The sequence below is a fragment of the Nothobranchius furzeri genome, chromosome 18, assembly GCF_043380555.1.
Source record: "Nothobranchius furzeri strain GRZ-AD chromosome 18, NfurGRZ-RIMD1, whole genome shotgun sequence".
Classification (NCBI taxonomy): Eukaryota; Metazoa; Chordata; class Actinopteri; order Cyprinodontiformes; family Nothobranchiidae; genus Nothobranchius; species Nothobranchius furzeri.
The window spans coordinates 9,545,941-9,690,119 of record NC_091758.1 but is presented as its reverse complement, the minus strand read 5'-3'; the positions used below and the strand labels follow the sequence as shown (position 1 = coordinate 9,690,119).

Below are 144,179 nucleotides of genomic sequence, written 5' to 3'. Positions count from 1 at the left end.
TCCCGCTGGACATTTGGGCATTCTCCTGAGTCCAAAGGATTAGATAAGAGCTCCTTCTATAGTTAAAACACTACAGGACGCGCGCGCGCGTGCGTGTGAGGCACTGCACCACCCTCGGGAGAGCCGGCATGAATGGGCTTCAGCCATGAAGCTGCTCACTCTGACTTTATGATTGATTTATGACAGCCTACACACACACACACACACACACTCACACACACACATACACACACACACACACACTCACACACACACATACACACACACACACACACACACACACACACACACAGACAAACCAAACACACACACACACACACACACACACACAAACTAAACACACACACACACACACAGACAAACCAAACACACACACACACACACACTCACACACACACATACACACACACACACACACTCACACACACACATACACACACACACACACACACACACACACACACACACACACACACAGACAAACCAAACACACACACACACACACACACACACACACAAACTAAACACACACACACACACACAGACAAACCAAACACACACACACACACACACACACACACACACACACACACACACACACACACACACACACACACACACATCCTCTAACTGCGGGGATAAAATCATAAGAATCATATTTATTAACAGTTTTTTTCATGATTTTGTCTTTTTTACACGTTTGTTTTTGTTTAATTTGATGTTAGTTTGGTTGTTTTTTTCTCTGATGCATAATTCCTACCTTACCTGTTGTGGACAGCACGCCGAACAGCCTCTGCTGAGAGAAATGTCCTTCACTGATAAACTTTTTATGATTATTTCAGATTCTAACGGGTGACTCTGACTTTTTCATGCAGGCTGAACATGAAAATAGTCTCCTACACCCATCTCCTGCTTTAGCTTCTGATGGAAAACAGATGTAAATCCACGAGGATTAGAAAATCCTGACATCTACGTCACAATGTCACTTAACTTTCATGGACTCACCCATCTTGACTCACAACGGGGAAGGCTGTTGTTGGCTTAGCATCCAGGAAACAGCAGAGCTTATCTTGGCTAGCAGAGGTAAAAACCGTTAACAACTTCACCACACAGCAGAACTCCTCCAGGCGTGTGTTGTTTGTAGAGATAAAACATCAACGTTGCAGAGCAAACAGAGTCAGTGGTAGGGTCGTGTTGCTGTTAGCCAATCAGAGGCAAGATGTCCCAAAATCAGGAAATCAGACTCCACATCTGAACCTTTCTCCTCCAGCTGACTTCTACGTCCTCAAACAGGCACACCAGAGCGTTTTTGTCCCCGAGAGCGACTTACACTCCTACTGGAGACCTCTGCAGATGTAACAACGTGCTAACAGAACGTTTAAATCCAGCTCAGAGCAGAGTGAAGTGCTGCCATCATAAAACAGCTGCAGTCTTCCATCGTTTTAAATGTTTACTCGTGTTGCTTTTGGGTGTCCTGTGGATTTATAAGGAAATTATTTCATTGTTTACAAACAAAAATGCACCATTAGCGGCCAGATTTAGCCCTCCTGGTGCATCTAGGGGCGAAGTCCTGCAGGAATATCAGTATTTCTGCAGAAATAGTCACGAAACTCAGAATCAAGAATTTTATAAAGGCTTCAATCTTTAGTTTTTATGAGCCACCGTGAACTTCAGGAGACTGGAACTGATTATGAAACCTTCAGATGGTGCTGAGTGGCGGGTCTGAATGTCACAAGCAGATTGTTCGAACGTCTCTCGGTTTCCTGTTCAGGAGGCGGGGGGTGATGAGGAGGAGGCTCTGATTGTCTGAACTCCCATCGCAGAGCTCAGCGGCAGCTTTTAACCAATCAGTGGCAGGTAACTGCTGACATGAACATTCAGAGCCGTGCGTTTGGTATGAAGCAAAAACAACCTGCAGATGACATCAGGCATCTTTGTTATGGATGAACCATAGACTGTACATACGGGATGAACACTGAACTGAAAGCTGCACATCTGGGCTTTTCCAGCTGAACAACAGTCATTTTCCATAGAAGTACGTAATCAATGTTAGGATCAACACAGATTTTTCTACTAAATATAAAGATAAATAAAAAAAAAACGCCAAAGTGATGCAAACCCGAAAGACGTGGCATTAAAAAGTTGCACAGCAACAGAACAGCTCATAAAAAAATGTACATCATGATGAAATCTGAAAAAAAAAAAATAAAAAATAAAAAAATGAATAAAAATGGCAGAAATTCCAGCACCAGTAAGAAACGGGAGGCTTTGGGCCGAAAAGAGCAATAAAATGATCCCGGACCCGAGGATGCACAAGAACCAAAAACAAGACTAAAGAGGCCCAGAATGGCTCTGGGGCAGAACCACGGACCTGGGTCAGAAACATCTCGTTTTGTTGGACTTCGTGTTTCCAAATGAATAAAAATGATTGTATAAATGTCACCTTAAGCAAATGTTGTGTTCTTGGAATAAAACGTCAAGGAAATCAGAGCTTGAAGTGTTATTGATTGGATATTTTAGCATATAAAGGCTTCAGCCCAGCTCATGAAGTGACTCCACCCCCCCCACCCCCCCACCCCCCCACACACGTCTGATGTCTGCTTGTTGTCCCCAGCTGCTTGCTTCCTGTGAGTGAGACAAAACCAACCAGCGACGTCGAAAGTTGCCTACTTTAAGAGGAAATATGCGGAGGAGGAGGATCTGCGTGGAGGCCTACGTGGATATTTACAAAAAGTAAAATCGTTGTTTGTTTTGTCATCAACATTCACAAGATGATCAAACGCTTCATTCTTTACTTTCCCATTTGCACACCTGTTTATTTTCCATGAACTCAGCCTTCACTAGTGCACTAGTGTTCAGCCCTGGTCCATCATTCTGAGATAAAACTGTGATTTTTGCACCGGCAGCACCTGATGCTGCGGGAGGACCGGAGCTGCATCCTGAAGCTGTCTCTGGAGAAGCTGAGGTTCCTGGAGGACCCCGAGGCTTACCTGAGGCGCTCCGTCCTCATCAACAACCTGCTGAGAAAGATCCACCATGAGGAGGAGGAGCTGGAGGCAGAGGAGGAGGAGCCGGTGGGTGTGCAGCAGAGGCTCATGCATCCAGACAGGAAGAAGGTGAAGTTGCTGGTGACAGACTGCTGCTCCCCACCCATCTGCCTAAAGGAGCTGCAGCACTGCCGGTTGGTGCCATGCTGCCCGTGGACCTGCCCGGGCCTCGGCTCCAGTCGCCAGGTTCTGCTCTGTAACCTGGACGACCACGGCTGACCTCTCTGCCCCGCCGCCTGCGCGAGATCACAGTGATGCAGTTTGAAGAGCCTCAACCAGAGGAAGTTGGTGGCTGCTTCTCTCTGACAGAATCAAGGAGGGTGTTGTACACCCAGACAGTTCTGCTCTGCGATCAGCAGGAAATCTGCTTTTGACACGCAGCTCTGAAGCTTCTAACTGTCTTGTCTTACTGACTTTGATTAATGCAGTTTCTCATGTGACCCATGAGCGGTCGGGCAGCTCTGGATGCCCCCGGGCCTGCAGGAGGAACTTCACTGGCTAGCTTTTGTTGTTTCTTTGTGCTACTGTGTGAAATATTATTGGATGGTGTTAGTTCTGCTAAAAAAGAGGCTGAAAAAAACATTTGCTTATGTCGAGGGGGTTGTTTCTACCATTGAACCGTGATAATGTATTTATTTCTGCAACTTTGGCGCCCTCTGCTGCTCAAAAACATAAGTGACCCCCATTTTTAATCCCAATCCCAAATCTGATGTAAATCACTACTGTTGCATGAACTCTAATTTAAAATACTGTGAAATATTTCTATAACGGATACAATATTTTTGTTATGACAGTGGTTGAGTTTTCCAGAAGAAGGCATTATCTTTATGTTTGCACACAGATTGGTGGCGCTTACATTTCAGTTTTCATTTAAAAATCATACTTTTAGTTGTTGATGTAAAAACAATCAGTTTTTTAGAGTTCAACTTTTTTTGTGGTTCAATATTTTATGCATAAACTTTGCTGAGTCAAATGCCTTTATTTTACAAAGAAGAACGCCTAAAACTACATCTAGTTTGTTATTTCTCCTCTGAATTTTGCTGAAATGACCAACATGGTTGGATGTTTCATGCATTCACCTTCTCTTTCTGTTGAGCATTTAAACCACTTTCACCATCTGAAAAACTGTTAAAATAATCACAATTAAGAGAGAAAAATGTACAAACAAAATGTCAAAAATATCTATTTTGACAAAAAAATTAATTTTAAGATAAATTATTTTAAAATGGGTTTAAAATGGGGTTGTTGAACATCTTTCGGGTGGTTTCTTGTCAAATAAAGTATTTTGAGTGACATGAGTTGTGTCTGTCCCAAAGAACTTGTGCTGAAAAGCGGCAAAAATGTAAGAAAAAGTAAAGAATATGTTTAAAAAGACTAAAACAAATAGGTTAGACTTAAAAAAATAAAATAACATTTTAAGAAAGGTAATTTCTTCTGTCCCTCGTCAATCCAGTAAGTTACGTTTTATAATGTGTTATTTTGTAGGTTTGGTGCTTACACATTTAAAATAAATCAAAGAAACTTAAACACGCTGTTTTCAATCACATTAGTGATTTATTTTTAAAAAACGGGAAGAAGAATCCCTTAATCCGAACTCCGTGGCCGCTAGGGGGAAGTGTTTCGTTTCAAAGCTGTTTTCCAACTGCTTTTACCTTAGTAGTAGTAATAGAAGAAGAACGAAAAGCTCACGTGTCCGAGCACACCTGAAGGCATCGCGGCGGCCGCGGTTTCAGCTGTCAGTAACTATAGGAGCTCCTCTGATGCACAGACGCATCGGGTGGAGTTTTCTGGGTCTCCGGACAACTTCCGCTCTACTTTAATTTCTTTAACACGCGATTTGTAACGGTTCGTGTCTGAGCACAGCTCAGGAAAGATGCGTGTTTGCGTTAGCAAGGGGCTAGCGTGCACTTCTGACTAACAGCCGAATCCGAGCGCTTCCTGGCGGCTACGACAGTGACTGAAAGCCGGTCCAGCATGGAGAAGATGAAGCAGCAACTCCGCTATCTACAAGACCCCAACCTCGTCGCCCGCTTTCAGCACTTGTGCGGGGTACGGGGGACTTTTCCCGGAGCCGTTTGTGCGGACAGTTGTAAGCCAGCGGACCAGACTCACTCACACAACAACGGGGTTTTCCATCCCCACATAACCGAAAGTTTAACGGGAGCAGGAGAAAGTATTCAGCCGAGGAGGAGGATTGGGGATGCGTCTACAAATCTAAAACACGAGATAGGAAATGCATCCCAGAACGGAGCCGCTGCGTCCGTGGCGGCATCAGCAGGAGATGCTGCCCCAGCTCGGGTCGGTCACGGTGCTGTCCGCCCGGGTTCGGGGTTAGAGGGGCTCCCGGGTTCCTCTCAGGGCAGCACGGTGAAGCCCCTCCGCAGAAACTCCCTGACAGGAGACGCGGGGCAAGAGTTCGTGATAGAGAACCGGCTCTTGTACTACTTGTTCACCTTCGGAACCGAGTTGGGCAACGAGTTCTTCTACATCACGTTCTTCCCGTTCATCATATGGAACGTTGAGGCGTTCGTGGGCAGGCGGCTGATCATGGTGTGGGTCTGGGTCATGTACCTGGGACAGTGCACCAAGGACGTGATCGGCTGGTCTCGGCCTGCTTCTCCACCCGTGGTGAAGGTGGAGGTGTTCTACAACTCCGAGTACAGCATGCCGTCCACCCACGCCATGTCGGGGACAGCCATCCCCTTCGCCCTCTTCTTCATGACCTACGGCCGCTGGGAGGTACTTAACACGCACGTCACTTCCTGCTCACTAACAGGAAGTGGTCTGGCATTTTTCACAACATCTGCAGCTCTGAAACAAACAAACAAAAAAAAAAACATAAACCATAGTTCAGCCAAGCTCATAGAACAGCCTACAGTCCATCTCTGGTTTTTGTAGTTTGTTTACGTGTAGTTCTGTAGTTTGCCAGCCCTAGCACTTCCTGTACAGCAGTCTGGTAGAAATCTAATAATATTTCTGCTGCAATAGTGTTTAAGTGTTTATACCATTAACTGCTTTGGAATATTTGAGGAAAGCTGCTTTATAACAATGCTGGTCTTGGCCTGGACTAGCCGTTAGCTCATCAATCGGAATGAATACCGCCTCAAACCAAGGCAGTTCAAAGAGCTGCCCACAACTACAACAACACATGTTTGAAGTCTTTCCACTTCATCGTGTCAGAACTATCACAACGACGAGCCTGCTGCTGCACACTCAACTGATTTAAACACTGTCTTACATTTCTGAAGAGATCCTGAGTCGGTGAGGTCGGTTTCTACTAGTCACCAGGTAACAATGCATCCAACAAAATGTTCTTTATGGTAAAAATGTCAAATATATGATGACTTATTTAGTAGGGATGTCCTGATGCAACTTTTTCACTTCCGATACGATACCGATATTGCAGCTTTCAGTATTGACCGATACCGATATCAATCCGATACGATATAAGCTCAAATCATACATACTTTTACCTATTTTGTGGTGTGAAATGAATGAAAGGCTTGATCAAGTGATATTAATAAATCGGAAAACAAGCGCCAATAACAGTAAGTATGAAAAAATGTCTTTTTTTGCCAATGGTTGCTAACATGTGAACCTTATTGAACTGCTTATATTGGAGATTTCTGATGCGGTCCGATTTAATCCGATGCAGTGGTTTTGGACTGATATCGAATTACTTAATATTATCGAAATGGGACATCCCTATTATTTAGTTCACACAACTTAATTTTTTTAAACACTGTAAGGTTGTTTATTTGTTAGCAATGCAAAATGCACTGAAACTGTCTCAGAGGACTGAGTTAAAGTATACTAGCTACTAGTGTTGTCAAAAAAATCGACACCTAGATATAAATCGATGCTAAAAGTGGTATCTAAATTAGATATTCCATCCCTGTGATATTGATATTATGGACTATTATTCACAGCCTTCTTCAAGTACACCGACACGCACGACAGCCAGATGCCGTAAAGCAGCCTCCGCCTCCCAGACAAACAGAAGAAGAAGACGCCGCATGGCTACATTGCAATTTCCCACATGAGTTGTCTCCGATCCAAGTTTTGTCTGCCAAATAAACAAACAAAAACATAAACAGCGAATTTGGGAGGCGCTTCACAGCCCAACTTAATTAGCATACCAAGTCCGACACGTAGTTGTATATTCACGCTTATGTGCTTAAAGGAAACTCCCGTTTATTGCAACCCGGACTTAATTTCTAGCATGCAGTACATTTGTTTACTCACGCTGACAACTTTGGTGCTACTTGGATTCCCCGGGGTATTTAGATCCATCGGCGAATCGCCATCAGTGTATATCCATATAACGGGTGCGGACGGGCACCCATGGTGCAGCCTCGAAATAAGACACTATCTGCACCAAAACCTCTCAGTGTCGAAAGGTTTTGTTAGGAATCATTAACGTGATTCCCCTGTTCATTTGGAGCGAGTCTGGGATTTCTAGACGTAAACAGACTGGCCGCGGCTAATCTAACCGGCGCTTTTAATGACGTCACTGCCGTGCGCCAATCTGTTTTTATTAAGATTACCGGTAGATGTACCTTTGTCCTACTGTGGAGAAATTCGTTTTCTCCTTTTATTGACCAACAGAGTTGTTCAAAAGTACAGAACAAAACATATGGCATTACATCTTATGACAACAATGCACCTTAAACAGAGTTTAAGCAGCAAAACATCACTCTGCAAATAGTGTATATATAGTGAGACAATTCATGATTTAAAGTGTTAACTTTCGCCAGTTTTTGTATGCACGTTTTAAAAAATGCTGATACTTGAAAGGTTTAAGCACTTGAGGAATGTTATTTTTTGAATAAACTTGTTCAATAAATTGGTGTTTTTAAATAGTACCGTAATCGAGTATCGAGTTTTTTCCCCCAGTATCGAATCGAGTTTGAAATTTTAGTATCGTGACAACCCTACTAGCTACTGCTGAGGTGTAGGATGTTTGTCATTTAGCTGTTTGGAAATAAAACCTAAAGCCAGCTGAGCTACAGGTAAACGTCACCGTCCTGTGTGCTCGTGCTCTGATTCCTGCACGCGTCCTGGCTGATGACATCACAAACGGACAGCTCCGGTTTGCAGATGCGTTCGCCACCAGATCACCTTGTTCCTGGCTGCAGTGTGAACCTACACACGGAGATGTTTCTCTCACTTCTGCTTTTGTGACAATCGCAAGTAAAAACAACAAAAGTAGAGTCTGTCCAGAGCAGCAGGCAACACCGTTACCGACGTTTCAGACTCGCTCGTGCTTTTAGAAGCTTCGTTTTTCTGTTTGTTTACTTTAATGAGAATAATGGATCCATGACGGCATAAAGCAGTAGCAGACAGGGAGAAACAGAAATGGATGACTATGTTCTGCACAGTTTTATGTTGTTTTTTTTTAAATGGCTAACTCATTTTACCAAAACACAGCCATCTGATCTGACTCCCCATGAATTTTTCATTCTTCGTGTAACCTGACTCACCAGGAGCTGTAGTCTGATTGTGTGATGTCATCGCTGTGGTGGACACTTTCTTCCTGACAGAGTTGGACATGATCAGGATGGTGGGGGTGTTGTGTAATCTGCATTTTATCCCAAAAACATAAATATTTTTTAATTTAATGATGCAGCGACATCATTTTCTATTCTTTATATTTTACTGATACTAAAGTGAAGACGGAGCCGTCTGGGATCGTTTGTGACCTGAAAGCTGTGATTAGCTGAAATGTTAATCTGCTGTATGAAGTACAAAGTCCACACAGCCCATAAAGCATCAAGAAACAAGCCACAGTAAAACAAAAGGTTATCGTAAGTTATTATATGAATAATAAAGTCAAATTACAGCAGCAAATTCTACATAATCACAAAACCATCTCAGTCAGGTTGGAAGACGGTTACGCTTGTGTAGCAAATGTTCTGTACTAATAAAGCTGTCTGGTCTTCTTCATTCAGCCGGTGGAGGGGTTGATAGTTCTCCTTTCAAAAAGGTTAAAGAGGGATGTGGTTACTGTTTACAATCAGGGAGTTTGTGAGGTTGCCAAATCTGCACCAAGCTAACGCTGCAACGCCAGTATTTGTAATTCAACACCGAGAAAAGCTTCAGAGTTGTTTAAAGAACCAAAGCCAACAAACAGGAGCGACTCAGAAGTTATTTCTTGTACCCCGAAGAAGCCACGGCATCTTTGTGTTGGACTCTAATATCAGAGGAAGCAGGCTAGAGGCTAACGTTGAGCTAACAACGGTAACGCAAATAGTCAGCTCTAAAAATATCTCAAGCTATGTTTTCAACAACTCAAAGTTACAGTGAAATGTGTGTGTGAAGAATAACGAGTCAATCGTGGCGTTTTTCTTCCTTTAATGAGTCGTTCAGAGCTGTAACAGCGAGCTAGCAGCAAGCCGGCAAACAACCACGCTTCCTGTAAGGCCAGAGATGAACTACCGTAATAAGTGTAGTAAGTGCTCCCTACCATCAAATGCTAGCACCAGATGTGACCGCAACGATAACCCTAATCACAGGATGTCGTTCCTGCAAATGGCACCTTTACCTGATGATTACTAGTTTTCCTTTAGAAGAGTGTCACAATCCCAGAATGATCGGTAGGTCGAGGCAAAGCAGCATCCAAATAAAATCCCACAGTCAGGATCGGAATGTAAAATGCAGTTTGGTAAAACAATAATATGGATGGTTCACTCTGAATTTATCAGGTCTTTATATTATTAGTGGCTGCAAACACCATTTTAGTGATTAAGGAGTAATGAACTGGTGCTAAAATAAAAATGGGTGCTGTTTTGACTAAAAGCTCATCCAGTTTTACCCAGAAATCTCGAAGGGTGATTCTCGGTAGCTAGCACTTGATGTTTGAGTTAGCTCCACAGTGCTAACAGTACTACTAATGTAAAGCCGTTTTCTGTTCATTCCCGCTAGTATTTCTACTCCCAACACGTCAAAAGTAATCCTGATTCAGAAACGAGCTGACACCATTGGAGATCATCATGCGCTTTTTCATCCTCCAATAAATCCCAGTTTGTTTCCATCTGGCCTGTAGGTCCTGAGTTCCTCCTCAACACTAGAGGGAGAAATGCAGACTCACCAAAATATGACTTTTCTGTGAAAAGCAAAAATTTCAACAACAGTTTTGACGTAAAAATGTCACCAGCAAAAATTCAACAACAAAACTCTTGTTGAATTTTTGCATTTTGAATGAAAGAAACTCCAAGTACTGATTTTCAGAGTAAAAATTCAGTGTTTAACAAAAGTCGTGTTTTGTGTTTGTTAAACCCCGAGTGAAGGGGGGACCGGTACCGCGGATGCTCTGGGAGGCTTCCTGCTGGCGGTCTGACGTGTCTGAGCAAAGCAGGAATGTTTGGGTGTAGATGGGCTGCGATCCGACCATCCTGCTCTCATCCCACCGCCCTCTTTTAGCTCCCAGTAACGTCAGCCAGATGTTGCTTCTGCTGGCAATGAAGTCAGACTCCGTGATGGAATGAAGTTTGTGCCTGGGACTTTATCCTCGGAACAAAAACAATCTTGCAAGCAGGCTTTGTGCTGAACTTCCTCCACTTAGCAGGAACTTTAGGTGGGAACGCTGCAACTCTTCCTGCTTGTTCCTTTGCTTTTGTTTTCTCACTTCCAAGTCTAGATTCTGTGCAAAGCAACAGTGTTGTCTTAGTTTGTCTGTTTTTATTTGTACAATAAAGGGAGGGGCATGTGGAGGTCCACTATGTTTACCATTAAAACGAGTCTCCAGTAATGCGAGCTGACTCACAAATGACCACTTCTCCTAAAGTTCAAGCATCCGGCGACCAGCAGCTCCCCTCAGAGCTTTAGTTTCCCTGCTAGAGAGTTTGTTTGAAACTTTAATCACATCTCAGAACTTAAGTTAATCTCTGGAATTGTTGCAGAGTTCCTTCATTGGCTGCCAGTCAACTTCAGGGTTCATTTCAAGGTCCTGGTTCTGGTCTATAGGGCCTTACATGGACAAGCACCATCTTACATTGGTGATCTTCTCAGTCCCTACACCCCCAGCAGGTCCCTGAGGTCCAGTGATCAAAGCCTACTGGTTGTGCAGCACCAGGCTAAAGGTCAAAGGTGACAGATCATTTGCTGCTGTGGCCCCCAGACTCTGGACCTCTCTCCCCCTGAGCCTGAGATCAGTGGACTCAGTGGTCTCCTTTAAAAAGCAGCTGAAGACTCACTTGTTCAAGCTGGCTTTTGTATGACCTTCTTCACCTCTCTCTCTTTATTCTGCTCTCCCCACCTATCCCACCTTCCTCAGGATCCACTGATTTCCCTCTTTCCTATTCACTCTCTCTCTTTCTTAACATTTTTAATCACAATTGTCTATTTTTTGCTAATTTAAAATATATTTTTAACCATTTTCTAAATTCTTTTTTTATTTTTACATTTTTTGTTTTTGTGAAGCGCCTCATGATTTTTATCTTCAAATGCGCTATAGAAATGATCTTTTTAGGCCCGAGCAGCAAAAGCGCTGTGAAGGCCCCTTGTATCTGCTCTGTTTATTTTTCTTCCGCCAAGTAAATTGGTTTTTTGGAGGCCTCAGCATACCTGACAACTCAGGAATTTTTGCACACATGTCAGGCGTGGTGTAAAATTTTGCATTTTAAACGTCCCAAAAACATCGCAATGAAACTAGCTCCACAGCGCCCCCTAGAATGTGAAAAATACCCCCCTCCATAAACCTTAGTTTATCGTACAGTTATGAAATTTTGTACACTTATAGTACTCAACAGTCCGCACAGAAAAGCCTCTTGCAACCATGGTCAACATCAAACAGGAAGTCGGCCATTTTGGTTTGAAGTGGTGATTTTGACCCCGTTTTGGCCGTTTCTGATTGATTTACTCGATCATTTTTCGCACGATCGTCTCGAAATTGTGGGAAATTGCTCAGAAGGGATGGGCGATCAAACAGAAAAAATGAAACTGACTTTTCGTATATGCTGAGGAGGGGTGACCAGGCCTCGAAGTTAAACTACTCGCCAAAAAATATAAGTGGCTATGACTTCATACTCGAATAGAGTAGAGTTACAAAAATCTCTGTGGTCATTCGACATCTAGCCACAAACTAAATTAAATTCACACCAAACTGCACACAAATGATTGTTGTCAACCTACAAACTTCTTCATGGAATATTTCCTGAATTTGGGACAGCGCCCCCTAGATATAATAAAACCTTTGAAACTTCTACAAAAAAGCTCCAAACTATATCAAACATGGTGGGAGTCATCACACAACTGCAATCAACACGTGTGTGTGCTCACTCATTCAAATCACTGTAACTCCACCCACTTACAGCCTTTTGGCTCTAGATAGCACACACACAACATTTGATTGATGCCAAATTAACAGAAAACCATTTTTGTCAACCAAAGCTGACCTCAATGGGATTTTTCTGTGGTTGGTCACAGTGCCCCCTAGATAACTTTAACCTTCAATGACTTGTAAAAACGTGGTCGGAATAGCATTCAACTTGGTCTGTGTCATCACAGCACCAGTGTTGTAAAGATGGAGTATCCCCTAGTGGTGAGACATGTAATTAAATGGTGGGCTCCGAGAAGATGCTGAGTCAGGGGGAGGTGCAGACGAGGAGACCGTTTGCGGTTTCTGGTGTCGGGGTGGTCGATGTTTATGTTCAGCGGACGTTCCCGGGTGCACCAGACTGCCGGCCAGGTTGGAGCGGTGTGGATCTACGAGGGCCGAACGATGCTGCTTGCAGCTTTATACTACTTCTTCTTCTTCTTCTTCTTTGGCAACCCGGGTTACAGTTACAGTTACAGTTGAAGGGGACAAATTCTGCAACAATTACGGTTTTCATCCTTTTGTGCTGCCATGTGGTTCTCTGCATGCTCTGTAAACTCTCCACATTTTCTGTCGGTGTTTGGGATTTGGAATTATGTACCTAAAAGAGCCGTTTCGAAGCATTCCCGTTTGTGATGTCACAAACAGGGAATTCACACCAAACCACCTTGTGTGTAAGAGAGCTGCTGCTGGAGGAGTGGCAGCTCTGCTACAAGCCCCTTCCCTGTATGTTGGAGCTTCTCAGCTTATAGCAGCATAAGTGGGGGATGGGTGGGCGTGGCCCTGAAATGGCTCATTGTGGAAGGTACTGAAACTATCCAAAATAAAACAGCTGAAATTGCCTCATGTGAGATGGATTTAGTGTCAAGAACTTCATAAACAAGTTTGGTTTGATATCAACTTTAGAGCCATTATAACTTCATTAATGGATGTTATTTGTCCTGCAACCATCAAGACCTTTTTTATTTCATCCTTCATAATCTGAACCACGTCACCTTCACTCTGGTGCCTCTCCGTCCGTCACCGTGTTTCGTCAGCTCAGAAAATCCAAAGGAACTGTTTTAGTCTGAGCCATAAACTCTAAAAGCTGCTGCTCACAAGGCCAAAGAAAAAGTCTGATTTAAACATGATCTGATTCATATGTAAAATCTCTAAAATTCACCATTCGTCCAACCATTCATAAATGGGTCTTTAGCCACAAATCCCTGTAAAATAATCCAACTGTCCCATGAATGGGAGCAGCAGTCGTCATCTGTCATGATCTATTCATGTCTGATCCCACAACACTTCCTCACAACCAATGTTAATCCTCCTGAAATAATCCCTGATGGATCCCCTTCATCTGACCAGTAACTCAAACCGTGTTGGTTACGGCTCTCTCTGGCCGTACAGACGCATTTCTGTCCTGTTTGTATATTTGTCATCCAGAGCAGGATAATCTCACATTCTTGATTATGGATTACACTTTTGGACCATTTTATGTGTTATTTGGTTGAAAACTGAAATACCAAACATTATTTCTAAGAGTGACCTGATCCAGGAATGCAGCGCAACAACAACACGTTACAGCGAAAGCACAATGACAAAGAAGGAAAACAACAGCGTTACAAAAGGTTTGAACTTCACAGATTAGGATGATTCAGCGACTAAAGCAGCTACATTTGCTCAGAGACATGTCCCATGAAGACATGAGCGATGTGCTTGCTGCACGTGCTGCTTCCGCATGGTTACAGGTGAACCAATGTGGATCAAAAGCTCGTTTATGCCAGTAATTAATCTTAAAGCTGAAACTAATCTGTGAGACGGACTCGGTCCATGCAAATCCAGATGGTTCAGCTTTTGTTAGTTCTAACTGATGGTTATGGCTTACAGCTGATGAAAACCCCACATTCAACATCTCAGACTACTAGAAGATTGGTTCAGTGGTCTAGACTCTTAGTGTCACTCTCTGGTCAGCTAATGACCCCAGAACACCTGCAGAGGTGTCCCGAGCCTTTAGATGGTCTCTCAGTCTAAGATGGATTACTGAAATAAACGGACTTTCGGACCTTATTAGCATTTTTTTCAGTTTCACCCGCATGTCGGATTTACCTGTGATGCTTTTCTGGTCTGGCTGCTGAGAGCAGTTGTAGAGCACGGAGGACTCGGGGCTCTGTTTGCCACCAACCCAGATTACGTGTCTGAAGGTCAATAATCTGTCAGAACCGTAAAGCTGGTGTGTGAGCTCTGTGTTTGGACTGGATTGAAGTATTTGTTCAGTAGATCTGTCTAAACATTTTTACTTCTTTTATCTGCCATCATCATTCCTCGTGCCACCTTGTTAGCAGCTGATTGGTGGATAAATGCTGCGTCTTCCTGCTGTTCTGGTTTCAGATCAGGTGGATCTGTAACGCAATGCTCCACTGAAATATTTACGATGCTGTCTGAGTCCTGTACGTGTTGGCAGCTTCTCACCTAGATCTCCGTACAGTTGGACCAGGAGCTGTTTTAATGTGATCAGAGAGTGAAGGGTCCATGTTTGACTGACCTCCAGCAGCAGAACGGAGAGCTGGAGTAGCTCCATAACTCCTCTGGAGGTTTTCCTCTTTAAAACCATCAAACTAAGTACGTCTGATTTCTCCCAAAAACAGTTTTTCATGAAAAAATTCTAACGTCTCACATTCATCTAAAGCCCCAAATAGTGATTATAGCTGAAGTTGTTTGTTTTTGACGCTGCTGGTGTTGAAATGCCTCATAACTGTTTCTGGTGGTTTGTCTTGACTGTGAGCCGTCTCCTGTCTCCTCCTCAGTACCCGTCCACGTTGGGCTTCAGCTTGGCTCTCTGCTGGTGTCTGCTGGTCTGCAGCAGCAGAATCTACATGGGAATGCACTCAGTCCTGGTAAGTGTGACCTCTACCTGAGTCCATATGTTGGTGCTTCACTCTGCCCAAGTCTCCTCCCCTTCCATGGGTCCCCTGAACGGAGCTGTAAAAGGTGTTTTCTAATCCGCTTTGCCTCTCTCCCTGAATCACACGTATGTTGTACTTCAATTTAAATGATGATAGTTAAGTGTTTTGATTATGTCAGTCCTGTAATTTGAGGTTCATTTGCTTGTAAAAAGTAATTAAATTGACTACAAGTTGGACATTGCACATAGGGAGCCTAAGCCACGCCCACCTACTTCCTCACCACGGATTCCCCGAAGAACAAAAAATTGAACACAAGTCAACGGGGCTAAAAACGCTATTTTCTACCTCCGCTTGTTTTGTTCCATGGATTTCACACATGATGTCTGTAAATTTTAAAGACACATTTTGATACCAAGAATGCGCTTATTTTCAAACGGGGGGAAACGCTATTTTAGGTTTTATGTGAAAATAAGTCCCAAACTACAAATGCGCCTCATGAAAGTGACGTCATCGAACCAGACATGGAGAAAACTGAGGGAAAAAGGCTGTAAGTTCAGCAAACTTCCCACAGGAGGAAAGATCCACCATAAATCTGGCCATGTGGTAAGTAGCAGCTACGCTAGGGGGGAGGAGCTTATGTGGTGATGTCACATATGCGACGTGCCGATTTCTGGTGTGTAGTCACGCTAATTACGAACTTTTACAAGCTGATAAATCTCATAGTACAGGATAGCGAAACACCCATCATTAGTTTTCATTTAAACTGCAGTACAACACGCGTGATCCAGGGCGTGAGGCAAAGCGGGTTAGAAAATGGCTCTTTAGCCTCCTTCAGGGATCCATAGCCCCATTCCCACCTGTACCGGGTCGGCCCGGGCCGGGTAGCGTAGGTTGTTTACATATCTGGGTGGCCTGGAATTTTCCCGGGCCAACCAAGGCTCATTCTCGGCCCTCTTCCCGAGGGGTACTGCTTCAGGCCGACCAGGGCCAACACGCCCACTGCTGACAGCAAATTCACACCTTCCATTAGAGCAAGCCTCTGATTGGTGGGTAGAATCAGCCCATTCACACCTTCCATTAGAGCAAGCCTCTGATTGGTGGGTAGAATCAGCCCACATGGGCTTAAGACAAGGATGTGTGGAATCAACCGGGCCAGGCTGGGGCCGACTGGGGCTACCCGGCCCGGGCCGACCCGGTACAGATGGGAATGGCCCACATGAGGGACTTGGGCTCCCTCTGTGACGTCACAGCGAAACCGCCTCTCCCCAGCGTAGCTGCTACGTATCTCCACGTTTTCTCCACGTCTAATGCTCCTTTTTTCATCCTGGAAGAAGGGTGTGAAGCTCGCTGGACTCGCAGCCCTTCTCCATGTCTCGCTTAATGACGTCATATGGGTTGGACGGGCATTGCTGCATATTTTCACACAAAACCTAAAAGAACTTTTGCCGCCTGTTGTAGATGAGAGCCTCTAAACAGGTTTAAAATGGTGTGGAATCAATGGTTCATAACAAACGGGATCAGAAAGACCTTATTGGCTCATAGACTTCCATTCATTTTTCCTACAGTAGAGGACCCGTGGTCTGGATGGAGATGGGCGTGGCTTAAGCTCCTCATAGGCCACTCAGAAGTGCTGCTACTCACATGTAATGGCCCATATACTAATAATAGTAGTAATAATACTAAGTTACTCCACTTGGTCAAAAAAAGTCCTCCTGAGTCTAAACTAAGCAAACAGGTAGGAGCCTCCTATTGGCTGGTTACTGCAGGGGGTGGTCCTTCAGCGGGTAACAAGTTATTTAACCTCAACCCGTGCATTGGTTAGCTTCTCACAGGGCCGGGTGATCTGGCCTCAAATCAATATCACGATGTACTGAGCAGTTCACCGCTATAACAACAGAGGATAATTACCCGGATGGGGCGGAGTCACATGACTCCGAGAGCAACCTGCACACAACTTTTGTTTTTCTTTACTGAGTAAACCAACATGGGCGAGAAGACGCTGGTATCGGTACGTTTTTAGTTCGTTGCCCTCCTCTAGCTTCTCGAATCTGATCAACCACGTGGAAAGTCTTGTCCCATGGTCGAGGAAGACTCGTTTTGCTCCTAACTGATCAACGTTTGAACCGTGGTCATAAAAAAAACATGAGACGCCATTTATGTCGCTCTACATACCCTTCAGTGAGACTCCCGTACAGATCAGGATGCCAGGTCCACGACCTTCCTCTGGTACTGGAGCCGATGAAACGGCGTCGACAGCACGACAAACCAGTCTTTGGATAGTCTCCAGGTAAAGAGCGACAGGTGTTTCACAGCGTCAGAAGGGACCCCCCTTTGGGTCAGCGGGTTCAGCTTTTATTCTGAAGGAACCGTTGTTTTGTTGATAACAGCGACAGGATCTCCCAGCTTGGCAGTTCTAGCTTAAAAAGGGAAGTATAGATGGCCGGTCCATACTTCACTTAGCATGCGGTGAACTTCAGGGGATCTTGAGATCTCGTTGAATTAAATAGCTCCTTCATCACGTTACAGAAGGGTAACTCTTGCAGCGCACTTTAAACAGTGGTTTTATGTTTATTATGTTTATTTATGTTTATTTATTTGGCAGACACTTTTATCCAAAGCGACTTACAATTCATAACCTATAGGGCACGTTGTGATCTGTGGGGGAACCCGGAGGAGACCCACGCATGCATGGGGAGAACACGCAACTCCACGCAGAAAGGCCGCAGCCGAGTTTCGAACCTGCGACCTTTGTGCTGCGAGGCAACAGTGCTAACCACTGCGCCACCATGCAGCCCGTTCCGGATCATGATGGGTGAAGCTCCTCATGCAGTAACACTGCATGTGTCTGATTTAGCTGGTTAAACGTGTTTATTGTGAAGGGGAAAGTCGAGGGCGGTTCCCTCCTTCCAGCTATGGTAGGTAGGAGAGTGAGTGCTGCTCACTACGCTCCGAACAACCAGAGCAAACGTCACGAACGTCTGCGGAGCAGCAGGACCTCTCGTCCAAGCCGCCGTCGGGGTAAAAGGACGGCACGGAGACCCGTTTTCCAGCGTTTTATAGTTGTTGGGTTTCTTGGGTGTGCTTCATGTTCAGAGCCGTGTCTGTGATCAACGTGCTTGGACCTGTGCTCCAGCGTCAGGCTGGCAGCTTCATCAGTTCTTAGTGGAAGTCTTTAAAAGAATCGGTGTGCCTGTAAAAACCTGCTCGTGCGTTTCGTCAGCAGCGCTGATGAACTAATATAAGTGAGTGGGTGTGCGCCGCCCAAGCCCCGTAGCTCTAAAGCATTATGAGATGCCAGCAGATGCTTTGATGTCCTCAAACAGAAGATCAGCCAGGATCTGGTGTGACGCTCGTGAGCTTCCACTGTGGTAGCAGGAGTGGGATCAGAGCCCTGGGGGAGGTCCGGGTCACGTTCAGGTCCCAGACAGGAAGTTGAACGAGGCGGTGGAGGTGTCTACCAGACGTTACCGGACCGAGAACGAGCGGCGGTTCCACCGCGAGGAAAAGCAGAGTGTGAATTATTTACACACGTCTGATCTGTCGCAGCGTTTACGGCGTCAGGGCAGACCAGACCACAGAGAACTGCTTTGTAAGCCTCTTGAAAGGTTGATGTTTACATGGACTTTAGTAAAGACCATCATGTCCACCTCGCCCAGCACAGCCCCACTCTCAGAGTCGAGCTTAAGCTAACATGATCTGAACTCTGGATCAAATTGGCAGAGGTTTTAGTTCCACGTAAGCTGAGCTAGTCCTCCTCGGTGACGGCTGGAGGCCTGTTCTGTTTCAGCTACATGGTGAGTCCCTCCTGGGCTGCTCTGGTGAAGGTTCTGCTGCAGACGAGGCTAAAACTCCCAACATGCATGGTTTCTGAGTGGGTTAGTGTGTGTGTGTGTGTGGGTGTGTGTCCTTGTGTCATGTTTCTAACCGGCCTGAGCAGGACTGCGTGGGTAGTGAGTAATCACTGATCTTTGGATGAAACTGTTTCTAAATGGCCACTATGTTGTCCCGTGGAGGTCAGAGAGCTGCAGCTTTTATGACGGTTACATCTGAAGGACAGCTGATAAATGTTTGCAGATCTAATAGTGCGTACTTTAAGGGCCACCACAGCCTGATGAGAGGTCACTGTTCTCTTCCTGAGCACAGCTCCGCCCCGTTTCCTCCGCTGCCGTTTAGACTTCCTGTCTTTGTGCAGCGCACAAACCCAGCTCAGAGCCACGGGGAAGGGTTAGCACTAGCCGTGGAGGTCTGGAAGGCTGCAGAAGCAGGAAAGCAGCGGCTTGTTTACTGCTGGCTCAGTAAAGGAACAGCCGTAATCAGAACTTGGTGTTCGAGTCCAGAGTTCACGGCCACGTGCAGCTCTCTGGTTTCCTGTTTCCCGTCAGCACTCCTCAGTGTCCGGGCCCCTTCACAACAATAAGCATGCCTGTATCTGGTGGAGAGGGTGTGTGGGGTCACCGTGGGGGTGCACGTGTTTGGTGATGGAAGTCTCAGCAGGTCTGGCTGGCGTCACCGTTTAAGTTCTCATCCTTTGTGCTTGTGTCTGTTTCCTCCAGGATGTCATTGCTGGCTTCCTCTACAGCCTCCTGATCCTCCTCTTCTTCCTGCCGGCCCTGGACCTGATCGATGGCTTCAACCTGACGTGTCGCTACGCTCCTCTCATCATCATCTCCCTCCACCTGGGCTTGGGCCTCTTCTCCTTCACCCTGGACACCTGGAGTACTTCTCGGGGAGACACTGCTCAGATCCTGGGTACCGGTGCGGGTGTGGCGCTGGCGTCCCACGTCAACCACTACCTGGGCCTGCTGCCAGACCCGACGCCGGACCAGCTGCCTTTCACTATGCCGGTCATCAGCGCCAGCTTAGTGGGCGTGGCCTTGCTGCGGCTGGTTCTGGGAGTGCTGGTCCTGGTGGCTACGCGAGCTCTCATGAAGCTGCTCACTATCCCGCTGGTATGCTGGGTGTTCGGCGTTCCCAGCGGGGACACGAGGAAGGCCCGGCAGCACATGGAGGTGGAACTGCCCTACCGGTACCTCGTCTACGGGACAGTGGGCTTCAACGTGCTCTTCCTGGTCCCGCTGCTCTTCTCTTACGTACGTCTGGGATGACCAGCTTCAGGGCGTGATAAGGTCACCTCAGTGTTGTTGTGATGCAGACTTTAGCGCTGACGTGTCCTACTGGCTCAGGTTGTTACCAGAGCAGCCTTAAGGGGTGGGGGGCGGGGGGCTCAGGGCTAGCTAAACCATCAAACCTGTGGTGAGTGAAGCCTCTCTTATTTTTACTGATAAAACCCAGACGGCAGCAGTGGGAGATGAACCTGTAAATATCCCATCTTTATTGTTGCCCTCTGGTTCAACGATGCTTTCGTGGTTTCTGTCTGCAGCTCAAACGTCTAGCTTGTTCTGATCCGCTCAGGCACGAGAAGAGAAGCTAGAACCAGACCCGAGTAGCCGATGGATTGTTGGCTCCCTGAACAACAAAACTCACAGTAGCCGACCTTTGACCCCGACACTGTGGCGTCTGCTAGTCAGAGACCTATGAACTGTGTGTGTCTCACTGAGGGAGTGGGCTGTGGTTGCACTTGTGGAGCTCTCTCCTCTGAAGTTAACGACTGAAAGGCAGCAGCCGTGGAGCCGTTCCACGTTTTTATGATAGCTCAGTGATTAGATTCCCTTCTTCTGCTCTTGTGAGATTGTTGTGACTTCATCTACTGAAGCTCCGCTGTGCTCTAAAGGGAGGAGACGAGGCAGAGTGACTCGAGGTGAGAAGGAAGTATAAAGTTATACTTCAGCCTTAGAGATGACGGTTTGATCGTGTCAGGTCTGCCAGGTTTTCCCTCCCAAACCTTTGATCCAAGGGTTTCGCCCTCCTCCCGTGTTGCTCTTCTTCTCTTCGGCTCCACTAGACAGGCAGCAAGTTGGTTAATAAAAACCAAATCAGTGATTCGTGAGTTTGTCAGGTCTTCCTAGCTTCCTTCTAAAGCTGAAGCACTCCCAGGTCACCTCTAGTCACGGTTGTGCAGTTATCCACGTTATATTCTGGTTTCAGCTTGTAACCGTCGCTAAAGTGTGACACGGGTATGAGTCATGTTATTTTTCACATTCCGCCTCGCAAGCATGCTTTTATTTGTTTGTTTTCTCTTTTATTTTGTGGTGTGGTAGCGACCACATCCCCAAGAAAAAAGCTGTCTGAATGAGAGCAGCTTTTCTCTGTTTTATCAAGGGGGCGGAGCCAGGCTCACCCCTAATAGCCTCGACTCTGCCACCCACTGGCAGGAAAGGGCAACTGCAGTCTGCTGGAGATTTTAGACTCATCTAAACCCTTCTTTGTGGCAGAAGTTAAACTTTAAACAGCCATTTTGATGCAGACAGCCAAAAATTTCAGTTTTGAATGAGGAAAATATTTGTTCATTAGTTTCAAAAGGGACCATAAAACCAACTAAAGTTCAAGCAGTCTTCAGTCATCCATTAAAGATCTAGCTTTGTGTTTGTTTGGAGCCTCTGAGTAAAGTAAAATGTTAACGGTGTTAGCTTAGATTTATTTTTATTTTTGTACTTTTGTGTTTCACTCTGGGTCCAAACCAGCAGAGCCAAGGGCACACAGCTGATGGTCTGAGTGGTGTTTGGAGGAAGGAGGTCAAATGTTGTGATCAACTTAAAGCACCTGATGGTTTGTTTTTGTAACAGCTGACTGGAAGTTCATGAGCTCACACGGTTTCTCTGTGACCCACACCTTTTGTCCTAAGGGCTGTTGAGGAGCATTTATAGTCAGATTTGTACACTAAATCTGTGAGAATATTGATATTTTTCTGTAGTTTTGGCTCATGAAGCACCATCAGATGATCTGTTAGCGGTAGAGAATGAAAACCTTGAAAGAAGTTTCTTTCTAACACCAGAGTTGAGTTTGTTTATATGAATAGAATCCTTTTTTATGTTCAGACGCATCTATTAGAAACGTTGCAGATGTCCCAGGTGGGCTGGTGAACCAAAGGCTTCTGAACACACACACACACACACACACACACACACACACACACACACACACACACATGCCTTGTTTCTTGCTGATGCTGCATTCAGGTGCTGCAGGACACATTTAATCTCTAAACTGGGAAGAAACGTGTATTTTTCTGTTATTGCTTTTATTATTTACGGTACTGATCTGATCTAAATGCACTGTTCCCAGAATGCACTGGTCCCCTCCTCTCCAAGCTGGGCTTCCTGTAGGAAGTTGGTCCTAAATGTTCATTTCAGGTCGTGTTTCCACGAGGACAGTTTTGTTTGTGTTTTTGTTTTTGGATGAAGGAAAACCACTATTTCTTAGCTGATGGTTTTGGTTCAGCAGAGTGAAAGTAATCCGTTTAAATTTTATTTAAAGGATTTGTTTTCTCCAACAGGAAGAGGAACCAAGAATTGAAACTGTGATCTGCTTTTTGATTTAGAAATTGAAATGTGCCTGATCAGTTAAAGGCGCGGTTGTGTGGGACAGTAATAACCCGACTCGGGCTGATTTCACTTCCTGTGGCGTGGTGTCCTGTGTGCCCGACAGAAGAAGCTCATCAGATAAATGCAGACGTTTCCGAACTGGCTGGTAAAGAGCAGAGTTTGTGATTGTTGTTAAAAGTCCGGTGTTTCCTGACGGGACGTTTTTGAGGGGAAGTGAGAGAACATGAGATGACACCAAACCTCCATGCTGTCTCAGAGTGGAACAATCTCATTTAATCTGCTTGGTAAAAAAAAAATGAAATCATAAATAACTATAATAAACAGTAAAGACGTTTGCACCCATCCCAAAAACCCGACAAAACTCAGGTTATATCAGAGATCTTCTCCCTTACAAAATCCTATGTTGTTGCTGGAATTTGACATACTTATTCAGTATGAATGGGTTTTCAGAGGGGATGGAAGTTTTTAGTTTTATAAGTTTTTTATTGTTTTTATTAGTTAGAAAACCTAATAAAACTTAAAAGTAAGCTCTGTTTTTGAATCTGATGACAAACGGGAGGTACGCCCGACTGTCTCTTACAGCAGAAACCTGAATGGTCCCACTCTGCTGCTCCAGGATGGACGTGTTGGTGGTTCTGTTTGGTGGAGGTGCCTTCAGGTTCCTTCTATCGCGAAGACAAACTCAACTGTTCTTCTGCTTTCCACGTCCTTAAATTGCCTCTGCCCCTCAGGAACAGCTCTAGTGAAATGTCTCTGTGGTTCCTGCTCTTTGCACTTTAGCTGCCCCCCCCGAAGTTTCCTGATTTCACACAAAAGTTAATCCAACACTCGTGACATGTGACTTATCACAAATGTCGAATTTTAACAGTTATTGTCTGGATTTTCTCTTCCAAAGCTGATTCCTGCTCTGATTTAATAAAGTTCTGCACATGGGCGTGAACCTCCGAGTGAGGTTAATCTTATGCAGTTTGACAGTAGTTTTCTAAACATTTGCAGGGTTGATGTTAGATTGCAACAAAATGAGATGTTTGTAATGAACTAAAATAAAACTGAGGAAATAAAACTATGTCTCTCCTCATTAATGGTTTGTTTAAGGGACAGAGGCTGGTGATCTACAGACGTGGACACAATGGATCTCTGCAGCGTGTCGGGGAAGAGTAATCTGCTGTTGGGGGCACTGGGTCGACAGCAACAGGTCAAAGTAACAGCAGGGCCCGAGCTTCCAGTGGAACGTCGTCCGCACCTTGAATGAAAGACAGATGTAAACAGATAATCCTCGTTACCATACCACTTTATTTATACAGCACATTTAAAATGCAGCGTGAGAGCTGACCAGTTGTGACAGAAATGCTAAATTATCCCCAGTGGTATCTTCTCACGTCCACACAGTGAGGGTTCCGCAGTGGGATCAGCTTCTCTCTGGTTTAACCAGTCTGAAAGCTGCTTTTGCTGCCACCTGCTGGACGCCGGAGAACTATCACTCGGTATGTTAGAGATGTGAAAACTTTACATATTTCAAGAAAACGATCCTAAATGTTATTTCAGTTTTTCACCCATAACAACACATCATTACATTTACTGATTCACAACGGTCTGACCTGTCCCAGGTGGAGAGGACACCATTAGGAATAGTTTTACAGACATGCGATGGTCTCTAAAGAACAGGAGAAAAATCAGGACAACGCTCATCACTCGTGATGGTCAGCAGTAACCAACACATTCTGATCCTATTGATGTAAGGGTGTTTAGCAGCTCAGTGGCCTAGTGGTAGAGTGTCCACCCTGGAAGATCAGAGTTCAAATCCCGGTTGGGTCATACCAAAGACTTTATAAAAATGGGACCTAATACCTCCCTGCTTGACACTTGGCTTTAAGGGTTGGATTGGGGTTTAAACCACCAAATAGTTCCCGAGCGCAGCCACTGCTGCAGCTCACCGCTCCCCACGGGGATGGGTCAAACACACCAGAGGGTGTGACAACTATGGGCCTTTAATCTTAACTTTATTCTTTAAACTGTCACATTGTGTGTATCTGCTCTGTCTTCTCAAGCCCCAGTGCTGCTACTGACCCAGGATGATGGTGGTTACCAGCGTACGAATTACACAGATGCGACCTTGTTCTTACCCTGATCCCCAAAAATGGCTTGAAACGGCCCTGGGTGTGGGCCTAAGCTTCGATCTGAACTGTATCAAATACATAAATAGTACATGCTTATAGATAGTTGCTTTATAAAGTTAAAAACATGTAGTGGGATAAATCCATCCACATTTTCTTTTTCAAATAATTGTTTTGTTTTCTTCATTTTTATTTGACCATTTTTCTGTCCCGTCTATCTCTTTTCTTCCTGCATCTTCTCTCTCTCCTGCAGAAAAACGGCTGCCTGGTTTCCTGTAGTTTCACCTCCTGAGTTACTTTTCAAATAAGCAAATCAAAGGGATCTACCTAACGCAATAATAGCGGAATGCTCGCTGCGTGCTGGTGAGACACTGGAGCTCAAAACAGGCGATGCGCTCCACAGCGCATCAGGCACAAAGGATAAAAAACACGAGAGGATATGAGCTGATAAACTATCGTGTGTTAACTGAATTTGTTTGTGGTGCATGGCGACACTTTGAGAACGCTAATGTGGCCGTGCACAGGAGCGAGCTTCCTGGCGCGCAACAACAATCAGCGCTCTGCATCCTCCCCACTCAGAAGAACCCCGGAGTGTCCACATTGAGGCCCTGTCCACACCCGATGGTCCACATGAAGCCGAGGATCTGCCAAAACGTAGATATTTTTCTACGTTTTGGCCTGTCATCCACACGAAAACGGAGATTTTTCACACGAAAACGGATCTTTTTAAAAACTCCGGCCAAAGTGAAGATCTGCGTTTTCTCCGTTTTGGGTGTCTGCGTGTGGACAGACAAAACCGGAGTTTTAAGGTCCGCAACGTCACTTTCCGCGACAAAAAAATGCTGACATCACGTGTGCGACCTGTGTTTACACTAGCCGGCAGCATGGATGCCCTCAGAGCTGCGCTCGCTTTATCAATTGTCCAAGCGCTTTCTGCTTGTTTGTTTTTGCAAGTGGAATTACTGCTCCTTGCGGAAGACCGCAGACGAAGGACGAAGTTAAGAACGGGGGAAGTACTGCCGCCTACAGGTCTGGCATGTCCTTAACAATGTATTTATCCGGGTACGTGTGGACAGAGTTTTTTTTTTTAAACGAGGTGGTGTGGATGCAAATTTTTGGAGGGGCGGATATTCGTTAAAAAAAAAAACCCGGCTACGTGTGGACTAGGCCTAATACTGTAATATAAGTAGAACCAGGATCTTTTTTCGGGCTCCCCTGGGTGTGTGATTTGAGGCCTTCCAGGGGAGCCTATCACCCTTTCGGGTGAGCCGGGCTCCCCTTAACGCCCCCATAGTTCAAACCCTGCTGGTTACTTCCTGTTAAAGGGGAGTTTTCCTTTCCACTGTCGCTACATGCTTGTTTGATATGGGAGTTTCTGTAGTCAAAGATGCCATCTGTTGGGTTTCCTTACGTAGAAATAAACTGTGAACTAACTGGAATGATGTACTGAACTCCAGTGGAACGTTTACTTTGTGAAATGCCTTGAAACTACTCGTGATTTGGCGCTTTGTAAATAAACTGAATTGAAAGTAAACCACGGAGAAATGGCGCAGGAGGAACTACTGCGTGAAGCGAAGGTTCTGCCCGGTCTGTAATTAGAGTAACACTCCGCATGGCCGTACGCCGTGCTGGCTCTGACGTTTTGGGTTTGTTCTAAAGGAAATGTTTGTTAACAACGTTTCTAGACGCGTTTTTCTCCGCTGTAGGAACGTTAGCAGGTAGGTCTGCTGGATTCGCGTCTCAGGACGAGGAAGCGACTGAGCAGAACCGGAAGGCCAGGCTCCGTTTCAGAAACGCACGTGTTTAGTTTACGTAGGTTAGCGTAAAGCACCCTGCCCTCGTGCGCGTATCTCTCCGTAGATGGGAGTCTTGTTGTGTGTTGGGGTTTTCGGCTTGTGATTTATCATCTGAATAATCTCTCAAGTCTCAGTTTGGACGTCAGCTGCAACAAAGTCACGTGGTACTGAGTCTTTTACCAGCAGGTTAGAAATTGGACCTATTCAGGTTGAATCTGCTGTTTCTTGCTCACAGACTGGTTTGCCACTTTGGTTCTTCTTCATGCTAGGTGGTTGCGCTTCATCGGGACTTTCCATGGAAGGTTTGCAAGAGAAGCTCAAAGGTTTGTCTGTTGCCCAGCGAACTCATCCTGGGGAGTCCATCTACTTGCTGCATGCTGCCCAGAACCCAGCTGACCTGCTGGCTGTGTCCTGCTCCAACTTCACCATCCACCTGCACAACAAGGACTCTCTGAAGCTCTTGGGAGAGTACCAGGTTCACAAAGGGCCTCTCTGTGGCCTCACATTTGCTCACACCTCGCCCAACCTTCTCTACTCTGGATCTGCTGATGGGACGGTCCGATTGTGGGACGCGCGTCGGCCTGGGACCGATGCAGTCCAGGTGTTCAGAAGCGACCCGTCACACTCTTACTGCAGCTTTGACCTGAACTGTAGTGACATGCTTCTGTGTGCCGGCACCGAGCAGGTGAACGGTGAAGACAGCTTTTTGGTCTTCTGGGATTCTAGAAAAACGGGGGATGGGCTTCTTGGAGTATACTCTGAGTCACACAGTGATGACGTCACACAGGTGTGCTTCCACCCACGGGACAAAGATCGCCTGGCCTCCGGCTCCACAGATGGTCTTGTTAATGTTTTTGACCTGAGCCGAGGAGCGGAGGACGAGGCTCTGCTGGTCACCTGCAACAGCAACTCCTCCGCTGGCACCGTGTGCTGGGCAGGAGCAGACTTTTCCCAGCTGCTGTGTCTCAGTCATGACGAGGGACTTCACCTGTGGGACGTTGGTCGGTTGGAAACAGACGAGCCTCTCACCATCTTCAGCTGCTCCAATGCTCGCAGCCTGACCACACTGGCTGATGGAGGAGGACTGGATTACCTGGTGGGTAGCCAGTGGCTAGAGGAGGCTCAGGCTCTGTTGGTGGTGGGTGGGAGGAGCAACGGGGATCTCCACCTGCTGGACTGCAGCAGCGGGGGTCTTCGCCTGATGAGGAGCCTTGAAGGTGGCCACACCACCACCGTGCGCTGCTTCCTGTGGGATGCAGGACGAGAGGCCCTCATCACCGGTGGAGAGGATGGTCAGCTGTTGCTGTGGAAACCAGGAGGGAAGCAGCTCATTATGAGAAAACAGCATCTGACCAAGAGCAATTCTGCTTTGAAAATGAAATCCAGACCTCATAAAAAACATGTATACCAGAGAGAGAAGAGGACGTAGATGAAATGCCGTCAGCAGACACTGACGGTCATTTTTTAATTCTTATCTTACAGAAAACAAAACTGGAACATCTTTTCTTACCAGTCTGATTGTTGCTCTTTAGAGAAACATTTCGTTTTGCTGATGCTCTAATGAAATCTGTGCATTTTTATCAGAACAGCTCGGATTACAGCTCTTAAATTACGTTGGTTTTTGAGATCATCTGAATCTATTAAGTGGTTTTCAGTGTTTGTCTTTTTGCTTTAAATCTAAAACAACAACAGAAGAATCACCAAGCAGGACACAGTTAGATGTTTTAGTTGGAATCGGACTGAATTTATAATTAGACGCCTTTGCAAAGTTTTACCTCAGGGGGACGTTTGATCGAACTGCGAACATGTTTCAGCCGTTTCACTGTTTGTTCAAAAAGGGTCTGTTACTGTTGCAGTGCATCCTTGTTTTAATCAATCAATTCAACTTTTCTCAAATTTCTCACAGTTTCTAACCGAGAAAACAATTTAGGACGATTCTATCCTCAGATTTTAGCGTCATTAACCTGTGAGCGCAAACCCTCGCAGCTGCTCACTCAGAAGCAGACCTGTGAGCGCTGCTCATAAAATGCATCAGAATCCAGCAAACGCGATGGAGGGACCATGATGCTGGTCGTGTTGCTGATGTTTATTCATCAGATTCAGAAACTAGAAAATAATCCACCCATCATATCCAGAGAGTCTGATGTTTATCATATTCAGGCAAATAAAATGTCTGAGATCTACAAAGAAATAAATCGTGTTGTTTTCATTAAATTTTATATTTAATGTATTGTTTCAGGTCAAAATGAAATAAAAAAATGCGTATTTAATGTGTCTTTTTGTGTTTTTGACCATCTTAAACAGCTGGGACACATCTAGCTACCCATACAGTGTGCTGTAAGAGTGGGCAGAGGGAAAAGCAACAGCATCCTCTGTGTCCAACAACTTACTTTCGTGTCCTCCACAGACAGCCTGACAAGCCAGCCTACATGTGAATATATAGTACCTTAGACAGCTCAGTTGTGGGACAGAAGCTACGGTTGTCTCTGCACCCATTTGGACATTGATTGGTCCAATCAGAGCAACAAACAACTTTACGTACTCACCGCTATGGATGTCAGTCAGTGGTGCAGTCTGCCATACTCTGTTGAAGAAGACTCAAAATGCATCCTTTTCCTATATGAAGGACTACAGCCTACTGGACAATGGAAGCATCAGTGGTGTGGAACGGCACTGCTTTATAGTCTGTGAGGGTCATTCAAACCAATTTTCAGACGAGGCCCAGAAGCAGCACGCCACGCTGCTAAAGATAGAATCGGGTTCTTTTTTTTTTGCCACGAGCCGCTTCTGGGACATGTCAGTTTCAAATCAAAAATCAAATCAAATCACTTTTATTGTCACGTCACATGTGCAGGTACACTGGTACAGTACATGCGAGTGAAATTCTTGTGTGCGAGCTTCACAGCAACAGAGTTGTAAAAATACAGTAATGTAAAAACATGTAAAATATAAAAATGGCTAATCTAAATATACAAATGAATAAAGTAAACAATAAGATAAGAGATATAAAATATACAGAGGCTGGTATGTACAAAACAGTGGCATTAATGTACAGTATGGAGTGTGTAATGTTGGAGTTTCAGTAGTGAGGGTGAGGTGTCTGCGCCGTGTTCAGCAGTCTGATGGCCTGATGGAAAAAGCTGTCTCTCAGTCTGCTGGTTCTGGACCGGATGCTGCAGAACCTCCTTCCTGATGGAAGTAGTCTGAACAGTTTATGGCTGGGGTGACTTGAGTCCTTGATGATCCTCCCCGCTTTCCTCAGGCACCGCTTCCTGTAGATGTCCTGGAGGGAGGGAAGCTCACCTCCAATAATCCTTTCTGCACACCGCACTACTCTCTGGAGAGCTTTGCGGTTGTAAGCGGTGCTGTTGCCATACCAGGTGGTGATGCATCCAGTGAGGATGCTCTCAATGACACAGCGATAGAAGGTCCTGAGGATGCGGTGGCTCATGCCAAATCTTTTCAGTCTCCTGAGAAAGAAGAGGTGCTGCTGTGCCTTCTTCACTGTATTGTTCGTGTGCACCGACCACGTAAGATCCTTAGCCAGATGAACTCCAAGGAAACGGAAGCTGCTCACCCTCTCCACAGCGTCGCCGTTGATGGTGATGGGGGTGTGTATTCCTCCGCTCCTCCGGAAGTCCACTATCATCTCCTTTGTCTTTGTGACGTTGAGGGTGAGACTGTTGTCCTGACACCAGTGGGTCAGGGCGCTGATCTCCTCCCTGTAGGCCATCTCATCGTCGTTGGTGATGAGACCTACCACTGTGGTGTCGTCCGCATACTTCACAATGATGTTGGAGTTTCTAGTGGCCGTGCAGTCGTGGGTGTAGAGTGAGTACAGGAGAGGGCTCAGCGCACACCCCTGTGGAGCACCAGTGTTCAGTGTGACGGGGGATGAGGTGGTGCTGCCCAGTCTGACCACCTGGCGTCTGTCAGACAGAAAGTTAAGGATCCAGCTGCAGAGGAAGCTGCTCAGTCCTACAGGTGCTGGCCAGTAAATTAGAATATCATCAAAAGGTTGAAAATATTTCAGTAATTCCATTCAAAACGTGAAACTTGTACATTATATTCATGCAATGCACACAGACCAATGTATTTCCGATGTTTATTACGTTTAATTTTGATATTTATAGGTGACAACCAATGAAAACATCAAATCTGGTATCTCAGAAAATTAGAATATTCTAAAGGCCAATGAAAAAATGTTTGTTTCTCTAATGTTGGCCAACTGAAAAGAATGAACATGAAAAGAATGTGCATGTATAGCACTCAATACTTAGTCGGGGCTCCTTTTGCCTCAATAACTGCAGTAATGCGGCGTGGCATGGACTCGATCAGTCTGTGGCACTGCTCAGGTGTTATGAGAGCCCAGGTTGCTCTGATAGTCGTCTTCAGCTCCTCTGCATTGTTGGGTCTAGCGTATTGCATCCTCCGCTTCACAATACCCCATAGATTTTCTATGGGGTTAAGGTCAGGCGAGTTTGCTGGCCAATCAAGGACAGGGATACCATGGTCCTTGAACCAGGTGCTGGTGGTTTTGGCACTGTGTGCAGGTGCCAAGTCCTGTTGAAAGGTGAAGTCTGCATCCCCATAAAGTTGGTCAGCAGCAGGAAGCATGAAGTGCTCTAAAACTTCCTGGTAGACGGCTGCATTGACCCTGGACCTCAGGAAACAGAGTGGGCCAACACCGGCAGATGACATGGCACCCCACACCATCACTGACGGTGGAAACTTTACACTGGACCTCATGCAACGTGGATTCTGTGCTTCTCCGCTCTTCCTCCAGACTCTGGGTCCTTGATTTCCAAAGGAAATGCAGAACTTGCTTTCATCAGAAAACATAACTTTGGACCACTCAGCATCAGTCCAGTCCTTTTTGTCCTTGGCCCAGGCGAGACGCTTCTTGCGCTGTTTCTTGTTCAAGAGTGGCTTGACACACGGAATGCGACACCTGAATCCCATGTCTTTCATGAGTCTCCTCGTGGTGGTTCTTGAAGCGCTGACTCCAGCTGCAGTCCACTCTTTGTGGATCTCCCCCACATTTTTGAATGGGTTTGTCGTCACAATTCTCTGCAGGGTGCGGTTATCCCTAGAGCTTGTACACTTTTTTCTACCACATTTTTTCCGTCCCTTCGCCTGTCTGTTAATGTGCTTGGACACAGAGCTCTGCGAACAGCCAGCTTCTTTAGCAATCACCTTTTGTGTCTTGCCCTCCTTGTGCAAGGTGTCAATGATTGTCTTTTGGACAGCTGTTAAGTCAGAAGTCTTCCCCATGATTGTGGTGCCTTCAAAACAAGACTGAGGGACCTTTTAAAGGCCTTTGCAGGTGTTTTGAGTAAATCAGCTGATTAGAGTGGCAGCAGGTGTCTTCTATATTCAGCCTTTTCAGAATATTCTAATTTTTTGAGATACCAAATTTGGAGTTTTCATTAGTTGTCACTTATGAATATCAAATTTAAATGTAATGAACATTGGAAATACATTGGTCTGTGTGCATTGCATGAATATAATGTACAAGTTTCACGTTTTGAATGGAATTACTGAAATATTTTCAACCTTTTGATGATATTCTAATTTACTGGCCAGCACCTGTAGATGCTGCAGTTTCCTGTCCAGCTTCGAGGGAACAATGGTGTTGAATGCTGAGCTGTAATCTACAAACAGCATTCTCACATACGTGTCCCTCTTCTCCAGGTGTGACAGGGCAGCATGAAGTGTCAGGGCTATGGCATCATCAGTGGACCTGGAGTTTTCACAGTTAACATAGGGCTAGACAGGAAATCACACACAATTTCACTGTAAAACCCCTGGTGAGGTCATCCATTTTGGTGGCCTGAGGATCAGGTCTCTGCTTTTTGCAGATGATGTGGTCCTGTTGGCTTCATCAGAACGTGATCTTCAGCTTTCGCTGGAGCGGTTCGCAGTCGAGTGTGAAGCAACTGGGATGAGAATCAGCTCCTTTAAATCCGAGACCATGGTCTTGATTCGGAAAAGGGTAGAATGCCTTCTCCAGGTCAGGGATGAGGTCCTGCCCCAAGTGGAGGAGTTTAAGTTTCTCAGGGTCTTGTTCACGAGTGAGGGAAAACGGGAGCGTGAGATCGATAGGCGGATTGGTGCTGCATCTGTAGTGATGCAGGCATTGTACCGGTCTGTCGTGGTGAAGAGAGAGCTGAGCCAGAAGGCGAAGCTCTCGATTTACCGGTCGATCTACCTTCCTACCCTCACCTATGGTCATGAGCTTTGGGTAGTGACAGAAAGAAAGAGATCACGGATACGAGCGGCTGAAATGAGTTTTCTCCGAAGTGGCTGGGCTCTCTCTTAGAGATGAGGTGAGAAGCTCGGTCATTTGGGAGGGGCTCGGAGTAGACCCGCTGCTCCTCCACACGGAGAGGAGCCAGTTGAGGTGGCTCGGGCATCTGGTCAGGATGCCTCCTGGACGCCTCCCTAGTGAGGTTTTCCAGGCACTTCCAACCGGGAGGAGACCTAAAGGTAGACCCAGGACACGGTGGAGGGACTATGTCTCTCACCTGGCCAGGGAACACCTTGGGATTCCCCCGGAGGAGCTGGCCCAAGTGGCTGGGGAGAGGGAAGTCTGGGCCTCTAACCTTAGGCTACTGCCCCCGCGACCCGACTCCAGATAAGTGGATGAAAATGGATGGATGGATGGACCCCTGGTGATTTTCAAAATAAGTCTTATTGCAGCGAATTTCATATCTATGTAGATTACATCAATACATGTGGCCTAGCAGCTTATTTACTCCCTGCATCACTCCAGAAGTGCAGCGGTGTGTTTTTTATGGCTTTAATCTTGGCAGTGGAGCGGAACAACATCAAGCATGATTTACTTCTATTGGGTTTAATTCAATTCAAGTTTATTTATAAATCGCCAAATCATGATGAGTCGTCTCAAGGACCTTCACACAGTAAACATTTCAATACAGGTCAGTTCATTAAGCCAATCAGTAAAAAGTTTCCTATATAAGGAACCCAGCAAATTGTATCGAGCCACCGACTAGTGTCAGTGTCTTTACAGCAATCCTCATACTAAGCAAGCATGCAGTGACAGTGGAGAGGAAAACTCCCTTTTAACAGGAAGAAACTGCTGAGCAGCAGTAGCTCAGGTGGTAGAGCGGATTGCCTCATGATCGAAGGGTCATGGGCTTGATTCCAACTCCCGCCAGGGGTACTGTGCTGTTGTGTCCTTGGGCAGGACACCACCCAACTTGCCTGTGTTGGTGGTGGTCAGAGGGACCAGCGGCGCCAAATGGCAGCCTCGCCTCTGTCAGACCACCCCAGGACGGCTGTGGCTACAAAGTAACTTACCATCTAGCAGTGTGTGAAAGTGAGAGTGCATGAAAGCATCTTTGAGTGTCCTGAACAAGCGCTATATAAGTTCGATGATGATGATTGTTATTATTTAACCTCCAGAGGATCCTGGCTCAGTATAAGCAGCCATCCGCCATAACTCACTGGGGATGGAGAAGACAGAGAAGACCCCCCCCCCCCCACACACACACACACTCACACAAACACACACACACACACACACAACAAATAATGTGTCTATGGTTACATTGTGATTTCTTAGTAAATATTCTATTTGGTGAGAGATAAACTTTATTGTATTTATCCTAGTGAATCTATAATTAAACAGGTAAACTAGTAGTAGCACATTCAATGTCAAAGAAAGTAAAATGTTGTTATCAGGAGAGGGAGAATGTTTAAGTGGTTAGCAGCAGTGTGCTAGACGATGGCTCCCTCCATGAGGCCGCCACAGCTCAGCAGAACATCGTTGTAGCTTCTTCTGGGGAGAAAAACACTTAGAGAGAAAATAAAGTTAACAGCTGAAATTGCAGGAAGTAATACAGTTAAAGAGCAGATAGTAGAAGAAAGTAGTCGAGTGTGGAAAGTGTGTCCTTCAGCAGTCTAAGCCTATAGCAGCATAACTACAGAGATAACTCTGGATAACCTAGCCTTTTAGATGGAGGCATGTTGGAGGCAGGGCAAGGGAGAGCCGTCTTTACCGACTGTACGCTCCACCTCCCTCTACTCCCCCACTTTTCCAGATTTAGGCTAACATCAGATTTTAACCATAGGCCCTATCAAATAAAAATGTTTTAAGCCTATTCTTAAAAGTAGACAAAGTGTCTGCCTCACGGAATAAAGCTGGGAGCTGGTTCCACAAGAGAGGAGCCTGATAAGTAAAAGATCTGCCTCCCATCCTAATTTTAGATATTCTGGGAACCACCAGTAAACCTGCAGTCTGAGAGTGAAGTGCTCGGTTAGGAACATATGGAACAATCAGGTCACTGATGTATGATGGAGCTTGATTGTTAAGAGCTTTATATGTGAGAAGGAGGATCTTAAAATCTATTCTGAATTCAACAGGTAGCCAATGTAGGGAAGCTAAGACAGGAGAGATATGATCTCTCTTTTTAATTCTCATCAGAACTCTAGCTGCAGCATTTTGGACAAGCTGAAGACTTTTAACTACATTCTGTGGACTTCCTGAGAGTAATGAATTACAGTAATCCAGTCTTGATGTAATAATTGCATGAACTAGTTTTTCAGCATCACTCCTGGAAAGTATGCTTCTAATCTTAGCAATATTCCGAAGGCGGAAAAAGGAAATCCTACAAACATTTTTAACGTGGGATTTGAATGACATGTCCTGGTCAAAGATAACACCAAGGTTCCTTACTTTGTTCTCAGAGACTAATTTAATGCCGTTGAGGTCAGGTGACTGACTAAGCAATTTTTCCTTTTCTGAATTTCAGGTCCAAAGATGAGAACTTCAGTCTTGTCTTGATTTAAAAGCAAAAAGTTTTGAGTCATCCATTTTTTATGTCTTCAAGACAAGCCTGTAATCTAACCAACCGATTAGGTTCATCAGGGTTAATTGATAAATATAACTGAATATCATCAGCATAGCAGTGGAAGTTTATCCCATGCTGTCTAATGATTTTACCAATTGGAAGCATATATATAGTAAAAAGAATAGGTCCAAGCACTGAACCCTGTGGTGCTCCACAAGTTACCCTGGAGTATGAAGAAGATTTGTCATGTACGTTTACAAAATGAAATCTGTCAGACAGGTAGGATTTAAACCAGCCTGGCGCTGTTCCTTTGATCCCTGCAACATGTTCAAGTCTTTCTAAAAGAACATTGTGATCAACTGTGTCAAAGGCAGCACTGAGATCTAACAAGACTAGAACAGACACAAGATTCTTATCTGAGGCCATGAGAATATCATTTGTAACCAGGGCCGGCTCTAGGTAATTTGGTGCCCAAGGCGAGAGTGCCCCTTTGTGCCCCCCCCCCCCCCCCCGTGCCTGCACGCCTCTCACCCAAATCCGTCCACCCACCCACCACACATTGGAAAAAGCAACTCCACAGTTATTCCTTAGTTACTAATTTTTTATTTTAAATATTCACACAGCAACTCTTTAAAGTCAACAGCCTGAAGAATAAATGTAAGCTTGAAAGATAAGTAACCTGAGAATATTACAATAACCAACAACTCAAAATGTCATGGGGGGATGCAAAATCAACAGCAGCATTAAACTGTGCAATCAAAAGCAAAACTCAAATATCAAAGTGTCATCATAAAGAAAGTTCTACTTTCCATTTTGTTCAACTGCTGTGGCCAGTCAGCAGGATCCATGGGGCCAGCAGGTGTCTCTTCAGGCTGTTGGATTGGAGCACTGAGTCTGCTGGTGTTGGGTTGTTCTTCTGTGAGAAAATAAACACACACACACACACACACACACACACACACACACACACACACACACACACACACACACACACACACACACACACACACACACACACACACACACACACACACACACACACACACACAAAGCAACTTAACCCTCTGATGCATGAATTAAGAACAGTGCCACTTTCCCATTCAATATTCCTCAGTCATGTCAGGTTTCATTTCAAGATCCTGGTTCTGGTCTATAGGGCCTTACATGGACAAGCACCATCGTACATTGGTGATCTTCTTAGTCCCTACACCCCAGCAGGTCCCTGAGGTCCAGTGACCAAAGCCTACTGGTTGTGCAGCACCAGGCTAATTACTTTGTCAAAAAAGTAACTCAGGTACTAACTGAGTTACAAGATTAAAAAAGTAACTAATTACCAAGAAAAATAACTACTTAGTTACTTTTTTCATTAAAGCATGCAAGAATTACTACAATAGTGAAATATAAATGACTGATGACTGGAACATAATAAAATGCCCAAATGTTTTTTATAAACCTGAATAATTTAAATAAATAAGCACTTAACAGGAGGAACTACAAATATGAACATTACACTTATCTAGACTATTAAAAGGTCACTGTGTGATATTTAACAAGACCTCAGGAAGGTACAAGATCAGGATGTCTGAGCAGTGAACAGGTGAGCGGACCTTCGGGACGTCCCGCTGTCATGCTAATGGGCCATTCCCATTTGTACCGGGTCGGCCCGGGCCGGGTAGCGTAGGTTGTTTACATATCTGGGTGGCCTGGTATTTTTCCGGGCCAACCAAGGCTCATTCTCAACCCTCTTCTCGAGGGGGTCTGCTTCAGGCCGACCAGGGCCAACACACCCACTGCTGACAGCAAATTCACACCTTCTATTAGAGCAAGCCTCTGATTGGTGGGTAGAATCAGCCCACATGGGCTTAAGGCAAGGATGTGTGGAATCAACCGGACCAGGCTGGGGCCGACTGGGGCTACCCGGCCCGGGCCAACCCAGTACAGATGGGAATGGCCCATAAGAAGGGCACGGCTGCAGACCCGCAGATTCGCTGCTGAAACTGCGGGTCTGCAGCCGTAGATATTCATCACGTCTTCCTCGTTCTTCACGGGCCGTGATGCACTTGGATGAAAACATCTGCCTCTTTATCCTGATCAGCTGATGACAGCTTCAACGCGGTTATTTTAAACGACGTTATTCCTATCACTGCTCTGTTTTTATGGTTGTGTCTACAGCATGCAGTGACAGTGAGAACACTGAGGGTCTCCGCCCACCCGGCCAATCATCATCGTGTTTGTAAGTGCGTTACTGACACCTCTCTCTCCCTGGCTGCAGCTGAAGTGTGGTGGTCAGAAAGCCTCACACTGTTCTCAACGTTCGACAAGCACATATTAACACACAACCTTCCATCCCCAGTAACGGTAACGGCGTTGCAACAGTGGGAAAAGTAATTAATTAGATTATTCCGTTACCTAAAAAAGAACGCAGTTAGTAACGGCGTTATATTTAAACGGCGTTACTCCCAACACTGCTCAACAGTGTGATATGAGGGTGTAGAAGGTGAAGCCGGTGCAGGTCCTCCTTCATGTTCACCAGATTCACACTGCTGACCACCCCCATGTCATTGCCACCACAGTGGATGAGAAGGACATCAGGAGCTGCTCTTCCATGCATGGAGTTGAAAAAGAAGGGGAGAAGGTCTTTCCTACTCAGTCTGCCCCAACCGAACCAGGAGACACGGACGTCAGGGAGGCCAAGGTTGTGTCAGAGGGTCTCTGCAGCTCTCTGGGCACCACGCCTCACTCAGCTGTCACAGATGATCCAAATGGCTATGGAGAAAAAAATAACAGGTTTGGCCTAGCTGTTTAAAGTACAAAACCATACATGAAGTGGTCAAGGCAGGTATTTGGAACTTACACTTGCTGCGTTGTGTAGCTGATGTTGGAGACACACAGGCTGCCATGGTGACCTTTTAACACATCTAAGATAAAAATGTAATAAAAGAATGAAACTTAAAAACTCCCAGACCTCATGTCATATTTACTAATCAGCTATGGCTGATTTATTGTTTGGATCACAGTGAGTTACACTAATTCTAATATATTTTTATTTCTATTACACATACATACTTTTTAACAGTTATTTTCACTTGACTATTATCAGGCTCTCTTGTTCTTGTTCTCATGATAATAATTATGTTTCTTCCAGTAAGTTATCTTGTGCTTACTTCATCTGTATAATGTCTCTTTACTTTTGGTGAATTGTACTGAGTCCAGAATAAAGGCTAGTTGGCTGTACAAGATACAAACAAGTATTACGTTTTGGAAATATATGAAATGTATTTAGCCTGCTAATTTATCTCAAATACTAATAACTACCGTATTTTCCGGACTATAAATCGCACTTTTTTTCATAGTCTGGCCGGTCCTGCTACTCCGGAGCGACTTATATAACAAAATATGTAGGCTACACTGCGCTGCTGTGGGCCGGCTCCAGCCCAGGAATGAGCTCTCCTCGCCCGCCGGGAGGGTTTGAATCACCGCCATCCTCTGCTGGAGACCGTGGCGCGCTGCTGCGCCCGCGTTGTTTATTCTGTTATGGTTACCGGTGCTTGTCTTGCAATGTGAAACGCTTGGTCTCAGATTTCGTACAAAAAATAATAAAATTTCCCCCCAAAATACGACTTATATGTTTTTATTATTCATTATACATTTAATGGCTGTCATGGCTCAAGGTAAGTGCCTAACCCAAGACATGCAGAATCATCACACAAGTCCAAAGTAGTAAAGTAAAAATGTCTTTATCATAAACGGTAACTGAAAACTGCAACAGGGAAGTCCTGTGCTGAGGAGCCAAGACGGCTCGAGTCTCTGAGGTGTTCAGGTTGAATGATGAGGGGAAGGGAAGCCAGGAAGGACGCTGAGCAGATGGTGGGAGGTTTCGTAGGAGTGAGGCAGCAGAGGGGAGTCCGAGCAGGAACGGCGGAGGAGGACGATACGTGTTGAATAATTCCGAATAATTCCAGAAGTGAAGACAGCGAAGGTGAGAGATGACGAGGTGATTCTGAGCGAGACAAACAGGTGTAAGGGATAATCCAAATCCGAAAACACAATCCAAGGTCGATAATCCAAAAGTCGAAGTCGAGTCAAAACACGAGTTAACAAGTTTCAAAGTTTCAGAATCGAGTGGCTGGTGCTACCTGAATTGGTACAATCATCCGGCGAAATGAAGTGTCTCCGTCCTCCTTTTAAACCCGCGTTCCTGATTAGGGAATGGTCTGCAGCTGTAGTTCCCTCTGCTCCCCACCTGCGGAGAATGAACTCAGATTCTGGTGAGAGGAGATGGTGGAACTCACCTCTGCTCAGGGACATGACAGTGCCCCCCCCCCCTCAATGGACGCCCCCCCTGGCGTCCCAGCACGGGATCTGGAGGCCTCGAAGTCAGAGATGAGGAGGGATCCTCGATGTAGGACAGAGGAATCTAGGAACGTTCCTCTGGGCCGTATCCCTCCCAGTCCACGTGATATTGGAGACCCCGACCACGGGGGCGGGAGTCGAGGATGCGCCGAACCTTGTACACCAGTCCCCCTCTGTAGAGCTGAGCAGGAGGAGGCGGAGCCGGAGCCGGGCACAGAGGGCTGGAAACGACGGGCTTCACCAGGGAAATGTGGAACACAGGATGGATCCGAAGTGATGAAGGAAGCTCCAAACGTACGGTCGTCGGGCTAGGGACCGCCAACACCCTGAAGGGACCAAGGAATCTTGGAGAGAACTTCCTGCAGGTAGCTTTTAGCAGGACATCCCTGGAAGACAGCCAGACCCTTTGACCAGGAGAGTAAGTGGGAGCTGGGCGGCGGTGTCAGTCAGCCAGTCGCTGGTTCCTCTCCGCGGTCCATTGAAGGGCTGATCTCGTGGCGACCCAGATGCGACTGGCCTGACGAAGGAACTGAGGAGTGGTGAGGGTGGTATCTGCCTGAAGGGAGAACAGAGAGGGCTGATACCCGAGGGAGGACTCGAAAGGAGACTGACCTGTGGCGGAGGAGACATGGCTGTTATGGGCATACTCGACCCAAGCTAAATGCTCGCTCCAGGTAGACGGGCTGGTGGCACAGACGCAACGAAGCATGGTGCCCAGTTCCTGGTTCATCCGCTCGCATTGTCCGTTGGTTTGCGGATGAAACCCCGAGGTCAGGGCCACCTGGGCTCCCAAGGCGGTGGCGAACTCCTTCCAGACGCGGGACACAAACTGGGGACCACGGTCAGAGAGGATCTCTGTTGGGATTCCGTGCAGACAAAAAACATGTTTAACTAAAAGCTGGGCCGTAACGGCAGAGGTAGGGAGGGCCTTTAACGGCACCAGATGACAGGCTTTGGAGAACCTGTCTACCACCGTTAAAATAACAGTAAAACCATGCGAAGGTGGCAGCCCACAAACAAAGTCCAAGGTGATATGGGACCAAGGACGGGACGGTACTGGTAGACAACAGAGCAGACCTGCAGGAGGCTGGTTAGAGCCCTTTTGCTGGGCACAGACGTGGCAGGCCGACACATACTCCTTCACGTCTCTGTAGAGGGAGGACCACCAGAAAGATTGCCTGATCAGAGCCACTGTACGTCCCACTCCGGGGTGGATGGAAAATCTCCAGGTGTGAGCCCAGTCGATAACTTTTCCCCGTAATCCTTGGGGAACAAACAGTTTGTTAGAGGGTCCGTTACCTGGGCCGGGATCTGTCTTTAGGGCCTCCAGGACCTGGTCTCTTATGGGCCAGGTTACTCCTGCGACAATGCAGGAGGTAGGCAGAATGGTGCAAGGAGTCGTCTCGTCCTCAGAGGCGTACTGTCGAGACAGAGCGTCAGGCTTCACGTTCTTAGACCCCGGTCTATAGGATAGAACTAAATTAAAACGGTAGAAGAACAAAGACCACCTGTACTGTCGAGGGTTCAGTCTTTTTGCCTCTTTGAGATAGATCAGGTTTTTATGATCAGTCCAAATGATGAAAGGTAGGTCAGCCCCCTCCAGCCAATGTCTCCACTCTTCTAAAGCCAGTTTTACAGCCAGTAACTCCCTGTCCCCTACGTCATACCTGCTCTCAGTGGGTGTTAAGCGCCGAGAGTAGAAGGCACATGGATGGAGTTTGTGGTCCTCCGACGATACCTGGGAGAGCACTGCCCCAACACCGGTGTCCGAGGCGTCCACCTCCACGGTGAACTGCCGCTTGGGGTCTGGTCTGGAGAGGACGGGAGCCTCCGTGAACTTCTTCTTAAGTGTCCGAAATGCGGCTTCGGCTTCTGGAGACCAAGAAAAGGGCTTGACAACAGAGGTTAGGGCTGTCAAAGTTGCTGCGGTCTGGCTATAATTGCGGATAAACCATCTGTAAAAGTTTGCAAAGCCCAGGAACCGCTGCAGTTGTTTCCTGGTGGTAGGGGTAGGCCACTCCGTCACTGCTTGTACCTTATCAGGATCCGCCCTCAACCGTCCACCCTCTAAAACAAACCCAAGAAACTTAACAACAGACAAATGAAATTCACATTTCTCGGCTTTCACAAAAAGTCTGTTCTCCAACAGCCGGTGGAGTACCATCCGAACGTGTCTTTTGTGTTGGGCCATGGACCTAGAGAAAATCAAAATATCGTCAAGATATACAGTCACAAAGTCATTTATGTAGTCCCCCAACACAGAGTTCACAAGTCTCTGAAACACCGCTGGAGCATTAGTGAGACCAAAGGGCATCACTAAATATTCAAAGTGCCCCAGAGGTGTCTTAAAAGCAGTCTTCCATTCGTCACCTTGGCGAACCCTGACCAAATGGTACGCATTGCGGAGATCCAACCGCGTAAAAACTGTGGCATCCTGCACAGGTTCAAAGGTAGACGAAAGCAGAGGAAGCGGGTACTTGTCCTTTACCGTTATTTGGTTTAAACCCCTGTAGTCTATACAAGGGCGGAGCGACCCATCTTTTTTGGCCACAAAGGAAAAACCAGCTCCCAGAGGCGAGGTGGACGGCCTGATTATGCCATTGGCCAAGGCCTCGGTGATGTACTGTCTCATACTGTCCTTTTCCGGCTTGGACAGACTGTAGAGGCGGCTGGTTGGGAGCGGAGCTCCTGGCAACAGGTCGATACCAATGTCAAACTGACGGTGAGGTGGTAACGTGGCTGCTTTATCTCTGCTAAACACCTGCTGTAAATCATGGTACTCACTTGGTACCTGGGTGAGATCTGGCGTCTCCCTAATAGTCTTTTCAGAGTCCTTAGATCCAGCTGCAGCAGAGGTTAAGCAGGTTAGAAGACACTCCGGACTCCAGGTCTCGACACGGTTAGACCTCCAGTCTAAACACGAGTTGTGTTTCCTAAGCCAGGAATGGCCTAGAACTACTTGGTTCTGAGGAGAGGGAAACACAAATAGTGAGGTCGTCTCTGTGTGCTTACCTGAGACCTGGAGCTGGAGTGGTTCGGTCCAGAGAGTGATGGTGGACAGAGACCTCCCGTCTAGGGAGGACACAGTTAACGGTTCCAGCAGTGGAACCGTATACAGACCCCAATCCCGCACCAATTGCGGGTCCACCAATGACTGTTCACATCCAGAGTCCACAAGAGCAGTCGTCTGGTAGCGACGACTGTTAACAGTTAATGCACAGACTATAAGAAAATGGGAGGTTTCTTTACCTGACTGACTGCCCACCAGAACTCCCGGAACTACTAGTGGGCACGCCCTTTTGATGCCGCAGGGCAGGATTGCACCATGTGTCCTGGTTTACCACAGTAAAGGCACAACCCCTTACTATAGCAATGATGGCGTTCCTCCGGAGTGAGATGGGTACGTCCCACCTGCATAGGCTCCTCGGAGGAGTCCAGAGGAGGAGACCTATAGGATGGGTGATGTGCTGGTGGTGGTGACAGATCCCTGGAAGATGTATGTCTTCAGAAGCTCCCGATGTCTCTTATCGATGGAGATGCATAATGTGATCAACCCGTCCAGAGTTGGTGGTTCGGGGCAAAGAGCCAGCTGGTTCTTAACCCTGTCGTTTAAAGCCTCGATGAAAACTGCTTTGAGAGCTTCATCCCCCCATGATGTCATCGCAGCCAAAGTCCTGAACTCCAGAGACATGTCAACCACTGATCTTTTACCCTGCGAGAGGCGCAACAGTCTCTTCCTGATGTCAGTGGTGGTCTCGGAACTGCAAAAGGTGAGTTTAAACTCCTCCAGAAAGTCAGGGTAGGAACCAGACAGAAAATCTGGATTTCTGCTGTTAGCCTCTGCCCACCTAAGTGCCTTGCCTCTAAGAAGTCCAACAATAAAAGAAATCTTCATAGAGTCATTAGGAAAAGACTTCGGGGAGTCTTCAAATGCTAGGCGGCACTGCAGTAAAAATCCAAAAAAATCCTCGAACTCACCGGAGAAAGTCAGGCATTGCCGAGGAGGGGCCGAACAGCAGTGGGTGATATCCAGAAGACAGAGCGCTTCATGTCCGGGTGAAACCACTCCTCCCGAGGCTTGGGCGTGTGGTGCTGTTCCATACCCGGAGCGACGGTTGGCGCTGGAGCGAGGACGGAAGAGGAGAGTTGTTCCTGGAGCTGCTGCAGTACGGTCTCCAAACGTTGGTAACGTTGGTTAGAGACGGTGAGCTGCTCCATGAGGACGGGGAGTGTCTGCTCCTGTTGGGACATCCGGGTAGCCAGATCCGCGAGTGCTGATTCCGCTGGGTTAGATGCGTGGCCGAATGATTCTGTCATGGCTCAAGGTAAGTGCCTAACCTTGCCTAACCAAGACATGCAGAATCATCACACACGTCCAAAGTAGTAAAGTAAAAATGTCTTTATTATAAACGGTAACTGAAAACTGCAACAGGGAAGTCCTGTGCTGAGGAGCCAAGACGGCTTGAGTCTCTGAGGTGTTCAGGTTGAATGATGAGGGGAAGGGAAGCCGGGAAGCATGCTGAGCAGAGGGTGGGAGGTTTCGTAGGAGTGAGGCAGCAGAGGGGAGTCCGAGCAGGAACGGCGGAGGAGGACGAGACGTGTTGAATAATTCCGAATAATTCCAGAAGTGAAGACAGCGAAGGTGAGAGATGACGAGGTGATTCTGAACGAGACAAACAGGTGTAAGGGATAATCCAAATCCAAATCCGAAAACACAATCCAAGGTCGATAATTCAAAAGTCGAAGGCGAGTCAAAACACGAGTTAACAAGTTTCAAAGTTTCAGAATCGAGTGGCTGGTGCTACCTGAACTGGTACAATCATCCGGCGAAATGAAGTGTCTCCGTCCTCCTTTTAAACCCGCGTTCCTGGTTAGGGAATCGTCTGCAGGTGTAGTTCCCTCTGCTCCCCACCTGCGGAGAATGAACTCAGATTCTGGTGAGAGGAGATGGTGGAACTCACCTCTGCTCAGGGACATGACAATGGCTGGTGCGACTCAGGAGCGACTTATAGTCCGGAAAATACGGTACTGAAAACTTGCTCAAAGCAAAATATATTTTCATTACGAAAATAAATTATACACTTACCGATTTAATACTTTTTTAATCAAGGTACTTTTCACGAAAAAGCGCCGCAAACCTCCACCTCAACTTCGTGTGAGGTTCAGGTCGATGGGTGTTCCACAGTTAGCTCCGGTTGGGTTGAAGCTAGGTAGCTACATCCATTAGCTTAGTTCTCACCTCCGCGTTAGCGTTGGGTTAGCTTCAGGTTAGCTTTTAGCTAGTTCGACCGGGTGTCGTCAGTTGATCCCAGCCTTACAGCCCCACCCTCAGCTCCTCCTCTCTTCCCTTTTTTGGAATTGTCTGGGCTTGACGGAACCTGTGACACGGTCAAAATGGCGGTGGTGGCCACCTCCCATTTGGCCTTAAAAAAGTGATATTGGAGTCTATGGAAAGGAGATGTCCAGTATATTTATGTCGATGGTTCTAGATGCTGAGATTGTAGCTTAGTAAATGTGCTGCTGCTGCTGCTTGATGCCTGGATAGAAGACGCTGCAGCGTAAATATAAGATGTCATGCTGTGTTTAGGCAGTTCTCACTCCCCGCCGGGCCTGGCGGCAGCTGGGGAGTCCCCGCCACGGCGGTGCCACCCGCCCGATGTGTCGGACAAAGTTGAAATTTTGCTTCACCCACACCTAACATTCTTCTGATATGAAAATATTAAATTCATATTGTATGCATACTTAAAACTTGAATCGAAGTTCATAAAAAGGCTGCAATGATACTCGGAAAAAAAAAACGGTAAAAAAAACTTACATTCTTCATCATCACAGTGAGGCTCAACAGGTGTAGAAGACAAGTCCCGCCCCCATGGTGTCAACAGGTGCCTGTCGTGGCTGCAGATATTGTCTCATTGCATCTGGACACGACGATTCAAATGTAAAATTAATTGGTTAAAGTTACGAGATACTGTATTGTGTATGTAAACAGCTAGCGAGGGTCCGTCCATGGACCGTGCGTGGCAGGAGAGGCAGTTAGCTATAATGGTAATGCAAAAAGTTATTTTGCCAAATTTATAAAGTCTACATACCTCTGCTTTGGGCCCGTTTTTTTTCTTCTTCCTTCCTTCGCTTCCAGAATGCTGATCCCGATGGCTTAGGTGTTCTTTTCATCGTAAAAGATATCAAAAGTTTACACGGAACAACAACAGGATGTCCTTCTACAGTGCTAACCACGCATGTGATCTACGGCACCCTTAACGGTTAAATGCATCGGAGCGGTGGCTCAAGCTGGAGCTCGTCATGCAGACAGATTATTAGAATTTAAATATTGATGTTTTAATTTCATGTCATTTCAGAGGGGAATTTTGAGTATGTAGAGAGTGCATTTCATATTACAAACATAAATTTAATAAACTTTTTTTTCTTTTCTTTTTTTTTTTGCGCCGTATACATCAGATGGCGCCCCAGGCGGCCGCCTGTGTCGCCTGCTGGCAAAGCCGGCCCTGTTTGTAACTTTCACTAATGCAGATTCAGTGCTGTGATACTCTCTAAAACCAGACTGAAATTCCTCAAAAAGAGCTTTAGTGTTTAAATGCTCACATACTTGATTGGTCACTATTTTCTCAAGGACTTTGGATAAGAATGGAAGGTTAGATATTGGTCTATAATTCACTGGGTAATCTGGATCCAGAGAAGGCTTCTTAAGTAAAGGTTTGATTACAGCTACCTTAAAATCCTGTGGTATGCATCCATTTCCTAAGGATAGATTGATTATCTCTAGAATGGGGACAGTAACCAAAAGAAATGCATCTTTAAATAATTTGGTTGGGATTGGATCCAAAATGCAAGATGAAGGTTTGGATTAAGCTAATATTTTTGATAACTCTGAAAGCTCAACTTGATCAGAACGGTTCAAACACAGATGAGGTTCTACAGTTACCTCTGATGCTGCCTCACTTACTGAAGAAGAAGAAATTGCATTAGGTAGGATGCTAAAGATTTTGTTTCTAATAGAATTAATTTTACTTGTTAAAAATCCCATAAAGTCGTTGCTGCTGAGGGCTAAGGGAATAGATGTCTCAGAGCTATGATTCTGTGTAAGTTTAGCAACTGTACATACATTTAGGATTATTCTTATTTTCCTCAATTAACGCTGAGAAATAAGCAGTTCTAGTTTGTCGAAGCTTATTTTTATAAAGCACAAGACTATTTTTCCAGGATAAGTAGGACTCCTCCTGGTGCGTAGAGCACCATGTTCTCTCCAATTTTCTACACTTTTGTTTTTAAAGTTCGTAAATCAGAATTAAACCAGGGAGCCAACTTCCTGTGCTTTTTACCTTCTTTTTTAAAGGGGCAACATCATCTAATGCCACACATTAAGAATAAGTAACACCATGAACTAAGGCATCAATTTGTGAAGGGCTAGAAATAAAAATATTGCCCTCTGCTACGTTCCTCTGAGATGCTGAGGACAGTAAAGATGGAACAGTTGATTTAAAAGATGCAACAGCGTTGTCAGATAAAGACCGACTATAGTTAAATTTACTTTCATGTCTCGAGAACTCAGCTATAAAAAACTCAAAGGTTATCAAAAAGTGGTCCGAGAGGACTGGATTATGTGGAGAGATCATTATTTCCTCACACTCTATGCCATAAGTTAGCACAAGGTCTAATGTGTAAAGGCAGGAGTGGAGCTATGTATTTTTTGGATAAAACCAATTGAGTCTAAGATATTACTAAAGGCCACACTGAGGCTATCATTTTCAATGTCCACATGAATGTTAAAATCTCCCACTACAATGACCTTATCAGTATTTAGCACCAAATCAGATAAAAAATCAGAGGTCTAATCCAAAAACTCAGAGTAAGGGCCTGGTGGATGATACAAAACTACAAACAAGAGTGGTTTTACAGTTTTGCAATCTGGATTAGGAAAACTAAGAATAAGATGTTCAAAAAAACTGTAGCTATTAATTGGTAAGGGATTGATTAATAGGTCTGAATGAAAAATGGTTGCTACTCTTCCTCCTCGCCCTGTACTTCGAGCAATATGATGATTTAAATAATTTGAAGGAGTTGACTCGTTTAAGCTAACATAGTCCTCTTGCTGCAGCCAGGATTCTGTGAGAGAGAGCAAAGAGATCTGATTATAACAAATCAAGTCATTAACTAACAAAGTCTTAGTAAAAATGGATCTAATGTTCAATAACCCACATTTAATTTTTCTAGTTTCCTGCCCAGTTGAATTTGTTCTAATATTTATGAGATTTCCATGATTTGCTTTATTAAGCCTGATATTTAATCTGTGTGATTTTGGTCGTGGGCAGGACACTGTCTCTATGGGGTAGTGGGTGGGTAACAGTACAGAAGCTGCAGAGGGGTGGGTTAAACTACGACTCTGCTTCCTGGTCTGGTCCCTGGGTTGTCATGGAGGACTAATAAAACTGGCCATGTTCCTAGAAAGAAGAGCTGCTCCATCCAAAAAGGGATGGATGCCGTCTCTTTGCATCAGACCAGGTTTTCCCCAAAATTTTTTTCAATTGTCAACGTAGCCCACATTGTTTTCAGGACACCACCTAGACAACCAGTGGTTGAAGGACAGCATGCGGCTAAACATGTCGTCACTGGTCCAATCAGGCAGGGGGCCAGAGAAAATTACGGAGTCCGACATTGTTTTGGCCAACTTGCACACCGAAGCAACATTAATTTTAGTGACCTCCGATTGGCGTTACCGGGTGTCGTTACCGCCAGCGTGAATAACAATCTTACTGTTTTTACGCTTATCCTTAGCCAGCAGTTTCAGGTAAGATTTAATGTTGCCCGCTCTGGCCCCAGGTAAACATTTAACTACGGTTGCTTGCATCTCTTAAAGAGCTCCGGACATCACGTGACTCTCAGAGAGTAGACGCCATGTTGGCAGGCAACAAATGTAAACAAATTGAATTGGATCGGCTTGGATTTTACTTCGTCTGAGTTTACTTCACACTTTAAAACCAAAGAAATCGTTTTATATAGTCAGAAATTAAATAGACTAAACATCTCCGACCCTTACTGTGCTCCTGGGATACTTTTTAAAAACGCCAGAAGCTGTCGGAGCGGACTTCTTACCAGACCTGGCCGGGGAACCCCTTGGGATTCCCCCGGAGGAGCTGGCCCAAGTGGCTGGGGAGAGGGAAGTCTGGGCCTCTTGATGCTACTGCCCCCGTAACCCGACTCCGGATAAGTGGATGAAAATGGATGGATGGACAAATAATATAGATTTACATGTAAGTAGTTAACTAGAGTGCTGTGCTGTTTGATTGTATAAACTGAATGCCAAGAGAAATCACTAGTTAGATTTTTTTCCGTGAATAAAATAAATATGCCAGGCAGGAGCTTCTCAGGATCTGTCGGAGATCTGTCTCGGTGAGACAGATAATAGCAATCCAAAGTGCTTTTTATGTGTGATCTGACAATTGATCAACCATTGCTTAAAAATGAAATACAGCTTAGCCGGTTAATTGCTGTGATCATAAAACACGTAAACGGCAGCACGCAGAAATCACGAGGCAACGTTTTACGTGATGTTTACTTGTTGCTATGAGTAATAAGACAGAAAAAGCCACGCCAAAATAAGTTTAGGAAGCCCACTAAGAATCGTAATATAAATACCATACACAATTGAGGAAACGTTGGTTTAAGTACCTGATATGAAGTGGTCTCTGCATAAGTGAAAACCTTTACGCTCGGGATCCCACAGCTTCATTTTAGCGAGGTCACTAGCGCGTTTTATTACAATGATCCAACGTTTGCGGTGCTCCGGATCCTGGGGAATCCTGTAGATGGCTCATTCCTTATGTCGTCCGCGTCTGTTCTGCATCCTGGGGCACAACAGGAATCCACCATATTTCTCATTTGATTGAGTTTTCTGACAATAACAAATAGTCCAGCTGCGGGCTTCTGCCTGCCAATATGGCGCCGTTTCGATTTGAACTGTTGCATGCTGGGAGAAGTGACGTCAACTCCTGGAGCTCTTTGCCACGTTTCTGACTATGGAGCTGCCAATGATCAGAGTCGGCTTGTCAGTGGGTGCTTCACTGAGCGGGTAAAATCTGTTAGAAACGTGGACGGGTTGGAGGTGTTCCATGGGCTGGGTTCTATGCTTCCTGCGTACTGTCACCCAGCCGGCCTGAGGTCCCGGCTGCTCGGGTTCTGCTGGAGGATCGCTACAGGGTGGTTCTGAGCTAGTTAGCCCCGCACTAGCTAAGTAGAGGAGTAACTAAACATCTGACACAGACAGCAAGAGATAGGAGACGGAGAAACAGAGACAGAAGTAGTCATAGCCGTGCTGAGGCTGAGCTAACTGGACGAGTAACCCCTTCAACACCAAATAAACTGCGTGCAAACTCAAATGTTGATGTAACCCAGAAGCTAGAACCTTAATGAGGTATTAACTAATTGGCTTACTAATATGATCCATCCTCAATTTAGATAAAATATAAAATATAAATTAAGGAAATTAACAATACTAATTAATAGATATCTAATTAACTAATAGATAATTTCATAATGAATTATTGGAAGGGTGAATAACTAAAATAACGAGTTTAATATTAAACATCGGTTAAAACAAGAATCTTGAACATCACTAACAGAAACAGAAGAGGAAAGCTGTATACTATTGGTCCAGGTGGGAATCTGAAATTTCATTGGCTGAGAGAAATAAGTCCCGCCTCCGCGAAATAAAACCGTGCGACGCAGCTGAGCGAGAGGAGAGACAAACGGCTGTGCAGCACGCAGATACAGAAAGCAAAGACTGAGCGGTTAGAGAGAGAGAGAGAAAAAAAAACAACGGTCGAGGCCGTGAAGAACCCTGATTTGGGTGCCGCATAGATAGAGGGAGAGGCGGACTTGACTCCTTCTAATAAGAGCTAGGAACTTGGAACCAACGCGGTGAGTAAAGAAAAAAGAAGAGAAAAAGCTAACGATGCAACTAAAAAAAAAAGGAAACTTAAATAGCTTATCAAATTAATTCCATTCTTATAGATTTGTGTGGAGACGACAGAGTGAACCAATCCTCTGTAGGAGGGAACCGTTGGAGCGCGTTGGTGAGTGAATGAGATTAAATTCAGTAAATTATTAAATTCAAAAAGCTAATTACAGCAACCGAGGTGACAGCAGTGGGCTGCTAGACGTTAGATCCCAGGAGTTAACATCTCAAACTACCAGTTAACGGTGGTAGGGCATATAGGAGTTAACGGCTCAAACCGCCAGTTAACGGCGGTAGGGCATATGGGATTCCCAGGAGTTAACGGCTCAAACCGCCAGTTAATGGTGGTACGGCCTAGATGTACAAGGTCCTCAGGGGCGTTATAGCTAACGCCATAGAATTAGCAATGCGTCCCTTAACCAAACATTTAATAATAAAAAAAATAGATAAATAAAAATAAATAAAAGCTAACTGATTAGGGAGGAATTATTTTACAAAGGTGGACCAAAGGACCAGAATTTATATTTTGTTGAATTTTGTTATAGAACATATTTATTTATTTATTTATTTATTTATTTATTTATTTATTTATTTATTTATTGTGTTACAGATATACAAGGTGTCACAATGCTGTATAGAAACACAACTAAATGTATCCTTGTTGTCATGAATGTATTTCTTGTTGAATAGTGTAGAGTAATAGAATCTAACTGAGCCTATTGAGCTGAACAATTGTTGTCATATGTAATTATATTTCCAGAGCTACTGAGAATTATTTTAATAGACAATCAAATTGATGTTATGTTAGTTGAACTGTGAACCCAAACATGATTGGCTATGCCAATAGAGTGAAGCATTTGTTTAAGTCTGTAAGACTTTATGCTGTGATGTGACGAGAAGGGTCGATGCCAACTCGCTAACAGTCCTGTTGTTTACAGGCTGGGTTTTTTTTTTCCTTGGGTTTGATCCCGACTCCTATGATCACTCACTTGGAACGAGAACTGGATTTCTTCCTGACGAGGGAGATGGCGAGCCTTAACCACTGAACGAACCAGGACATCTCAAGTAACTGAAGAGCAGACTGCTCTCTTCTGTGAACAATCTCAACGGTGTGGTAGGAAAAAATCGCACCACCGGACTCTGACTTTCACCCCAAGCGTGGGGATTTGACTTGACGCCGGCTGACTTGTGACTCATATGATCAAATCTCATACCGAGCATTTTACTATTGTCGATTGTTTTCATCTGTTTTTATGTGTTATCTTTATGTGTTATATCTCCCATTATTATTAAAATTTAGTATATAAACCGTTTCATGCTATACCCGTGACTCCAGTCATTCTTAAACAACCTCCAATTCTCCCCGAACCTAATTATTGGCCCATTTGTTTATTTTTTCTTTTAATTATCTTATTGTATCCTGTAATCCGGTTACATAAAACTTGGCGAGCCAGCCAGGAGAATTGTAGAGTTGTTACCTTAGCTAACCATTGACTGACATCATAAGAGTGCCTGGAGGTCACAGTGGTTTGCCATTTTGGCATTATTGGTACTTTTGAGTGTTTTAAAATGGAAGTTGTGAAAACCGAAAAGGTCAAAGTTTCAAATGCTGTTTTAATCAGTGGGTTAACTGATACAGACCTTGATAACGAAGTCTTTGGGTTTATGGAAGGATTCGGACCAGTTAACAGGCGCATTAAGTTACCAAACTGTGATCAGATTATTGTGGAGTTTCAACATGAAGCCACTGTTAAGGAATTAAAGAAACAATGTTTACCCTATGACAAACCTTGTACTAGGAACCCAGATGTTTTCTTCCATATTCAAGACCTAGCCAGCGCGTACAGTCTAGAAACTAGCACATCTGCCACTGATGCCTATCTGTCAGAGCTCAGGGACATAGCTGCGTGTAGCAATCAATCATTTAAAGACCTTCTAATGGAGGAACTGGCAAAAATTGGGGAATCTTTAGGAAGGGATACCCATGCATCTGAACCAGTCACTGAACCAGAGCCAATGCTCCATAGTGACCAAGTTACATATTCCCTGCCTTTAACACCAGAAGTTAACTATATGAACAACTCAAAGGACAATTGTCCACCTACAGAGACTGGAAAACAAAACCCTTGCATTCCACCAAATCTTTTAAACACACCTGAGGTTCAGCGAGTTATTGTGGAACACATTTTTAAAAGCAGTGAGGTTATCCCTCCGCCTACTTCACAATACAGACTAAAACCGTTCTCAGGGCGAGTTCCACACCCTTCTTTTGAAACTGACTATGATACTTGGCGTAGTAGTGTAGTGTTATGCATAAATGATCCTTCACTCACCAAGTCCCAAATTGTACGAAGAATCGTGGAGAGTCTGTCAGCCCCAGCAGCGAGCATCGTTAAAGCTCTTAGTCCAAAATCCGACCCGGAAACGTACCTTGAACATCTCGATTCAGCTTACGCAGCTGTCGAAGACGGCGACGAGCTCTTTGCTCGCTTCTTAAACACAAACCAGGACAGTGGTGAAAAACCTTCCGATTACTTTCAGAGGTTATACACCTTGTTAAACCTAGTTATTCAGAGGAATGGAATTTCCTCCAGTGACGCCGACCAGCAGCTGCTCAAGCAGTTTTGCAGAGGCTGTTGGGACAGCTCGCTGATTTCAAACCTGCAACTCGAACAAAAGAAAGACAACCCGCCTCATTTTACAGCACTTCTCCTCAAACTGCGCACTGAAGAAGACAAACAGGCTACTAAAGCAGCACGCATGAAACAACACTTAGGGGCACAACGAACTAGAGTGTATTCAAATGTGCAAACAACATGCTCTCAGAGTAAAAACACTTGTGAACTGGAAATAGATGATAACTGTGATGACTTACGCAAACAAATCGCTGAGCTCAGGAGCCAAATTGCACAGCTTAAGGTTAACAACACAGATAAAAAGGCAAGGAAAACTCAAAAAGAGTCAAAACCCCGTGTGGGGACTAAAATTCCAGATGAGCCCAAACAGATTCAGCAGATAACAGCAGTGGTGCCCAGACCAAAGCCTGGATACTGTTTTAAGTGCGGAGAAGATGGGCACATAGCTTCTAGCTGTAGCAACGAGCCAAATCCAGCACTAGTTGCAACTAAAAGACTTGCTCTTAGACAGAAGCAGCGCGAGTGGGAGATGTCAAAGCCAATTGCTCAGTCTCCTCCTTTAAACCGGTAGAAGCTCCTATCGTGGGACAGATAGGTGCTAAAGTAGAACCAAGTCCCTCTAAGGAAAGGACAGAGAGACTTTTTTGCAAGCCAGTTCATGCTCATTCAGTGCCAAAACTTCCCAAAAGATTAGTGGGTGGGCGATGCACAGCTACAGTCTCAGTTAACAGTGTTGAATGTAATTGTTTACTGGATTCAGGGTCCCAGGTAACCACCATTGCCAATTCTTTTTACCAAGAACACTTACCTGACCTCTCAATTAAACCCATCAGTAATCTGTTAGAAGTCGAGGGCGCAAACGGTCAAGCAGTTCCTTATTTAGGATACATAGAGATAAGTGTCACATTTCCAAAAGAGCTCGATCAGTCTGGACTTGAGTTACCTACCCTTGCGTTAGTGGTTCCGGATATAAGCTCAAACTCTGATACACCACTACTCATTGGCACAAACACACTCGATCCTTTGTATGAGCAATTGTCTGCCAATAACTTACCTGATTCCAAGGCACTCTCTTATGGGTACCAACACGTGCTAAAAGCCTTAGCAGTCAGAAAAAAACAAAGCAAAGATGGACGAGTTGGTGTGGTGAAGCTTCGAGGGAGAACCCAAGAAGTTCTCCCTGCAAATAAAAAACTGTTACTAGAAGGGTTTATGCAACCCAGCCAAAACAAGCATGAGCCTTATGCACTCATTGAACAACCCACCAATGGTTCTCTACCAGGGGGTATAATTGTAGACTGTTGCCTCATTTCCTTACCTTCACATGGTCCATACAAAGTACCTGTTGTACTAAGAAACGAAACTAACCATGACATCACATTACCCACTAACTGTGTGATCGCTGAGTTAGTTAAAGCCGATCGTGTTATGCCATATCCAGAACCTGACAAAAGTGATCAGAAAGTACTTGCGGCGTGTAGTTCGCAGCAACAGACTTCACCTTCAAACCCTCCTCTCAGTTTTGACTTCGGTACTTCGCCCTTGTCCGAAGAATGGAAAGGGAGGATCACCAACAAACTTAACACTTACTCCGATGTGTTTTCGCACCACGATCTTGATTTTGGTCATACACAACAGATAAGACATCACATCAACTTAAAAGACGAGACCCCATTCAAACAGAAATCTCGGCCGATCCATCCACATGATTATGAAGCCGTGAGAAAACATTTGGAAGCCCTCTTGGAAACCGGTATAATAAGAGAGTCGGAGTCTCCATTTGCCTCACCAATAGTGGTAGTTCGGAAAAAGAATGGTGAGGTACGTCTATGTATAGACTATAGAAAGCTTAATCTGCAAACCATTCGCGACGCATATGCCCTGCCTAACTTGGAGGAGTCCTTTTCTGCTCTCGCTGGATCACAGTGGTTTTCTGTGATGGACCTCAAGTCAGGTTACTATCAAATAGAGATGTGTGAAAAGGATAAACCTAAAACTGCTTTTGTTTGCCCGTTTGGGTTTTATGAATTTAACCGTATGCCACAAGGAATAACAAATGCTCCAAGCACTTTCCAACGGGTTATGGAAAAGTGTATGAAGGACATTAATCTGAAGGAAGTGTTAGTTTTCCTAGACGACTTGATCGTCTTTTCCAACTCCTTGGAAGAACACGAAACCAGACTTTCTCACGTTCTTGAACGGCTTAGAGAATACGGACTCAAGCTATCACCAGATAAGTGTCGTTTTTTCCAGACATCTGTGCGTTATCTTGGACATATAGTATCTCGAGATGGCATAAAAACCGATCCAGATAAGGTGGAAGCACTCAAAACATGGCCGAAGCCTCAGACTTTGAAGGAACTCCAATCTTTCTTAGGATTTACCGGTTATTACCGACGCTTCGTTAAAGATTACTCAAATATTGTCAAGCCACTAACATCTCTCACGGCTGGTTATCAACCCAAACGGAAAAACTTTAAAACACCACCATGTAGATCAAAGTACTTGAACCCCAAAGAACCCTTTGGGAATCGTTGGAGCCAAGACTGTGAGAAGTCCTTTCAAACTATTATTGAAAAACTTACCACTTCGCCAGTTCTTGGCTACGCTGACGCAAAACTCCCATATCTAGTACGCACAGATGCTAGTACGACCGGACTCGGTGCAGCGCTATACCAAGTGCAAAACGGTGTCACACAGGTAATCGCTTATGCAAGTCGCGGTTTAAGCTCTAGTGAAACTAGGTACCCTGCGCACAAGTTGGAGTTTCTAGCCTTAAAGTGGGCCATAACAGATAAGTTTCATGACTATTTGTATGGGAACACATTCACTGTCATTACTGATAATAATCCGTTAACTTACCTCTTAACAACGGCAAAACTCGATGCAACGAGCTATCGTTGGCTAGCTGCGTTGTCCACCTATAATTTTGACATCAGATACCGTGCAGGTACACAGAACGTTGACGCGGATGGCCTGTCTAGGAGGCTGCATGATAAACCTGAAGACAACTCAAAATTCACTGAGGAATGCCAACGACTAGATGAGTTCCGATCTCATCTTTTATCCTCTGTCAAAGAAGTCGAGCTTCAACTTCAAGCCGAAGCAGTGAAGGCAACATGCCAAAAGCACATGGTCTTGGATGAGACTGATTCTCCTTGTGGTTTAGTTCAGTCACTTGCCATGTCTGCAGCGGCCATTCCAGACCTATTCCAGTTGGAAGACAATAGTGACAGTTTCTTTGCTGTGCCCAAGTATAACCATGCTGACCTTGTCTCCTTGCAGAGGAAAGATCCAACCATTGGCCGAGTCATTCAGCTGCTTATGACTGACAATAAACCGCCAACTGATACTATTGCAGAACCCCCGGTGGTTCTTAACCTTTTGAGAGAGTGGAAACGGTTTGAGTTTCAAAATGATCTACTGTACCGGAGACGCCAATTAGGACCAGAGACATCATTGCAGTTAGTCTTGCCTGATTCATTACGTTCAACAGTCATGCAAAGCCTACATGATGATATGGGGCATCTTGGGGTTGAACGTACGACAGATCTCATTCGGTCCCGTTTTTACTGGCCAAGAATGGCTAGTGATATCGAAATCAAAGTTAAAACTTGCGAAAGATGTATCCGTCGGAAGGCCCTCCCTGACAAAGCTGCTCCAATGGTGAGTATTACCACCACCAGACCTATGGAGTTAGTTTGCATGGATTTTCTCTCCATAGAACCAGACAGTAAGAACACTAAAGATGTCTTAGTGATTACAGACCATTTTACAAAGTATGCAGTGTCCATCCCAACCAAAGATCAGAAAGCCACCACCGTCGCGAAGAACCTGTGGGAACATTTTTTAGTCCACTACGGGTTTCCTGAGCGTCTTCATAGTGATCAGGGACGGGATTTCGAATCACGTACAATCAAGGAACTTTGTTCTTTACTTGGTATCCGTAAAGTCAGAACGAGCCCTTATCACCCTCGTGGCAACCCCGTTGAACGGTACAATCGTACATTACTCAGCATGTTGGGAACTTTACAAGCCACTGAGAAACATCACTGGCGCGATTTTGTAAAACCACTTACTCACTCGTACAATTGTACAAAAAATGACGTGACGGGATACTCTCCCTACGAGCTAATGTTCGGTAGGCAGCCTCGGTTGCCTATAGATATTGCCTTTGGGTTACCGCATTTGAACAAGCCCTCTATAACTCATTCTCAGTATGTTAAAGAACTGAAGAGTCATCTGGAACAGAGTTATGACATTGTCATAAAAAACTCTCAAAAAACAGCGAGGAAGAACAAAGAACGGTTCGACAGAAACATTCGTGAGTCCACACTAGGTGTGGGAGATCGTGTTTTAGTCCGAAATCTTCGCTTAAGAGAAAAGCATAAATTAGCAGACAAATGGGAGCAAACAGTGTATATAGTTCTCAAACAGATGGAAAACTTGCCAGTATACACTGTAAAACCAGAGAACGGAGAAGGACCCAACAGAACACTCCACAGAGATCTTTTACTGCCTTGTGGTTTTCTCTCTTCATTAGAAAATGAAACAGAACGCGTTACGAAACCTAGCAGACCTCATACAAGACAGAGTTCAGCCTTAGAACCTGACCCAGATGAGCCACTTGACGAAGAGGTAGATGAGTTTTATTACTCTGATCTTCCACAAGTGCTAAACCGACCATCCTATCAAATAGAGGTCACCTTGCCAAATAGGGAACTCATAGCAGATTCAGGACCGGTAAATAATATTCAACAACAAAACACACTATCCTTACACACAGGGGATCGCAAGGAACCAACCTTAGCTGGTAATGAAAATGCTGAATTGTCCTTACTTGACAAAGGCATCAACACCGAAACATTCTTACCTGACAGAATGAGTGAAACTGCGACATTCTTACCTGAAAGAGTGAAAGAAGCAGCAACATACTTACCTGAAAAAACGAAAAAAAACGAAGTATACTTACCTGACGTAGAAACGGGGGATGAAACTAACACAAACCTACCTCAATTGGATGGTGTCCTAAAGTCGCAGCAACGTGATGTAAGTTTTGAACCCATCATACACGATCAGACACATACATCTGAAAAGACCAAAGTCTTAGAGAATAGCTCATCAGCTCTGTCGGAAACAGAGAGCTCACTTCGTCCTGTCTCAGTTGAGAATCAAACCGAAACGGATGAGCATGATACTGTGCAACCAGAGATGTATGTCAGGAGATCTGAACGAAGTAGTCAGCCTCCTCAAAGACTAACTTACTCTCAATTGGGCAATCCACTAGTGACCGTAGTTAGGTCCCTTTTCCAAGGACTTAATAAAGCTTTTATTGACTCTCTTACTCAAGAAGTTGTGTACCCCGTAGAAACAATGCACAGGGACGTGCATGATATTTAATGGGGGAGGATGTAACCCAGAAGCTAGAACCTTAATGAGGTATTAACTAATTGGCTTACTAATATGATCCATCCTCAATTTAGATAAAATATAAAATATAAATTAAGGAAATTAACAATACTAATTAATAGATATCTAATTAACTAATAGATAATTTCATAATGAATTATTGGAAGGGTGAATAACTAAAATAACGAGTTTAATATTAAACATCGGTTAAAACAAGAATCTTGAACATCACTAACAGAAACAGAAGAGGAAAGCTGTATACTATTGGTCCAGGTGGGAATCTGAAATTTCATTGGCTGAGAGAAATAAGTCCCGCCTCCGCGAAATAAAACCGTGCGACGCAGCTGAGCGAGAGGAGAGACAAACGGCTGTGCAGCACGCAGATACAGAAAGCAAAGACTGAGCGGTTAGAGAGAGAGAGAGAGAGAAAAAAAAACAACGGTCGAGGCCGTGAAGAACCCTGATTTGGGTGCCGCATAGATAGAGGGAGAGGCGGACTTGACTCCTTCTAATAAGAGCTAGGAACTTGGAACCAACGCGGTGAGTAAAGAAAAAAGAAGAGAAAAAGCTAACGATGCAACTTAAAAAAAAAAGGAAACTTAAATAGCTTATCAAATTAATTCCATTCTTATAGATTTGTGTGGAGACGACAGAGTGAACCAATCCTCTGTAGGAGGGAACCGTTGGAGCGCGTTGGTGAGTGAATGAGATTAAATTCAGTAAATTATTAAATTCAAAAAGCTAATTACAGCAACCGAGGTGACAGCAGTGGGCTGCTAGACGTTAGATCCCAGGAGTTAACATCTCAAACTACCAGTTAACGGTGGTAGGGCATATAGGAGTTAACGGCTCAAACCGCCAGTTAACGGCGGTAGGGCATATGGGATTCCCAGGAGTTAACGGCTCAAACCGCCAGTTAATGGTGGTACGGCCTAGATGTACAAGGTCCTCAGGGGCGTTATAGCTAACGCCATAGAATTAGCAATGCGTCCCTTAACCAAACATTTAATAATAAAAAAAATAGATAAATAAAAATAAATAAAAGCTAACTGATTAGGGAGGAATTATTTTACAAAGGTGGACCAAAGGACCAGAATTTATATTTTGTTGAATTTTGTTATAGAACATATTTATTTATTTATTTATTTATTTATTTATTTATTGTGTTACAGATATACAAGGTGTCACAATGCTGTATAGAAACACAACTAAATGTATCCTTGTTGTCATGAATGTATTTCTTGTTGAATAGTGTAGAGTAATAGAATCTAACTGAGCCTATTGAGCTGAACAATTGTTGTCATATGTAATTATATTTCCAGAGCTACTGAGAATTATTTTAATAGACAATCAAATTGATGTTATGTTAGTTGAACTGTGAACCCAAACATGATTGGCTATGCCAATAGAGTGAAGCATTTGTTTAAGTCTGTAAGACTTTATGCTGTGATGTGACGAGAAGGGTCGATGCCAACTCGCTAACAGTCCTGTTGTTTACAGGCTGGGTTTTTTTTTTCCTTGGGTTTGATCCCGACTCCTATGATCACTCACTTGGAACGAGAACTGGATTTCTTCCTGACGAGGGAGATGGCGAGCCTTAACCACTGAACGAACCAGGACATCTCAAGTAACTGAAGAGCAGACTGCTCTCTTCTGTGAACAATCTCAACGGTGTGGTAGGAAAAAATCGCACCACCGGACTCTGACTTTCACCCCAAGCGTGGGGATTTGACTTGACGCCGGCTGACTTGTGACTCATATGATCAAATCTCATACCGAGCATTTTACTATTGTCGATTGTTTTCATCTGTTTTTATGTGTTATCTTTATGTGTTATATCTCCCATTATTATTAAAATTTAGTATATAAACCGTTTCATGCTATACCCGTGACTCCAGTCATTCTTAAACAACCTCCAATTCTCCCCGAACCTAATTATTGGCCCATTTGTTTATTTTTTCTTTTAATTATCTTATTGTATCCTGTAATCCGGTTACATTTCCCTTAAACCTAGGTGGAACAACAGAAAATGTGTGTTTTAGCGTGCTCATGTGCTACAACAACTCAGTGATGTCCAAGTACAGAGAAATTTAATCAATTTTAGCTAGCCAAAAACACCAAACAGCTACACGTAGTGCCATACTGAAAACAGGAAACGCCTTACCGCAGATACTGCCACTTAATGGTGGAAGGCATAAACTCGAGGTATTTTTTTGATCTTACAGTGGTGTGAAAAACTATTTGCTCCCTTCCTGATTTCTTATTCTTTTGCATGTTTGTCACACAAAATGTTTCTGATCATCAAACACATTTAACCGTTAGTCAAAGATAACACAAGTAAACACAAAATGCTGTTTTGAAATGATGGTTTTTATTATTTAGGGAGAGAACTAAATCCAAACCTACATTGCCCTGTGTGAAAAAGTTATTGCCCCCCTTGTTAAAAGATAACCCAACTGTGGTGTTTCACACCTGAGTTCAATTTCTGTAGCCACCCCCAAGCCTGATTACTGCCACACCTGTTTCAATCAAGAAATCACTTAAATATGAGCTGCCTGACACAGAGAAGTAGACCAAAAGCACCTCAAAAGCTAGACATCACGCCAAGATCCAAAGAAATTCAAGAACAAACTAGAACAAAAGTAATTGAGATCTATCAGTCTGGTAAAGGTTATAAAGCCATTTCTAAAGCTTTGGGACTCCAGCGAACCACAGTGAGAGCCATTATCCACAAATGGCAACAACATGGAACAGTGGTGAACCTTCCCAGGAGTGGGCGGCCGACCAAAATTACCCCAAGAGCGCAGAGACAACTCATCCGAGAGGTCACACAAGACCCCAGGACAACTTCTAAAGAACTGCAGGCCTCACTTGTCTCAGTTAAGGTCGGTGTTCACGACTCCACCATAAGAAAGAGACTGGGCAAAAATGGCCTGCATGGCCGATTTCCAAGACGCAAACCACTGTTAAGCAAAAAGAACATTAGGACTCGTCTCAATTTTGCTAAGAAACATCTCAATGATTGCCAAGACTTTTGGGAAAAGACCTTGTGGACTGATGAGACAAAAGCAGAACTTTTTGGAAGGCAAATGTCCCGTTACATCTGGTGTAGAAGTAACACAGCATTTCAGACAAAGAACTTCATACAACAGTAAAACATGGTGGTGGTAGTGTGATGGTCTGGGGTTGTTTTGCTGCTTCAGGAACTGGAAGGCTTGCTGTGATAAATGGAACCATGAATTCTACTGTCTACCAAAACATCCTGAAGGAGAACGTCCGGCCATCTGTTCGCCAACTAAAGCTGAAGCCATCTAGGGTGCTGCAGCAGGACAATGACCCAAAACACACCAGCAAATCCACCTCTGGATGGCTGAAGAACAACAAAATGAAGACTTTGGAGTGGCCTAGTCAAAGTCCTGACCTGAATCCTACTGAGATGCTATGGCATGACCTTAAAAAGGCGGTTCTTGCTGGAAAACCCTCAAATAAAGCTGAATTACAACAATTCTGCAAAGATGAGTGGGCCAAAATTCCTCCAGAGTGCTGTAAAAGACTCGTAGCAAGTTATCACCAACGCTTGATTGCAGTTATTGTTGCTAAGGGAGGCCCAACCAGTTATTAGGTTCAGGGGGCAATTACTATTTCACACAGGGCAACGTAGGTTTGGATTTAGTTCTCTCCCTAAATAATAAAAACCATCATTTCAAAACTGCATTTTGTGTTTACTTGTGTTTTCTTTGACTAACGGTTAAATGTGTTTGATGATCAGAAACATTTTGTGTGACAAACATGCAAAAGAATAAGAAATCAGGAAGGGGCAAATAGTTTTTCACACCACTGTATGTCTGTCAACGAGGACAATAGCAGAAGTTTTGAGGGATTTTGTGATCTTGCAAGTCAAGTGAGGAACACAGCAGAGAAGCAGCTTCACTTCCGAGACTCTCCCGATGTGCGATGGAGTGCAGCGATTGTCACAAGTAAACCTTTCCGCTGTTGTTGCGCTCCGCTGATGCTTCCAGTGTACATTAGCCATTAAGTATCTGCTCTTGACTCAGAGAAAAGTACAAGTGTAAATCATTTGAAGTTGATGCCAAAGCCGTTTTAACATGCGCTGTTCCTGAGCCAACGCCATCTTTGTAGTTTTTCTTCATTGCAGCTCTGGTGCTAAGCCCACTCAACATCTCTAGAGTGGTGTGGGCCAATGGTAGATCTGCTGAGGCTACAATGGAGCATGTCAAGACCGGCCTGCAGGGCTTCTGCTAAGGTTTTTCTAGAGACCGATGGACATCTGTAACTACATGTTGACTTCCAGATCTCTTTTTAATCCCAAACTATCCTCACTAGAGACTCTGACATCTTCACGCGATCAGCACGATGACCTCTTATTGCACCAAGCATTTCATTGTTTTATGTTCAGCTCTGTTTGACACCCAAAACTAAGTAGAGGTGAGGTTGATCCAATTGTTTCCTTCATCAGGTACCTGTACTCGCAATAACTCAGCAACATGATATCAAGATCCTGTGATACACCAGAGGAGATAGGAACCCTCTTGAACCTTTGGCGACAAGCTAACACCTTCTACTGAAGGCTTTATACCATTTTTGTAACAGATGCAGCCCAACGGGACACAAGTTTGAATGGAGTTGGAATATGCAGGTGTATAGACACAAGAGTTTCTTCCCAGGAGAAGACCGGGTCAAAAGGCAAATGTTTGAAAATGTTTTCCACCACTGGCATTCATCTCTACTCAGAAAGCCTCTCATGTTGATCTTCATGCCGGTGTGTAACTGCTTTAGCTTCACCAGCAGAACCTCTGGTTCAGTGTAGGTGTGGCGTTTCTGGAAAATCAAGACATTACATTTGTTTGACATAAAAACTTTCTCTTGTTTTGACTTTTTCTAGTGAGCTGGTTATTCAGGAGAGCAGGTATTTTCTGTCTTTACTAGATTAAGGAACTGATCTCATGTAGCAGGCCCAGGAAACTCCACTGGCAGTGGTCATCTCAAGATCATGAAGGGATCTCAAAATAAAAACATGATACATCTTTGTAGTACATCCATGTATTTTTAGTTCATCCTGTTTCATTTCTCTGTGTTTATATTTCAAGAAAGAATAAAACTAGTCAGTTTAAGAAGTAATCTGATCCAACCTTGTGTACTAAAACACACAGCAGATTGCACCAGAGATAAAGTTGTTTATTAAACAAAAACAGAAATGGAAACTCTGCGTTTGGAAAAACTAAGTCCACCCTTGCAACTCCCAGTGGATTAGGAGGGAAAGTAGCTGCCAGGAGTATACTGATCAGATGAGTCCATCAGCTTAAGTTTGGCCATCTCTATAAAAGGAGTTTGGGTAGTTTGCTGGTATGGACAGCTGTGTGTAAGAGCAACGCTTGTGGTCCGTAATTCTGGGAAGAGCTGGAGTCCATCATTCAGAGAGACTCAGAAGCGAAAAAGATTAAAGGTGGCAAAGCACTCAGAAATGAAAGGACAGAATTGTGCTTTTAGGGGTATAATTTCTTGCCACTGGGGTGCTACTCTCAAAGGTACCATTTCATACCTTCAATTTTGGCTAAAAATGTGTACCTCTGTAGTTTTTACCTTTTTACATGCCCAACCTGTATCTTAGGGAGCAAATCTGTACCCTTTATTTAAAGTACAAAAAAACCCCTAAGGGTCCATAAATGGCCTTCCAAAGGTAAATCAAAAAATGTTTATATCCATCCACCATTTATCTGCTCCTTCTTACCCACACAGGGTCATGGGGGGGGGGGGGGGGGGGGCTATCTGGGCCTGCAGGCAGCATACACCCTGGACAGGTTGCAGGGCAGCACAGACACACAGAACCAACTATCAGGCACATCTAAGGACAATTTAGAAAGAGCAATCAACCTGACAGTCATGTTTTTGGACAGTGGGAGGAAGACGGAGGACCCGGAGAGAACCCACGCGAGCACAGGGAGAACATGCAAAGTCCATGCAGAAAGACCCCAGGCCAGGATGTGAACCCAGGTCCTCCTAGGAAACAGTGCTAGCCACTGCACCACTGCGAAGCTTTATATATACATATGTGTGTATGTGTGTGTGTGTGTGTGTGTGTTTATCTCAAGATCACAAAAATATCAGACGCCAGATACAAATTCAAAAATACATTTATTTACTTTTCAAATACCGACTCGTTCCAAACTGTTATCACGTGTCAAAAGCTCCCAAATGCCTTTAGAATAACAACAGTGATCCCAATATTTATGCTTTTAAAACAAAATTCAGTCACACTGTCTCTTTTCAAAAATAATCAGTTAACACGTTTTTAAAATTTATTGTCATGTTTTTTTATCCAACAAATAAATTTATGATCTTTCTGCGCTTACAAAACTGTGAACAGAGAAACTATTACATCTATTTGCAGAAGCAGCTTAGCTAATGGATGGTTTTATTTAGATATTTATCCCCCCCGTGTCCTGTCTGGCTTTGAAGCAAACATAATTGATGTCTGAATTCTGGCGACAAGCCTTACAGGTTTGCTCTCGGGTGAAGCATCAAAGCTTGATACTAAAAACTTTATTGTCAGTGTTCTTGGATGCTTTATAATTCCGAGCAGACACGGAGACAGAGGTGAAAGAGAAAGGAAGAGACAAAAGGAAGGAGGGGTTTCCATAAGCAGTCATTGATGGACAAGAGTCTGCTTCTAGACCTGCATAGCAAGCTATCACTGCGTCAAGGTGCATGATTGTGTGATGATGTGAAGGAGCAGGAGGAGAAAAATGTATGGGGATGGGGAGGAATGGCTGGTTAGCCCAGGCCCTCCATGGAGCCAGCTCCCACACTGGCCCCAACAGGCACCTCCATTCTCAAACCGCCACCCAGGGCATGGAGACCCCACCCCATCTAGCCAGGGCCCAAAGCAGCAGCATCGCAGAGACCCATGGAGTTTGAGAGCACCAACCCAGCCCCATCCCAGCAGAACATCTATTCCCATCCCTGCATTTGCACAACTTCCAGAATATGTAAGACATAAGACATCCCTCTGGGATTAATAAAGTATCTTTGATTTGATCCAGGTAAGGTTGGGTCCTCCCCCAATTATTATTATTATTTCAGAGGAGCCAAGGTCCACCTGAGGCCCCTGAGCCTGGGCCAGGCACTGCCGCGTGTTCCCGCCTTCTTCCCGGCAGCATACACGTCAGGACCCAATCACCAAGGATGGATGGTTTTAGTGAACTGTAACTTTTGAAAGAATTGGTACAAATGTACTTTTTACTACTAAGGAACATATTTGTACCTTTTGGATGACAAAAAAGGTACAAATAGACACCCTGTGATCCAATGTTACTCCCTAGACTGGGTTAATGTCATTTTTGTCCCTTGGGGCACAACAATGGTGGTTGAAGGAGGTTTTACAAGCTGTTGGTTCACAGAAGGGATGACAGCGTTTCCATTTTTGTTTTATTTCATCTATTTTTTTATTTTTTCTTACAGCTAGTACGCACTGCACTTTGCTATCCAGTTCGTGTGTTTTCAAATATTATTTAACAAAGTATTTTGTAATTATTATTGCACAGAAAATATCCTAGTGTTTCTGTTCTTGCACATTTTTAAAAACCATCCTGATTCATCAAAAGTAATGCATGTATAAATCTCACTTTTAAGTTATCCAGAAAACTGCTGTAATTTTTTTAACCAACTCTTGAGAAAATATGCTGCATTTTAAGAAAAATATGCATTTGTTGACTGTAAATATTAGGGCAGGGGTAGGAAATGCCACCAGGGACAGGCTGGAACACGTCGCCTCACTTCCGTCAACCTATGGACACAAACGCGCGTGTGTGCTATATATTCATAGCTGAAGATGTAGAAATGTAGAAACTGTTATGTAACTTCTACTGTTCTCGTTCATCTCAGGCTTCAGCAGAAATCCTGCTGCTCAACTGAACCCGTTTCCTCAGACCAGGACGGATCATGAATTTATTGTGGAAAGCGGCGGACGAGGTGCAGGCAGTGGCTGCAGGGCTGGGCCTCGGACAGGTTTAACCTCATTCCCCGGCACGCGCGCACACGCACGGGCGCTCTGCTTTCTGTCCCCGTCGCTTCCCTTGTTCGTTCTCCTCTACCAAACCGACTCGGAGCCTCGTTTTCCACCTTGGTGATCGACAGGTTGCGGTGTCCAATCAGAGCCCTCGACGTCGCCTCCTCCAGCCAATCGGCGTCGTACGCCACCTGAACCCGTCCAGCACGCTACACTGCGCTTGTGTTATGTGTGCCATGGTCTCGACCCAGCAGTGTTGACAATAGACTGAAAAGAAACAGCCCTGAATCAAAACCGAGCAACGGAAAACACCAACATTGGAGGGGCGGATTAGGACGAAGAACCCAAGCTGTAACAGGAATGTAAAAGCGTGAACTTAATGCTTTTATGCATCCGGGTATTGTTACTGGGAGTTTGAGGATTATTCGCTTGGAAGGAACGGTGCTTGTGGGTTTGGCTGTTCAAGGCCCACACTTTGCTGCTGGGAGAGGCTGTTCGCACAGAACTGTTAGCTCCGTAGCTATCCAAATATAGAAGAACTCTTCACCGTCTCCGAACCTCAGAGGCTCAAGGTAAAGTACAACGGCCGGAGATCTCAGGGCCACTCAGTCGGCTGCAACTTGTCTGGCTCAGGTCGGGACTCGGGACGGTGTGCGTCTCCCTGCCCAGTGGCTCTGTCAGTCTGTGAGCGCTAGTAGCTAACAGTAACAGTGTATTTACATCTTGGATGATGGGTGATCGGCCAAGCCCGCCCAGGTAAAGTTACCACAATAGCACACATTCTAATTTAGATATTTAAGTGTTCACTGTTGTTTTCTTACTGTTCTGGAGCAGCTTCTTGTCTTTACTCCGCAGGCTGCACACATAGCTGCTGCTGGCGGCGTTCAACTTGAGCTAGCCCGCGATAGCCGCGTCGCTAGTGTTAGCTAGCGACCTGAAACACCGTGTGAATTAGAAAATTTGGTGATTGTTCAGGTTGTTCTCCATCTCAGAGCAGCTTGATGTTTTTCATACATTTAGAGAAGAGGGCGACTACCACCGTGATGCTTTGTATGGGTTTACGTGAGAGCTAACATAACGTTACGAGGCTACCGCGCTGCAAGGCCCAACATGGCCAAGCTGACGGCTGCTCTGAGCGGCTTCAATTTTGACCTTATGTAGTTAACGACCTACTGTGCTCCTTCAGCTGATGACGGTAAATATGCACCATCAATATTCACAGTGGATGGATGCCATTTAGCGTCAGCGGCTGGTCTTTGTGAGCAGAGCTGATTTTAGAGGAATTATCTGTCAGTGAATGCTGACATTTGCTGAGCTGAAAACCCTCCACCAGCCCCAGCTACCAAGTATAGTAATTAAACTGTCCAAAGGCCTGGCGATGAGTATGAATTTCATTTACTGGAGTGTCTTCTAGCATGTCCCGTGTTTAGTGTATAGACCAGTGTGATGCTCCTGTGCACAACACGCTGTTTATACACAGCTAGTCCAGCACAGTAGGATTGGGTAAAATAAGTTTCCTGCTCAGATGTTTACTCGGCTCTTGTGTAGAGTCATGTGTAGTAAAATGCATGTGGTGGTTTTGCACTCCCTGTGTGAAGGCGTGCTCCTTGTTTTGGTGTTGCTTGGTGATCTTTTGAGTGCAGGTCCATCTCTGGTGGAGATAAGTCACCATCCAAAGTCTGCTGTGTTTATGGTTTTACCGGTGTAGTAACCGCCTCCTCCTTATCAGCTCTGTGTGGACGTGATGGTGTGAGTGCAGTTCTTTCCTATGTGACCTGGGTCATTTGTGTGTGGTCCAGGAAGGACATTTATGAAGAACAAGCCAAGTGTTTAAAATCACAGATCTGCGATTCTAGCCCATATGCTTTTGTGTTGGCATGACCGTGTCCTCTTATCTATATTTTACAATAAACACATGAAACAATCTGCCCTGTTAATCCAATGTGGTACAATGATAGAAATGATTAATAGATTTTTGATGAAGGGTGGTTTTGGCTTCTTTTTGAATACACAAACAGGAGTTGTAAATGTGCCAACTATTGAATTTCTGGGTTAATTTGTGACCAAATAACTATTGATTAATACAGTTTTGTTATTTGACTGTGACTGTATTGTTTCACCAGCCGCAGTAGCTCGGTGTCCATACTGCTGCTACTTTGCAGGACATTTAGTGTCAAATAAGGTTAATTCAACATCTTTATTTTGCAACATTCGAGGTCTTTGTAGATTTTTAGTGCTTTTTTTTGCTTACAAAAGGTTATTTTATTAATTGGTGAATGATTAACAGCAGCTACAAACTGAGCAAATGAAGTTAGGAACACTAGAACCACTCTGAGAGGTGATTGGCAGCAAAAGCAAGTTAAACAAATGATGCTCCAAATTGGTGATTGTGCAAGTGATGCTAAGGCCATCAATGCTCAAGTCATATGGTGGTTTTTCCATACATCTTTTAGCATTTGGATGCTGATAACTGCCCAGAGAGTCTGTATTTCTTCTCATTTCTTAGCGGCACACAGAGAAACAACCAGTGGTTTTCTGGGATCCAGCTTTTTAAAGTGTTTCTGTACGTTTGTGATGCTATAAGGAAATCTGTACATTGTAAGGATGAGAGATAAAAACAAAGGACTCAATTCAGATTTTGGTTTGCTTAAAATACTATGTCATAGGTGTGGTAATCATTCACTTAAAACTAGGGCTGCACGATATTAGGAAAACCTGCAATATCCCATAACAGTGATTAATATTGTGATAACATCACTTTTTCTCCCGTCATGCTTAAACTTATCTGCAGAATAACAAATAAATGATAAATGGCCTGTATTTGATATAGCGCATTCTAGAGTCCTGGAACCCCCAAAGGCGCTTTACAACACAATCAGTCGTTCACCCATTCACACACGCCATGGTGGGGATGAACTACGATGTAGCCACAGCTGCCCCGGGGCGCACTGACAGGCGAGGCTGCCGAGCACTGATGCCACCTGTCCCTCCGACCACCACCAGCAGGCAAGGGGGCTTAAGTGTCTTGCCCAAGGACACAACGACAGCAGCAGAATGAGCGGGGCTCGAACCTGCAACTCTCAGATTTTGGGGCGAGCACTTAACTCCTGTGCCACCGTCGCCCCAATTGAAGTTAGTAACAGGCAACGTGTCACGTTTAATTTGTCTCCAACAGCAGCTGCATCTCATCCTCCCTAAGCGTGATGCTAAGATGTGTTTATTAGTTAGTATTGCATTTAGCCTTTTTTCTGTAGATTGCGGCTATGGTGATAAAACACTTATAAAGATCTTCAGATGAGAAAAACAAGCCTTGAGTGAAGATTTTTGTTTGTTTTAGTGGTTTGTTAGCTGTCTAGCTACACGTAGCTACGTGCTGTGAGGACAGATTACGTTCACAGGGCAAATTTCTACTTCACAAGTTTTGCCAAACCAACTAAAATGTCTCAAAAACGTTACCTGAGATCCGCCTAATGTTGCCATTTCAATAGAGAGAAGTCTCCGAAGAGTTTGAAGTATAATATGTGTATGGCATGTAAAGGTTGTCATTGAAAGACTGATACCAGTATCGTCTGGTACTAATGGTAGACTGATAATATCGAACATCCCTGGTGTTGGTAAATAAAGTTTTTCTTCTGTTAAATTAAAGAGGGTTTCACTCAACTTAAGGAACGGTCTGGAACTCCCTAGTTGGGATGCTACCCCCGCGACCCAGACCCGGATAGGCGGAAGAAGACGAGACAACGCTACAGCTTAATGTCAGTGACACGTGGCTGCAGAGAAATGAGATTTTACCTGATGAGTAGCTGGTGGCCGTTCATTTCGTTAAACAGCAAGCCCACCCTGTCTTTTCTCTGACAGTAAAGTCAGTAGATGAATAAAGCTCAGGTGTAAGTATTTATTTCTGCTCATCTTTGTCTCAGACACATTGAAAGTAAACCAGAGGAGACCAAAATGTGGCCCGTGGGCCATCCGCAGCCCGCAGAGGGATCTTGTGTGGCCCTCACAGGCAGTTCAAGAATAGCCTATTTTCTGTCTGAGGTAATTTTTTCTAGAATTAGGGGTGAGACTTTTTACTACACAAGCTCCAACAGATTCTTATTTGATTTAATTTTACTCCTGTGGTAACTTGGACCAAACCTGCACCAACTTTTACTAAAAAAAAAACAAAACAAAAAAAAAAAAACAGACTAAATCCAGCAAACATGACTGAAGAAATACTGACCCACATCTCCATTTTTGCAGAGAAAAGACTACCTCCAGCAGTCAACGGGCAATGAGGCGGGGCACACCCTGGTCAGGCTGTAATGGGCCATTCCCATCTGTACCGGGTCGGCCCGGGCCGGGTAGCCCCGGTCGGCCCCAGCCTGGCCCGGTTGTTTCCATACATCCTTGTCTTAAGCCCATGTGGACTGATTCTACCCACCAATCAGAGGCTTGCTCTAATGGAAGGTGTGAATTTGCTGTCAGCAGTGGGTGTGTTGGCCCTGGTCGGCCTGAAGCAGACCCCCTCGAGAAGAGGGCTGAGAATGAGCCTTGGTTGGCCCGGAAAAATACCAGGCCACCCAGATATGTAAACAACCTACGCTACCCGGCCCGGGCCGACCCGGTACAGATGGGAATGGCCCAATAGTCTATCGCAGGGCAACACAGAGACACATAGAACAAACAACCAAGTGCACGTCGTCACATCTAGCCTGACAGTCATGTTTTTGGACTGGGACGAAGCCGGCGAGCCCGGAGAGAACCCACACATGCACAGGGAGAACATGCAAATTAGAAAAGACAAATATTCAACAGATAGTTAAATCCTTTATAAAAAAGAGCAAACATGAGACCCTTTTATTGTTTCATATTTACAAGTTCTGATGCCAATGCTTTCTTATGTAAAGCAAAGGGCCAGGTAGCGCTCCCACTCAAATAGCCCCACCCCCTGAGAATCTAACCAAGCCAATCAGCGCTGAGCAGCATACATCACACACCCTGATGCTCTGTTTCTCATAAACAACGAAGACGACGCCTGAAGCGGAGTTCGCTGCATCTTTCCTTTGCTCTGTATGATTCAACATGTCTTAAAAACCACAACAAGAAGAAGCGCTAAAAGTCTAAAGAAAGAGGTTTGCGCCATTGCCAGACACCGTCTTTGACTAAAGCTGAAGAAATGCAGCGTCACGCAATAGTCTAGTGATGGCTAGTCCCGCCCCTCGTGGTGCTCTCTGCCTGTGAGTTTCCAGACTTGCCTTCTGTGTAGAGTAGATAGAGGGTGAATCTGGCAGGCCAGACCAACAAAAATCATAATACTTAATCCTTTTCTTTACCCGCGTAATAGCTAGCGGCTTGTTTTGATGTGATTCTGGAAATCGTCTCCTACCTTTTCCTAGGTGTTTTAAAGCCAAATGCCACCGTGTTAAAATGTGTTGCAGGTGTTTTGACTGACACCTGTTATGACCAACTTACAGAAAAGTAGTCTCTCTAGAGCAGGGGTGCCCAATTCTGGTCCTGGAGGGCCGGTATCCAGCAGCATTTAGTTTTAACTCTGACATCAGGTTTGTTGAAGCAATCAGCAGGTAATTACCAGGCTTCTGTAGAACTTGATCAGCTGCTGCACAGGTGATTGAACCACTCAATCAAGTGTGTTGGAGCAGAGAAACCACAAAACCTGCTGGATACCAGCCCTCCAGGACCAGGATTGGATGCACCTGCTCTAGCGTCAATAACATCCACCCATGGTCAGCCCCTGTGAAAGGATGTGTCTCTACTTGCATGCAGATCTGGTCCACTAGCTGTGACCCTAATTCCGATTCCACAGGCGGATAGGCAGTAAAATTCCCATCACGGGAATGGCTTTAGAGAAAACACTGATGTTCCATGCGTAAACAAAGCACCCACGTGCACGGCTCTGCTTAACTTGCTTGAGACATTGGTTTGTGAGCATTTTTAAAGTACCAGAAAACACCTGAAAGAGCAAGCAATGTATGTTCATGAAGCAGATAGGGTTGTCACGGTAACCGGTGTAGCGGTAAACCCCGGTAAAAAAGTTGACAATAATAACAGGGGTGGACATTAACTTCAAAACCAACCGGCCAGCCGGGCCGGTAACTCTGAATATTTACCGGCCCTGCCAAGAATCTACCGGCCCCGCTGGTCAGCTGCCAAAACGAGTCAAAATAACAACTGAACCGTTTTAAATGTAATAAACCTTTATTTTGTACAAATTCACAAACATAATAACGTATTCATGTTTGAATTTGTTTGTTCCCTCAACAAAACTTGATTTTGTCGTCACATACTTCTGGCATACAACGCAGTACATCACCAACTCCGCTTTGCTGTACTCGAGCCATTGACTGTGTTCGAGATGAGCCAGTTCTGCGCAGATTAGACCAGCGGTGATCGGCGAGCAGTGCATGCCGGTTAGATTTGTGTCCGAATTGACGCCGACTTGCTCTGACGTCATGCATACGTAGACAACGATAACCTCGTGAGATCAAGGCGGCCGCAGATTTTGGAGCAAGGTGCTGCAGTTGCTCTCCCTCGGCTGCAAAACCTAGATGATGGGAAACGCCTGGCTCTCACCTGATCTAAGATCTGATTGGTTCATATTTTGATCCAAACATCCGGTGGTAGAACATGAAATGTTAGTTGTTCACATGTATTCTGTAAATCATGTTACGTTGATGATGACAACTATATAGGCCATAAAGAGAAATGTGTTTTGTGTCCTTTTGTCACGTTTCCTATGAGCACACTGAAGCTACAGCTGATAACCTTTACTTATTATTACAGTCATGTCTTCATATACAATACATGATATCCACAAGCACGTGAGGATGTGTTTCAGCTGCTAACAGGCACCAGAATTAAAATTGAAAATTAAACAAGTGTGAACGCTAACGCGATATCTTCAGCCATCGTCACCCGTGAGCTACACATGCAGGGAAATCCAAGAGATTCAACTGGCAGAAACAACTGGTTCACACCATAGTCTCTCTCTCACTCACTCACTCACTCACTCACTCACACACACACACACACACACACACACACACACACACACACACACACACACACACACACACACACACACACACACACACACACACACACACACACACACACACACACACACACACACACACACACACACACACACACACACACAGAGAGGAAAAGAGCTGAGGAAATGGAGGAAAAACTACAGCTGAGCCGAGGCGCGCCTCGACTGGGGCGCGTCTGATCGGAACTGAGCAGCGGCCGAATCTCGTGAGCGATTCGCTTCTCGGCGCTTCCGCGGCCGGTGTGTCCCCGGCGTAAACGCCGGCTTTCAGCCACTCCCCCTGCTGCTTCCGTCTGCTCTCGTCTGTGTTCCAGGCGAGCCGCAGCTCAACTCGAACACGGCCATTCTCTGCGCCTCCCGTCTTCCTTAAACCGCCAAGAATCGTTCCACCTACGCACACGCTTCTCTGCTTCATACCGTTTCGAACTGTCTCGCTTCTCCTCACCAGTTTTAAAGCGTTTTGCTGGAGATTTCATCAAGAAATCCCATCCCTGTGGTGGCGCCATCTTCCTGCGTGCTTGTGTGTTTCTAGCGTGGTTCCACTTCGTCTTTAATAGTGAACTTGTAGTTCACGTGACTATAATTATGCAGTACGTGCACGAATCGTACGAGTGCAGTACGTGGCTAGAGGCGTGCAGGTTCATGCGCGCGAAACGAAAACGGCGGCTTCCTACAGGGCGGGGCCATGATGCAGGTGAAAGCCGGTGTGTAAATGACAAATAAGGCTTGGGCGCCACCCGGGCGATAAGTCTTCATGTATTTACCGCCCGACGAGAAAATTTAGCGCCATTGGCGCTCGGGCGCTTTAAAGGTCCACCCCTGATAATAATAACCGTCTTGTTTTTAAAAAAACTATATTATCTCGGTGGGGTTACCGTGGTTGCGGTGTAGGCGCGGTGACCCTTACCAGCCACTGTATCATCTGCTGAAGTTGCCGGCGGCACATGCGCACTTTGTTGTTTACAACCAAAACATTCCTGAAGCTAAAGCTGAAATAATGGCCAAAGGAGGAGACGGCAGATAAGAGTTGGTCTCTCTCCGAGAATAATTATGAATTTAACAATGATTACTGCCTGATGACATTTTCCCAAATCTGCAAAGCTCGCTGGAAGGACACAAACCGAGGACAATATTTTCCTGATATAGGGTTTATTACTAAAATAAGGGTAAAAAAGTATCTGATTAGAAGGCTACTTGAGTACTGAGTATCATCTGATCTAATATTTTTTAAATGATGACATCAAACAGACATAAAATAAGAAGTTATGGGCAAATATTGGTATTTTAAAGACTAAAGGGATAAAATGTAAACAAATAAACAACATAATTACAAAATAACACATTTTAGGCAAAATTTAGACACAAACTGAGGACAATATTTCCTGTCTTACAGGGTTTATTTAATTGTGTGAAAATGTAGCACGTTTAAAAAAAATACCGCGATAATACCGAAAACCGTGGTGATTTTGGTCACAATAACCGTGAGGTTAAATTTTCACACCGTGACAACCCTAGAAGCAGATGGTGGTCTTTACAAGTAAGTACAAAATTCTGCTTAGTTTTATTTTTATGCTTTTGATTAGTTTGATGTCATTCCGTTTTATATTTTAGTTTATTTTGTAGTGTTATAAAGTTGTTTAGTGTATTTAGTAGTTTTAGGTTATTTGGAAAGAAATGTGTTGGTCAAGAAATGAATAAGTCACCATTTAGCTTTCTTTAACAGTAGAGTGTTACATGTCTGTTTGTTGCTAACAGTCATTTCTGTGAATAAAAACATTGTTTACACTTGGGCTGCTCAGTTAATCGAATTTTAATCCCAATTACGATCCGAGTTTTGAACGATTATAAAAACAAAACAAGCCGATTATTTGCTCCTCCCACTTGCGCTGCCCTGAGTTGCAAATGAAGCGCTCCTCCCACAGTGTTGCCAACTTAGCGACTTTGACGCTATTTCCAACAGCTTCTCAGACCCCCTTCTTGACTTTTTAAATCTTAAAAGTACCTAGCGAACACCTCAGAAACATCTCTGGTAACCCTTAGCTACTTTCTGGATAACTGTCGTCGACATTTCCTGCAGGTTAGCTAAACACTCCGCCTGCGCTCCGGACCGTTCTTCTCAGGACATTAGGAAAGGGAATGATGTAATGATGTGTCAGTCGCTATAGAAACAGCTCTCAGAGCCGGCTCCCTGTTGGACTAACCAGAGTGAGTGACACACACACCGTACCTGCGGACTCCTGAGCCGATAAAAACAGCTAAATGTGCGCGTGCGGCGCGCTAAACCCACGTGCAGCTTGCCCTGATTGCTGTGAGACCGGGTTGGGCGGTGGGGGGTGCAGCTGTGGGTGGGACAATTATTACATTAACTGATGGACCTGTAAATAAATAGTTTATAAATAAGGTAGAAATAAGTTCCTTACACTGATAAATAATAACTAATCTCTCTGAGGACACGGTGCTAGTGCACGCTCCTACAGCACCTTGACACGACTAAATAAATGTTATGCAAAATTTTGTGAACATCAATTTATTTGCATTTATTTGTTATAAATGCCACTGTATAATTCTTGCTGTCAGTATTTGCAAGATATTGGTATTTGGGTCTGTACTGGTTAGACTTAAATGAGTTAAACCAAGGTCTATAGCCCTTGGGTCATAAACTATGAGCTATAAGTTTATTATTGGTCTTTTTATACTGGGAATCAGGTGTTATTTTAGTGATCATCATCTTTATTTATTTTTGTCCTGATTGTGCCCTGAGCAATTTTATGACTGAATAAAAACAAATAAAATCAACATAAATTGAAAAATCGTCTTAAATAATCGAGATCTCAGTTTCAGTCACAATAATCGTGATAATTATTTTTGCCCTCCATCAGCTGATACTGGTGAGAAACGGCAGCGGAACATTACAACTGAGAAACTGATCTCATGGGTGGGCTCATCAAAGCTTTGTGGCCCATAGTTCAAAGAGTAGCACGAGGGGACCTGTATGTGAAACAAAAACACCACACAATGCAACAATGGTGGAAATTGTAGCAATACAAAGAAATCCTTAAAAATCTTACAGTGTCAATTCCTGGATTTTTTTTCATTCTGTCTTAAAGTGAGCCTATGGTGGAAATTACAGACCTCAACTTTTTAAGTGGAACATCCTACACAGTCAGTGGCTGCCAAACGCAAGGAAATAATCTTTAAGAGATAAATAACAGGTCATTTAAATTATCACCATTTTACTTGCAATTGTCAAGTTTCGGTAACAGGGTGTGGTGACAATCCCATCACCCATAGGCAGTAGTTGGACTGAAGATAGCTGGATAACACTAACTCTGGGATGTATTGCTGGGTAATGTCTCTTTGGTTAGTTATATTCTCCTTAAACTGACATCCAGTGATATGAGTTGTGTTTGATCAAATATTAAGTACAATTGTTGACATTTGGTCTTTGGATAGTACCTTTGGCCACTTAAATGCTAACTTCTTTTACACCTCAACCTTTTCCCCTCTGTTTCTTTTTTTTGCCTGGTTGTTGGCTTCCTGTCTACCATTGGTGCCCTCCCTCGTTTTCCTCCTTCTCTGTTGTTGCTCATTGTACTCCCCCACCCCACCCCTACCCTTCTTCCTAGTTTTAATCCCACCCTCCCAAGCCTGTTTGGATGTCATCTGGCTTCTTATGTAAGGAGACACAGGGGAGGGTAATGGCTTTAAAGCCCGAGTGCCACAATGTCTGACCAGCCGGCATATTTGTGCTCGCTGTCACCTGTTGTGTCGGCCTGGGAGTATTGCTGCTATTAGCCTTCTAAACGGAGACTGAAAGTGAGGTACTGATGGGTGTACAGGGAGACTCCAAAGCTTCTTTGGACTGGTAAGAGAAAGGATTGTCATTATACATGTTAGAATTATTATGAGGGGGAGGAATGCATCCAGGATCTTTAACTCTTACGTGTAAGCCAGGAACTGACCATAGAGCCATCCTTTAATCATTGCAGAATCAGTTTGTTTGTATAAACTGTATAAAGTCAAACAATAATGTAGCGTCTCCTATCTGTTGGTGGATGGCTATCAGCTGCTTTTACTGAGTTAAACAACTTTGACAGAGTATTGTTATCTGTTCCAGTTGTTTTCTAATAAAATGTGAAGAACAAATGATCTCAAGTGTCTCACAGATATTTAGTTCTAGTGCTTTGTGTAGGATGTTCTGATTTCTGGAGACCTGCACCTTTTTTGCCTCTTCTAACGTGAAATGTTTCCTCCTCAGGTCACACCACACAATAGGGGCTTTACTAGCTAAACCAGCTACTGGAGAATTTTCATATTTCTGTTGGAGATGTTTTTAGTCCTATTTGGTGACGCCGACACACAGAGCTGGATTTTTAACAGCTTTGTAGCGTTGACAGTTGTCATTCATTGTGCTGACAGTCCAGGTAATCGATTGTAACTCTAGTAGTAGAACATAAAATAGGCTCTCTTGTAGTTCCTGTTAAAACGAAATGACACGGGTAATAAATCTGTCATTTTTTCAAATGTAGCTCATTTGTATAGTGTCTGATCACCCATCACCCACGGCTTGTTATATAAGGGTTATTATCATATAGCCTCAAAATACCCTACACCCAGCATGGTTATGACAAATATTTTATAATAGATTATCTCAAGTTAATGTCACTTTAGATTACTTTGATGGGGACTGCTTACTGCCCAGAGATGTTAGCAGGACTACGGGTGTGTATTCATAGATTTAAACGGCTAAAAAACATTTGTTTATAGTTTATCTTGTCAGACTCACAGCTGAATCTAAATTTTGTCAGGTGTAGGTCTGCATCATATTTTGGGATGAACTGATCAAGGTTTTTTAAATTTTCATTAATCTTTTGCCTGCTGAATCCAATTTTAGCTGATTAGAGCTATAATTAACAACATGCAAATGTTTATTCTGATGGGTCATTTGACTAGCAAAATGTTACCAGTTAACAAAAAAATATAGGGCATCTCAAAATAGCACTTAGTGGGTCTGTTTGGGCTAAGAAATGTTATTTTATGGACAAATAAATTAAACTAAAACCGATTTCCTGATAAAAAACCAGAATGTAGCATCAAACGTTTCGGCTAGGACTGCATGATATTAGGAAAACCTGCGATATTCGATAACAGTGCTTAATATTGCGATATCGATATTACTCACGATAAATGACCAAATACTAAAGTATGCAGTGTTGATGTCGTCTGGCGTGTGACGTCTGCTCTGGGTTCAAAGCAAACAAAAACTAATGCATGAATTCCATTACAACATAACATTTTTATTGCAAAAATATGCAGCTGCACCTGCTACTGTATTAGCAGCTGCACCTGCTACTGTATTAGCAGCTGTACCTGCTACTGTATTAGCAGCTGCACCTGCTACTGTATTAGCAGCTGTACCTGCTACTGTATTAGCAGCTGTACCTGCTACTGTATTAGCAGCTGCACCTGCTACTGTATTAGCAGCTGCACCTGCTACTGTATTAGCAGCTGTACCTGCTACTGTATTAGCAGCTGTACCTGCTACTGTATTAGCGGCTGCACCTGCTACTGTATTAGCGGCTGCACCCGCTACTGTATTAGCGGCTGCACCCGCTACTGTATTAGCGGCTGCACCCGCTACTGTATTAGCAGCTGCACCCGCTACTGTATTAGCAGCTGCACCCGCTACTGTATTAGCAGCTGCACCTGCTACTGTATTAGCGGCTGCACCCGCTACTGTATTAGCGGCTGCACCTGCTACTGTATTAGCGGCTGCACCCGCTACTGTATTAGCGGCTGCACCCGCTACTGTATTAGCGGCTGCACCCGCTACTGTATTAGCGGCTGCACCCGCTACTGTATTAGCGGCTGCACCCGCTACTGTATTAGCGGCTGCACCCGCTACTGTATTAGCGGCTGCACCCGCTACTGTATTAGCAGCTGCACCCGCTACTGTATTAGCAGCTGCACCCGCTACTGTATTAGCAGCTGCACCCGCTACTGTATTAGCAGCTGCACCTGCTACTGTATTAGCAGCTGCACCCGCTACTGTATTAGCAGCTGCACCTGCTACTGTATTAGCAGCTGCACCTGCTACTGTATTAGCAGCTGCACCTGCTACTGTATTAGCGGCTGCACCCGCTACTGTATTAGCGGCTGCACCCGCTACTGTATTAGCGGCTGTACCCGCTACTGTATTAGCGGCTGCACCTGCTACTGTATTAGCGGCTGCACCTGCTACTGTATTAGCAGCTGCACCTGCTACTGTATTAGCAGCAAAACAACAAACTGCATGCATGCAGTTTCTCAGTGACTTTAAAACATCACCTCCACCATAAAACTTTTTCTGATGCTCCAAATACAGAAAAACATCCCTTACCAGGGTTTTTGGAATAAATAGTTTAAATGTTAAATAATAGTTAACATCACTTCAATGCAACAGCAAATTCTCTCATTGCTACTGAACATTTTCTCCACTTATGTGATTATGATATAAGGCTGTTGCTGTAATTGGGAAGTGATCTGTGCTGGGCCAAACTAGGAGAATATTAAGATTTTCTGAGGGAAAGAGAAAAACAATTGTCTACCTTTCAGAAGAGGAACCGGCAAAAAACTACATGGAAAATATGTGAAAACGTTTGTTTTTAACCCCAAATTGAACAAGTTTACCTAGATCTTATAAAGCAGCTCAGATGATGCAACTGCAACTGATTCTCATAACAAGCTAACAAATTGAACTAGCTCCTCTAAGATAACCGGCTAGCAGAGCTTCTGACTGACAGTTTATGTGCAGCAGCAAATCAACTATCCTGATTAACAAGGTTATAAAAGCTCATAAATGAAAAATCACTTTGATGTGTGGCGGAACTTTTCCAGGCCCTCTTTAGCAGGGTGGGACTGGGAGGAGAGTGCTGTAGCCTTTTAGCTGGAAGCTAACCGGAGCCTGGGGCTAACATCACCACCCGGTAGAACACTAGCAACATGAAGTGGGTTGGTTCACCGGCACGTGTCGGAGTCAGCCCGGTTATTATCAGCTGCTTAACGACACCGAGCAGACTCACGTTCACGTTTGAAAGCAGCGCTGATTCCAGAAACCTCAGCACAAAGTACGTTCGTTAATCTGAGCCAGCATGACGAACAAGGGAACGGCGCCGCTAATGTTCAGGTGTTGCTTTCCATCCTAGGGGTCTACGTAGGGGGTGGGCGTATTACGTGAACGGACCCATTTCAGGGGTGGACATTAACTTCAAAACCAACCGGCCAGCCGGGCCGGTAACTCTGAATATTTACCGGCCCTGCCAAGAATCTACCGGCCCCGCTGGTCAGCTGCCAAAACGAGTCAAAATAACAACTGAACCGTTTTAAATGTAATAAACCTTTATTTTGTACACATTCACAAACATAATAACGTATTCAAGTTTGAATTTGTTTGTTCCCTCAACAACTCGATTTTGTCGTCGCATATTTCTGGCATACAACGCAGTACATCACCAACTCCGCTTTGCTGTACTCGAGCCATTGGCTGTGTTCGAGATGAGCCAGTTCTGCGCAGATTAGACCAGCGGTGAGCGGCGAGCAGTGCATGCCGGTTAGATTTGTGTCCGACTTGCTCTGACGTCATGCATACGTAGGCAACGATAACCTCGTGAGATCAAGGCGGCCGCAGATTTTGGAGCAAGGCGCTGCAGTTGCTCTCCCTCGGCTGCAAAACCTAGATGATGATGGGAAACGCCTGGCTCTCACCTGATCTAAGATCTGATTGGTTCATATTTTGATCCAAACATCCGGTGGTAGAACATGAAATGCTAGTTGGTCACATGTATTCTGTAAATCATGTTACGTTGATGATGACAACTATATAGGCCATAAAGAGAAATGTGTTTTGTGTTCTTTTGTCACGTTTCCTATGAGCACACTGAAGCTACAGCTGATAACCTTTACTTATTATTACAGTCATGTCTTCATATACAATATATGATATCCACAAGCACGTGAGGATGTGTTTCAGCTGCTAACAGGCACCAGAATTAAAATTGAAAATTGAACAAGTGTGAACGCTAACGCGATATCTTCAGCCATCGTCACCCCCGAGCTACACGTAGGGAAATCTGTCCGACTTAAACGTCGGCTTTCAGCCACTCCCCCTGCTGCTTCCGTCTGCTCTCGTCTGTTTTCCAGGCGAGCCGCTGCTCAACTCAAATACGGCCATTCTCTGCGCCTCCCGTCTTCTTTAAACCACCAAGAATCGTTCCACCTACGCACACGCTTCTCTGCTTCATACCGGTTCGAACTGTCTTGCTTCTCCTCACCAGTTTTAAAGCTTTTTGCCGGAGATTTCATCAAGAATTCCCATCCCTGTGGTGGCGCGACCTTCCTGCGTGCTTGTGTGTTTCTAGCGTGGTTCCACTTCGTCTTTAATAGTGAACTTATAGTTCACGTGACTAGAACTTGAATCATGCAGTACGTGCACGAATCGTACAAGTGCAGTACGTGGCTAGAGGCGCGCAGGTTCACGCGCGCGAAACGAAAACGGCGGCTTCCTACAGGGTGCGGCCATGATGTAGGTGAAAGCCGGTGTGTAAATGACAAATAAGGCTTGGGCGCCACCCGGGCGATAAGTCATCAAGTATTTACCGCCCGACGAGAAAATTTAGCGCCATTGGCGCTCGGGCGCTTCAGAGGTCCACCCCTGCATCTGATTGGCCGCATATCAGAAGAGCTACATTTGATTGGTCAAATAATACTTCCGCGTAAAAAACAGAGCTGGTTTACAAAAAGTTGATGTATGACATGGATGGAAATGTTTGAACCAAACATTTATCGCCGTTTTTGATGTGCTTCGTGATGGTCGTATCGTACGTCCTATTATCCCGATGACGATAATTTTTCGATATATTGTGCAGCCCTAATTTATGGCATGTTTACATGGTTATAATGTTGAGCTGTTAGCCGGTTTTTGTTCAATCAGGTCTTGTTTGCATGGAGTTAGTTTAGTCATTTTTCACAACTGTGTTGGGTACAGTTTATTGGGAAAGATCTTTTTTAGCAGTAAATATTTGTCATTTAAACATTTTTGCAGTTTTTTCATCACATAAGACCGAACAGGTTAAATGAGGGACGGACAATATATCGGCATCAATATCGGTATTGGCCGATGTTAGTGATTTTTTAACATATCTGTATCGGTTCGATAAATAAAACCGGGCCGATATTAACAACCGATATTCTTTCCATCTCTTCTCCATTTTTTTTTGCCTGTTTCAGAGGGTGAAGGGGGTGATGTGTAGTTGTTTAGTCATGTGAACAGTGAATTAAATCCTCTCAGAACCCTAAATGTGTGTGTTGCCTGTACATAATAACATAAATTCAGCTTTAATAATTTTCATTATATACAAAATCTGCTGATTTTAGAAGCATTAATGTCGGTATATCGATATTGGCAAATATTAGTTATCGGCCATAATAGTGATCTTAATATCGGTATCGACCCACAAATTTCATATGTGTGCATTACTAATAAAATAGTCTGGAAAATCATTGTTCTGTTTCAGTCAACAGACTGATTTTCCGTAAACTGTTAACAGCTAGGTGTAAATGTGCACTGATTGAAACACTGGTGTCACAATTTATCTACATCAATACCGGTATCGGCCGACGTTAGTCATTTTCTAACATGTCTGTATCAGTCCGATAAATAAAACTAGGCCGATATTAACAACCGATATTTTTTCTATCTTGTTTGTTTATCTGTTTCAGAGGGTGAGAGTGGTGGTGTGTAATTGTTTAGTCACATGACAGATAATTGTAATCAATTCAGAAGCGTAAATGTGTGTGTACATAATAACGTAAATCTCTCAATAAAATCTGCTGATTTTAGAAGCATTAATGTTTGTATATCGGTATCAGCAAATATCAGTTAACGGACATCAATAAACCCATTTCCTGCAGTCGAAGAGAAAAGGAGAGAGACGATAAGCAGACAATTAAACCAAATTGCAATCTGTGGCAGAGCACAAGCAACTGCCCTGAGTTCAGCTCTGCAAGTTTATTTTATAACATGAGATAAGGAAAGAGACAGAGGTGTGTGTGTGTGTGTGTGTGTGTGTGTGTGAATGGGAGTGAGAAAGAGTGTGTGTGTGTGTATGGGATGAACAAGAATGTGTGGGTGTGTCTGAATGTAAATATGCTTTCAGGCATAAGGTAATACATTAGTTAATAGGATTAAAATAATGAAATATAAAATTTCCATAACAGGACATAACAGTGATATTAATACCGGATATCAGTATCGGTACAAAGATTTCATATCGGTGCATCACTAATTTCATTATAACTGGTGGATAGTTATACATCTCATGTCTGCCATAAGAATAGCCTGAGCAATGCTGTTTTCTCAGAATAAAAACTACTATTGAGTGTCTCTGCAGACGTATAAAACTCCCCCAGTGTCTGTTTGTCCACTCTGTCCTCTGCTAGTCATGATTGTGCGTACTACATGTTGGTATTGTGACTTTAGCATAAAAAGAAAGTGTACCCAGCCTGCAGCTATTCAGTCACTCCTTATATAACCGTTTCCTCTCAGCCTTTATATTATCCTTATGGTTGGGTTTGAATATGAACTTTGCCCTCCTCACATCAGTGGTTTGAGTAAAGTCCAAGCTAGCGTTGGAAAATCAATGGTTAACCACTATTACAGAGTTGTTCCTCAATTTATTCCACTATAATTCACTTTAATTCATTCCAGATACAATGTTTAAAATAAATCCTGCAAATAAAGAACACAAAGAACATTTAACTTTTTTACAAGGCAGTTATTGAAAAAACTATAGGTGCCATTCATTAGGTACAGCTTGCTGTCACTGGTTTGGATCCCGTTTACTTTCATGTTACTGATTGAACTAGGTGTGGTAAGCTTTCATCAGACAGTCGGTCTATATTAAGATGACAGCTTCAGCTCCATCCATGATGAGATCATCCCAAAGGTTCTGGACTGGGCTGAGATCTGGTGACTGTGGAGGCCACTGGTGTCCAGTGAACTCATGGTTATGTTCTAGGAACCAGTTAGAGATGATCTGAGCTTTGTGACATGGTGCATGATCCTGTTGGAGTTAAGCCATGGGTCTGTGTGTTAAGTAATGGAAATAGTCAGCAACAATACTCAGGTGGACTGTGGTGTTTAAACCAGGCTCAGGTGGTACTGAGGGGTCCAAAGTGAGATGAGAACATCCACAGGGGTGGACCTTTAAAGCGCCCGAGCGCCAATGGCGCTAAATTTTCTCGTCGGGCGGTAAATACTTGACGATTTACCGCCCGGGGGGCGGCCAAGCCTTGTTTGTCATTTACACACCGGCTTTCACCTACATCATGGCCGCGCCCTGTAGGAAGCCACCGTTTTCGTATGCAGGAAGTGTGCGACGACAAAGTCGAGTTTTGTTGAGGGAACAAACAAATTCAAACTTGAATACGTTATTATGTTTGTGCATGTGTACAAAATAAAGGTTTATTACATTTAAAACGGTTCAGTTGTTATTTTGACTCGTTTTGGCAGCTGACCAGCGGGGCCGGTAGATTCTTGGCGGGGCCGGTAAATATTCAGAGTTACCGGCCCGGCTGGCCGGTTGGTTTTGAAGTTAATGTCCACCCCTGATCCACCCCACGCACCAGTACACCACTATCGGTCTGAAGCATTGATGCAAGGCAGGATGGGTCCATGCTTTCATGTTGGTGGCACTGAATTCTGACCCAGCCATCTAAATGCTGTAGACCCAGTTTTTCCAAGCTCTTATAATATTTGGTACTTTATTGATTTTTTTCTTTGCTGATAAACTAAATAGGGCTGCTACAACGAATCGATAAATTCGATGAAAATCGATTACTAAAAGCGTTGGCAACGAATTGCGTCATCGATTCGTTGTGTCGCACAGCTCTTCCAAAAGCGCCCCCCCTTCCCGCCCGCCGTTGCGCGCAGACAGATCAGCGCGAGGGAGAGCCGGCAGATCAGTGCGAGGGAGAGCCGGCAGTTGTTTGGAAGAGGAACATGGCAGAAGCAGCGAGAGTCAAAAAGTAAAAGCTTTTTAAGTTTGGGAGCATTTTCAGTTAAATCAGGCGAAGACATGCGTTACCTGCAACGTTTAGGTCAGACTTAGCATGGCACGGGATGATGCAGCGTCTTAAACTCAAGCATGTCGGGATCATCAGCGAGGAAGGAGAGAACTCTGTGTCCGGGTAAATTAAAAACTTTTCAAAAGTGATTCATCCAAGTCCCGGATTATTACACAGGCTAGACATGCCCTGAGCTCGTAAAAAAAGAGTCTAAAGTCGTGAGCGCGACGCTTATTAGATGAGCGGGGGGACTCGCGCTGCTGCGAACCGGTTCCGCCCAAGGCCGGATTAACTGGGCAATTGCCTAGGGCCCACGAACTCTAAAGGGCCCAGGGCACGAGCAAATTACTGTATCTATAATTTCCCGCTTTATGAGGACTATGGTGACCGTACGTTCCGTTTTCCCCGGACATGTCCACTTTTCACTCTCTGTCCGGCGCGTCCGGACTGCGGGTTCTTGTATTGATGAAAATGTCCGGCTTTTCATCCAGGAGCAGGGATCGAATTATGGGGGAGCTGTATATCCTACACATCCAGGGGAACCGGAAAAAAGTTTTCTATATTATATCATTTTTGGACTCTTTTGAGCAGAGAGCACAAAGAGCGGCACAGCGCATTGTTGCGCAGCGATCCAGGCAGCTGCTTCCAGCGCACGGTCCATTCTCAAAGTGGTGCAACCAAAAAACTATAATTAGCACACGATCGTTCATGTCTGCACATGTTCTCCATTTTCTGTCTTATTTGTGCCTGAAGCGCTCTGCTACTGCGGAGCTCATCACCTGCGCTGCGGTGATGTCACCTCACGCAGCATCGAAAACGCGCTCTGAGCTTTGTGGTCAGGAGATCCCTTAGATCTGCTCAAAAGTAACTGATGAGGTGAAAAAGTAAGAATCCAGGCAACAGTTTTTCTGGAGAATTAAGAGGAGATGCAGGAAGATGAGAGACAGCCAGGACAGGAAAATAGTTCAATAAAAACAACAAAACAAAACAAAGTGTTGAAAAGTAAAATGTAGGTAGATTTATCTCCATTACACGTAAAACAATAAGTTACACACATGTAATATTTATAAATTTGATACTATTCAGATCACCTTCAACACTCAGTCACACACCCAGGGCCGTTTCAAGACATTTTGGGGGCCAAGGCAAAATGCACCCCCCCCCCCCCATAACTGGGCTCCCCAGAAGCCTCTGTGTAATTCATACCCTCTCCAGGAGTATTAGTTATACAGTGTTTATAAAAGCCCCTCAGACATTACTGAAATGTTCTAATATTATCAGATGAAAAACTAAATTATCAGACATGCTGTCTCATCTGCTGCTTTTCTAAACTTGCAGAAAGTAACAAAACCATTTGAAAGCCACTATTTGTGGATTCTCTGAAAGTTTCCATGGAGTGTGAGACGACATATTTTTTCAGTCATTTTTGGAAATAGTGATCAATTTTGATTAATTCGCAGCCTATGTTTAATTACATTTAAAAATTAGTTGTTTGACATCCCCAGTTATAATAAATGTCTACAGATGAGATCAAACAAAACAGATGAGAATTGCCCTTAAGCTGTTTAATTGGACCAAGCATTTTAGGTCACAGATAGATGTAGCTTAGGGTCTCTGTCTATACACCTTATAAGACAATTTAGGTGATGGCATGTTGTTTTTCTGCTATTGAACTGTTTTCTAATAATGTTGTGTTAAATAAAGTGAAGGAAGGAGAGAAATAACGTTAGCAGTTTTTTAAAATTTCCCCATGTAATCCGATTAATCGATTAATCGTGTCGAGACCCCATTCGATTCATCGATTATCCAAATAATCGTTTGTTGCAGCCCTAAAACTAAATAAATGAGTGTCTAATCGTACTGTAGACATGTGTAGTCAATAATTTAGCACTTTATTGCATCTTAGTTAAAATTTAAATGTTCTGCCTAAAATTCAGTGTTGCACTGCCACCGCTATTGGCTAAGAGGTACACTGACTCTGGGGCTGACTCTGGTAACCGGTAATGGTTGTACCCCGTGTGCAGCAGTACCGGGACCAGAGTGAATAGGGTGTGTATGGGGTGCATGAGTGGGTGTCCGGCATGCATTTTTGTAAGTCTTAGGTTGTATGTGCATGTGTGAGCATGAGGGAGTGTGTGTCTGTGTATGACTGTATATGTCAGGTGGGGCCTTTGACTCCTCCCTTCTTCTGGGACTTCTTTTGATGCCATACATCTTCGTCTCCTCTCCCCCTGCCACACCTGGTGTGGAGTGTGGTGCCTTGGTCTGCCTGAGTGTTCGTGGCTCCCGGGTTAGGGGGTTTAAGATTTTTGGCGTCCGCCTGATCAATCCCGGTGGCTGCCTGTTGGGATCTGGGTCCCTGGGCTTTGCTGGGTCCCCAGTGGTGGGTGGTCGCCCCTGGGTCCCGGGTTGCTGGGTCCCGGGCTCGGCCGGCTGGGGGGTGGGAGGCTGCGGGCGGGTCTGTGGGCTTGCCACTGATATGTCCCGAGACTCTGCCGGCTGCTGGTTTTGGCCCCCCGGGGCAATCCTCTGCACCTCTCAAGGGTAAAAAAATGGTAAATGGCCTGTATTTGATATAGCGCCTTCTAGAGTCCTGGAACCCCCCCAAGGCGCTTTACAACACAATCAGTCATTCATCCAATACCACACACATTCACACACTGGTGGTAATGAGCTACGATGTAGCCACAGCTGCCATGGGCGCACTGACAGAGGCGAGGCTGCCGAGCACTGGCGCCACCAGTCCCTCCAACCACCACTGCGGGCCTTGTGTCTGACACATGTGGCCTAGCCTAACGCCAACCAGAAGCTCATAGATGAAACCGCAGTGTGTCCTCTGCTGTCCCAGCTTGTGTCCCACCTGTCCACCACAGCTGAAGTCCCCACTTTATACCAACTATGAACAACCTTATACTTCTTTGACCGGGTGTGAAGTACAGTTAGGCTAATCATTATTTTGAGAAGCAGGATGTTTGTGGGAGAAGATGCCCAAACACTGGAACATGGATATTCCACTGAATGGCTGAATTTCTCTATCTAAAGGTGGAAACTGACCTGTTTATGTCTCACCTGTGTGTAGGCAAACCATTTGTGTGCACATGCTCACTTGCTCTAAATTCTACGAGCAGCGTAATGCAGAAGTCTCTTGCGTTTTCCCTACAGCCTAATAGGTGTTGATCGTAAGCTGATCTATCAGTTCTTTTTATGATAGAAAAAAAAAGATGGAACCATTTCATTTCAGGAACCTGACACCACTTTTTTTCATTGTTATGCCTGACCAATAAATTATCCAGATGCTAATAACACTCTGAACAATATTCTTCCAAAAAGCTGAGTCTGTGTTGTTTGTTTCTTCTGTTCCTGGTTTGAGTCCGTCGTCTTCTCTGTTCAAGTGGAGGAGTTTAAGTATCTCGGGGTCTTGTTCACGAGTGAGGGTAGGAGGGATCGGGAGATCGACAGGCGGATTGGTTCGGCGTCTGCAGTGATGCGGACGCTGAGCCGATCTGTCGTGGGGAAGAGGGAGCTGAGCCAGAAAGCCAGGCTCTCGATTTACCGGTCGATCTACGTCCCAATCCTCACCTATGGTCATGAGCTTTGGGTAATGACCGAAAGAACGAGATCGCGGATACAAGCGGCCGAAATGAGTTTCCTCCGTAGGGTGGCCGGGCTCAGCCTTAGAGATAGGGTGAGGAGCTCGGACATTCGGGAGGGACTCGGAGTAGAACCGCTGCTCCTCCAGTTCGAAAGGAGCCAGTTGAGGTGGTTTGGGCATCTGGTCAGGATGCCTCCTGGACGCCTCCCCGGGGAGGTGTTTCGGGCATGTCCTGCCGGCAGAAGGCCCCCGGGTCGACCCAGGACACGTTGGAGAGGTTACATCTCCAATCTGGTCCGGGAACGCCTTGGGGTCCTGCCGGAGGAGCTGGTGGACAAGGCCGGGGAGAGGACGGCCTGGAGCTCCCTAGTTGGGATGCTGCCCCCGCGACCCGGACCCGGATAAGCGGAGGAAGACGAGACGAGAGACGAGTCTTCTCTGTTCTATTGCTTGAGATGAGTGAAGAGCGTCCTGCAATGAAGACGGTCAACGTAGACACAAAGTTCTGCATTTAATGTGTTTGTCCATGTAATCCAAACAACAAACGGCTGTAATAGTGATGCTATTTTAACAAATGTTTGTGTTTGTAAAAATACATTGTTGTGGAGAGAGAGAGAGAGATGATTAGAGTGTGTTGAGGGGGTTGTTTTTAGTTTGGTTTTAGAGCATATCACATATGTTGTTGTTTTGGCTGCTGCTGCATCACCTTTCTGTGCTTGATTGTTTTATCCACCAGTGAACATTAAAACTGGAAACGCATGTCCAGTGTTAACCCTCGCTCTCCCCATGCATCTCTCCCAGCAGGGCTATGTCCTCGGCACCCACCACATCTCCATCTGTGGACAAAGTGGACGGATTTTCCCGGAAGTCTGTCAGGAAGGCCAAGCAGAAGCGGTCACAGAGTTCGTCCCAGTTCCGCTCTCAAGGCAAACCCATAGAGCTTACACCATTGCCGCTGCTCAAGGGTAAGAAAGACCATAAGTGAACATTAGCTACACATATACACATCACTTAAAACACGTCTCAGGAGAAGCACACGGGTAATTAACCAGTTAGAGTAACTTCTAATCAACAAGCTAACTGTAGGTCAAATCCCTTTACTTTGAAAAGAGAGAGCGGTGTTGCCCCAACATGGCCGTCTCTGATTTGGCTCTTGGAAGCACCTTAAAACAGCGTCCAGGTCTTATAGAACAGAGGATTTCCCGTCATTGGCCCGAATGCAGCAGCAACAGGAATGAGAGGTGTAGTGCTGCCCTGCCTACAAAAGCCTGCTCTGTCTCTGGCATTTCACTGAAAGGAATTTAAGCCACAGGAAGTGTTTGATGGAAAACTTCTGCAGCTTTGACTCTCACCTTAATTTCCTCTCACATTTTATTAGACATCCAATCCTAGCGTTTGTCTGTCCTACACATTGTGTTAGTGGATGTTGCAGCCAGAAGGCAGATGGATTACTTTGATTGATAACCTGCGTTTTGAGGTTAGTTGGAGTGAACCTAATGTCCCCACTCCGAAGGGAAAGACTAGTAACCTGTTGCTGCTTTGACTAAAATGTTTGTAAAGGTTTGTTGTTCCCATTTCATTGTGAACAGTCAAAATTTAAGTGAGAAAGGAGAAATAATCTGTCCTCCATGTTCCCATATGGATAATCCACATACAGAATAAGATTAATTTATTCCCACTCATTTTTTTTAGCTTCAGGCTTCATTCCAGAGACAAAAATATTTTTTCAAAGCAGTGAACTCTGATATCCAATAAATTCTGTTGTTGTTGACCAAAAGACCAAACCTCAGATGAGCACAAAGTGTGTATGGTTCTAGGTACACTCTACAGTGGTGGTCGCTTGGCACCTCTTTTACTAACAAGCTGTTTATGCTCTGTGTTCCTTTAATTTTTTGTTTTTGTTTATCCTCCTCTTCATTTCCATACCTCTTTTGCATGCCTTAAACCAAGCATGTACACATTACGAGTGGGCGTATATAGGAACAGATGTATTTATGGATTACCAGATGCTCAAACCGTATCATACTCTACCCTGTGCCGCCTCTTCCTTTTGGACTATTTAAATGTGATAGAGCAGACTGAGGTGACTTGCTGCAAGTAGAAAAATCACGTGTCTGAGACTTGGCTGCATTGCTCCTAATTGTTAAGAGGAAGACGAGGAAGGTGGCACTTCCTTAAAGGTATCCCAGGGAAAAGGATGATGTTTGCTCAATGGAATTCTTACAATAGACACACAGCGCTGGCTCGCAGCATAGCCCTTCATCTGATTAAGCACATTCCTGTTCGTCCTCATATTTTTTGAAAGAAATTAAACTATTAATCTGCAATAGCAAATCTACAAAATAAGTTTGCTTAAAACAAATTTTTCATGCCTCTTAACAACATTCTAAAATAGTATGGCTATAATTATAACGTGGAGATTAAAGAAGTGGTTCTCTTGTATTTGTCTAAAAACCTCCACCAATAGCACGGCTTGGTCCCAAATTAACCATTGGACCATCTGGTTGTCTCCACCGCACATCTGCATCTACCTGGGTCTTCCACTCATTATGCGCTTGTATATATTTAGAGACAGAACACCACAGGTGTGAGAGGTTCTCCGCTCAATAATATCAGAGAAATAGCCGGCTTCTACCACTTCAGCTTTAGGACAAACTACCAGAGTCCCAAAAAGAAAATCACTGTTTGAAGTCACGAACAACAAGAGACGTTTGAACCTAGAAAACGGTGATTGTTGTAAGCATGATCTCGTTTACTGTGACATCGCGGCTGGTCTGGGGATGATGGCCGACAGGAGGGGTGAGTGTTCCATGACCGTGTTTGTGTTTCAACCCTAGCTTATTGCTGAGCTAGGATGTAAATTTGCTATTGCAGCTTTAATCTTTTAATTCTAAGGCTGCCACCTTACCGTGGTGGAGGGGTTTGAGTGTCTCAATGATCCTATGAGCTAAGTTGTCTGAGGCTTTATGCCTCTGGTAGGGTCACCCATGGCAAACAGGTCCTAGGTGAGGGGTCAGACAAAGAGCAGCCCGAAGACCTCTTATGATGAATTATATAAAAGGAAAAAGTCTTCCCTTGCCCAGACGTGGGTCACCGGGGCCCCCCTCTGGAGCCAGGTCTGGAGGTGGGGCACGTTGGCGAGCACCTGGTGGCCGGGCTTTCACCCATGGAGCCCGGCCGGGCACAGCCCGAAGAGGAAACGTGGGTCCCCCTTCCCATGGGCTCACCAATCATGGGAGGGGCCAAAGGGGTCTGGTGCAGTGTGTGATGGGTGGTAGTCGAGGGCGAGCACCTTGGCGGTCTGATCCTCGGCTACAGAAGCTGGCTCTTGGCACATGGAATGTCACCTCTCTGGTGGGGAAGGAGCCTGAGTTGGTGTGTGAGGTTGAGAGGTTCCGACTAGATATAGTCGGACTCACCTCAACGCATGGCTCTGGCTCTGGAACCAGTTTCCTTGAGAGGGGTTGGACTTTCTACCACTCTGGAGTTGCTCCCACTGAGAGGCGCCGAGCAGGGGTGGGCATACTAGTTGCCCCCCATCTTGGTGCCTGTACGTTGGGGTTTACCCCAGTGAATGAGAGGGTAGCCTCCCTCCGCCTACGTGTGGGGGGATGGGTTCTGACTGTGGTCTGTGGTTAAGCACCAAACTACAGTTCAGACTATCCTCCCTTTTTGGAGACCTTGGAGGGGGTGCGGGAAAGCGCTCCTTCCGGTGACTCCCTCGTTCTGCTAGGGGACTTTAACGCTCACGTGGGCAACGACGGTGAGACCTGGAGAGGTGTGGTTGGGAGGAATGCCCCCCCCCCTGATCTCAGTTCGAGTGATGTTTTGTTATTGGACTTCTGTGCCAGTCATGGATTGTCCAGGCAGGCCCAAACATATCGTGATTGTGCTGGGAACATCTGGCAGAGTCTCCTGTCAGATGGAGCTTCAATTCCCACCTCTGACAGAACTTCCAAAATGTTCCGGGAGAGACGAGGGACATTGAGTCTGAATGGACCCAGTTCCGTGCCTCCATTGTTGAGGCGGCCGACCGGAGCTGTGGTCGCAGGATCGTCTGTGCCTGTCGTGTTGGCAACCCCCGAACCCACTGGTGGACACCAGCAGTTAGGGATGCTGTCAAGCTGAAGAAAGAGTCCTATCAGGTCTTTTTGGCTGTGGGACTCCAGAGGCAGCTGACGGGTACCGGCAGTCCAAGCGGAACGCGGCTCGGGTGGTCGCCAAGGCAAAAACCCGGGCATGGGAGGAGTTCTGTGAGACCATGGAGCAAGACTTCCGTATGGCTTCGAGGAGATTCTGGTCCACCATCCGGTGTGTGTGTGTGTGTGTGTGTGTGTGTGTGTATGTGTGTGTGTGGGGGGTGGGGGGGGGGGGGGGGGAAGCAGGGAGCTACCTACACTATCTATAGTGGGGACAGTGTGCTGCTGACCTCTACTCAGGACTTAGTGGGTCGGTACGCAGAATACTTTGAAGACCTCCGCAATCCCACCAACACGTCTTCCAGTGAGGAAGCAGAGTCTGGGGACTTTGGGTTGGCCTCTCAAATCTCTGGTGCTGAGGTCACTGAGATGGTTAAAAAGCTCCTCTGTGACAAGGCTCCAGGGGTGGATGAGATCCGCCCGGAGTTCCTTAAGGCTCTGGATGTTGTGGAGGTGTGTTGGGTGACGCGGCTCTGCAATATTGCGTGGACATCGGGGGCAGTCCCACTGGACTGGCAGACCGGGGTGGTGGTTCCCTTATTAAAAAGGGGGACTGCAGGGTGTGTTCCAACTACAGGGGGATCACACTCCTGAGCCTTCCTGGTAAGGTCTATTCAGGGGTTCTGGAGAGGAGGGTCCATCGGATTGTTGAACCTCAGATTCAGTAGGAGCAATGTGGTTTTCATCCTGGCCGTGGAACACTGGACCAGCTCTATACCATTAGGGGGATCCTGAAGGGTGCGTGGGAATTTGCTCAACCAGTCTACATGTGTTTTGTGGATTTGGAGAAGGCGTTTGACCGCGTCCCTTCTGGGGCCCTGTCGGGAGTATGGGGTACCAGGCCCTCAGATACGGGCTGTTAGGTCCCTGAATGACCGGTGTCAGAGCTTGGTCCGCATTGCCGGCAGTAAGTCAGGCTCGTTCCCAGTGAGAGTTGGACTTCGCCAAGGCTGCCCTTTGTCACCGATTCTGTTTATAACCTTTATGGACAGGATTTCTAGGCGCAGCCAAGGTGTGGAGGGCATCCGTTTTGGTGGCCTGAGGATCAGGTCTCTGCTTTTTGCAGATGATGTGGTCCTGTTGGCTTCATCAGAACATGATCTTCAGCTTTCGCTGGAGCGGTTCACAGCCGAGTGTGAAGCCGCTGGGATGAGAATCAGCTCCTCTAAATCTGAGACCATGGTCTTGATTCGGAAAAGGGTAGAATGCCTTCTCCGGGTCAGGGATGAGGTCCTGCCCCAAGTGGAGGAGTTTAAGTATCTCGGGGTCTTGTTCATGAGTGAGGGAAAACTGGAGCAGGAGATCGATAGGCGGATTGGTGCTGCATCTGCAGTGATGCGGGCGTTGTACCGGTCTGTCGTGGTGAAGAGATAGCTGAGTCAGAAGGCGAAGCTCTCGATTTACCAGCCGATCTACGTTCCTACCCTCACCTATGGTCATGAGCTTTGGGTAGTGACCAAAAGAACGAGATCGTGGATACAAGCGGCCGAAATGAGTTTTCTTGGAAGAGTGGCTGGACTCTCCCTTAGAGATAGGGTGAGAAGCTCGGTCATTCGGGAGGGGCTCGGAGTAGACCCGCTGCTCGTCCACATCGAGAGGAGCCAGTTGAGGTGGCTCGGGCATCTGGTCAGGATGCGTCCTGGACGCCTCCCTGGTGGGGTTTTCCGGGCACGTCCAACCGGGAGGATGCTTAAAGGTAGGACCCAGGACACGTTGGAGGGACTATGTCTCTCACCTGGCCAGGGAACGCCTTGGGATTCCCCCGGAGGAGCTGGCCCAAGTGGCTGGGGAGAGGGAAGTCTGGGCCTCTCACCTTAGGCTACTGCCCCCGCGACCCGACTCCGGATAAGCGGATGAAAATGGATGGATGAATGGATGGATGGAATTCAAAAAAGAATCAGAGCTTGCATGATAACATGTAAAAATATTACTTTCAATTAGGGATGTCCCGATCCAATCACATGATCGAAAATCGGCCCTGATCACGTGGTTTCAGACTGATCGGGACTCAGTCTTTAATTCCTGATCCGAAGTTGGATACTGGGTTCAAATTACAGGAGAGCAACTTGGTTCTCCTTAAAGGTTGTCAGGCTCCCCTGATGCCCTTAACTTGCACACCCAGAAGGAGCACAAAAGAGATCCAGTTTCTACCTTTATTATATTATTTACATGGACTCAGATTAGCGGAGATTTTTATGAGCAGAGACGCAGAGCGGCAGGCAGACCGCTGATTATTCATGAACTCCAGCTGCGTTCTGCACACGGCCACAGTAACATGTTCTAAGTTTCTAAGTGGCGTCACGAAAAATATATATAATTAACACACAGTCGTTTGTGTCCGTTCATTTTCTCTCTGGTAAGTTCTGTCTGTATTTGAGCATGACGTATGGACGCGCTTGCCCTGCAGCGCTTGTCACTGGTGCAGCCGGGCAGCACAGCGCACTCTCCGCTTTTTTTGCGGTCAACAGATCAATTTGATCTGCTAGTTAAAAAGTAACTTGTGAGGTGAAAAAGAAGGAAGCAGGCAGGAGTTTTTCTGGAGGACTGGGAGATGCAGGAAGATCAGAGACAGACAGGACAGGAAGACAGGAAAATAAAAACCAAGAAAACAAAACAAAGTTCTTAAAAAAATAAAATGTAGGTAGATTGATCTCACTACACGTTTGTACCTGTATAAAGCAATAATTTATCAGCATGTATGTAGTATTTATATAGCTGATACAATTCAGATCATCTTCAAAACTCCGTCCCATGCCCAGGGACGTATCTAAGCATTTTGGGGGCCGAGGCAAAATAGACCCCTGCCAGGTATTTTAAGTTGAAGTGCTGTCTGTTTTTATATTAGACTTTTTATATTTGCAATAAAGTCCAAAAGTGAAGAATTTATGTTATTTATTACTTGATTGTTCAAGCTACCTCACAGAAGTGATCTGTTGTTAAAAATTAAAATAAAAAGGTAATTAAATAAAAAATAAGGAACATTCTGGAACTGTTTCTTCCTTTTCTTATTTTTTTTATGGATCAAAAGTGTCAGATCGGGACTCTGTATCGGCAGATTTTCAAAATCAAATGACTCTGACTCGAGGGCCAAAAACCTGATCGGGACGTCCCTACTTTCAATCAAACTCTTTCCTGTTTGGTTCACCAACACTTAGTTTCAATTCATTAATTTCATTCTTTGACTGAAATGTTTACTTAGTGAAGTGCCCTGAGACGACTCTTGGCACTATATAAATAAATTGAATAGATAAAAACTGTATGTGTTTACTTTGCATGTAATTTTCACATTATGTTTTAAATAGCTGTAAGGCATAATCTGTTAGACACTGATGACAAAAATGGACATTTGGTCCCTTCCAAGTAGTTCAGGCAAGTGTCATCAAAGCAACCCTGCAAAGCTCAACTAGCTGCTTTACTGCCCCCTTGTGGTAATGTGTTGCCACCTGCTGCCGCTAGGAATTACCACTTGTTTAAACACATTTTAATAGATGCAAGATGTTACTCAGAAAAAGACGCCTGCCAGCCCTCGATTTCTGATCAGACCCAAGTGTGATGAAGTCTGGAACACACATTAACCCTGCTGTTGAATTTTAAAAAGAAAGTCAGTAAACTGGACTTCCTCAGGTCACACCAAAGACTTTATTCTTCATTTGGCCAATAAAACACCACCTAACTTGTGATAGAATAACCAATAAATTCTAGTCCACTTTTAGGGTTAGTTTAAAGAGATATGAGATTATCGGCTCTCCTCGATAGGCTCTCCTACTGGTATCAAATCTGACAACCAGCCCCCATCCACCTGGTTCAGAGTCTTTGTTTTAAACCATAAATGAAAGGGCAGACAGCCTGTTCAAACAGACTTTGGATGTGAAAATCGACCCTTGACTAATGCAGGATCATGCCTTTCTGTTGCTGATGATATCGTCAGCTTTTTCAACCAGAATTATCTTCCTCACATGTGTCCAGCTCATGTGGGAGGACTGATCTGTCTATGACCTCCACGGGCAACAAGTCTTTAAAGTGAAAGTGTAAAAAAGTAGAGAGAGAGAGAGTGAGATATGTACAACGCTGCCCAGCCCACCCACACCTCTCTTTGTGGCTTCCTCTGGACTCTGTTAGGCCAATGAAGCCCCCAAAATGCTCCTTCCCCCCACTACCCTTCCCATCCTCCTTCAGGAGAAACTTGATCCAAGAGGTGTCTCTTTACATTTCCTCAGCCGGAGTCACTACGAACAAGTTAACGGAACAGTGGAAATATGAAAGCCGTGTTTTCTGTTTTGGCTTGAATCGGCTGACACGAGACAAACTTCCATGACTGTTTGCTTCCGCTGTTTGTTCCTGACGGGGGAGCAGATCAAGTGAGTTACTGTTTTCGTGGTAGGAGTGTTGTGGGAGCGTAGACGCATGGCATGTTAAAGTTAGCCCAGGCGTTAGGGGCTGTTCTCCACCAGGCAGCCCAGTCTGTCTTAGGACATAAAAAGAAGACAAGAAATGGACTGTGAGGTCCTACATGCAAGTTCTTCTTTTTGTTTGTTTTTTTGTTTTCAGCAGCTTGAAAAAAAAAAGAGAAACTTTGGTTCATTTGATATGATTCCATGTGCAGATCTGCTGCAGACGGGGTGTTTGAAGTCTAACTAAAAATCTTCCTTAGGTGTTACATTTTAGAGAATTTCAAGTCGGCGTCTTTTGTCTGCAGCTTGTTTCTTAGTCAAATGTCAGAAATGTTCATCAGGATTCAACGAATCCTAAAACTGTAGACCGAATCCATGACCAGGACAGGTAAAATGCTTTTATATGTAGGACGTCCTCAAAGATCACAGCAGCAACTTTTCAGATTTTCACACAAACATTTTACAAACATCATTCTCACTGAAAACAAACCACATTTTTTAAGAACAGATGAATACATTTAAAAGCTGTTAGAACAAAAATGTTTAAAGACGTGAATCTTAATGTAATCCAGTTAAGACCAGGGTTGCAGGAAACGAACCGGTTTGACCACCAACGTGCGAAACACTGCGGTCGATCCACCATAAATATGACGCGCACGGACAATAACAAAAGTGAAACTGGAACAAACGCACGCGGCAGAGGAGGGGTTAGAAATTTCCTCTGTGGGAATATTTTAGATTCCCAAAGCTGCTAAAGGAGAAATTCAGGATGGTGGCCCATCCATCTACAGAGTTGGCAGAAAAAAGTTGCAAGACGCCCAACCTGTGAGTGAGGGTGACCACAGACCTGCCCCCAAAGACCCGCGAAAGGTGGAGGAGATCCTAGCCCAGGGGATCCAGATGTCTCCCCTGGAGCATGGAGACCCCAGGGAGACCACCGTTAGAGCACTTAGACAAATCTAATTAAGGGTATTTTAAAAGTTTTATACTGTAATTTAATACAAATTTACAGAGATTACTTTGATGTTACAAATTGATCTTTAAGCAGAATCAGTCTTCTCTATTTCAAAGCCTGTATAGAATGTAATCATGAGCTTTATCGATACTTTATAGAATGTGTGTGTGTGCGTGCGTGCGTGCGTGCGTGCGTGCGTGCGTGCGTGTGTGTGTGTGTGTGTGTGTGTGTGTGTGTGTGTGTGTGTGTGATTTACATGTTAATACAGATGTGAAACCAGTTTATGTAAAATAGTTGCTGTAATTGTGAAGCCTTGATTATTTCTGACTTATCGAACCAGAACTTCTAATGGTTGCAAGCCTAGATAAGACCAGGGATTAAAGTCGGGTTATTGGGACAGCACACAAGCATTCATGCCTGACTTGGCCCTTGTGTTTGCACAACACTGCTGCAGAGGGCGGTGTTTGTGAGCTGAAGTGAAGGACAGGTGAGTCTTGTCGTGCTCGCAGCAGATGGAATTCCTGCTATGTGCCCTTTCAACGGGACTGGTGAAGGCTCTCTTTGTGTGAACAGGTCGCAGGTGATTATTCCAGCTACTGCATGAAAACACTGATTTTACATGAGACAGCGCTCAGAAATCCTCTTTCTGAAGGCTTTAAAGGAACACATCAGTGATAAGAGACTCCCAACATACACTTAATTCATCCTTATGGGACAGTTTTTGTTTAAAATAATTACCTGACTTTGAGTGTCGAGTCTCAGACTTTTTTTTGTCTTCGTCTTCGTCTTCCTCCGCTTATCCGGGTCCGGGTCGCGGGGGCAGCATCCCAACTAGGGAGCTCCAGGCCGTCCTCTCCCCGGCCTTGTCCACCAGCTCCTCCGGCAGGACCCCAAGGCGTTCCCGGACCAGATTGGAGATGTAACCTCTCCAACGTGTCCTGGGTCGACCCGGGGGCCTTCTGCCGGCAGGACATGCCCGAAACACCTCCCCGGGGAGGCCTCCAGGAGGCATCCTGACCAGATGCCCAAACCACCTCAACTGGCTCCTTTCGATCCGGAGGAGCAGCGGTTCTACTCCGAGTCCCTCCCGAATGTCCGAGCTCCTCACCCTATCTCTAAGGCTGAGCCCGGCCACCCTACGGAGGAAACTCATTTCGGCCGCTTGTATCCGTGATCTCGTTCTTTCGGTCATTACCCAAAGCTCATGACCATAGGTGAGGATTGGGACGTAGATCGACCGGTAAATCGAGAGCCTGGCCTTCTGGCTCAGCTCCCTCTTCCCCACGACAGATCGGCTCAGCGTCCGCATCACTGCAGACGCCGAACCAATCCGCCTGTCGATCTCCCGATCCCTCCTACCCTCACTCGTGAACAAGACCCCGAGATACTTAAACTCCTCCACTTGAGGTAGGACCTCTCCCCCGACCCGGAGGTGGCAAGCCACCCTTTTCCGGTCGAGAACCATGGTCTCAGATTTGGAGGTGCTGATCCTCATCCCAGCCGCTTCACATTTGGCTGCGAACCTACCCAGCAAGAGCTGAAGGTCAGAGCTGGATGAAGCTAGGAGGACCACATCATCCGCAAAAAGCAGAGACGAGATTCTCCTGCCACCAAACTCGACACACTCCACACCACGGCTGCGTCTAGAAATTCTGTCCATAAAAGTGATGAACAGAACCGGTGACAAAGGGCAGGCCTGGCGGAGTCCAACCCTCACTGGGAACAGGTCCGACTTACTACCGGCTATGCGGACCAAACTCACGCTCCTCTGGTAAAGGGACTGAATGGCCCTTAACAGAAAGCCACCTACCCCATACTCCTGGAGCGTCCCCCACAGGGTGCCCCTGGGGACACGGTCATAAGCCTTCTCCAAATCCACAAAGCACATGTGGATTGGTTGGGCAAACTCCCATGCCCCCTCCATCACCCTTGCAAGGGTATAGAGCTGGTCCACAGTTCCACGGCCAGGACGAAAACCACATTGCTCCTCCTCTATCTGAGATTCAACTATCAATCGGACCCTCCTCTCCAGTACCTTGGCGTAGACCTTTCCAGGGAGGCTGAGGAGTGTGATCCCCCTATAGTTGGAACACACCCTCAGGTCACCCTTCTTAAAGATGGGGACCACCACCCCGGTCTGCCACTCCCTAGGAACTGCCCCCGATGACCACGCAATGTTGTAGAGACGTGTCAACCATGACAGCCCTACAACATCCATAGCCTTGAGATACCCAGGACGAACCTCATCCGCCCCCGGGGCTCCGCCGCTGTGTAGTTGTTTGACTACCTCAGCAACTTCTGCCCCCGAGATCGGACAGTCCATCCCCAGGCCTCCTTGAACCGTCACCTTATCGTGGTGGAGGAGTTTGAGTGCCCTAATGATCCTAGGAGCTATGTTGTCTGGGGCACTTAGTGCCCCTGGTAGGGTCTCCCATGACAAATTGGTCTTAGGTGAAGGGTGAGACAAAGAACGGTTCGAAGGATCTTTCATGGCGGTTAAAACGAAGTGTCGGAGTACCCGGCCCGGAGGGTTACCGGGGTCCCACCCTGGAGCCAGGCCTGGGGTTGGGGCCCGTGAGCGAGCGCCTGGTGGCCGGGCTTTCGCCCATGGGGCCCGTCCGGGCCCAGCCCGAACCGGATACATGGGCTCGTCCAACTGTGGACCCACCACCCGCAGGAGGAACATGAAGGGTCCGGTGCAATGCGAATCGGGTGGCAGACCAAGGCGGGAGCCTTGGCGGTCCAATCCCCGGACAAGAAAACTAGTTTTTGGGACATGGAACGTCACCTCGCTGGCGGGGAAGGAGCCGGAGCTTGTGGCAGAGGTTGAGCGGTACCGGCTAGATATAGTCGGACTCACCTCGACACATTGCATTGGCTCTGGAACCCGAGACCTGGAGAGGGGTTGGACACTCTACTTTGCTGGAGTTGCTCCGGGTGAGAGGCGGAGGGCTGGGGTTGGCTTTTTGTTAGCCCCGAGACTCTCTGCCTTTGTGTTGGGGTTTACCCCGGGGGACAAGAGGGTAGCTTCCTTGCGCCTTCGGGTCGGGGAACGGGTCCTGACTGTTGTTTGTGCTTATGGGCCAAATATCAGTTCAGAGTACCCACCCTTTTTGGAGTCCCTGGGACGAGTGCTAGATAGTGCTCCATCAGGGGACTCCATTGTCCTGCTGGGGGACTTCAATGCTCACGTGGGCAATGACAGCTTGACCTGGAGGGGTGTGATTGGGAGGAACGGCCCACCTAATCTGAACTCGAGCGGTGTTTTGTTATTGGACTTCTGTGCAAGCCGCAGTTTGGCCATAACGAACACCATGTTCGAACATAAGGATGCCCACCGGTACACTTGGTACCAGGGCAGCCTAGGTCACAGGTCGATGATAGATTTTGTAGTCGTATCATCTGACCTGCGGCCGTATGTTTTGGACACCCGAGTGAAGAGAGGGGCGGAGCTGTCAACTGATCACCACCTGGTGGTGAGTTGGATCAGATGGCAAGGGAACATGCCGCGTAGACCTGGCAGACCCAAACGCATAGTGAGGGTCTGCTGGGAACGCCTGGCAGAAGAACCTGTCAAGACGGTCTTCAACTCCCACCTCCGGCAGAGCTTTGACCACGTCCCGAGAGCAGTGGGGGACATTGAGTCCGAGTGGGCCTTGTTCCACTCTGCGATTGTTGAGGCGGCTGTTGCTAGCTGTGGTCGTAAGGTGGCCGGTGCCAGTCGTGGTGGCAACCCCCGTACCCGCTGGTGGACACCAGAGGTTCGGGGAGCCGTCAGGCTGAAGAAGGAGGCCTACAGGGCGTGGCTGGTCTGTGGGTCTCCGGAGGCAGCAGACAGGTACCGGATAGCCAAGCGGGGTGCAGCAGTGGCAGTTGCCGAGGCAAAATCTCGGGCGTGGGAGGAGTTTGGTGAGGCCATGGAGAAAGACTATCGATCGGCTCCAAAGAGGTTCTGGCAAACTGTCCGGCGCCTCAGGAGAGGAAGGCAGCAACTCGCTCACACTGTTTACAGTGGGGATGGGGAGCTGCTGACGTCAACTGAGGCTATAGTCGGATGGTGGAAGGAATACTTTGAGGAGCTCCTCAATCCCACCAATGCGCACTTTTTTTGTTCATTTTCCAAATCCCTTAATCCTTAGTAGAGTCTCAGAGAGCTGGTGTCCATGTCCAGCAAGAGGCGGAGACACCTGGACAGAGTCCATCATGGTGACGCTAAATCTTACACACACACACACACACACACCAAAACTTAAGAACAAAATAGTCTGCAGTTAATCTGACAAACATTTTTTTGGTTTGTGGGACAAAACTGGAGTACTCGGAGAAGACCAACATATGGACAGAGCATGCTAACGCCACGCTTGCATGAGGAAAAAACATGTTAACTCCATGCAATGAGGTTTCAGTTGAGTTTTTAACCTGCAACCTTCAGCTAACACTGCTACCATGCAGTCCACAGGCTTTTTAAAGGCACCATAAACACACGCTGCAGTGTGCTGTAGGGATGGGCATTTTGAGCCAGAATAATTTCAAATGTGAAACAAATACCCTTTTGACCCAGAATACTCTTCATGCAAACATGTAGAAAAATTAATGATGGCTATTTTTGCCCACAAGGTGCATGCTCATCTCATTACTTATAACTGTGCTGTATTGCAAACACTGACCTGTCTGCACATCTAAACAAAAAAGAAAACACCACAAAGGCATGCTAAACTGCATTAAGTAGGGCTGCAACTAACGACTATTTTAATAGTCGACTAGTCGCAGACTATTGAAACGATTAGTCGACTAATCGGATAATCATGAAATTTTTCTTAAATTTAGCATGAGATTGCTTTAATTATGTGAAAAAAATCATATTTTATTGAACTTTGCTGCTGATAGGCCAATTCATACTAACAGTAAATAAAAATGCCCTGTTTAACACCACTTAGGCACAGTGCTCAGTCGGTATAGACATAAACGCATAAATAAAATTAAAATACTTTCGTCAGGCACAGTCAGGCATAACGTTAAATCTCTCTTTTTTAAAAGCGAAAATACGTTTAAAAAAATGTACAACGTACATTCAAAACAAAACGTATTGGCTTTCGTGTTTAATTCTTACCGAGGTGAGTCGGACTCTGTTTCATTCAACTTTCTAACGTTCTTTCTCGTTAAGTGTTCATGCATCACCGAGGTGCTGCCGTGACACGCAAGGACTGCTTTGCAAATAATGCAGGTCATCTTTTTATTCGCCAAATCCAGGCTAGAATGCTCCCAAACTTTAGATGTTTTGGTACGCCGCCATTTTTGTTAGTTGGCGCACAGCAGAGAAGCTATTGCGCATTTGCGACTCTTAGCAAAGATTGTAATGAAGTGAGATGCCTCACTCAGTCGGAAAAAACACGTCTGGCGACGTCGACAATGAAATTAATTTTCGACTATTTCCATTGTTGATATTTGTCGACAACGTCGACGAATCGTTGCAGCCCTAGCATCGCCTGATGTAATAGGTTGCATGACGCACACACCGGCCTTTGCTAATTCTAGTCGAGGAAGTTCATGTTCTGTAATGACAGACACGTGGCATCAGGCTGACTTTTTTGGGCCGGTGTTGTGCTGAAAAATGCAGCCCTGAGAAAGCACTTATGGTGATTAGGAAACTACTTGGTACATAATTCCCTTAACAAGTGGTGTTATCATCACGTTGCTAGCAGGAACAGCCATTTTATTAATCAGATTTGTGCTTTTTTTAATGTGTCAGCTCCTTTTAATGATGGACTAGGACACACAGGTGTTTGGCTTCTGTGTTAATAATGTCCGTCCGACAGTAACCCACTAGCAATACCTGTGTTTATTTACACAGTTCAGCGTAAAAAGGACACCTTCATACTGGGCAGGGCTCACTAAAGTGTTCAGTAGTTTCACTTTGTTTAGACAACCTTTGAGGGTGCCGCTGTTGGGTTTTACTGAGTGAGTTTAGTATTTATTCAGTGATTTATTTATTTTCTAGTCTTAAACCTTTTGGGTTGAAGGAGCTGGAGGAAGACTCCTTAGGGAGGAACTCAAAAGCATTTCAGTGTATTAAAATGTTCTTAGTTCCACTAACAGGTTTGATTGGCACATTAAGTACCTAAACACCGGAGTAGAAGTGACTTCTTGGCTCGTCCGCCTGCTGTGTCATTGGCCAGTAGCAGAGAGCAAAGTTTACCCTGCATGAGTAAATGATCGACAGCAGCCTGGAGACTTGCAACAGCACTAAATGAGATGTGAGAACATGAACATGGGGCTGCAGGACTAAATCTAGGCCACTACATATATTTATATGTTGGACTCTTTCCATGACCTCTCTTGTCCTTATTCCTGTTACCATCTAGTGTGTTTAAGTGTGTGAGTGATTAGTGCTGGACACTGTCCACAATAGCACCAACATCCATCTTTTGCAAAGATTTAAAACAAGAGTCATGTTTTGTTTCATGAGCATGTTGTCACTATGTCCTCGTGCTACGTGATACCTCATACTATAGTTAAATACCATCATGTTCTGGAGAAGTAACGAAGACCAAACCCACAAAAATGAACAATAATGAACAAGAGTCTGCTTCTAGACCTGCAGAAAGAGGGAAGGGAAAAAAAAGAGACACAATAACAATACAACAAGATCAAGCTATCACTGCGTCAACTTGATGAAGAAATATATAATCAACATAGTTTAACTGAACAATCACACAATAATAAATCACAGTGCATTAAGTGCCCACCCCAGCCTTAAGACATGTGTTGAACGCGTCCAAGTCCATACTTATGAGAGCACCATGTGAGCATCTATGTGTGTAATTTAATGTAATTTAGTTTCTACGGTAGTTAAATCATGATCGCTGCTATGTTCTAACTCCCGAGTACACGCTATGTTTGCTTCCTAGTTACTAAATGCAAGCACGGTATTGGTCTAAAACGGTCATGTGACTGCCGCTTTTCTACTTTCTCATTATACTCAAAATAAAGTAGTCCCACATTCAAACTGCGATCAGAATAAAAAGTGGGTCTACTTTAGAAGGAAAAAAACATTAGTTTTGAAATCCCTACGAATGTTCCATTTTTATTAAACAGCTAGTGGCTACAAGAGGTGTGAACAAGATGAAGGGAAAACAAAATCAATATCGAAAATGTCTAAATCAAAAACAAAAAACAAACAATAAAATAAAAATAACTTGCACGTATTTGCTAAATACGTAGAGGTGAGGTTTAGTGCTGGAGTGCAACCACTTCGCCGCCATATTGATTGGGTCCCTCACTCTCCAAAACCTAATAGGAGTGAACGCTGAGTAAACAGTTATGCCTGTTTTTGTCTACGGTTCCAACAACCTACGTACTTTTGAAAACAGATTATGTGGGAGTACTCCATCCATCCAACATGGCGGCCCGCAGTTACAGCAGCACCGATAGAAAGCCGATAGAAAGCCCCTGTCCATGTCACCTCTATGATGAGTCGGTGTTACCTCAGCAACTAAAAATAACTGAAGTCAAGCAAGTCTTTTAAGTTTTCCTTGAGGTACGTAATGAGTCATGTGTTGGGGTTATTAGGAGCGAACAATTAGTAAGCTTCAACTTACTTTTGGATTCTTCAATAAATTCTGTAAATATGGGAATATTTACTGATTTATTAATTAATTAAGATATTCTTAGATATACGGGGCACCATTCCCCTTTTTCCGGGGAAAAATTGAATCCAAAACTCTTATCAGTCTTTCTTGAAGTTCGTAGAATCCTTGGAGCAGAGACTTCTCTTCGACACAACAAAGCTACTGGACACAAAAATCTGAATTTTATAACATTTAATTAACAATTTGTCAAATGAATAAACAGTGGAATAGATGAATAATAACCGTGTGATATGATTGAAGATGGATGTGTTTGTATGTGATGGAGGATGTATGAATGGGGTCCTTTGTTCTCACAAAGGAGTAGTGTGTGTGTGTGTGTGTGTGTGTGTGCGTGTGTATGGATTCAAAATGGAGTCTTGAATACAAGATGGCTGACCCCTTTGTCTGGCTAAAGTGTGGGTGGCAACTTGCACTTTAACTTCCAAAGCACTTAGAATCAGTAGTAACTTAACCTTAAATCACTCAAAACATTTCAAAGGATCATGCAACAACACAAAAGATTAATCACGAGTTAATATCCTTAGTTTATCAGCCTGGCCATGGCCGAACATTTAAAGATACCAAACAATGATTAATAAGCAGTTTATTCTTTCAAAATGACCCGAAGGACGAATTTGGAACGAAAGAGGAAAACACGAAGCTACTTTTTTTAAGCAATAGCGCGGTTTTATTGCTTATTCTGGACTATAGAGGAAATGGGAGAAGAAAAGAATGAGAGAAAAATGAGTTTTCTGATCACCAAAAGAGCGAGGCGTCCCTCCCCCTTTTGATTTGACGGTTCTCCGTGTTTCTCCGCAGTTTTCAGCGTCATCCGCCGGTTTGATGCTTTCTCCGTTGTTTGGCTCCACGAGTGTTTCTCCACGGCTGGACACAAAGAAAACGAAGTTCCTTTTGGGCTGAGTTTGACAACTTACAGCGTTTCTGAGAGCTGGATGGAGTTGTTGTTTCCCTCCGCTGGTTCTGTGTCCTCAAACATCAGCTGGAGGGGAGCAGAAACGAGCAGATCAGCGGTCCCGTGGGCTCAACTTGGCTCTTAGAGCTTCCGCGTGCTCAAAGAAGTCGGAGCGTTCGACAAGCGTGTCCTCACCGCCAGGTATCCTGGGCAAAAGAACGAGGTTTCTTTGTCTCTGCTGAAGATTTATGGTCTTAGTTTGCGGGAAAAGCTCCACGGCTTCCCGCACATGCGCAGAACGTGTTTCTGGTACTAGGCGGTAACATCACCCAATGCTTCCGTGTGCAAAGCATCATGGGAAATGAAGTTTCTTGGCGCTGATGTGATTATTTGCTTTCCAGAGCAATTTAAGCACAGTCATTTTGGAGAAAATCACTGCATAGTAATTTCCTCATGAGGTCAGACCCTCAACACATGTGTCTCCAAAACCTCAATTCTTTTTAGGGAAGCCTGCCCACTTGCCTTGATATAGTATTTTTAAACACCTGCTAGGTATCTGAAAACCAGGATGGACTACCAAAGTAACTTTTGGACCTTAGATGATGTTTTCCTACCATTTTAAAGAACATTAAAGATGCACGTTAATTCATAAACCCATATGAGATAACTGTAATGAATTGTGATTTAGAATTAAATTGAATCATTGACTTCGTAATCGTAATTGAATTAAATGGCGAGATTAGCGAATATTCACACCTAGTTCAGAGATCCTGGAAACTCAGATTTTCACATCAACGCAGTCGACAAAGCGGAAATTTGGCTTTGCTTCGACAGACAGATGCCCTGCTGCTGCCGTCACGGTCAGCCGGCTGACTTGCTTGTGTCAACAATATCAGAATAAAGTACTGTCGTAACCTTTTTCTAGGATCACAGTGGGTTTCAGAGCTAAACCGGAGCCCGAGCTAGGCTGGCTCATGGAAACAAGCCAGTTCCATGTTGGCACCAAATCTCCGCTGAATGACTGAATGTTATGCTTTTGAAGCTCATTTAGATTTTATTTTTCCTTGGTTCCTTGTGTCCCCCCTTCTCACCTAAAGATCCTGAGCTTAGCCGTTACCCAGCTCTAACAGGTGTGTGGCGTGCGCCTGTCAGAGCCATGACTGGTGGCTGGGTGGCAGTTTGCTGTGGAAACTTGAATCGACAGCTGATTGCAGCCACGTTCCTGGGTCATGCCCGCCCTCGTTGTTTGAAGACCAGAAGGAACAGATGTTCTGACAGTCAGCATTTAATGTCTCTCAGTAATCCTTTATGTAACGTTGCCCTCTGTGGCCTACAGGCTCTGTATCGACAGCCGTGACTGCTGGGAAACTGGTGACAGGACACACGACACTCTGCTTTTAGACGTGCATCTGTGTATGAATGTTGATATTTGCCGGAACATGCTTGGTTATTTGAGATCAGGAAGGATGAAAGTGAGTGATCCACATTTCTTTAGTGTAATTGACCTGAATCAGAAGGTCACATGGTGCTCTGCAAAGCAGTGTGTCTGTCTGATTCTCCTGTCCTGACAGTTTATTGCTGTGAGATGATAGAGGAGTGTGTGAATACACACGATGCACCAATCTTCATTGGCAACTTAAATGATCCTATTAATGACCCTTAACTCGATTCGCTGGAGCTACTGCGTACGTCTGCTCAGCTACTCACTCTTTCATGCTGTAACCCAAACCCACTCGCCTGGTCACACATTACTGCTTTTAGAGACCAGGGGCTTTCCCTTGTACACCCCAGGTGTGTGTGCGTGTGTGTGCGTGTGTGAGCGTGCGTGTGAATGTGTGTGTTGTACATATTGCTGTTTTACTTTCTAAATTTCTCTTTCCAAGAAAACTTTTGTAGAGCTCCTTGCTGAATGGGATCATCTACGACAAATGAAGAACATAGGCGTAGTTTTCGTTAAACTATTTTAGTTTATATTTCTGCTCACACACTTTCAGCATGAGTAGTGTAATGAAATAGATTAGTTATTTAATGAGCCATAAGGCGTGGGATTCCATAGGAAATATGGAATCCACCTTACGGATCTGTGAGGTTATTTAAACCAGAAGATTGGATCTTTTTAATGCAGGGATTAGATAACAGCTTCATATTCACTCAGAGACAACAGAAGAGAGAGAGTCAAGTTTAAAAGTTAAGAATTTTATTACTAACAAATTAAACTAGACTGACTTCAAAACTAAATGTATGGTGTAACTAAAGGGGATGAGACAATGTGATGTTAAATCAGAACCAGCAAATCCGAAGAAGCGATTGTTCTGACGGCAACTGAAGGTGTTGTCTTCCCATTAAGCTTTGGTTAGGAGTTCAGAAACACATGAGACCCCATCATGTTGGTCTACCTACCCTTCGTGGAAGTCCTCTGTAGATCAGGAATATCGAGGTCCAGTGGCCCCTCTCTGGAACAGAGCCGGTAGGAAAAGCTGCGGTTCCGATCAGACCCGTCTTGAGTTACTTCCGAGTACACGACAAGTTATTGGCGTCTGGTGAGACCCAAGCCTGGGTGGGGATGGTTGAGCTTTTGTTCTGAAAGGAACTGTTGCCGCTGTTGGAATAGCAACTGGATTTTTCAGCTTTTCGTTGTTCTTTCGGTTAAAGAGTATAGATCAGGATTGGCCACTCCGTTGCTTGCTCTGGAATGCTTTGAACTGGCGTTAGAGCTGACGTGGCGTAGTTTTATACCTTGGATGTTATGGTTTATTGTCGAATGAAAAATGACCAAACACCATCAGAACCACGCCTCCGTCAGATCTGTAAGATTCTGATTGGATCAGTGAAAGGAATGTGTTATGTCTTTTTAACACTACGAGAAATGAGTCCTTTTGGAACCCTTAGTCATATTACTTATTATATTCTATAGGATTATTATGAAGTAATTAATACTTTGATTTCACAGGTTGGTCACATCTTATTTATTTACTAACACTTTGATGGATTAGCTTCATTAAAATAGAGTTCTTTGATTAATTAAAAGAGAAGAGTTCATTCTTCGTTCTTCTGTTGAGCTGAAAATAAGCAGGTTAGAAGGAATTCATGAGACCTTGAGTTATATCTCATGCAGACTAGTCTTGAGCAAAGAAGGGAAAAACACAGTCTTTCCGTTCCGTTACAGTAGCAATGACAAACTAACTTTGAGGCAAAATTTGCATACGCTGTATTTGGATAAATCTAAACCTATTTATATTTATGTTTTTATGATTACCCAATGTACTAATCATTCCTTGTATTTGATTAATATACTGGATTTCTACAGGCCTTATTTAGACTAAATGCTGTCTCAATACAACTCGAGGTTTTCCACCTCTAGAGGTCATCACTATGTGCTGCATCAGAAGTTATGTTAACATACGCAGCAATATTCAGATTCTAGCCAGACTAAGACTTTCTCTTGAACACCGTTATGGAAGCATGTCCTAATTACTTTAACCCAAATGAAGTTACGTTCAGGGTTGAACCTATATTGCCTCTTGTGATCTAATCACATAATGCAGACATGTTTACACCTTAATCCCACTCTGTTCCAGATGACCCTACCCAATAAAATCCTCTGGAAGAGGACACAGTTATAGAAAACAGAAACACCAACCAAGCCAGGATCCTGGAGCCAACAAAGATGTGGAGTCTGTCTCTGAGCTTATAAAGAGGGTGACATATTTCTCCCTCATATAGTTCTTTAAAAACAAGCTGGGTTCACATTACTGTCATGCCAAACTGTATTTATTGTGTTCAAGTGCATATGTTTGCTGGGGAATTACTTCTTCTTCTCAAATATTAAGTTGACTATTGTGTAGTTTTGTGGCCAGCAGATCGTACCGACTGTACATCATCACCACCATGAGTTGTAAAGCTAGCTTACTCTTTGAAATGTCTACCAGCACGGTTGCTTAACATCCCGCTACACCATCGGGGTCAACAAGACGAAAGTGTTACTTGAACAGGAGTAGAGACTATGAAGCAACAAGAACATGCACTTCCTCAGTGCTGCAGTTACATGATATACTAGCTGAATAGCAAAGTGAACGCATGTTTAAATTAGTTACCATGCGTTACTTGCGTTGATTTGCAGCATTGTTTGTGCGCTTCCCCCAAAGTTAATGCATCTGAACGCTTCACTATACGAGTAACCAGTAGGTTGAATAGACAAAACAAGCAAGGAACACTCACCATGGTGACTCCATGTCTGGTTTAGAGGTCTTTCACACCATCTACGACACAGCTGCTGTCTTTTTTCTGTTGTGAAAAACTAATTAACCAGTTAAGGAGCTCTTTTATTGATGCCCTGTTTGTTTTGGTTGTACCCACAAGCCTGGCTTTCTATCCGATCTGAGTTCTCTAGTGCGCCCCTAACGGAACATTTTAGTACGACATGCAGTGTAGTACCATGTAGCTAGCCTGGCAAAAAAGACAAAAAGATTATATTATTTAGTCTGGCAACGCTCCATTGACGGCTCTCTGTCGTGGGGCAGGCTCTACCGTTCTTTCAAATGATCTCTGCATGCTGCTGAACAATGAACTACGTGACGTAGTCACCACAACGGATGTTGGGAAACGAGGCAGTCCGCTATTGAAGAAGGCAAAAATACATCCTTTTTTCTAAATAAATGACATAAATACATCTATCTGCTCCTGATTCTTATAAAACCCAAGTCCAAATAGTCAAAAATGTATTTAAAGCCATTTTAAACGAGCTGTCACCATCTTGTTTCACTATGTTGCATCATCCTGCTCACCAGACAAATAGAGGGCCCTGATTGGCCCGCAAAGTGGCTAGAGCGCTGTAATTGGTCCGCAAAGCAGATACAGCGCTGTGATTGGCCCACCATTGTGGGCCAATCACAGTGCTCTATAGGTTTGAAATCCCTATTGACCCTTTGCACCTACATCACCTAACCACGTGTGTCCGCCATACTGGACGGCAAAAGCATGTAAACAGTGAGCAACACGAGTACTAAACAAAGGGAAACGTAGAGCCTGAAATTGGTTTTGCGATCTTTAGCATTCCCTCTACTAGTTCAAGCCCATGTTCAGTTATCAGAAGTAGCGCACCTAGATGGGGCTCATAGAGAGCAGTATTTACAAAAGTTAAGTGTTATCAACTAGCGTACGAACGTTAGCTTAAGTTCTCTCTGCAGCTGTTCACCGATGTAAACAAGCTGCCTACTTTGCCTAAGTTCACCCCACTGGATTTATAACATTATGTTCTAAACAGCGTTTCGCTAAGCTGATTTTAAAAATGTCCGGATCCCTACTAGCTTTTGTTGCTGGTGGTGTCGCCGCGTGTTCGGCGGCTGCTCTCACACCGGGATGAGACGAGATCTCTTAACGGCAACGCTCGTACTAAATAACGTAATTTTAACACACGTAATCATACATTGGAACAATTTTGTAATTAATTATCTCGCATATCACTACAGTGGACGGTACCGCGCGTCCTCCATGGTGAAATATCCATCCATCAGAAGAACGCATCACATTTTTCCCTGTCCCTGTCTTCATCATGAAATAAATAAACGTTAATCTTACCCGGTAAAAACACGTTCGCTGTAAACCTGAGGGCTGCTAGTTCGTTTGATTGATCGCTGCAGTTCATCTCCGTCCTCAGTCTCGATCAACGTCATTTGAAAAAAAAAAAAAGAGTTGACCTTACATCCTTGTCTGTTAGTGCAGCCAGCCACGTAGCAATTTGTTACCATTGTACTGTGAAACTAGGGCTGGGCGATAATGCCTCAAATCTATATTGCGATATAATCTGAAGCATGTGCGGTAACGATATATATTGCGATTTATTTTTTCCTCTGTTTATATATGTCAAAATGACATGCTTGTAAATATCCTCCTGTGGCAAATATATGCCACTTGAGGCTTATAGGCCGCCTCCTCCACCCACTCCATGCTTGCAGTCACTGCATTCTGTTACCCCAATGTCAGAAGGGGGATACATCTTAGTGACGTCATGTGTTATCGCGGTATTGCGATATAGCCAAAAACTCTTATCATTAACCAATTTTATATCGTTTCTACCTTCTATCGTATATATTGCCCACCCCTATGTGAAACCAACTAAATAAAAGCGATAAAAGGCTACAAACGGGCCTATTTTGACAAGCTTCACCGGAGTTTCAATCTGTGTAAACGGTCTTTTTGCCGCTCATCATGGCGAAGGCGGCAGCCCCATGAGTGGCATGACGCCACGTGCAAAGGGTCAATAGAGAGCTGTGATTGGCCAGTCAGAATGCTGCTAGGGGCAGCGGAGGTTCCAATGGAGCGTTCCTAGACCAAACTTTGCAGGGCAAGAAGTTGGTCTAGATCACTAAGCTATTATGTAGTAGCAAGTATGTGAACAAAGACGCTGCCTGCACCAACACAAGGTTAAACAGCAAGTATATTCCAGCCCTTAGATCTGCAATGCCAGCTTCATATTTGTAAACACACCATAGTAGTTGACTAGCTAATTCCAGCTTTTAATACAACAACAGCATATGTCAGCTGCATAATCTCCACATTGTGCAATAGGTCGATGCTGCTGCGTAATTACCTTAATGCAGAAGAGTTCCTGTGGTGAGACTCCCAACTGCTTGCTTGCTTTCTTTTTTTCTTTCTTTCTTTCTTTCTTTCTTTCTTTCTTTCTTTCTTTCTTTCTTTCTTTCTTTCTTTCTCTCTCTCTTTCTTTCTTTCTTTCTCTCTTTCTTTCTTTCTCTCTCTCTTTCTTTCTCTCTCTCTTTCTCTCTCTTTCTCTCTTTCTTTCTTTCTCTCTTTCTCTCTCTCTTTCTCTCTCTCTGTCTCTGTGTCTCTGTCTGCGACTCATTAGGCTTTGCTTCAGCCATTAATTATGCAGCAGTGAATTATCTCTTCCCCTGCCATGGGAGCCGACAGGAGTCTGCTGTAGAGGGCTGCATCGGGATTGGGTCCCGCGGAACCCAACACAAATCTTGCGGGAGCGGGCGGTGTGAACTTTGCTGCGGGCGGGAATGGTCGGCTAAAAGTAACAGTGCGGGATCGGGATGAGTATGATGGAGTCGGCAACTGATGTTGAAAAGAAGCTGAAACAAGGTCTTTATGATGACACAAAAACCAAAGAAAGGCAAGTCAGACATTTGGAGGATTGTGTTAATATTTCTCATTCAGGTCTCTCTTAGAATAGCGACCCCGATCACTGCCTGATTAGAGAGAATATAATATGGAACGGTCTTGACTTCATTAACCATTTAAGCACCACACAGTAGCTCCTTTATTATTATTTTTTTAAGAATTTTATAGTTTAAGTAGCGAGGAGTTATTTGAAATCAAATGCACCAGGCGTCACCGGTGATGGTGACGCATCGGCATTAAAGGGTTAAAAACTAAATGAAAACAAAGTGCGTCAAACCTGACCAATGTGTTAAAAGATGTGCAGAATCCGATCAATTTGTTTTCCCGATCAATTTGTAGCTAAATCGCCCAAGAAAAGATTCCCATCTGAACATCTGAGCTGGACACTGAACTCAGCGCAGCTCACTGTCAGCACGGTGCACAGCGAGCTGAAGATGTGGAGAGGGCCTCGGAGCACGTCGCAGAACCAGAGCGCATGCAGGAAGATTCCTCCCACTGAAGCGAGTGCTTTCCAAACCCGGTCTCTCAGAGAGACTTGTCACTTAGAAAAATTACCCTGATTATGAAACTTTGGCTGAATAGCGCTTGTTCCTGTCTCCAATGTGGCGACGCATCCCTGAGCCTGTCTGAGGAGAGTCCCAGAATCTCACATCCTCAGAAAGCGCCGATATGATTACGCATATGCGTGACCCGTCAACCCGTTCTTAAGACCGGATTGGAACTGTTCAGGTTTACGCAGACAATCTTTACATTTAGAGTCAACATAGATACAAAATTAATGCAGTAAAATATAAAGCATTTTATTTAAATATCCATTCATTATTTTACAAGCACAGAGAGCCGCATCAGATGGATGGAAGAGCCGAGGGTTGCCGATCCCTGGTATAGTATAGACTATAAAATCACATGTTGAGGACACAAACTCAATACATCTCTTTTATTGTGAGGTAATAATTTCTCCAAGTTTTGCGGTTGCGGGCGGGAGTGGACATGCACACTGCGGGTGCGGGCGGTAATGGTCAGAAATTCAGCGGGAGCGGGCAGGAGTGGGATGAAGAAAACAGTCCCGCGCAGGGCTCTAGCCTGCTGCTCTGAAGCTGAGAAACAGAATAGACAGTCAGCAGCGAAAGAATCAGGCTGGGTCTCAGACCAAAGCACACAGGTTGCTTCTTTCACAAGAAGGAGTGGTGCTAAAAGTAAAATCCTTTATTTAGGATGACAAAAACCAAATAAAAATTCAAAGGGGCAGGAAGCCAAAACCTAATAACAAAACGCTGCAAAAGCAAAACCAAAAGCTCACTTTATGAGCAGAGAACTAGAGACCAAGAGGGGGGACAAAACAACGCTGACAAACATCAATGGACCGACAACACAGAGAGACACAGGCAGGGTATATATATATATATATATATATATATATATATATATATATATATATATATATACAGGGGGCTGGGTGATGGGAGACGAGGGGCAGGTGCGTGGGAAATGGGCACAGGTGAAAACCATGAACTGAGGAGAAGCAGAAATAAGCAGGGGAGAAAACCAAACCTAATCCTGAAAACCAAAGCTACTGAAATAACCAAACTAAACTAAAAACAGTAGAAACAAAGACAGGGCGATCTAAAAAGAAGAAAATAAATGATCTAAGTGGGGAAAGGAGACAGGAGAACTGAAACACTAAACCAAAAGATGGGGAGAACCAGGAGGGAGCTGGGGACAAAAAGGGGCGCAGAAGACGAGAGGACACAGAACATGACACATATTTGCATTTTGCATGCTTGGTTGCATTGCAACAAACTTGAACACATAAATATGCAAAGAGTTCCAGGTGTTTAAATTATGTTCTACAGCTTTTCCTAATCATGCAGTCATTGCCTCTGGAATGATCCAGAAGTATGGCAGTAGCACCTGGAATAAGATAAGATCTAATATTCTGAAGAAAGGAGCTTCTTCTCTAGAATGAGTACTGGACTACCCTCCTAAAGAAAACAGAACATTTGTAATTTGCCAGAACAGCAGTGTGACTGGTTTGAGCAGCCTGCATAGAGCCTGTCATTTGGTTTCAATAATAAAGTATTTTCTTTTGCTGTTTATAATATAAGGGAGACGTGTCTAAAAGCGGTGTACGTTATTGTTCTGTAATGTGTACAGCCCCTGGAAGAACGACACACCTACTGGCCAGTTGTACTAAATCAGGGGTGTCAAACTTAAACTCACAAGGGGCCGAAATGAAACTCTGGGACGGAGTCGAGGGCCAAACTTAATATTTTTTGGAAAAGTGACGGCAAATTTGCACATTTTTTTTATCAACATAAATGCAATTTTGAACCTTTAAATTTGGAAACAAACTTATTTCTGCATTAACACTGAATGTGGAATAACCAAATTACACACGAGCAAGTCAGTTTTAAATAAAAGGCATCAGTGGTATTCATTACTTGTGGTATAATCAGCATTTTTAAAATCTATTCAGGATTTATGTTTTATTGTTTATCCATTTTTCTTATTTTTTATTCTCCTTTTTTCTCCTGTAATAAGTGTCATCGCTGCTGTGACGTCTAGCTTTCCCCACTGAGGAACAATAAAGGGATTTTCTATTCTATTCATCTGTCTGCAGCCTTTCCACTTCCTGTTTACTGTAGGTTAAATCTTTTCTCACGGGCCAACAACAAAATAAAGATATCATTTTATCTTAAATGAAAATGCAACATCTCACCTGTTAACTTTCATGTTTTGGAGCAGAAAAAGAGCATAAAACTAACATATTTAAAGCTCAGTTTGCTCCACTGGTTTACTGTGATGCTCACCTGTTCCAGCCAGATACCTGCATCATGGGGTTGATCTGAGCTGAGGAGGAGACTCCTGTTGTTTTGTTCATCTTCATCATAATAATGACAACATTAGATGACAACAGGTGCTCACATAGGTTGGAAAACTTTCGTGAACACATTACTGAGCGGTTAAAATCTCCATTTCTGGGCTTCAACGTCGGCAAACAGCTGAGTGAACTCGGCGCTGAGTGAGAGGAGTGTAGTTTGTCCGAGACAGCGGAGCTGCAGAGACCGGCAGCAGGCGCTGGGAAAAACACAAAGGAGGGGGCGCTTCGGCTCCGTGCTGACGCCGCAAAGCATCATGGGAGTTGAAGTCTTTGAGGTAAAATCGGCCAGCGGGCCAGTTTTAATATATTTTTGATATTTATCTCGCGGGCCAAATAAAAATGCTCCGCGGGCCTTGACTCTGACATATGTGTACTAAATCATTAGATGTAGATAAGACTCTTGCAATTATTGTTGGAATGGTTCATTCTTCTTTCATTGACGGGGATGTATAGTATGCAGTTTGGTTGAGACAGGTGTTTTTTGTCACCTGGTGCTAATAAACGTGAGCTGTCAGTGTGTACAGTTGGGACTAGGGCTGCTCGATTATGGCAAAAATAATAATCACGATTATGGTGACTGAAATTGAGATCACGATTATTTAGGACGATTTTTCAATTTATGTTGATTTTATTTGTTTTTATTCAGTCATAAAATTGCTCAGGGCACAATCAGGACAAAAATAAGAAACAAGATGATCACTAAAATAACTCCTGATTCCCAGTATAAAAAGACCAATATACTTATAGCTCATAGTTTATGACCCAAGGGCTATAGACCTTGGTTTAACTCATTTAAGTCTAACCAGTACAGACCCAAATACCAATATCTTGCAAATACTGACAGCAAGAATTATACAGTGGCATTTATAACAAATAAATGCAAATAAATTGATGTTCACAAAATGTTGCATAATACGTATTTAGTCGTGTCAATGTGCTGCTGGAGAGTGCACTAGCACCGTGTCCTCAGAGAGGTTAGTTATTATTTATCAGCGTGAGGAACTTATTTCTACCTTATTTATAAACTATTTATTTACAAGTCCATCAATTAATGTAATAATTGTCCCAACCACAGCTGCACCCCCCACCCCCCAACCCGGTCTCACAGCAATCAGGGCAAGCTGCTCGTGTGTTTAGCACGCTGCACGCGCACATTTAGCCGTTTTAGTGGCTCAGGAGTCCGCAGGTGCGGTGTGTGTGTCACTCACTCTGGTTAATCCAACAGGGAGCCGGCTCCGAGAGCCGTCTTTAGCGACCGACACATCACTACATCATTCCCTTTCCTAATGTTGTGAAGAACGGTCCGGAGAGCAGGCGGAGTGTTTAGCTAACCTGCAGGAAATGTCGACGACAGTTATCCAGAAAGTAGCTAAGGGTTACCAGAGATGTTTCTGAGGTGTTCGCTAGGTACTTTTAAGTTAAAAAGTCAAGAAGGGGGTCTGAAAAGCTGCTAGAAATAGCGTCAAAGTCACAAAGTTGGCAACACTGTGGGAGGAGCGCTTCATTTGCAACTCGGCGCAGCGCAGGCGGGAGGAGCAAATAATCGGCTTGTTTTGTTTTTTATAATCGTTCAAAACTCAGATCGTAATCGTGATTAAAATTCGATTAATTGAGCAGCCCTAGTTGGGACTAATGGGCTCGACACATGGGAGGCGACAAACGACCGCGATCAGCGAAATTTGTCGCTGTTGCTTTTATTACCTGACACACGGGAGGCGACCCCCGGCAGCAGCCAGCAGCAAAGCCGTCTACGCGTTCTGTTCCATGGCGAAATTGAAACTTCCGTTGTTTTGTTTGGCTGTGTCAGGTTGGAGGGAATTAAGGTTATTTAAGCGGTTCAGAGTTAATAAAGCGGTAGATATGATGTTTCACAAGGTGCTGCTAGAGTTATGTGAAATCTTACTTCTGATTTTACTTAATAAAACATAATAATAATCAACTTCTCCTTCATGTTTGCTCGGAGATGTACGGAGCATCCTGTCCACTCATTGGTCTGTGAATGAAACCTCCGTTGATTGGTCCTCGTCCGAGCGACAGCGATGAAAAGTTGAAAAAATTTCAACTTTCTGGGATTGCGTCGCTGGGTCGCCTGTGCACGACACGTGCACGAGCGCATAATTTCACATGCACGTTTTTCGCGTTTTGCTTGATAGGAGGGAGACCCGCGATTATCGCTTTGTTGCGCATGTCTCATTGACAATGAATGGAGAGGCGATGTCACCTCCCGTGTGTCGAGCCCATAACCTTGTATCGTTGTGTTAAATGCCGATGCAGAAGTGAGCTCATCTATGTTTGGGTTTCAGGCCATCCATCCTGCCCAAAACATAATAGGTGACTCAACTGAGTCAGTTCTTGGTGTAATAATATCAAATGTCTACACTGTAAACCTTAATAATTTCACAGAACTCAAAAACTATTTTGTAACAGATTACACAAAAATATTTAAGTGATGTTTTTAAATATTTTAAGTTTACATAAAATAAAAATTACATTAGCAGTTGCCTTAAATTATTTCAATGTTATTTTAGAAATATTTATATTCCTCAACATATAATTGTCGAGTCATTCACTCAAGATTTTCAACATTTCTTAACTCATATTATTAGGAAAATATATTCAAAATGTTAATGTTTAAAATCAAACTTGATAAGTTGATATAACTCAAAATTTTCGGTGTAACTGATTACATACTACACTGACCCAGATAATTTGTTAACAGCACACACCAATATATGCTGACAGTCAGCGAGAGTGGAACACCCAAAGCCAAGTCAAGAGCATCTGGTGTGAACCACCACAGTTTTAATTAAAGTGGAACGGCACACTGTGGTCATTCTTTTGACCAACCTCCTCACTTATGGTACCAACCCGATACAAAAGTAACACCACATTTGCAACACTGAATGAAGTAATAACTAAGAACAACAATCCCCCATGATAAATATGCATAAACACCCCAACATAGAAGAAAATAACTAAAAACATGACTACTCACAATGCACCTCGCCCACCAGTTCTTTGTTGTTCCTGAAATCCACCAAAACCGCTTATTTGTGATTGTTTTTTCCTATAGATCAATAAATATTTTAGGAAATATATAAGTCTGTTTAATTAATAGAATAATATAGAAGCATGAAATAATAAACAAATGGTTTTGTTGATATTACTCATTCAATTTAAGTTGTTCTTTATTGATTTAAGTTATGCTCAAAGAAATATATATTTTTTCAGATTAATTAAAGAGATCTATGGAAAAGGTTCTATGGAAAAAAGGAAAAGGTTGAACTAACTCAACACATTTGAGTTCAAAAAACTTTTTTAAATTTATCAGTTTAACCTACTCAATAAATTTGATTATTTTCAACATTTGGGTCGACATTGTAGCAGAGATGTATTACTCATCTAGTTGATTCATCAATTTTTCTTTCATTTAAACTAATCAACTCTTAGTTTTCAGGTAATCTTTTAGGGCTATAACTATACAGAATATTTATCTGAATTTCAAGGTTAATATTTGCATAGTCTGTAACTCAAAGGGCAGGAATGAGCTGAATCCCAATTTTATGTCCGGCCAATCCTTAAGGAAGCCTTATTTTCATAAGTGCCAAGAGCAGATTTAAATTATTGTGGAATAAGTGCTACACAGCTGTTGTTTGGAGCATCATGAGGAGAGAAGGGGAGTGAGCAAAATGTGAAATTTTCCTAACTGATGTCATCACTAGAGATGTAAGAAAATATTGATATGGCAATATATTGTGAAATTTTTTCCAGCAATATTATATCAATATTCAAAAGCTGCGTATCTAATTCTTTTTGTGTATTTTCTTTTCTTTTGGTGCAATTCAAATGCCGACTGCTAGTTGGCAGCAGTGTGTAATGTGTTTTGTTCCATCCGTCCGTCCGTCCGTCCGGTATCCGCGGGTCCTTAAAAAGTCTTAAATTTGCTTTTCTGAATTTAAGGCCTTAAAAATCCTTAAAAATGACAAATAATCCTTAAATACAGTTTCCAAAGGTCTTAAATTACCAAAGACCCCAAAAACAAGATTCTTTTATTTCTATAAAATTTTCGTGAATTTCTAGTTGGTGTTGAGCATTTTTTGTGAATGATATTAGCATAAGTGGGACCATACGCATTCAGTTGGTTGTGAAAGGGGGGCTATTTTTAGATGAGCACATTAGCTAGTGGGAGCTTGCACCATGGGGAAGTGCAAGTTTAATGGTAACTGGATGGCTAATCAGGCAATAGCTGGAAATTATAGCCTAAATTTAATTAGAAAAAATAGCTTAAATGTGGTCAAAGTGGCCTTAAAAAAGGTCTTAAAAAGTCTTTAATTTGGTTCCCTTGAAGCTGCAGATACCCTGCATCCATCCATCCATTTCTTTCTTTCCTTCCTTCCTTCCTTCCTTCCTTCCTTCCTGACTTCCTGACTTCCTGACTTCCTGAAATTGAGATCTCGATTATTTAAGAAGATTTTTTCAATTAATGCTGATTTGATTTGTTTTTAAACAGTCATAAAATTGCTCAGGGCACAATCAGGACAAAAATAAATAAGAAACAAGATGATTACAAAAATTACTCCTGATTCCTAGTGTGGCAAGGTGGAGAAACGATGGCCCGGGCGGGATTCGATCCCTAGACTCCCTGGTGAGAGTCACGCACGCTTGCCAGTCAGCCAAAGGGACATCCCCTTGGCTAAGTAGCCAGGGCGCATGATCAATCGGGACACTGTGACAGGATGTTCACACTGCCACACTAGTATAAAAAGACCAATATACTTATAGCTCATAGTTTATGACCCAAGGGCTATAGACCTTGGTTTAACTCATTTAAGTCTAACCAGTACAGACTCAAATACCAATATCTGGCAAATACTGACAGCAAGAATTATACAGTGGCATTTATAACAAATACATGCACATAAATTGATGTTCACAAAATTTTGCATTATATGTATTTAGTATTTAGCACCCCCACCCCACCCCCCACTGAGTGTTGGAGCAGAGAGACAACTAAAATATGCTCGACACCGGCTTTCCAGGACCAGGATTTAGAACCACTGAGCTAGTACGTGTTTGAGCAAATATCAATAAGAGTTTTGTCTCCTACCACAATCCATGGATATTTTAAAAAATGTCACCTGAAACGGTTGCTTGGACTAAGTTTTAGCTGCAACTTTACAATGGTAGGAAGTGTGAATGATGGGTGTTGCTGCAAGTTAATTTAAAACAGGATGTTGAGGTCTGCCCAGATAGATGTCAGAAGGTCTGCATTTAGGTTCTTGTGAAACCTCTGTTCATGCGTCTCTCCCATTTGAAGCTGACAGAGAAGTATAAATCAGGCTTAAACCTGCAAGGGTTGGCATGTAGGCTTAAAGGACCAATATGTAAGATTTATGTAAAATAATATAAACAGTCTAATATCTTCATTTTGGAAGAATGGCTATAGGCTACAGTTTTCATTCTCAGTCAACTGGGGGGTTTGCCATTTTTTCTCCTTAAAAAAGCAAAAACAAAAGAGTGATGGTTGCTGTTTACAATCTGTGAATTGCCAAGTTTGCAGAGTCTGTTCTGAGCTTACGCTGCAGCAGTGGGATTTGAAATGTGACACTGGTGGGCAAAAAGCACCAGAGCTTTAAGAGCCAAAACCAGTAAACAGGATCAACCTAGAAGTTATTTCTTGTACCCCTAAGAAGCCACAGCATCATTTTGTTTTACTCTAATATCGGGTGAAGCAGGCTAGAGGCTAACTTTAAGCTAACAATGCCAGCTGTAAACTAGGGATGCACCGATCAGGTTTTTTGCTGCCGATCACCGATACCGATATCAAAGAATGCTGATCACCGATACCGATCACGTGGATTGGCCAGAAATTTTCTACAACATTATAATGAGTGCTACAAACTACATAATCTGGGAATAAAGGAAATGTAACCTAATCTAAAATGGTCTGTATTAGGGTTGTTACGGTGTGAAAATTTAACCTCACGGTTATTGTGACCAAAATTACCACGGTTTTCGGTATTATCGCGGTATTTTTTTTAAACGTGCTACATTTTCACACAATTAAATAAACCCTGTATGTCAGGAAATATTGTCCTCGGTTTGTGTCTAAATTTAGCCTAAAATGTGTTATTTTGTAATTATGTTGTTTATTTGTTTACATTTTTCCCCTTTAGTCTAAAATACCAATATTTGCCCATAACTTCTTATTTTGTGTCTGTTTGATGTCATCATTTAAAAGTATTAGATCAGATAATACTCAGTACTCAAGTAGCCTTCTAATCAGATACTTTTTTACCCTTACTTGAGTAATAAACCCTATATCAGGAAAATGTTGTCCTCGGTTTGTGTTCTTCCAGTGAGCTTTTCAGATGTGGGAAAATGTCATCAGGCAGTAATCATTGTTAAATTCATAATTATTCTCGGAGAGAGACCAACTCTTATCTGCCCCTGGGAGCCCCGTAATGCATAGCGTCATTTCAACATGGGGGTGTCCGCAACACGGTTTATATGCAGGTAGCGGCGCTGCGGCTGCTTTATATAGCCACTTGTTGCATTCTCCCTCAACCCAAATCCTCGGATCACGCATTTTAGCTAAAACGCTAACGTTAGCTTGCCTTGCGTTGACTGTAGAGTTGTGGGTGATGGTCACGCAGATGTGTCATGAGATTTGAAGCGCTGCTGCCTTTCACAGACACTTTTTCTGCTCGCGCTGCAAACAGGATAGCCGTCCGTCCGTCTTCTATAAACTGTCCCTCGGCATTCTTCAAATATCTAAAATATGCCCGTACTTCCGACTTTGTCTTCTTTGAGGGATAAAAAATGTCCTCCTGAGCGCTGCCGTCTCCTCCTTTGACCATTATTTCAGCTTTAGCTTCAAGAAAGTTTTGGTTGTAAACAACAAAGCGTGCACGTGCCGCCGGCAACTTCAGCCGATGATACGGTGGCTGGTAAGGGTCACCGCGCCTACACCGCAGCCACGGTAAACCCACCAAGATAATATAGTTTTTGAAAAAACAAGACGGTTATTATTATTGTCAACTTTTTTTTTTTTACCGGGGTTTACCGCTACACTGGTTACCGTGACAACCCTACCTGATCGGTTTGCTTTGATCTATTTTGAAAATTCCGATCAAAACCGATAGGGGCGCTATCGGCCGATTACGATCAAATGCCGATCCATCGGTGCATCCCTACTGTAAACTAGAAGCAAATAGTTGGCTCTGAAAATATCTCAAGCTAGTTTATCTATTACCAACAACTCAATGTTACAATGAAAAGTCTGTGCGAAGTGAATGAGTCAATCGAGGCGTTTTACTTCCATCAGTGCGTCTGTCAGAACCTAACAGCAAGACAGCCAATAACCACACTTCCTTTAAAGCCGGAGACATATTACTGTGGTAAGTGTAGTAAGTGTTCCCTACTGTAAAACCCTCAAGAGTGTTTACACCAGATATGACAGGGCTGGGCGATACGGCCTAAAACCAATATCACGATATGTTGAGGATTTCACTTTGATAACGATAAATGGACGATAACTACAGGTATGTGCAGAAACTAAAGTTGTCCATTAGATGCGGCTGTTACGTGTATTACGTTGAGTCATATTTTCACATGACTTAAGATGGTACAGCTTCTTAAAAAGACATGAACGTTGCCAACCTACACACATCTTTTCAATTGTTATTATCAAATTTATTGACCTGAACCTCAGATTCAGGAGGAGCAATGTGGTTTTCGTCCTGGCCGTGGAACACTGGACCAGCTCTATACCCTTAGGGGGATCCTGGAGGGTGCGTGGGAATTTGCCCAACCAGTCTACATGTGTTTTGTGGATTTGGAGAAGGCGTTTGACCGCATCCCTCGGGGGGCCCTGTGGGGGCTACTCCGGGAGTATGGGGTACCAGGCCCTCTGATACGGGCTGTTAGGTCCCTGTATGACCGGTGTCGGAGCTTGGTCCGCATTGCCGGCAGTAAGTCGGGCTCGTTCCCAGTGAGAGTTGAACTTTGCCAAGGCTGCCCTTTCTCATCGATTCTGTTCATAACCTTTATGGATAGGATTTCTAGGCGCAGCCAAGGTGTGGAGGGCATCTGTTTTAGTGGCCTGAGGATCGGATCTCTGCTTTTTGCAGATGATGTGGTCCTGTTGGCTTCATCAGAACGTGATCTTCAGCTTTCGCTGGAGTGGTTCACAGCCGAGTGTGAAGCAGCTGTGATGAGAATCAGCTCCTCTAAATCTGAGACCATGGTCTTGATTCGGGAAAGGGTAGAATGCCTTCTCCAGGTCAGGGATGAGGTCCTGCCCCAAGTGGAGGAGTTTAAGTATCTCGGGGTCTTGTTCATGAGTGAGGGAAAGATGGAGCGTGAGATCGATAGGCGGATTGGTGCTGCATCTGCAGTGATGCGGGTGTTGTACCGGTCTGTCGTGGTGAAGAGAGAGCTGAGTCAGAAGGCGAAGCTCTCGATTTACCGGTCGATCTACGTTCCTACCCTCACCTATGGTCATGAGCTTTGGGTAGTGACTGAAAGAAAGAGATCACAGATACAAGCGGCCGAAATGAGTTTTCTCCGCAGGATGGCTGGGCTCTCCCTTAGAGATAGGGTGAGAAGCTCAGTCATTCAGGAGACCCGCTGCTCCTCCACATCGAGAGGAGCCAGTTTAGGTGGCTCGGGCATCTGGTCAGGATGCCTCCTGGACGCCTCCCTGGTGAGGTTTTCTGGGCACGTCCAGCCGGGAGGAGACCTAAAGGTAGACCCAGGACACGGTGGAGGGACTATGTCTCTCACCTGGCCAGGGAACGCCTTGGGATTCCCCCAGAGGAGCTGGCCCAAGTGGCTGGGGAGAGTGAAGTTTTGGCCTCTCGCCTTAGGCTACTGCCCCCGCGACCCGACTCCGGATAAGCGGATGAAAATGGATGGATGGATGGAAATTTAGTGACATGGGAAATTTTATCCCGATAAGAGTCAGAAATTTTGATAACAATAAATTTACGATTTATTGCCCAGCCCTATTACACCCTTATCTTCCTTAGGTGGTCTGCATAGCTCTTGCGGCCTCTGGAAAGCTAGCCACATCCCCACACCACATTCCAGCTGTTGCCATCTGGCAAGAGATTCAGGAGCATGTTAAGCTAGGACTATAAGACTCGAACAGTTTCTACCTAGTAGCTGTTACTAAACACCACCTACCCTCCTCCAGTGTACGCCTCCCTGGTGCAACATGGTTTGTGACTGAGTGACTATTTTGTGCAAGAAGATTTCAGCCTGCAGCGACTTTAAATTTACCTTTTCAACCTTACTCTGTTTACGCCCCTCACTAATTTATATTCTTCATTTTGTTTTTTTCTCTGAGCTCCGTAGGGACTGGAGCATGTTTCCATGACCAAATATTCATTTAGGCCTTTATTTCATTCATATGTCAAATGTAAGCAGTGGTAGTAATATTATTGGCATTTTTGTTTCAGCAGGAGCAGATAAATGGTATTTAAAGTCTTGTTTTGTTACGCTGATACTGTCGGACATGTTTTTATGGTTAGAATTTTCTCAGCGTGTGTTCGTTATCATTGTCCTCACCTGTGTCCGGTGTGTTTGTGCAGACGTGCCGGCGCCGGAGCAGCCGGAGCTGTTCCTGAAGAAGCTGCAGCAGTGCTGTACTGTCTTTGACTTCATGGACACGCTGTCGGACCTCAAGATGAAGGAATATAAGCGCTCCACGCTCAACGAGCTGGTGGACTATGTGACTGTCAGCCGGGGCTACCTGACAGAGCAGGCCTACCCTGAGGTTGTCAAAATGGTGAGCAGAACCAACGTGTGCTCCGCCATCAGACCGTCCACCACATTTCTGCCCCCAAATCTAGACAACCTTAGTGATTCTGAAAGGAGGAATGAAAGATGTTCAAGACTGAATTTGACAGTTTATTAGCAGATGTTGCATCTGAGTAGTCAAACGCAGGTCTTTGTGCTGCAATGGTCAGAAGCTGTGATACTTCATTTGTTATTCATTATTTATGAATAACACACACACACACACACACACACACACACACACACACACACACACACACACACACACACACACACACACACACACACACACACACATGCACACAGTTCTGTGTTGTTCTTGATGGAAAACCCACCGTCGTTTTTAAACTAACATGTATTTAAATACATGTTTTCTCCCCAGAAGAAGCTACAATGATGTTCTGCTGAGCTGTGGTGGCCTCATGGAGGGGGCCATCGTCTAGCACACTGCTGCTAACCACTTAAACTTTCTCCCTCTACTGATAATAACTTTTTGCTTTCCTTGACGTTGGATGTGCTACTACTAGTTTACCCGTTTAATTATAGATCCACTAGGATAAATACAATAAAGTTTATCTCTCACCAAATAGAATATTTACTAAGACATCAGAATGTAACCATAGACACATTGCTTGGTGTGTGTGTGTGTGTGTGCGTGCGTGCGTGTGTGTGTGTGTGTGTGTGTGTGTGTGTGTGTGTGTGTGTGTGTGTGTGTGTGTGTGTGTGTGTGCGTGCGTGCGTGCGTGCGTGCGTGCGTGCGTGCGTGCGTGCGTGCTCTGTCTTCTTGATCCCCAGTGAGTCGTGGAGGATGGCTGCTTATACTGAGCCAGGGTTCTCTGGAGGTTTCTTCCTGTTAAAAGGGAGTTTTCCTCTCCACTGTCGCTATATGCTTGCTTATTATGAGGATTGCTGTATAGTCACTGACACTAGTCAGTGACTTGTTGCAATTTGCTGGGTTCCTTATATAGGAAACATTATTTCTGATTGGCTTAATGAACTGACCTGAATTGGAATGTTTCTTATGTGAAGTGCCTTGAGACGACTCTTGTCGTGATTTGGCGCTATATAAATAAACTTGAATTGAATAGAATTGAATTTAGTTATGCGCTTCCTCTTAATTTGTTCCAGGTGTCTCACAACATTTTTCGGACCCTCCCACCCAGTGACAGTAATGAGTTTGACCCTGAGGAGGACGAGCCCACACTCGAGGCTTCCTGGCCACACCTACAGGTAAAATCAGTCCTGTTCCATTTAGAAACGGGAAGAGTATCGTGCTGATGTCGACTCACCCCCCCAGCATCTCTCCATCCTCGGACTCAGACTTTTTATTAGCACCGTAAATAGATCTGGAAGTAAACATGCTGTGTTTGGATGTTGAAAATGATGATGACCACAGCAGAACCAGTCAGAGTAAACTTACCCACAATTCCTCCAGATGACTCCTCTAACTTGTACGATTCCGATGAGATGTTTGTTTGTAATTAAGATTAGATGTTCAGTTCAGTAAACAATTATCTGGTTGTTTAGATCAGTAGTTTGTAAAACCGTGTTTACACAACCTTTGGACTGAAAACGCTACATGAATGAAACATTTCAGCTGATTACGTTTCCTTTCTCCAGTTGGTATACGAGTTCTTCATTCGTTTCCTGGAGAGTCAGGAATTCCAGCCCAGCATTGCCAAAAAGTACATAGACCAGAAGTTTGTCCTACAGGTGAGCTGCTGAAGTCGTTACTTCCTGTCCTCCTCGGGCTTTCTGTTGTTTATTCCTTCTGCCAACTCCTGATTCACTCTCCTGCCTGTTTAGCTTTTGGAGTTGTTTGACAGCGAGGATCCTCGAGAGAGAGACTATCTGAAGACCGTCTTGCATAGAATCTATGGCAAATTTCTGGGGCTGAGGGCTTTTATACGAAAACAGATCAATAATATTTTTCTACGGTAAGTAAAAACGACATTCGCTTATGGTCGAGTTTCTTTTGTGTGTGTCTGTGAAGCCAACGTGACCTTTCTCCTGTCCCTTCTCCGTTCTTCTCCCCGTTCCCAGTTTTGTTTATGAGACGGAGCACTTCAACGGGGTGGCTGAGTTGCTGGAGATCCTGGGGAGGTATGTGGACCCAGACGGCCGGCCTTGTGTGAGATTTAGAGCTCAACGCTGCTCTCATGTTTAGGCTTTTCTGTGGGTTGACGGTGGAGACTGTTCCACATTTATGGAAAAGCAAACCAGGAGAGAGAAATGAACCATTAAGAAATCCTGCAGTTTTCCTGCTGTGTAGAAACTTAGACTTGCAGGTGAATTTACCAGAGGAAAAGATCAATAAAAGTTTGGTTTTCTATGAAAAGTACAACTTTGTATTGATGACATAAAAACAACCTGAGCCAGAACCGCCTCAGTCTGGTTTATTTGGCTGATAAGGTTCTAGCTTATCTTCTTTAATTGGTTCTATGCTAGCTGGGAGCTTTTATCTGAGAAGGAGAAGTGTAACATACATCTAGACATGTAGGAGATGGACTCCTGGACCCTAAAGACGGACGTGCTGCAGAAGCTCGTAGAAGCTGCTTTAGCAGCGTTCTCTGTCGGACCTGATTGCTCTCACCTTCTTTTAGTCCACTCTGCTTTGTGAAGCTGCCAATACTTAGGGACTCAGAAGAGTTCCTTGTTAGTGACGGCTAGGGTTGGGCATCGAGCATCGATTGGAACCAGTTCCAACTGTTACTTTTTCCCCGAATCGTTCAAAGTTTTTTTGTTTGATTCCTAGAATGCCGACGGAAGAGGAATCCGTGGCCGATCTTCGTGAAAAATAAACGTGATCTGCAAATTGTGATCAACGCTTTTCAGAGACGATCACACCAGCTGTCTGTGAGCAGCACGAGGCCCCGCCCCCCACCCAGATATAAACAAACGCGTCTGCCGAACTTTTACTCCGTAACGTAAACTTTAACTCCTGCAGCGTAGAGGAAACGTGTTAAATACGTCAACACGGTGGATTTAATAGAAGCTTTAAAGAACAAACTCTGGATGTGTGAGGTGAGTTTGTCTCACTGCAGAAATAAAAACACACACGGAGCGTCAGCAGGGGTGTGTGTGCGTGTGCGTGTGCGTGTGCGTGCGTGCGCGAGCGAGCGAGCGAGCGCGCGAGAGCGTCAGAAGGCTGAACAATAACCAGTAGAATAATTAAAGTCATCATGCTAGAGCAGCTTCTCTGTGGTGGACCACACCAGCTTCTGGCACAATAAATAATAATAAATAATAATAATAATAAACGTTTTAATTTCATTTATGAACTATTTCTGTTGAGTTTTAATGCTTAAATCTGTTAGATTGTTACTGACAGCAGCTACATTTAAGTTTAAGTTCCTGTTGTGACTGAACGCTGCAGCAGCATGGAGGTGTAGTTCTCAGTCATCCTGGACATGATCATCCTGAGAGTTTTAGCTGAAAACAGCTGCACGTTTCTGGATATGTTGGAGACATTTAGCCTCTCATCCCAGAGGCTTCTTCCAGACTTTGGTTGTGGTCAGAAACAAACACACTGGTTGTGCTGCAAGTCTTTTTCTTTTTTCCTCCAAAACATGTTTGTGTCTAAATGAAGGTGATGTTGTTGTTCATAGAATTGAAATTCATGTTGAAGTTAAGATTATTTTATCAGTAGGACCTGTGGTTAGCTGGCTCATGTAAACAGGTCATGTCTGGAAAGAATCGGAATTGTTCGAAATCAAATGATGCCCAACCCTAGTGACTGCACCACAGGCCCAAATCATCATCACTCCAACACCGTGCTCTCGGCTGGTTTTAGGTGTTTCATCTGATCTGCTGCACTCTAAGCATGGCAGTGTGGCTTATGGACAGTTATATTTTATAAAACAGGACCCAGTTTTACGTACGAATGTAATAAATTATCCCAAAGGGAAGATGGTTTGATCATTTTGAGTCTTTCAATATGGAGGTGTGTTTGTGCGTGTGTGTGTGTGCGCACGCGCGTGCGTGTGTGTGTGTGTGTGTGTGTGTGTGTGTCTGCTCTGTCTTCTCCATCCCCAGTGAGTTGTGGAGGATGGCTGCTTATACTGAGCCAGGATCCTCTGGAGGTTTCTTCCTGTTAAAAGGGAGTTTTCCTCTCCACTGTCGCTGCATGCTTGCTTAGTATGAGGATTGCTGTAAAGACTCTGACACTAGTCAGTGACTCGGTGCAATTTGCTGGGTTCCTTAAGTATGAAACTTTTAGCTAATTGGCTTGATGGACTGAACTCAACAGGAATGTTTACTGTGTGAAGTTTATTGAGACGACTCTTCGTGATTTGGCGCAAAATAAATAATTTGAATTGATTTCATCAGTCTTTGTTTAGATAATGTACTTAGTTATGGTTCTCCACACACACACACACACACACACACACACACACACACACACACACACACACACTGGAACACAGTGTAACTGATGTCTGCTCTGTTTCTCTCTCCCAGTATAATCAATGGTTTTGCTCTGCCGCTGAAAGCAGAACATAAACAGTTTCTGGTCAAAGTGTTGATCCCCCTCCATACCGTCAGGAGCCTGTCCCTTTTCCATGCACAGGTAATTCAGTTTCTTTCTACTATAACCAACCTGCTACGGATACTTGACACCCGCATTAGTAGTTATAAGCTCCTAAATATGCTTTTCAAAAGGAGCTTAAGCGTGAGTTTTAAATGTGTTTGCGTTATTTTTGTAGAGTTTAAACCACAGAGGTGGATGTTTAGGATTAGCTCTGATAAGACTGGGTTAGGGGAAGGTCTTCAGTGTTTTCATTCCAAACAAACAGAAAAATCCCTCATCTCAGATGCTGTAGCACCTTTGTGACCCTGTTGTTTCTGTTGTTGCAGTTGGCGTATTGCATTGTACAGTTCTTAGAGAAAGACCCGACATTAACGGAACCAGTAAGTATCGCTGCACTGTTTGTTGTTTTGTGCTAGGCCTGGGCAATAAATCAATTTCATTAATTAGTTCAATTTTTTGTTGCGGGCGATAAAAAAAAAGTATATTGAATGTTTATGTAACAGCGCCTTTTTGGCCCCCTGGAGCTCCCGTAGCATTAGTTGCACATAACCGCGACAACGTCCCAGCACGCACACCAAACGGCAACAGCAAGTGACTCCATGACTACCGGTGAGAGCGGGAAGTTTGATCCTAAGAAAGGAATGACATCATCCGTTGGTAGGATCAGGTTTGGGTTTGCTTCGACGGACGTGGAGCTTTTATTCACATTTATTCATTATCCATCTTGGCGATGAGGCTTACATTTGTCTTGCTTGTGATTACGTACAGAACAGAATTGGCTTTAAGGCGCCTTCCATTTGTACTTATTGCTATTCTTAATAATTGAGAGGGAGAGAAAATCGGTAAAAATCGTAAATCAAATAAAAAAACATATCAGATTTTTAGGCCGTATCGCCCAGCCCTATTTTGTGCTGAATATTACACATTTATTTCTCCTGGCATTATCTGTGCAGTGTTGTATCAAAGCGGAGCTCCTCACCACACTCAGTTATCCACACATGTTCAGATGCTTGTACTTTAAAGGCAGTGTGTGCTATTTTTACTTGTTTACTATCAAATTCTGTGTACCATGCTCACAAACTTGTCCTTTTTCATTTTTTTTCTCACCAAAGTCTATTCTAAAAACTTCTATTTGATGGAAATGCTACATTTTTATATACATAACCCGTGGTTGACTTTGCGGAGTCATGCTCCATCTTGAAAGACCGTAGCTGGTTAGGGACATGCCGCATTTTGCTTTTGCGCTATGACGTGAAAGTCCTTCTTCCTCTAAACGTTGTGCGGGGTGGTGCCGGTCCTCTTCGCGACAGTCTTGCTGGTTTGGGGAACCTCTGCTCCTTCTCCCTGGGTTGCTTGCCCTGCTCTAACCACATGTGATGTCTGGAAGTCATTCGTAACTGTGACGAAGCACGCACGGCTGTGGGGGACGGAGACGAGTGACGTAGCGGCGGCGCTGGAGCAGCATCTGAAAGTGGCAGATCAGTCTCGTTCTACATATCCTCACGTGGACAGAGGCCTCACTAAACCATGTGACTGTAGGAAGCAGCAGAAACGGTAAAAGGCCTGTATTTGTATAGAGCCTTCTTAGGGTTCTACAACCCCCCCAAGGCGCGTCACAACACAGTCAGTCATTCACCCATTCATCCACACGTTCACAGACTGGTGGTGATGAGCTGCGATGTAGCTACAGCTGCTCTGGGGTTCACTGACAGAGGAGAGGCCTCTATTCATTCTGTGTTTGTCTTCGTTATCAATTTTCTTGTTCTTTTTATACAGTTTAGTAAAAAATATGTTTTTTCCTGATATGTTTCGGCTAATGCCTCTAGCCATCATCAGAGATCGCCGGTGTTGGTGGCGTCACTTCCTTTTGTCCACGTGCAGCAGAGAAATAAGGGAGACGTGGCACAAAACCGTGAACAGAGACGATGGAGTATTCACGTTGGATCATGCACGGGACAGTGTCCTCAGCAAGGAGGGAGCCGGCGTCCTCTGCTGCCCGCGGATCAAAGGAAGTGACGCCACCACCACCGGTGATCTCTGATGATGACTAGCTGAAACATGTCGGGTAAAAAAAATATATTTTTTTTTTACTAAACTTTGTCAAAAAAGAACAAGAAACTGGAGGCGAGGCTTGCCAAACACAGGCGCCACCGGTTCCTCCGACCACCACCAGCAGGCAAGGCACGTTAAGTGTCTTACCCAAGGACACAACAACAGCATTCTCTGGTCGGAGACAGGTTTGAACCTGCAACTTTCCGAATACCGGACAACCCGCTGTACCTCCTGAGCTCCTGCTGCCCTAAATAGTACTAAATACTATAATAAAGCGTGCAGACGGTTGAGAGCTGGTGTGTGGTGTTTTCACTTGACCTTTGGATGCATGTGTGCTACGGTAGCGGCGATACCTGCTCTGAACTGTGTGGCGCTCAGGTTTCCAGGACTTTTACACACCTGGGCTTTAAATACTTCTCAGTATGCAGTTTCCAACAGATGGCATGGTGTCTTGTCTCACCTAGAAATGTATTCTTTTGCTAACTGTCTGATCTGCTTATAAATGATGGTCTCTGTCTTCATCCTCAGGTCATCAGAGGCTTACTGAAGTTTTGGCCAAAGACCTGCAGTCAAAAAGAGGTGAGACCATTTCAGAGTCACATCTCTGTACGTGTGTGTGTGCATGTGTGTAGTAACATGTCCCTCCGCCACACGGTGCTCCAGGTGATGTTTCTAGGTGAGCTGGAAGAAATCTTGGACGTCATCGAACCCACACAGTTCGTCAAGATCCAGGAGCCACTTTTCAAACAGATCTCCAGATGTGTCTCCAGCCCACATTTTCAGGTGAGTGCTCCTGTTCTGTCAGGCAAGCTGACTCTGGATCAGCTAAAGGAGAGGTGTAGAAGCATGTTCATGAGTTCTGCTGTGTGGAGACGTGTCTCAGGACGTGTCCGTCTCCTCGCAGGTGGCAGAGCGAGCTCTCTACTACTGGAACAACGAGTACATCATGAGTCTGATCGAGGAGAACTCCAGCGTCATCCTGCCCATCATGTTCGCCAGCCTCTACAGGATCTCCAAAGAGCACTGGAACCCGTGAGGAACTGCTCTAACTTCATTTTCTACCTTACAGCTAGTATTAGTGTTTACCGGGTAGTATTAGGGTTTACTGGTTAGTATTAGTATTAGTGTTTACCGGGTAGTGTTAGTATTAGGGTTTACCGGCTAGTATTGGGGTTTAACTATTAGTATTAGGGTTTACCGGCTAGTATTAGGGTTTACCGGTTAGTATTAGTATTAGTGTTTACCGGGTAGTGTTAGTATTAGGGTTTACCAGTTAGTGTTAGTATTAGTGTTTACCGGCTAGTATTAGGGTTTAACTGTTAGTATTAGGGTTTACCGGCTAGTGTTAGTTTTAGAGTTAGTATTAGGGTTTACCGGCTAGTATTAGGGTTTACCGGCTAGTATTAGGGTTTACCTGTTAGTATTAGGGTTTACCAGTTAGTATTAGGGTTTACCGGCTAGTGTTAGTTTTAGAGTTAGTATTAGGGTTTACCGGCTAGTATTAGGGTTTACCGGCTAGTATTAGGGTTTACCTGTTAGTATTAGGGTTTACCAGTTAGTATTAGGGTTTACCGGCTAGTGTTAGTATTAGGGTTTTCGGTTAGTATTAGGGTTTACCGGCTAGTGTTAGGGTTTAACTGTTAGTATTAGTGTTTACCGGCTAGTATTAGGGTATAACTGTTAGTATTAGGGTTTACCGGTTAGTGTTAGTATTAGTGTTTACCGGCTAGTATTAGGGTTTAACTGTTAGTATTGGTGTTTACCGGCTAGTGTTAGTGTTTACCGGCTAGTATTAGGGTTTAACTGTTAGTATTAGGGTTTACTGGTTAGGGTTAGTATTAGGGTTTACCGGCTAGTATTAGGGTTTAACTGTTAGTATTAGGGTTTACCGGCTAGTGCAGGGGTGTCAAACTGATTTTAGCTCAGGGGCCACATTGAGGGAAATCTAGTCCCAAGTGGGCCGGACCGGTAAATTAAAAACAACTTCAGATTGTTTTCTTTGTTTAAATACAATCAATATAAAACAAGGCTGGAGCCTGAGGACAGTGTATCCAAAATAGTACAAGTACAACACCTGAAGTGTACTTGAAAATTTGGGGGGAAAAAAAAAAATCAATAAATTCAAAAAACATTCCTTAGTGATTCAAAGAGCTTACAGATCACATGGCTAGATCAGTTTCATGCAGCACTTAAAGTATATTTGACTCATTTTACTTTACATCTTTTAGCTTTCACCAGCACATCAACATCAGAAGTCACATCCTGAGTGGCGGCCATCTTCAGGATGTGATTCAAGTTTTTGTGTGAGCCTTGAGCGCAGCTTTGTTTTATTTATACTCATTACAGAGAAAACTTGCTCACAAAGATATGTTTATTTTCACTCTACATTGTAAAGTATGAAAATAAAGTTTACACAACCATCACCTAACCCATCCGGCCCGCAAGCGGGTTAAATCCGGCCCGCGGGCCGTAAATTTGACACCCCTGGGCTAGTGTTAGTTTTAGAGTTAGTATTAGGGTTTACCGGCTAGTATTAGGGTTTACCTGTTAGTATTAGGGTTTACCGGCTAGTGTTAGTATTAGGGTTAGTATTAGGGTTTACTGGCTAGTATTAGGGTTTACCTGTTAGTATTAGGGTTTACCGGCTAGTGTTAGTATTAGGGTTAGTATTAGGGTTTACCGGCTAGTATTAGGGTTTACCGGCTAGTGTTAGTATTAGGGTTTTCGGTTAGTATTAGGGTTTACCTGTTAGTATTAGGGTTTACTGGCTAGTGTTCGTATTAGGGTTAGTATTAGGGTTTACCGGCTAGTATTAGGGTTTACCTGTTAGTATTAGGGTTTACCGGCTAGTGTTAGTTTTAGGGTTTTCGGTTAGTATTAGGGTTTACCTGTTAGTATTAGGGTTTACCGGCTAGTGTTAGTATTAGGGTTAGTATTAGGGTTTACCGGCTAGTATTAGGGTTTACCGGCTAGTGTTAGTATTAGGGTTTTCTGTTAGTATTAGGGTTTACCGGCTAGTGTTAGTATTAGGGTTTTCAGTTAGTATTAGGGTTTACCTGTTAGTATTAGGGTTTACCGGCTAGTGTTAGTATTAGGGTTTTCGGTTAGTATTAGGGTTAACCTGTTAGTATTAGGGTTTACCGGCTAGTGTTAGTATTAGGGTTTTCGGTTAGTATTAGGGTTTACCTGTTAGTATTAGGGTTTACCGGCTAGTGTTAATATTAGGGTTATTATTAGGGTTTACCGGCTAGTATTAGGGTTTACCGGCTAGTGTTAGTATTAGGGTTAGTATTAGGGTTTACCGGCTAGTATTAGGGTTTACCTGTTAGTATTAGGGTTTACCGGCTAGTATTAGGGTTTACCTGTTAGTATTAGGGTTTACCGGCTAGTGTTAGTATTAGGGTTTTCGGTTAGTATTAGGGTTTACCTGTTAGTATTAGGGTTTACCGGCTAGTGTTAGTATTAGGGTTAGTATTAGGGTTTACCGGCTAGTGTTAGTATTAGGGTTAGTATTAGGGTTTACCGGCTAGTATTAGGGTTTACCTGTTAGTATTAGGGTTTACCGGCTAGTGTTAGTATTAGGGTTTTCGGTTAGTATTAGGGTTTTCGGTTAGTATTAGGGTTTACCGGCTAGTATTAGGGTTTACCTGTTAGTATTAGGGTTTACCGGCTAGTGTTAGTATTAGGGTTTTCAGTTAGTATTAGGGTTTACCTGTTAGTATTAGGGTTTACCGGCTAGTGTTAGTATTAGGGTTAGTATTAGGGTTTACCGGATAGTATTAGGGTTTACCTGTTAGTATTAGGGTTTACCGGCTAGTGTTAGTATTAGGGTTTACCGGATAGTATTAGGGTTTACCTGTTAGTATTAGGGTTTACCGGCTAGTATTAGGGTTTACTGGTTATTTCTCAAAAGAGATAAAGTTATGATGCACTTGAATAAAACTTTAATGTGGATGCTTTTTGGCACTGGTCAGTGACATCACTCACTACCAAAGCAGTTGTGAGATTCTGGCATCTGTCATGAAAAAGCTGAATTTGTAAGGAGGCACAGCGGCCATCTTATCTCCAGGTCAATTTGCCCACTCCCAGAAGTTTTCTGAACTTCCTTTTGTGGAAACATGGCTAACGTTTAGGTTTAGCTTTTGTTAGTTTCCCCAGGCTGACATCAAAGAGTGCTTTAGATTGTTTATGCTAAGGCAAAGCTAAAAGAGTACTGCCGGATCAGGCTGGGCTGGTATCTTACTGTGTGGAACAGGGCAACAGACAACTTTTAATTTAGTGGTGGAATATCCCTGATACACTAGATGGGACTCAACAGCCTTCCTCGTGTCTTTTCTGGGGGACATTAACTGTGAACTCTGTCTCAGGGCGATTGTGGCGCTGGTGTACAACGTCCTGAAGGCCTTCATGGAGATGAACAGTACCTTATTTGATGAACTCACAGCCACTTACAAGTCAGACCGTCAGCGGTAAGAAACTACTGGTGGTGGTGTGTGTGTGTGTGTGTGTGTGTCCGTCAAAAAAGTCCTACAGGCGTGGAAAAATAGTTGATATCTTTTTGTTAAAGGAAGAAAAACCCACTAAGGTCAAAATAAACCAGGACTAAATGGTTGAAACACAAGAAAATGTGTCTGCGGGGGCATTAGACTCAGCATCTCCGGTGTCTTCAGTCAGTCTGCCCATTTACAGGTTGAGAGGTGGTCACAGTGCTGTTGGGTATCTAGGTGTGTACCACACTGGACATGGACAGGAAGCTGAGGACACAGTTGTCTCAGAAGTTTAGATGCACTATTATTAGGGGTGTAATGGTTCACGAAGGGCGTAGAACCGATTCAGTTTGGTCCACTTTCGTACTGTTTCGGTTTATTTTTTCAGTTAAACAATGAATTTTTATTTGTGTGATTTAATTGCAGCGGATAAAAGTTCCTAGGCGAGATTCGGCACGGACGCTGTATTGAGTGACGCATGTAGGCAGTACGCGCCCGGTCTCCGTTTAAAAATGTGATCTGCTAATTCTGATCAACGCCTTTCAGAGCGGATCGAGCCAGCTGGCTGTCGCTGCTGCTGTGGAGCCCGTAGAGACGCCGAACGAAGCGTTGCATCGCCCCTCCCCTCTTTTTCTCACACTGCAGACACGCAGCAGCGAAAATGCAAACACGTTCTGAACTTCCCCCTGGGACAACTGATGCAAAGTTTTCATCCTACAACCAAAATACGGAGTGCAGGAAACTCGTTATTTAATACGAGTTTGAAGAAGAAACTCCGGGTGTGAGGGGAGTTTTTAAGTTCTGGGAGACCAGAGTTTAAATCCGATCGGGTCACATCATACCATACCAAGTTTATTTATAAATCACATTTAAAAACAGCATGACAGCGGACCAAAGTGTTGTACAGTAGTAATAAAAAGGAAAAACCCCAAGATAAAAACAAGATAAAGAGCATATAGGAGATAAATGGGATAACCTAAAAATTTAAAAGAAACATACTAGAGTAAAAAAAAAAACAAAGTCACAATAAAAACATAAAAACAATAAAAGCTCGGTCATTGATCAAAAGTTAAATGATAGAAGTCGGCCTTCAGTACAGACTTGAATCGACCCTGTGACGGGGCCTGTCCAACACTAAGGGGGAGAGCATTCCAAACGCAAAGGCCCGCTCCCCACGAGATTTATTCTTTATTTTTGGGACGCACAAAAGCAAGTGATCTGCTGATCTCAGGGTTCTGGGTGGAACATGGGGCTCAAGCCTGATTTATGCTTCTCCGTCTGCGTCAGTGCGGAGACACGCAACGCCATTATCCGTCCTTGCGTAGGGCTCCGGCAGACACGCAAGTACGTACGGAGTCGAGCCCACTTTTTTAAACATCCGTCGAACGAAACGGATTACGCAAGCTTGTGATTGGTCAGGACGCTGCTGTTGTTGACAGCGCCGCCATTGCAAAGAGAGCCGAGGATAACTAGCAGCAGACACGGAGAAGCTTGAAGAATACCTCGCGAAAAAACTCTAAAAATATGAACGTTTCATCCTCACGTGACTGGAGGAGTGAAAAGATGTGCAGCAACCGTTTTATTTGTGGACGGAAATGACAGGAAACGTGGGTTTAGAGGTGGGGAGCGCATGAGGAGGTGGGAGAATGAGAGACAAATAAAAAAGTGTTAAAAGTCTCTTATATACACAAAAAACACAATATAAACACACGATCTTGGACCGATACATGACAGGATACCACAGAACAGCGCTACGCCCTCTGTTGTCCTGCCGAGGAATTGCTTTGCAACACTCTCCAGGAGACGGAGAAGTAAAAGAGCAAAACTCTTCCGCCAATCCGTGCGTGTCTGTCCCTTGCGGAGCTGACGGAGAAGCATAAACCAGGCTTTAAGCAGTTCTGACAGATAAGCAGGGGCTTGACCATTCAGGTGTTGTAAACAAAGGTTAAAACCTTAAACTGGATAAGCAGTTGATCTAGAGTGGGCCGGAACAGCTGTGGACAGGTGTTCCTTCAGAAAGAGTTGTGGGTGTTCTTCCTTTAACAGAAGGTTCCTCCTGCTTCCTCCACATCCGATACGTCTGACGGTTTCACGTCTGATTAAATCTCTTATTTTGTCCTAAATAAAAGGAGCAGCAGACCTAAATAGTGATGAAGCCTCTGACGACCGTTAGGGGGTGGTTGAGTCACCCTGCTCCGCATTAGGACAGCTCCCTGACCCTGACCTCCATGTTGTTTTAGTGAGAAGAAGAAGGAGAAGGAGAGGGAGGAGCTGTGGAAGAAGCTGGAGGACCTGGAGCTGAAGAGGGGCCTTAGGAGTGACGGGATCATCCCAACTTAACGAAGACCGCGCTGCGCTCCCCCACGTCTGACTCCCGCTCTTCGTCCCGACCCCCATCAGCCATGTCTGCCCCAGAGCTCCTGATACTGGGTCCACGCAGAGAGGCCGCTGGTTTCTTAATTGTTTTGTTTTCTTATTTTTTCTCCTGTGTTTGTGCAACTTACTTTACAGTAGATTCATACGTCTGTTTTCATTACTCCAGCAGCACTGTAAATAATTATTTTCTTTTTCCCTTCAACTGATATTATTGCAAATAGATAAACAAAACAATAATGATAATAATAATAAAAAGAAGAAAACGTAGAAAATGATGAGAAAATGACTTGTGTGGGACGTGGATTCAAACCGACAACCCTCTCTGGACTGTAGGACATTTGAACTCATGAGAAAAAAAAACGTAAAAAAGAAGCTGGATTGTTTTGAACACCTCCTCTCTCGCCTCCTCTTCAGCTGTCCCACATGTAACTTTGTTTTCCTGGTTGTCCTCTCTGCCGTTCTGCCGCCGCCGTCCGGACCGGTTGGAACACCTCTTAATGACGCCTCCAGCCGTGCATCTGCCCTCTGAGTGTGTTTACATGCACATGCGAGAAAACGCTCACCTCTAGCTTTAAACCTGAAACGTCTACAAAGGGCGTAGTGAGTTAGTAACCACGATGTTCAGGATAAGGGACTAAAATAGTTTTTCATTTCCTACATTCCTGGAGTCCAGTTTGATTTCAGCCGTTTCATGTTTTTGTTTCACAGCTGGAAAAAACAGCCCGTCACCTTTTACCCAGAAACCTGCAGCGGAGCGGTTTAATTCTCTAGTGGGCGATCACACCCTTTTTTCTGTTTCACTCATCAAATCTCATAAAAAATCCCATCTGCTGATGGATCGTTGGGGGGTGTTGTTGACCTGGCGCCACCTGGTGGTAGGAGTAGGAGGTGCTGATAAACAGCACGGAGATTCAAACCAAAAAGTGCCAAAACGACTAAATAATCCAATCAGAGCGACCTTGTTAAATCAACCAAGGATTAAAAAGACGTATTCCATGTTAGTGAGATAATTGTTACAAGCGAAGCCCTTTGCTGTTTGAAGTCGGTAGCTTAGCTGTCCTGCATTTCATTAGTTCAGTTTTAATTGTTTCTGCACATTTTAGCCCAGGAAGGCTTGATAATGGTGTGTAGAGTCCGACCATGCTGCATGTAAACACACTCCAGCTTCCTCCAACAGGATTAGGATAAAGACCGGTCACTACGGGTCATGACTGGGTACCGCCGTTGGTACAGGCCTGCCGGCACCCACATCACACATGAGGAACAACAGGCACACACCGGAACCAAACATCCCATGTTGAGAGTTAAATACCCCCCCCCCCAACACACACACACCAGCTTGGGCCCTGGCAGGCGCTGCGTTGACCAGTATTACCAATGACAACATTGTTACTGAACGCAGTGCTCTGGTGGGTTAGGCTCCGCCTCACCTCTGCTGGGACCCCGTGGAGAGGAGCATCCAGTACGGAACAGGACTCCCTATTTATGATGGTGTTTCCCTCTTTCAGTCTGGTTTTGCTTTTCCGTCTCACTCCCTCTTTTTCTTGGTTTTTATCTCATTTTCAATATTTTGATGACGTTTTTTGTCCATTGGATATGTATATTTTTTTTAGTAGGGGAGGGAGTGTGGCAGGAAGGCACGGAGCAGACTCCGTTGTCCTGTTGGGAGACACTGAACCTCCCCCCCTCCCCCCTTGCAGAATTAAAGTGTGCTGTAGAATGGCCCGGATATACTATGATTTAAAAGCTGAAAAAAAGGGTTGGAAAAATACAAATGTTTAATTATTTTAAAAAAAATAAAGAGATATTAAATTAAACCTGTTTTATGATAAAGTCCAGATGCCGGATTTCATTTATTTACCTCGGGTGTGTGTGAAGGCCAAAACCAACACTGGTGTCTGAATTTGAATGAAAAGCGTGTGAGGGAAACGTTCTCGTCTGTCCAGAATGAGGACAAAGTGGGTGATCAGGGTTAGCTTCATTAGCCTCAAACATCTGCTGCAGCTGTTCCATGAATACATGCGATGCGCTGAAACTTTTCCACACCAGAGCAGGCTTCCTGGACCCATAATGACCAGATTCATCTGGTTCTGAAGGCGCCTCGTGTCTTAACTCTTCTGGTCTTGGTTTCCATTGGACCGGCTCACCGGAGCCGCCTCCTGCAGGATCTCCTCCAGATGTTTTCCAGTTGGAGTGGGAGCTTCTGAGCACCTTAAAGGAGTCAGCAGGATGTCGAGCTTTGTTTTCGGAAACCAAATGAAAAACTGTTCCAGATTTGCTACAACTAATCCTCTGAACAAAGCTGGTTGGGTTTTATTTACCAGTGAAAATCAGCTGTTTGGAAGATCCAGCACTAATGAAGTAACGGGATGAGATCAACAACCTTGGGGAGGTAACTAAGGTGTAACTGAGGAGTTTCTGATAAGGAATGAATTTTTATTTATTTGTTAGCTTTAAATTCAGCACATTAAATGGAAAACCTTCCATTTTTACTGATTTGGTCCTGGTAACGGTTTCATTCAGGTAGTGTTTTCTCCTCCAGCAGTGTGGTCATGAGTCCAGCAGGTGGCAGAAGAAACGGGGCTCGTCAAGTATCACACTAAAATAAACACGATGCAGCCCACGGTTACGGAATATTAAATGTAATAGATTTGGTTTTTATTAAATACAAAGAAGACCCAGCCTGTTTTGGGGACAATGTCCAGTGGACTGATGTCCTGACCATCTGGAGTCAAACTAACTGCATGGCAGAGAAAACCGAGTTTACCCATTCAGCACACATATGGGCCCTATCTGGGCAAGCTGTATGGGTCCCAACCTGGTTTTGTCCGCATTTTCCATGGTGGCCCCACAAGGGTTTGCTTAAGGGCCATTCCCATCTGTGCCGGGTAGCCCCAGTCGGCCCCAGCCTGGCCCGGTTGATTCCACACATCCTTGCCTTAAGCCCATGTGGGCTGATTCTACCCACCAATCAGAGGCTTGCTCTAATGGAAGGTGTGAATTTGCTGTCAGCAGTGGGTGTGTTGGTCCTGGTCGGCCCGAAGCAGACCCCCTCGAGAAGAGGGCTGAGAATGAGCTTGGTTGGCCTGGAAAAATACCAGGCCACCCAGATATGTAAACAACCTACGCTACCCGGCCCGGGCCGACCCGGTACAGATGGGACTGGCCCATTAGAGATCTTTGTCCACATCGATTTTAAAGGGCTCTACATGGGTTTTCAGAGGGTTTAATATGTTTGTGGGTAAACCCCTGTGGGGCC

The 144,179-nt window shown here is 44.6% G+C and overlaps 3 protein-coding genes across 5 annotated transcripts; all 3 read left to right on the top strand.

Moving 5' to 3' along the window:
* Positions 1-4,540: 4,540 nt before the first annotated feature.
* Positions 4,541-23,756, top strand: sgpp1b (sphingosine-1-phosphate phosphatase 1b). Its single transcript, XM_015969035.3, has 3 exons — positions 4,541-5,786; positions 15,153-15,242; positions 19,805-23,756. The coding sequence occupies exons 1-3, from the start codon at positions 5,022-5,024 to the stop codon at positions 20,354-20,356; spliced, it is 1,407 nt and encodes a 468-aa protein (XP_015824521.1). The 5' UTR covers positions 4,541-5,021; the 3' UTR covers positions 20,357-23,756.
* Positions 23,757-26,066: 2,310 nt separating this feature from the next.
* Positions 26,067-28,873, top strand: wdr89 (WD repeat domain 89). 2 transcript variants are annotated; one of them, XM_015969038.3, is made up of 2 exons: positions 26,067-26,767; positions 26,873-28,873. In XM_015969038.3, exon 2 carries the CDS (start codon positions 26,899-26,901, stop codon positions 28,030-28,032), a length of 1,134 nt encoding a protein of 377 aa, XP_015824524.3. In that variant the 5' UTR covers positions 26,067-26,767; positions 26,873-26,898; the 3' UTR covers positions 28,033-28,873. The 2 variants fall into 2 exon arrangements, with proteins under 2 accessions (XP_015824524.3, XP_015824522.3); XM_015969036.3 differs by having other exon boundaries at positions 26,070-26,789.
* Positions 28,874-77,561: 48,688 nt separating this feature from the next.
* On the top strand, positions 77,562-141,192 carry ppp2r5eb (protein phosphatase 2, regulatory subunit B', epsilon isoform b). Of its 2 annotated transcripts, XM_015969039.3 has the most exons (14): positions 77,562-77,731; positions 90,362-90,525; positions 127,267-127,463; positions 128,603-128,704; positions 129,095-129,187; positions 129,281-129,411; positions 129,518-129,577; positions 131,936-132,044; positions 132,332-132,385; positions 134,586-134,636; positions 134,721-134,840; positions 134,962-135,089; positions 138,425-138,526; positions 140,785-141,192. In XM_015969039.3, exons 1-14 carry the CDS (start codon positions 77,694-77,696, stop codon positions 140,882-140,884), a joined length of 1,449 nt encoding a protein of 482 aa, XP_015824525.1. In that variant the 5' UTR covers positions 77,562-77,693; the 3' UTR covers positions 140,885-141,192. The 2 variants fall into 2 exon arrangements, with proteins under 2 accessions (XP_015824525.1, XP_015824530.1); XM_015969044.3 differs by lacking the exons at positions 77,562-77,731; positions 90,362-90,525 and adding an exon at positions 97,976-98,117.
* Positions 141,193-144,179: the final 2,987 nt, after the last annotated feature.

Excerpts from the sequence above, each read along its gene's own strand:
- sgpp1b (XM_015969035.3), top strand. The coding sequence starts at position 5,022 with ATGGAGAAGATGAAGCAGCAACTCCGCTATCTACAAGACCCCAACCTC. Across the intron at positions 5,787-15,152 it reads TGACCTACGGCCGCTGGGAG|TACCCGTCCACGTTGGGCTT; the intron begins GTACTTAACACG and ends TCTCCTCCTCAG. Across the intron at positions 15,243-19,804 it reads TGGGAATGCACTCAGTCCTG|GATGTCATTGCTGGCTTCCT; the intron begins GTAAGTGTGACC and ends TGTTTCCTCCAG.
- wdr89 (XM_015969038.3), top strand. The coding sequence starts at position 26,899 with ATGGAAGGTTTGCAAGAGAAGCTCAAAGGTTTGTCTGTTGCCCAGCGA.
- ppp2r5eb (XM_015969039.3), top strand. The coding sequence starts at position 77,694 with ATGGGTGTACAGGGAGACTCCAAAGCTTCTTTGGACTG. Across the intron at positions 77,732-90,361 it reads TCCAAAGCTTCTTTGGACTG|CAGGGCTATGTCCTCGGCAC; the intron begins GTAAGAGAAAGG and ends CATCTCTCCCAG. Across the intron at positions 135,090-138,424 it reads TCCAAAGAGCACTGGAACCC|GGCGATTGTGGCGCTGGTGT; the intron begins GTGAGGAACTGC and ends ACTCTGTCTCAG.